Raw genomic sequence first — 107,744 nt, forward strand, 5'->3', positions numbered from 1 at the left:
TTACAGGCACGCACCATCTCGTATGGCAAATTTTTTTGTTGTTTGTTTTTGAGACAGAGTTTTGCTCTTGTTGTCCAGGCTGGAGTGCAATGGTGCGGTCTCGGCTCACTGCAACCTCTGTCTCCCCGGTTCAGGCGATGCTCCTGCGTCAGCCTCCAAAGTAGCTGGGATTACAGGCGTCTGCCACCACACCTGGCTAATTATTGTATTTTTAGTAGAGATGGGGTTTTGCCATGTTGCCCAGGATGGTCTTGAATTCTGAGCGCAAAGTAATCTGCCCGCCTTGGCCTCCTAAAGTGCTGGGATTATAGGCATGAGCCACCATGCCCAGCCAGCAATACTTTGGATATGGCTGGAGAAAGGCACTTGAGTATTGTTGAAAAGATGAGGGTGAAGGAGCAGGCAGGGACCTGAACATGAAGGGCCTTTTATGTCTTGCTACAGAGTTTGATTTTTTTTTTTTTTTTCTGAAAGTGAGACAAAGTTATCTGTAACAGACACCTGTGGTTGCGTACCCATCAACTCATCACTACTCACTCTTGATTCATTGACTAACAGAGCTCCCTTTTTAGATCAGGAAATCTGCTCCACCCCTGGCCCTGTGCTTCTTAGAGGCAACCATGGAAATCCAGTTCCCTTGACAGTGAGTTAGGAAGAGGCATCACTCAAGTCCAGCCCATAAGTCGTGAAGGCAATCTGCTGGGGCCCTGAGAAGGGTCCCCTCCCTGCTGTAGATGCACAGGGAGGAGTGTCTCTCCTCCTGCTGAGTGCTGTGGTATCTGTGGTATCTGGATGTAGTAGCCATCACGCCACTCTGAAGGGGTGCAGCCTGGAAACGACAGAGCTGAAAGAGGGGAAGGACTTGGGCTCCTGGGAGTCAATCACTCAACCTACCAGGAGGCACCTTCCCCAGGTTACTTGCTGGGTGAGGTGCTAAGGGTCTTTATGACTGTGCCAGCTGAGTCAGGAGTGTAGGAAGGTGAATGAGGGGAAGCTGGTGGAAAGAATACAGTTAGGAGGCAGTGGTCTCTTCTTCTGGAGCTACCTGCCCTCTGCAATCTTCCTTTTCCCTCCCACCCCTGAAGGGATTATTGACTATTTTGGAAATGATGAGTGGAAAAATGCATAAAAGTGTTGTGTAAGTCAAAACGACATTGACAGGCAAAATACTGACTGTATTTCTGCTCTACTGATGCTGTCAGAGAAGACAGCCCCAGCAGCCTCAACCTGGTTGGGAAGCGAAGACAAACAAGAAGCTTGTTTAACATACATAGAAAAGTATCTCATTGTTTTTTTTGTTGTTGTTATTGTTTTTTGAGACAGAGTCTCACTCTGCGGCCAGGCTGGAGTGCAGTGACATGATTTCGGCTCACTGCAACCTCTGACTTCTTGGTTCAAGCGATTCTCCTGCCTCAGCCTCCTAAGTAGCTGGGATTACAGGCACACACCACCACGCCCAGCTAATTTTTGTATTTTAGTAGAGACAGGGTTTCACCATGTTAGCCAGGATGGTCTTAATCTCCTGATCTCGTGATCCACCTTCCTCGGCCTCCCAAAGTGCTGGGATTACATGTATGAGCCAACACACCCAACCAAAAAGTATCTCATTGTTTACTTGTCTGTCACCCCTCACTAGAAGGTAACCTAGAATATAAACTAGAATCCGGAAGATCAGGGAGTCTGTCTTGTTTGCGGTATTCCTAGTAGACATTCAACTAATGTTTGTTGAGTGAACAAATGAACCCTCAGCCACTACCCTAGGTCTGGCCAACGTGGCCTGGCCAACTTTACCACATCCTCTCTACATCTTGCCTAAAGTGCCTCCTTCATTACCATTGCAAACTCTTCCTGCAAGCACCGTTTAGGACTCCTAAAGAACAAAACAGTATGGACACAAAGAGCTTCTGTCCACATTTTCCCTCAGAACCCCTAGTGCTGCTACCCTCTCTAAAGCACTGTTGGCACTGAACACACCGGTCAGGGGCCAGGAGCAGGTGCTCATCCATCCATGGCTGGTGGGTAGGTGGAGGATGACTCCTTCAGCTAAAGGGGCCCATTCTTTCTTCTCCCTCCAAGAGGGCTGGGCTGGGCTCCTCAAACATGCAGGCTACAGGCCTCCAGTGACAACTCTCAGTGCTGGGGAAAACACTGACCAGGGTCCAGCAACTCTCCTTGCATCCCTGACCTTACCCCCACCACCTCTCTCCCTTTGTTCTCCCACCTCCTCTTGGCAAAGACCCTCCTCCTTTCTTAGTGGCCCTCTCTTCCTCCTACTCTGTTTCCTGGCTTTATTCCCCCCAGGCTTCCTGTCACACTAACCTCTTTGTCTCCTCTCCCCATTCCTCAGATGACATATTTTTCATGCCCTCTGCAAGTCCAAAGCTGCCCACAGGGCCTTTCTTCTTCATTTCTTCTGTCTCATCAAAAATGCACTTAATTTGGATTTAACCAAGTTTCCCTCTGGGCACTTTGTTCTGTGTGCCCAGGTAGCCTGGGGGGACCATCCCTCTCCATTGGATAACCAAGCCATCCCAAGAAAGAATCTCTGAAAGAGGCAGCTTTGTTGGGCTTGGCTGCGAGCCACCTGCCTGGGTTTTGTTCCAAGCCATACCCATCTGTGGCTCTCTGGTAACCTATCAAAACTCATGAGTGCATACAGAGACCCCCTCAGTGGGTTTAGTCAGCTCTAGAATGGATTCTCTGGGTGATGTATAAGTATATGACATTACCTCCACATCCAAGGTCAAGTTCAGGAAGCAGTACACACAAAACCTGACACAGTAATACATGATACAATACTGGAGTGCTAATGCCTGTGTTCCCCACTCAGCCTCAGGGTAGTCTCATTTCCAGGGCTGCCAGCTCTGAGTGTCCACTTGGCTGGCAGCTTCCCCCAGCACAGCTGTCCACCTGAAGTGCACTCACCATGGGCAGCCTGGCCTTGAGATCCCATCCTACCCACCCTACTTTCCTTTTAGGAGCTGTATAGCAGCAGCCACCCTTGGCATATTATTCTCCCTCCTACCTACAGGGAGGTTTTTGCAGGCTTGAGCTCCTCCCTGATCAAGAAAAGCAACCTAAACAGTTAAAAGTTAAGGTCTCTTCAGAGAGGAAAGCAGAGGTCACTCCAGCAGGAGACAGTACAATTTCTTTTGTGGAAAGGAAACAGGTCATGGTCCCTGCCTTTCTATACTCTCTGCCTGCCCCTTGCCATGGGGATTCCAGATGCCCCTTTTGTCTACTTTGAGCTCGGCCTTCCATCCTCCTTTCCCAGGTCAAACCTTTGGAGTCAGCACCCACTGGTGAGGCACTTGACGACCAGCCCCCAGGCCATGCGAGCAGAGGAGAGGGCATCATTTAAAGGGCCTGCAGCAGCAGAGAGGCTTTCTCTGCTCTCTCTTTGACCCGTCTCTGTTCTGGGTAACTTCACTAACCTGGTCCCTCTAAATCTGTACCTACTTTAGGATCCACCAAGAGTCTGTTTCTGCCCTAATTTGCCCACATGCCAGCTCTCATCTGCTTCCCTGGCCACAGTTCCAGCCCAGTGGAACCATTTTTGGTTTGGAGCTGGATTCACCTTTCAAAGCAGAGAGTGAGAAGAAAATTCTCTAACTCTTGATGCACAGAAGGAGTTCAGTAAATGCGAGTTGAATTTGATGAAGAATGAGAGAAGGGAAGACAGGAAGCAAGGGAAAGAGGGGAGAGGGAAGAAGAATTCTGTTCTTTAGAGTGCCCTGCCATGGTAAGGACTCCAGAGTCAAGGATTCTGTAAGTTCTGATGCAAGGAGGAGGGCAGTGTCTGGGAGCTCACAGCTTCTCCTGCCAGCCTCTGATGTTCCACACCTGCCTCATGAACTTCTCTCCAGACCCTGAAAACACCAGACCCACCACCTCCTGTCTTTATTCATGCTGTCTCTTCTGCCTGAGCTGCACTTTCCTCTCCTCTTCACTTTACTCATTCCTTCTTCTTCAAGATCAGGTACCAATTTCTTCTGAGACCTTGCCACCCATCCCTTCCCTATCATAGCGGCTGGGGTCCCTTTCTATGGGTCTACCAGTCTTTGCTCCCATTCCTTCTGTGATCTTGACAGGACATATCCATCTCTGTCTATTCGTCTCTCCCTTTCACAGCTTCGTTCATCCACGTATTCATTCATACTTCATTCATTGAGGGCCTGCCGTGTGCCAGGAAGTGATCCACATGCTGCCAGGTAGTTTACAGTCCAGTGAGGGAGAAGACTTAAAAAGGAGTTACCAGACGGAGAATGTTTTGATAAGGAAAGTCAGGGTGCTAAGGGAATATATAACAGGAGTTGGGGGCAGAACACTCAGGGAAGATCTCCTAAGGAAAGTACACTGAAGTCGAAACTTGAAGAATGGAGAAACCCATGGCTGGGGAGAGAGGTAGGGGGATGTGCGTGTGCGTGCATGTGTGCGAGCATGTGTGTATGTGTGCATGCATATGTGTACCTGGGGAGGGGAGGGGTTCCTGTTCAGGCTAAGCATGTGCATGTGCAAAACCTCCCCAGGGAAAGGGACAATATGACAGGGAGGAGTCCTCAGTGGAGGGAAATAAACCTGGAGAGTTAGGTAGGAAGAGATTCTGGAATACCAGGAAGGCCATGGTCAGTGCCGGCTCCAGAAAGGAAGGGACTGTGACCTATTTGTTTTGGTATTATGGAGCCCCTCAGAGTGCCAGAGCCATACAGGTACCTGAGAGGTGTTTATTGAACAAATAAAGAAATGAAAACACCTTAACTAGAGAAACAGAATTGAAACAGAACATGGTGTCTAACAAGTGAAACAAAAGCACCTCTACAGGCCAGCTATGCCATCATGAAGGCCATTTCCACCTTTAGCTGGGAGACCAAAAAGTACTGCATCCATCTGGCTGTCACAGGGACAAGTTTGTAATGAGGCACATATGGCATGATTTGAGTTGGTCAGATTTAGCAAAACAGGAGTGTCATTTATCCAAAGCAGGTCTATCTGGAGCCAGTGCGGGAAATCTAAGTGACATTTGCCAGAATGGGACTTTACACAGCAGGGGAATCTAGCAGACTGTGACCCAGCTCCCTCCAAGAGGGCTGTCTCACCTACTTCCTGAAGTCTTATGGATCTTGGAGGACCAAAGCATTTTGGAGCTGGGCAGGACCCTAGGCATCCTCCCTTGTTCAGCCCCTAATTTTACAAGTGAGGACACTGAGTCCAGAGAGGCTGAGTTACTTACCCTAAGTTAAGGACAAGACCAGGCCAGGTTTCTAGGTCTCCTGATTCTATATCCAGCCTTCTTGTAAACACATCTAAAAGGAAGGAGAGAGGGAGGGAAAGAGAGAGGAAGAGAAGGGAGGAGGGAAAGGAGGAGAGAAAGGAGAAGGGAGGAAAGGAGAAAGTATGTGGGGGAGAGAGAGAAGTGATGGCCAGTGTTGGGTCTCAGAAAACAATACCTCAAAGTAAGACACTTTGGCATGCTGAGTACCTCAAACTAAAGGAGACTGGACGGCCTCAGAAGCAGCCCCAGAAGCAAGTTCTCTCTGACCTTCTCCTGCCCTCATGTCTCTTGCCCCTCATTCTTCCCAGTCATAGAAATCACAATTCCTGGCGGGGCATAGTGGTTCACACCTGTAATCCCAGTGCTTTGGGAGGCAGAGGGCAGGAGGATTGTTTGAGCTCAGGAGATTGAGGCTGCAGTGAGCTATGACTGCACCACTGCACACCAGCCTAGACTACAGAGCAAGACCCTGTCTTTACAAACATTAAAAAAAAATTAGCTGGGCATGGCAGCGTGAGCCTGTAGTACTAATGACTTGGGAAGCTGAGGCAGGAGGATCACTCACTTGAGCCCAGGAGTTTAAGGTTGCAGTGGGCTGCGACTGCCACCACTGCTCTCCAGCGTGGGCAACAGAGCAAGACTCTGTCTCTTTAAAAAATATCGTAATTCCTCTTCCTCAAGGCAAGTCATAGAAACTAGAATCCCTCTCTTCCAAATTAAGCCATAAAACCTAGAAATATTACTCTGACCTTCCCCTGCCTTTCTGTGCAGAAGCTAGCCATAAATAAATTCCCTGACCTACCTTGTCTGACTGCAGGTTATCCTTGTTCCAGAGGGGTTCTCCCCTCTGCCTGGGAGGAAGGAATGCTACACAGTAAGAACAAGAAGAATCTGAGCAGACAGGCCTTGCTCAGTTCCTCCCGCTCAAGTTTATTACCTTTAGACCATATCATTTTTGTGCAACCACATGTCTACACAGCTGTTCATCTTCATCAAATCCATGCATACAAGTAGACAGTTTCCCCTGGGTCTTTGTGTGTGCATTTTTGAAGTCTCCTGCATCACATAAAACTTTTCTTTTTGAGACAGGATCTTGTTCTGTCACCCAGGCTGGAGTGCAGTGGCACGATCTCGGCTCACTAAAACCTCTGCCTCCTGGGTTCAAGCAATCCTAGTGTCTCAGCCTCCCAAGTAGCTAGGACTACAGGCACACACCACCACACCTGGCTAATTTTTGTATTTTTAGTAGAGATGGGGTTTCACCATGTTGCCCAGGTTGGTTTTGAACTCCTGGGCTCAAGTGACCCACCCACCTTTGAAATGGCTCTATTGTCTGGGGTTTATGCCCTGGCATTTGGTCTCACTTGAGAAAGAACTCAGGACATGGACACACATGAGGAGTGGGTTTACGAGTGGAAAGTTTAATAGAAAAAGAAGAAAAGAGAGAGAAAAAGCTTTCTCATGCTGAGAAAGCAGGTCGCCCAAAAGAGGGTCTCTGGTCTGCAGTGGAATGCAGTTGGTTTTGTACAGGCTTGAGGAGGTGGTGACTGATTTACATAGGGCTCAGGGGATTGGGTTGACCAGGTATGCCATTCACATAGCCCGGGAAAAGACTGGCCCTCCTACCCTAGTCTTTTATTATGCAAATACAGCCACCACCTGGTGGTGGCCATGATACTTGTACACGTGGTTTTACCTGGAGGCTGCCGTGACACCCAAAAACCTGGTGACAAGGAAAAGAGGGTGGGAGACCTGGTGACAAGGAAAAGGGGGTGGGAGATGCCATACTGAATGTACCTGGCTTCCAGGTACAGCTGTCTGCATTTACATATAAAAGTTCCTAGTTTGCATATCTACGCCTTACTTCTCAGGCTGCTTTCTGTTAGAGAAGAAATGGTTTTGGGGCTGCTTTTTATTAAAGGAAAATTCCACCGAGAACTCTCACCCTTTCTAGCTGCCTAAAAATTATTTCTTAATAACTCCTGTATTACCTTGGCCTCCCAAAGTGCTGGGATTACAGGCATGAGCCACCACACCTGGCCTAAAACATTGATTAAATAAATTTGCTATGCTTTTCCCTTGTTAACTTGTCTTTTGTTATAAAACTGTTGGCTGTGAGCCTCATGATGGGTGAGAAAGGGTACCACACATTTCTGCCCCTACAATGGCTTAGTTCCAGACTTTGTTACTGAAATGGTTTTGATCTGTGTCACCCAAATCTCATGTTCAACTATAATCCTCAGCATTGGAGGTGGGGCCTAGTGGGATGTGACTGGATCATGGGGATGGAATTCTCATGAATGGTTTATCACCATCCCTCCTTGGTACTGTATAATGATAGAGTTCTCACAAGATCTGGTTGTTTAAAAATGTATAGCACCTCCCCACTCACTCTCTCTTCCTCCTACTCTGGCCATGTGAAGTGCTTGCTCCCTCTTTGCCTTTCACCATATTTGTAAGTTTTCTGAGGCCTCCCCAGAAGCCAAGCAGATGCTAGCATCATGCTTCCTGCACAGCCTGTGGAATCATGAGCCAATTAAACCTCTTTTCTTTATAAATTACCCAGTCTGGCCGGGTGTGGTGGCTCATGCCTGTAAACCCAGAACTTTGAGGGGCTGAGGTGAGTGGATCACAAGGTCAGGAGTTCAAGACCAGCCTGGCCAACACGGTGAAACCCCATCTCTACTAAAAATACAAAAATTAGCTGGGCGTGGTGGCACGCATCTGTCAGGCTTCTAAGCCCAAGCCTGCATGTATACATCCAGATAGCCTGAAGTAACTGAAGAATCACAACGTAAGTGACCTCTCCCCTCCTCCGCAGGCTGCTCCTCGCCAGGCCGAGTCAGGTCCCAATTCTTCCTCAGCCTTTGCTCCCCTACCTTATAATCCTTTTATCATCCCCTCCTCGCACCCTGTCTGGCTTACTGTTTCTTTCCACGACTAGCCCTCCCCAACCTGCCCAACAATTTCCTCTTAAAGAGGTACCTGGAGCTGAAGGCATAGCCAAGGGTAATGCTCCTTTTTCTTTATCCAAACTCTCCCAAATCAGTTAGCATTTAGGCTCTTTTTCATTGAATATAAAAACTCAACCCAGTTCACAGCCCATCTGGCAACAATCCTTAGATGCTTTACCACCATAGACCCAGAAGGACCAGAAGGCTGTCTTATTCTCAACATGTATCTTATTATCCAACCCACTCCTGACATTAGAAAAAGCTCCAAAAATTAGATTCTGGCCCTCAAATCCCACAACAGGACTTAATTAACCTCGCCTTCAAGGTGTACAATAATAGAGTAGAGGCGGCCAAGTAGCAAAGTATTTCTAAGTTGAAATTCCTTGCCTCCACTGTGAGGCAAACCCCAGCCACATCTCCAGCACACAAGAACTTCCAAACGCCTGAACCGCAGCAGCCAGGCATTCCTCCAGGATCTTGCTTCAAGTGCTGGAAATCTGGCCACTGGACTAAGGAATGCCTGCAGCCCAGGATTCCTCCTAAGCCATGTCCTATCTGTGCAGGACCCCACTGGAAATTGGACTGTCCAACCCGGCAGCTACTCCCAGAGCCCCTGGAACTCTGGCCCAAGGCTCTCTGACTCCTTCCCAGATCTTCTCGGCTTAGCGGCTGAAGACTGACACTGCCCAATCACCTCAGAAGCCTACAGGACCATCACAGATACTTTGGGTAACTCTTACAGTGGAGGGTAAGTCTGTCCCCTTCTTAATCAATATGGAGGCTACCCATTCCACATTACCTTCTTTTCAAGGGCTTGTTTCCCTTGCCTCCATAATTGTTGTGGGTACTGACGGCCAGGCTTCTAAACCTCTTAAAACTCCCCAACTCTGGTGCCAACTAGGACAACATTCTTTTATGCACTCCTTTTTAGTTATCTCCATCTGTCCAGCTCCCTTATTAGGTCGAGACATTTTAACTAAATTATTTGCTTTCCTGACTATTCCTGGGCTACAGCCATACCTTGTTGACACCTTTTCCCCCAGTTCAAAGCCTCCTTCACATCCTCTCCTTGTATCTCCCCACCTTAATCCACAAGTATAGGACACCTCTACTCCTTCCTTGGCAACAGATGATGCACCCCTTACCATCCCATTAAAACCTGATCACCCTATCGGGGGAACCAGCCCCCAATATTTCAACATAGGTTATTTTCTATTTTCCCTAAGTGTCGGCTGGTCTGAGAAACAAAGAGAAAGAGTACAAAAGAAATTTTACAGCTGGGTCTCTGGGGGTGACATCACATGTCGACAGCTTCTGTGATGCCCACCTGAGCCACAGAACCAGCAAGGTTTTATTAGCAATGTTCAAAGGGGAGGGAGTGTATGAATAGGGTGTGAGTCATAGAGATCACATGCTTCAAAGGCAATAAAATATCACAAGGCAAATGGGGGCACAGCAAGATCACAAGGCCAGGGTGAAATTAGAATTACTAATGAGGTTCCATGTCCTGCTGTGCACACATTGTCATTGATAAACATCTTAACAAGAAACAGGGTTCAAGAGCAGAGAACCAGTCTGACTAGAATTCACCAGGCTGGAATTTCCTAATCCTAGCAAGCCTGGGGGCGCTGCAGGAGACCAGGGCATATTTCATCCCTTATTTACAACTGCATAACACAGACACTCCCAGAGTGGCCATTTTAGAGGCCTCCCCCGGGAATGCATTCTTTTCCCAGGGATGTTCCTTGCTGAGAAAAAGAATTCAGTGATATTTCTCCTATTCACTTTTGCAGGAAGAGAAACATGACTCTGTTCTGCCCAGCTCTGCAGGCAGTCAGACTTTATGGTTATCTCCCTTGTTCCCTGAAAATCACTGTTATCCTGTTCTTTTCAAGGTGCCCAGATTCCATATTGTTCAAACACACATGCTTTACAAACAATTTGTGTAGATAACACAATCATCACAGGGTCCTGAGGCAACATGTATCCTCAGCTTATGAAGATGACGGGATTAAGAGATTAAAGTAAAGACAGGTATAGGAAATTATAAGAGTATTGATTGGGGAAGTGATAAATGTCCATGAAATCTTCACAATTTATGTTCAGAGATCGCAGTAAAGACAGGCATAAGAAATTATAAAAGTATTAATTTGGGGAACTAACAAATGCCCATAAAATCTTCACAATTTATGTTCTTCTGCCATGGCTTCAGCTCATCCCTCCGTTCAGGTTCTCTGACTTCCCGCAACATCACCCTTACCCCACTCAATGCCAATATCCCATCCCACAGCATGCTTTAAAAGGATTAAAGCCTGTTATCACTCGCCTGTTACAGCATGGCCTTTTAAAGCCTATAAACTCTCCTTACAATTCCCCCATTTTACCTGTCCAAAAACCGGACAAGTCTTACAAGTTAGTTCAGGATCTGTGCTTTATCAACCAAATTGTCTTGCCTATCCACCCCATGGTGCCAAACCCATATACTCTCCTATCCCTCAATACCTCCCTCCACAACCCATTATTCTATTCTAGATAAACCTAGCTGACCCCATGGATCCTAAGTCCTTTCCCTGCTCCTCTTTCCACTCCTTAAAAACAGCCCTAAAAGCTGCTCCCACACTAGCTCTCCCTAACTCATCCCAACCTTTTTCATTACACACAGCTAAAGTGCAGGGCTGTGTGGTTAGAATTCTTACCCAAGAGCCAGGACTGTGCCCTATAGCCTTCTGTCCAAACAACTTGACCTTACTCTTTCAGCCTAGCCGTCACGTCTGCGTGTGGCGGCTGCCGCTGCTTTAATACTTTTAGAGGCCCTCAAAATCACAAACTATGCTCAACTCACTCTCTATAGTTCTCATAACTTCCAAAATCTATTTTCTTCCTCACATCTGACACATATACTTTCTGCCCTCCAGCTCCTTCGGCTAAACTCACTCTGTTGTGTCTCCCACAATTACCATTGTTCCTGGCACAGACTTCAATCTGGCCTTCCACATTATTCCTGATACCACACCTGACCTCCATGACTACCTCTCTGATCCACCTTACATTCACCCCATTTCCCCATATTTCCTTCTTTCCTGTTCCTCACCCTGATCACACTTGGTTTATTGATGGCAGTTCCACCAGGCCTAATCGCCACTCACCAGCAAAGGCAAGCTATGCTATAGTATCTTCCACATCTATCATTGAGGCTACCACTCTGCCCCCCTCCCACTACCTCTCAGAAAGCTGAATTCACCTCCTTAACTCGGGCCCTCACTCTTGCAAAGGGACTACATGTCAATATTTATACTGACTCTAAATATGCCTTCCATATCCTATACCACCATGCTGTTATATGGGCTGAAAGAGGTTTCCTCACTATTCAAGGGTCCTCCATCATTAATGCCTCTTTAATAAAAACTCTTCTCAAGGCCACATCCAAAGGAAGCTGAAGTCATTCACTGCAAGGGCCATCAAAAGGCATCAGATCCCATCGCTCAGGGCAATGCTTATGCTGATAAGGTAGCTATAGAAGCAGCTTAGCATTCCAACTTCTGTCCCTCATGGCCAGTTTTTCTCCTCCTCTTTGGTCACTCCCACCTACTCTCCCACTGAAACTTCCACCTATCAATCTCTTCCCACACAAGGCAAATGATTCCTGGACCAAGGAAAATATCTCCTTCCAGCCTCACAGGCCCATTCTATTGTGTTGTTATTTCACAACCTCTTCCATGTAGGTTACAAGCTGCTAGCCCGACTCTTAGAACCTCTCATTTCCTTTCTATTGTGGAAACCTATCCTCAAGGAAATCAGTTCCCAGTGTTCCATCTCCTATTCTATTCCTCAGGGATTGTTCAGGCCCCCTCCCTTCCCTACACATCAAGCTCGGGGATTTGCCCCTGCCCAGGACTGGCAAATTGACTTTACTCACATGCCTCAAGTCAGGAAACCAAAATACCTCTTGGTCTCGGTAGACACTTTCACTGGATGGGTAGAGGCCTTTCCCGCAGGGTCTGAGAAGGCCACCACAGTCATTTCTTCCCTTCTGTCAGACATAATTCCTCGGTTTGGCCTTCTCACCTCTATACAGTCCAATAACGGACTGGCCCTTATCAGTCAAATCACCCAAGCAGTTTCTCAGGCTCTTGGTATTCAGTGGAACCTTCGTACCCCTTACCATCCTCAATCTTCAGGAAAGGTAAAATGGACTAATGGTCTTTTAAAGACATACCTCACCAAGCTCAGCCTCCCACTTAAGAAGGACTGGACAGTACTTTTACCTCTTGCCCTTCTCAGAATTAGAGCCTGTCCTCAAGATGCTGCAGGGTACAGCCCATTTAAGCTCCTGTATGGACTCTCCTTTTTATTAGGCCCCAGTCTCATTCCAGACACCAGCCCAACTTGAACTGCATCCCCAAAACTTGGATAGAGCCTAAAAACTTGCCAACCAAAAAAGTAATTATGCTGAACTCCCTTGGGCACTCTCTAATTAAATGTCCTGGGTCCTCTCAATTCTTAGTCCTTTAATACCTGTTTTTCTCCTTCTCTTATTCGGACCCTATGTTTTCCGTTTAGTTTTTCAATTCATACAAAACTGCATCCAGGTCATCACCAATCATTCTATATGACAAATGCTCCTTCTAACAACCTTAATCTCTTCCCACGCCACCCCTAATCCCTCTTGAAGCAGAAACATCACCCATTATCTCTCCATACCACCCCCCAAAATTTTCACTGACCCAACACTTGACCACTATTTCATTTTATCTTTCTTATTAACATAAGAAGACAGAAATGTCAGGCCTCTGAGCCCAAGCCTGCATGTATACATCCAGATGGCCTGAAGTAACTGAAGAATCACAACATAAGTGAAAATGGCCAGTTCCTGCCTTAACTGATGACATTCCACCATTGTCATTTGTTCCTGCTCCCCCTTAACTGAGTGATTAACCTCGTGAAATTCCTTCTCCTGGCTCAGAAGTTCCCCCACTGAGCACCTTGTGACCCCCGCCCCTGCCTGCAAGAGAAAAACCCCCTTTGACTGTAATTTTCCACTACCCACCCAAATCCTATAAAATAGCCCCATCCCATCTCCCTTTGCTGACTCTCTTTTTGGACTCAGTCCACCTACACCCAGGTGATTAAAAAGCTTTATTGCTCACACAAAGCCTGTCTGGTTGTCTCTTCACATGGACATGCATGACAGCATCACTAATCCCAGCTACTTGGGAGGTTGAGGCAGGAGAATCACTTGAACCCAGGAGGCAGAGGTTGCACTTAGCTGAGATTGCGCCATTGCACTCCAGCCCGGGTGACAAAGCAAGACTCCGTCTCGAAAAAATAAAAAATAAAAACAAATAAATAAATAAATTACCCAGTCTGAGGTATGTCTTTATAGCAATGTGAGAATGGACTAATACAGTTACCTAATATAGAATAAAGCTCCAGTTCATTTAAGCCTCAGTTGCTCTGTTTTGTGTTTTCTGCGTTTCATTCACTTAGCTGAATATAATTGATGCACCTTCTTTCTTCTTGCTCCCTCTTCATTTCCCCAAACTTCAATGAGCTTCTACCCACTCAGCTCCTGTTCCTGGTCTCTCCTTCCTTTTTACTTCTCTGTTGCTTCCAAATTTTGCCTCCAGATTTACTAGAGAGCCATATTAATCCATTCTCAGTTCGACTTACTTTAAATTCTTATTCCTGCTCCAAGATTCGTCTTGTTGCAGCTCAAAGACTGCTGGGTCCCACCCCTTCAAGATTCCTAGCCAATCAGGCTCCACTTCTCTCCTTCTAAAAGTAAGCCATATCGGGTTGGGTTTTAAACATTTCTTTGTTTTCTGGCTTGCAACATGGAGCCACATTCTCACATTCTAGGTCCCATCTGTAATGAGTGGTACAGTGTGGGTACCAGCCCAGCAGAGTGGTGGGTAGCCTGCTCAATGGGAATGGGCTCTGGCCCTTACTCCATGTTAGTACCTATGAGCTCAGTGTCAGCCCCAGTCATAAATGTACCCGAAGAATTAATTGATCCATCCATCCATTTAATACCCACATGAGTCATGTTCAAGGCTCCAGCATGGACTCTGTTAGGACAGTATCTACAGGGTCTTTCCATGTATCATTATTGTTTGCCACAGGCTTAGAAATGACAAACCCTTGGCTAGCAAGTAAGATCATCCAGAGAAACGGGGGAAGGGATGGCCCCTCTCTTTCTCTCTTTATGCTCCTGGCCTTAGTCTGTTTTGTATTGATATAAAAGAATACTGGAGACTGGGTAATTTATAAAGAAAAGAGGTTTGCTTAGCTCACAGTTCTGCAGGCTGAGCAGTTCAAGGGCATGGCCCTGCTTCCCGCAAGGGCTTTTGTGCTGCATCACAACATGGCAAAGGAGATCAAAAGGGAAGTGGACATGTGTGAAGAGGGAGAAAAACCTGAGGAGCATCCTATCTTTATTACAGCCCACTCCATGGGAACCAATCCATATCCATGAGAAGTAATCCAGTCTAGCAACAGTGAGAACTCATGTACTACTATGAGAATAGCACCAAGCCATTCATAAAGGATCCAGCCTCATTACCCAAATACCCCCGACTAGGTCTGACCTCCAACACTGCCACACTGGGGATCAAATATCAACATGTGTTTTGGTGGGGACAAACTAACTCTATCCAAACCATAGCACCTCTCCATTACTAGTGTTGAAAAACTTGACACTAAGTAGCCCTCCCCTTTCTGGTCATTTACAGTCTACTACTGAAGATCTGAGAAAAAAAGGGATGCTGACCTTACCATTCTACAAATGAATTTGCAATTATACAATTAGACCGTCAGGGATCCAGAAGTAAATAATTTGCATTCAAGGGCAGACATTCTAAGCAAGGAGGGCAATTTCAGCCAGTGTATTTGCTACCGGTTGTGACTATCTACCTGATGTCTTGAGATATAATAAAATGTACAGAATGGATCATTTCAAGGAAAAGTGGGCAAAGACTAAAAAGTGAAATAGTGAAACAAGGAGCATCCCAGTGGACCTCCATGTCCTTCAGATGAACTAGGACACATTCTGAGTCTAGTTCCAAATTTCAGTTATTTAGTTATAAATAAACAAAAGCAATGGAAAATAAAAACTAAAAAGTGCCAGGCGTGGTGGCTCACAACTGTAATCCCAGCACTTTGGGAGGCCAAGGCAGGTGGATCGCCTGAGCTCAGGAGTTTGAGACCAGCCAGGCCAACATGGTGAAACCCTGTCTCTACTAAAAACATAAAATTACCTGGGCATGGTGGCGTGTGCCTATAATCCCAGCTGCTCAGGAGGCTGAGGTGGGAGAATAGCTTGAATCGTGGAGGTTGCAGTGAGCTGAGACTGTGCCACTGCACTCCAGCCTGGGCAAAAAGAGTGAAACTCAGTCTCAAAAAAAAAAAAAAAAAAAAAAAAAAGAAAAGAAAAGAAAAAAAAAAGAAAAGAAAAAAAGAAAAAAATGAAATTAAACTAAACTAAAAAGTGGGCAATGTATCTAGTTAGATTCAGAAAGCTGAATGACAAATAACAAGATCTCAATTGGGACAAGGATTGCTGGTGTCATCTATGGGTCCATAACAGGAACATACCTTGGGGAAATAGCATAAGTTGTGAAAGCTTAGCTACCTCTGGTTGGAGGATTTTCTTTATCAATCAGCTTGGTACTCAAGTATGGTCATTGCCTAACTGAGGTCGTAGGCCTGAACCTTCTGACTCAGAAGAAGGAAGGCAGCCAGGAGTTACTCATCTGCCTCTTCTAGAATGGACTGAACCTATATTCTGTTAGACACCATTAGCGATATAACTTTTCTTCTTCACTTCCCTCACACAATGAGAAGGAAAAGGTTATAGTTTCCTCTGAAGTAATTTTTTTGGGCCAATATATCAGATTGATTCTGAGCTTTTTGATGGAGTTCTGAGATTTGCTTATTAAGGATTTAAATTTATGCTAATAACTGACGCCCAAGTGGAATAATGAGAGCTCGAATACCTAAGCCCTAAACCAGTGCATCTTAAACGTTAGTGCAAATTAGTCACATAGGGGATCTTAGTAAAATACAGATTCGATTCAGCAGGTCTAGGGTGGGGCCCGAGAACCTGCACTTCTAATCTGCTCCCAGATCATGCTGATGCTCCTGGTTCATGGTCAGCATTTTTGCAAGAAGGGCAGAGGGCATTATTTTCAAATTTGGCTACATATGAGAATCACCTAGGGAGTTTAAAAAAAAATGCTGATGCCGGGGTCCCATCCCCAGAAATTCTGATTTAACTGGCTTCAGGGTGCATCCTGAGCATCAAGATTCTAGAGCGTGGTAGAGTTTGAAGACCACTAGTCTAACAAGTCTGCTCCCAGTTGCTTGCTGATTCTCTCCTGATTTCTTTTCTAGGAGAAAGTGCTGCAGTCCGGGGTATATGTGAACTTGGGGACAGGCGCCTAGATTCAATCCTGCTGCTTTCCTTGTGGTTTGCCTTCCCATCTGGGAATGGGGCAATGATCCTGCTATCTTAGAGGGTTGTTATGAAAATTAAGTGAGGTCTGATATACATGAAGAACCCAGAAAAGTGCCTGGTGTGATGTGTTATTACTTCATTATTATTTTCAACAGCTAAACAATTAAGATTCACTAAGCTCTAATAGATGGTTATTTGTTGTGAGGCCCAGGAGTGGAGCTCAGAATGCCTTTCCTCCCAAATACGCTTACCAAAAGAAGTCATCCTGCTAATTTGTTGAGAACTTAAAAGGCAGAGATGTCATTCTGAGGGGAAGAAATTTAAGACCTACTCCCCAAACTGGGTCACTGAAAGCAGGAATTAGGACACCGAAGGTCAACTTCTACTTCCACAAAGGCATTCAGGCAACATTTATGGAGTGTCCACTGTGTACAGGGCATTCTGCTAAGCCTTGGGGAGAATTACAAAACAGCTAGAAAGCATGGATGTTTAGCTTTCAAGATCTTCTGGTCTAATGCAGAAGATAAGTTAAGCATATAGTCAAGTAGCTTCCTTATTGCCTACAGGACTCATTTATTTGTTCAGTCAATATCCAAAGCTGCTTGTTGTGAGCTAGCCACAATGCTAGGGACTGAGGTTACAAAGATAAAGAAAAAGAAGACGTGTTCCCCCCACCTTCCTCCCACTCCCCCAAGATGCTTATTGTCTGGGAGAAGAGATAGAAAATCACACAGAAAATTATAGAGCTTTGAAAGTATTTTGGGAACCCAGGAGGCCCTCCCCACCACCAGGAGACTAGGCTGTAGAAGAATGTCTGGGAAAATTCTCAGAGGAGGTGACATGGGGCTGCTCAACCCCAGGCTCCTTAGCCTTGCATCTAAAGTGCTTCCAGATCTCTGCCCCACTGACTTTCTCAGCTGTATCTCTTAAGTCAAGCCCATTTCCTATACTCATCTCATTTCCTATACTCATCCATGCTCTGCTGTCTGACTTTGCTCAAGATTACAAGGTCCATGGCAGCAATGACAGCATTTGTCTTCTTCACCAAAGTGTCCCAAGAGACTTGTGGAGAGCCTGGCTAGTCTTAATGCTTAAATGAAGGAATGTGGTCTTTTGTTTGTGCAGGGACAAGCTTGACCAGGCTTGAAGACCCAAGTAAGGCTCAGCCTTTGTTTGGCCATCTCAACAGCAGACAGGTAACTGCCACTTACAAGATACTCCTACATCCTTCCTGAGCCCTACTAGGCTTGGAAGCCTGGTCAGCAGCCCTAGGCAACCAGCCATGAGATCTGGAACTGGTGGCCTGCCTTAGACACCATATACCTGCATCTGCCTCAGTTTTCCTTCATGACTAGACCTCTTCTCTGAATACCACCCTACCAGTCTAAGTCTTTCAGTCAGCCTCCCAAGCCTTCCCCTGTCGGGGCCAGATCATGTTCCCTTTATCCTTAGCTATGATTCTTGTCCTCTTGTGAACAGGCTGATGGCACAGAACCATGCCTTTGTCACCAGTACTCCGAATCTCAATGACCTTCTTTACCGGCACCTGCTGCAACCAAGACCAAGTTTGTGGCACCTTTTTAAACACTGCACTGAACTGCTGAGCCTCCATTATTTTCCCAGCCTAGTCCTATCTTCTTCCTCATAACCACTGAGTCTGGTTTCTACCCCTGTGCCCTAGCCACAGCATTCCTTGTATGCAAGTCAGTCCTAGATTAGCTAGCCCATTTCAAATGCAGCCTCCCTGTTTAATTCCCTCTCAGAATGTAATCTCTCTCTTCCCTGAAGTCCCGTATCACACCTGCACCTCACTTAAAGACCTTTTTACTTTACATCACAGCTGTTTGTGTAACTGTCATCTTTTCTTTTTCTTTTCTTTTCTTTTTTTTTTTCCTTTTTCTGGAGATGGAGTCTCGCTCTGTTGCCCAGGCTGGAATGCAAATGCTGTGATCTTGGCTCACTGCAACCTCTGCCTCCCAGGTTCAAGCGGTTCTCCTGTCTCAGCCTCTCGAGTAGCTGTGATTACAGGCACGTGCCACCACACCTGGGTAATTTTTGTATTTTTAGTAAAGACGGGGTTTCACCATGTTGGCCAGGTTGGTCTTGAACTCCTGAGCTCAGGTAATCCACCTACCTCAGCCTCCCCAAGTGCTAGGATTACAGCCATGAGCTACCACGCCTGGCCTATCATCCTTTCTATAAGGCTTATAAGCCAAGCACATGTGTTTTTCATCTTTGTATGCCCCAAGGTCACTACAACTAGACCCTCAGACAGCTTGTTGAAGAGATGAAGAAATCATACAAATTAAATAGGATGCAGTAGTCTCCCTGACCCTCTGGCCCCATTCCATTCTGCCTGCACATTCCCTCCTATAGTAATCACTCTAAACACAGCCTTTCTCATGCCAAATGCCTTTCCCATTGCCACATTCCTTATCCTGAATCAAGTCTGCCCCTACCCCTTTTGCCGTATCTGGCCTGGATCCTACCTTCCCAACCTCGTCTTTTGACACATCTTCCATCACCCCAAACTGTACTTCCATAAGGACCCATTCAACCCTCATTTTTGTCTTGATGTTCTGTTTTTCTTCATCCTGGAAAATTTTCTTTTCCTTCCCCTATTCCTGCCTGGCCATCTGATGTGGTTTGGCTATTGGCCTGGCTCAATAATCACACTCAGCACTAAGATATTTTAGGATGAAAAAGGCCTTCATTTCAAAGTTGTGAGTAGATTTTAGGATGAAAAAGGCCTTCATTTCAATGTTGTGAGTAGATTTTATCTAACAAGAAATGAGTCTTCACAAGTCCTTAAGGGTGGATGGTACCCTTGTTTTGGAAAACCATGTGGTGGGTAAGGCAAATGAAAATAAAAATGTGCCTAAGGTTCTTGAACAGAGAACTGTGAGGAATTGAAGCTGAAGGAGATGTCTTCTGTCTGAGAAGCTAAGTGTTCTGTTTGGTAACAGAAATGAAACGTACAGCTGAGTAGGAGTTGGGTAGGGAGCTGTAGAATGTCCCTCCGGTTGCAACAAATTTAGCTGATGCTGTATCTGTACTGTCCTTTGTTTCTGCAGGATGTGGGATTTCTTTATTAAGAGCTGCTTACTAAAATAATAGCAAATATTTGTTACACACTTAACATGTGCCAGGACTGAGATAAATCCTTGAGAGGATTAACTACTGCAATTCTCATAACAATTTTATAATTTTTCAGGCAGAGAAGTTAAGGATCATGTCCTGCAAATAAACGCAGAACCAAGATTTGAATGACAGGGTCCTGACTCCACAGGCTGTACTCTTAACCCCTACTACCATAGTTTTTGTTGTTCTTTTTTTAAATCTCACCCTTTAAAAATTCATTTTTAGATATGTTTTATAATTAGTACAATAGAGCATCCTTGTTCCTTGGGGGTCCAAACTCAAAAAATTTTTACTGGTAGGAATGCCCAATCACATTATGCCACTTTTTCACATGCTACCTTGCTTCATTTGCTTATTGCTTCATATTCATAAATCGTATTTCTCCTAGGAAATTTGCAGTGTCCTTGAAGGTAGGAATTATGTCTTAAACTTTCACTTTATTCCCACAGTAGGCCTAACTGTATTGTCCCTACTCATTGAATTGACCAAAACTGGTACTCCAGCAACCTTATCCCTCTGGAGTAAAGCAAAGCTAGTGAAAATATATACAGTAGAAGTATAGTCGATTTCCAGAGCTTCTGGGAAGGCCGAAATCACTAACCACCGCAGTAACTTAAAAATAATCCTGCTGGCCAGGCACAGTGGCTCACACCTCACTTTGGGAGGCCGAGGCAGGCAGGTCACAAGGTCAGGAGTTCAAGACCCACTTGGACAACATGGGGAAACCCTGTCTATACTAAAAATACAAAAATTAGCCGGATGTGGTGGCACATGCCTGTAATCCCGGCTACTAACGAGGCTGAGGCAGGAGAATCACTTGAACTCGGGAAGTGGAGGTTGCAGTGAGCCGAGATCACACCATTGCACTCCAGCCTGGGTGACAGAGTGAGACTCTCTCAAAATAAAAATAAAAATGAAATAAAAATAAAAATAAAAAAATAAAAAATAAAAAATAAAAAAAATGAAGTCGTATTTAATTTAGGGCTTTGCTGTCCAGCGAACTCAAACTGCAGATGTGCAGAAATCAGCCCAATTGAAGGTGGCTATAAACCATGCTTTGACTCCCTCTGTTGGCAGGAAGAGGTTGCTTTCTCACTTGTGGGAATTCCTGGCTCAGATTGTATAATGGCTGTTTACTATACATACAGCCTGAGAAAATTCAGCCAGATTAGAAAAGGGGAAGACAAAACCCACTGAATCTTTCTCCCCAGATGGCAACTAAATACTCTTTTCATTTTTCTTACATGCTAGCATTGCTACCTATAAACTGCTTAAGTTAATTGTTCAGAGAACCACCACACACCTGACCTTGTTCGGCTGTGACTTTCTTTTCTTTTTTCTTTTTTTTGGAGATGGGGTCTCACTCTGTCACCCAGGCTGCAGTGCAGTGGCGCAAAGATAGCTCACTGTAACCTCAAGCTCCTGGCCTCAAGTGATCCTCCCGCCTCAGCCTCCCGAAGTGCTGGAATTACAGGCGTGAGCCACTGCACCTGGCCCCAGTCTTCTAATTGCAGGGCATAAAATGTACAACCTTGATAGCTCACAGGAGGCTGCACAGGGAAAGCCTGGCTTTCCCACACTCTCTGCTAACACTGTATCTCTAATATTTTCCATGATATAGGATTTTTTTGGGTCTCATCTAGTGGAATAAAATATCTAAAATTATTCGTTTGATTCATTAAGTGAAATTAAACACATACACATCTTTCCTTAGCACATTGTTTCTTTCCCAATTCTCCCTTTCCAGAATTTTTATGTGTGTGTCTCAATTGTCATTTAATCGCATCAATGGCTCCTCATCATTTGAGATTTGGCTCCAATACCCCAGGCAGAATTCCTCCGTATGGTTTTCCCACAGGCATACAGAGCATCTCTTCTCCCATTTGGGCTGTGAGCAACTCCTAGGACCAGTGGAGACCCTGAGATGCCACCAGTGCCTGGCATATTTCAGAATTCAAAAAAGATTTGTTTAAATAAATTAAAAACCATATTCCATTTTAAGGGCTAATTTTATCCATGTGAGAATTCTCCCTGCGTGCAATGTGAAGACATTTATTTCATTAAAGGGGCATAACAATTATATATATATATGTGTGTGTGTGTGTGTGTGTGTACACACATCTACCATGTTGTCAAGAAACTTTGTTTACATTACAGTAGAATTAAATAGGCCTGGCACCAATCAGGTCTCTGCCACTTACTGTTTGAAGAAGCGATTCACAATCGGCATCCTTGCACGTTCTCGCTAGATGTGCCAAGAATGCAAGACCCTGATCACGCTTTACTTGGGCCATTTCTTGGCGTTGTGTTTGCAGCGAGCAATCTTGAGGGATGAGGTAATGTCTCCCTATGGAACAAAGAGCAGGCTTGCTTACTGCTCACTATAACATGGTGGGTTCCCCAAGCTCAGCATTCCTCTTCTGTAATGCAACCCATCTTCTGCGTAAGCATGCATCTGGGCCCGTGTGCTTCGTTCCTGTGAGAACTGGGGTCCAGAGAGCCAACTCAAACATGACGACACTCTGGCTATTGCTTTTGCTGTAATAGTCTTTTATCTCTGACTCAGAAGTCTGGTGTGTTCTGTCAGCATTCACGAAACCGTGAAAGCTAACACGTTAGTTTGCAAACATAACAAAATATCAGATTCATCACAGTTCTCCACGCTCACTAGCTGGGTGTCCCTACACAAGTTTTTCAACCTCTCTTAGCTGCAGTTTCCCTTCTTTATATTGTAAAGGGGAGAGTGGTATGTACCCGCCTCATAGCTTTGTCTTGGGGTTAAGTTAAATAAGACCGTAAAATCCCTACCACACTAGACTTTTCCCGGATGTTCCCTTTCCCTCTTTGAACTCTGCCAGAGACTATTCCGCACTGAGGCCTGGCGATGCTGGGCAGGGGCGGGTACGGGTGGAGCACAGAGTGGGCCGCGGCTGGCGGGTTTGGTGCAGAAGCGGGCTGTGGCCAAGCCGGGAGAGCGCGCCCAGCGGACGCCCTGCGAATCTTCCTTAGGCGGGGCTGGGGCTGCGGCGAGCTAATAAGAGTGGGAGCCGGGCGTTCGGTCTCGCCGTGGCAGTAGCAGAGCAACCACGCGGCTTTGACAGTCCATTTCAAAGGACTTCGGGGTCTTGCGGATGGGGATCACTGCGGGCACTGGAGACCTGCAGGCCCCCACCCATCTGCCTCTCAGATTCGTGGCAACCGCACCCTTCCGGGCAGCGGCGCCAGGCCCTCTGCCGTCCCAGCCGCTCGCAGCCACCGAGAAAACCCGGCGGCCGCGCTCGAGCGCGCGCCCTCCGGCCACATGCACCCGCACACGCATGCTCCCAGCGCTCCCACGCGTGCTGGCACCCTCCCAGCTTCCGCCCACGCAGTCGCGGGCCCCGGGCGCGCGGGCTCCGGGCGGCTGCGCGGCGTCCTTGGAGGCAGGTGCTGGCTGGAAGACGAGCTGTCGGAGGATGCTGCGGCGCGGGGCGCGTCGCCCCCCTCAGTCCACCAGAGCCCGGATACCTCAGAAATTCGGCTCTGGGTCTGTGGGGAGCGAAATGCAACCCAAACCCCATTTTTCCGAACCCCGCGCAAATAAACATGCACAAGCACGCACACAGACGTCGCCGCGGCTGGCGCTCGCCGCCTCAGGTCCAGGCTGGCCGCCGGCCGGCCCGGGCCGCGAGGGAAGAACCCAGGCCCGAGAGGGGTCGCCGCCTACGTCTCGCAGCCCGAGGGGCGGCCGCTCGGCCTCGGCCGCTCACAGGCGCGACGTAAGTGCCCGGCGTCACCGGCCCTGCCTAACGGTGCAACGGCCGGCCTGGGCCTGCAACTCTGGGGTCCCGGTCGGGCTGGAGCGGCCGCCGGAGAGACCTGGTAGGCGGGGCGCTTGGGGCAGGAAGGGGGCCGGGGAGGGAAAAGCGCGACTGTGATTTGTACGGCTGGGCCCGGACCGTGAAGGAGACCGGGTTGCGGCTGCCCTCACACCGACCACCTGGGACCGGCGGACTGCGGCCGCCCTTCGCTCAACTGGGTCGCCGACCTTGTTGAGGGGCGACCACTGCGGGAAGGCCGGGAGCCTGCGGCCCGCGTTTGAGGTGAATGGCAGTGCCCTGAGTGCGGCGGCTGGGTCTCGGTGACACTGACGACTGGAGGGGCGGTCGGAAGAGCGCGGTGCCGTCGCCTCTGGCTTAACATGGCAGATGCGCTGAGACTCCAACAGGTGGCTCCGTGGCGCAATGGATAGCGCATTGGACTTCTAGAGGCTGAAGGCATTCAAAGGTTCCGGGTTCGAGTCCCGGCGGAGTCGTAACGCTTTTTATCCCTCCCCCTCACAGTCTACTTTCTGCCCCTGTCATGTCTCCTATTTCTTTTTTTTTTTTTTTTTTTTTTCCTAAACGGTTTAACTTGTCTCTCATTCCCTGCTCTCGCAGTTCACTGCATTCGGCTCTTGGGGTCCTTTGCTCTTAAGCGGCTCGAAGGGTCCCAAGCCCCTCAGCTCCCCGGGCCTCGGTGGCTCAGGGCCCGGCTCAGCCGATTCGGCAGTCGATCTAGGTCCTGAGAAGAGCGACGGCGGCGGCGGCGAAGGAAAAGCGACAGCGAAGCGAGGGCTGGCGGTTTCGGCCTAAAGGAAAGTGCAGGGGAGGCCCGGGTCTCGGGTGACACCCGCACGCCTCGAGCGGGATTGTGGCTGCGAGGGAGGGACGAGAAAACGCGCCTACGCCCTGCGTGCGCTGTGCTACCTCTGCAGCATGGAGGCTTCCAGATGAGCAGGCACCCGAATCCCAGCGGGAGCCCGTAAAAATGGGGATTTCTGCCGTCACTCTGGGACTCTTAATTCGGTCCGTCTGGGGCGGGGCCCAGGAATCTGCATTTCTGATAAGGTCACCTGCTCCCCTCCCCCATTATTCCAGTGCAAAGAGGTCCTAGGCCCACTACCCATCAGCTCCTCAAGACAGGAGTTACTGTATCTTTTTCTGACAACTGTTAGCTTTGCACAAGGTTAGCAAATAAATCCAGGAATGAATGGAATCTTAAACTCGTAAAAAACAATGAAAGGTAATTCACACAAAAGATACAAAATCCAAAATTGTCAAAAAAGGTACAGGGAAAAGTAAGCATCCTTGTTATTCCTATAGGCCAGCCTCGCAATTCTCTCCGCAAGCCATTAGTGGTAATGGTTTCTTGGAAATATTTTCAGATTTATTTTATGCCCATATCAGCATTTTTAACATATTTTGTCATAAATATGTCATAAATAACTGTGTTATTGATATATGTGATATGTATCCTTTTAAAAACACAAATTGTAGTATGCTATACTTGCTTGTTTTACTTATGAATACATGTAGAGCTGCCTTGTTCCATTGTACATATGTATGGTAATGATTTAACAGCCCCTAATAGCTGGACATTTATATTTCCAGTATTTTTCTGTTACAAACAATGCATCAGTGAACATCCTTGTTCTTATATTATTGTATACAAGTACAGGTACATCTATCTGTAGGATAGATTCCTAGAAAGTTGAATTGCTGGTTCAAAGTTTTGTGCGTTCTTAATCTGTACATTTTTTTTAATATATATTGGCAAATTGCCCCTTAGAGATTGTATCCATTTTTCTCTCCCTAGCAATGTGTGAGAGTGCCTGTTTCCCCACAGCCCACATGTTCTCAAAAGGTGGTTTCTAGCTGTGATTTTAATTCATGTCTCTTATATTGATTTTTAAAAATTTGTATTTATATTATTATTATTATTTGAGACAGGGTCTTATTCTGTTGCCCAGATTGGAGTGCAGTGGCACTATCACAGCTCATTGCACCCTCAACCTCCTGGGTTCAAGCAGTGCTTCCACCTCAGCCTTCCAGGTAGTTGGAACTACAGGTACATGCTGATACACCAGGCTAATTTTAAAAATTTTTTGTAGAGATGAGGGTCACTCTATGTTGTCTAGGCTGGTGTTGAACTCCTGGACTCAAGTGATCCTCCCATCTTGACCTCCCTAAGTGCTGGGATGACAGACGGGAGCTACTATGCCTGGCCTATGTCTTTTATTATGAATCAAGATGAATATCTTTCCATATGGAGAATAATTTGTAATTTTTTTCTTGTGATTTATCTGTTCTTGAGTTGTGTTCATTTTTCTGTGGTATCATGGAAAACAGCCCTTTGTGATATATGTTACAATTATTCTTTTTCAGTCTTTTTGTCGTTTGATTTGTTTATGGTATTTTGTTTTGTTTTTCTGTCTTACAGAAATTCATGTATTGGGATTTATCAGTCTTTTATGGCTTCTAGGTTTGGGGCCATACTACACTCAGATTATTTCTTTTTTTTTGAGACGGAGTCTGGCTCTGTCTCCTAGGCTGGAGTGCAGTGGCGGGATCTCAGCTCACTGCAAGCTCCGCCTCCCGGGTTTACGCCATTCTCCTGCCTCAGCCTCCCGAGTAGCTGGGGGACTACAGGAGCCCGCCACCTCGCCTGGCTATTTTTTTTTGTATTTTTTTAGTAGAGACGGGGTTTCACCGTGTTAGCTAGGATGGTCTCGATCTTCCAACCTCGTGATCCGCCCGTCTCGGCCTCCCAAAGTGCTGGGATTACAGGCGTGAGCCACCGCGCCCGGCCAGATTATTATTTCTTTAATGGCTTTATTTTTATGGTTTTATTTATCTTTGCTTCATCTGGAATGTGTTTTTGTGTAAGGAGTGAAGTGGGAGTTTTGTCCCAAAATCACTTTTAATGAACACTCCTTATCTACACGATGTCATTTGAAATGCCACATATATACACACACACACACACACATATATATACACATACATATATATATATATATATATATATTTTTTTTTTTTTTTAGCAGAGTCTTGCTCTGTTGCCCAGGCTGGAGTGCAGTGGTGCAATCTCAGCTCAGTGCAACCTCCATCTCCCAGATTCAAGCGATTCTCTTGCCTCAGCCTCCCGAGTAGCTGGGATTACAGGCGCAGGCCACCACACCTGGCTAATTTTTGTATTTTTAGTGGAGATGACGGGGTTTTGCCATGTTGGCCAGACTGGTCTTGAACTTCTGAGCTCAGGCGATCCACCTGCCTTGGCCTCCTAAAGTGCTGAGATTACAGGTGTGAGCCACGACGTCCGCCCCACATTTATAATTTTCTAAATTCCCACATGCATATGGGTTTCTGGATTCTCTTCTGCATATGGTTTTCTGGATTATCTGCTCTATTCCACTGACTTTTCTGTCTTAATTTTGATTCACCAGAACTGTGCTGTTTTACCATTTGGTAGGGTCAGTCCTCTCTCATTACTCTTTTGTTTTTTTTTTAAAGATTTTTCTACCTGTTCTTGAATTATTATTTTTCCTCAGCGAATAATAATAGTTAGCACTTATTTGGCACTTGTTATATGCCAGGTACTATTCTCAGTGCTCTATGTATCTTCATTTAATCCTCCTGACAGCCCTACCAGGCAGATACTATTATCCCCTTTCATAGGAGAGGCATCTTAGACAGCGAGATTAAGTAACTTGTGCAAGGATATGCAGTTAATAAGCAACAAGCCTGGATGAGAACCCAGAAAGGCTGGGTCTATGGGTAAAACCACAATTCCTTATCATCTTTTCACATGAGCTTTAGCTACAGCTAGTCTGGCTCTAATTTTAGGAGGTTTTTTTATTGGAGTCATGTTATATTTATAGATTGAAATAGAACTGGGCCAGGTGCTGTGGCTCATGTCTGTAATCCCAGCATTTTGGGAGGCCAAGGCAGGTGGATTACTTGAGGCCAGGAATTTGAGATGAGCCTGGCCAACATGGCGAAACCCCGTCTCTACAAAAAATATAAAAATTAGCTGAGCATGTTGGCACATGCCTGTAATCCCAGCTGCTTGGGAGGCTGAGGCATGAGAATCACTTGAACCTGGGAGGTGGAGGTTGCAGTGAGGTGAGATCGTGTGACGACACTCCGGCCTGGGTGACAGAGCCAGACTCTGTCGAGAGAGAGAGAGAGAGAGAGAGAGAGAGAGAGAGAAAGAGAAAGAAATGAGAATTGAACTAATTAGGATGTTGAATCATCCTGTGTAAGAGCAGCAGGAGGAAATAAAGAACAACTATGCCTTTTCATTTTCAGTCCTTCTGTGCTCTTCTGGAGTCTGTTAAATATAAATCTTGACTTTTTTTAAAGTTTATTCCCAGATAGTTTATCTTTTTTTGTTGGAATCCTTTCCTCCACTATGTTTTGTAACTCATTATTTATATATAAGAAGGCTTTTGATATTTTAAATAATTTTGTATCTCATTAAATTATCTTACTATTTAAAATAGTTTTTCAGTTCTAAATCACAATGAGATACCACTTCACACCCAGTAGGATGGCTGTAATAAAAAAGACAGACAATACAAGCATTGGCAAGGATTGGAACCCTCATACATTGCCAGTGGGGATGTAAAATGTGTGGCCTCTTTGGAAAACAGTTTGGCAATTCCTCAAAAAATTAAATACTAGAGTTAGGACCCAGCAATTCCACTTCTGGGTATATCCCCAAGAGAACTAAAAACATATGTCCACACAAAAATGTGTACAGGAATATCTATAGCAGCATTATTTTTGTTGTGGTGATTGAGACAGGGTCTCGCTGTGTTGTCCAGGCTGGAGTGCAGTGGAGTGCAGCGGCATGATCACGGCTCACTGCAGCCTCGACCTCTTGAGCTGAAGGGAGCCTCCCATCTCAGCCTCCCAAGTAGCTGGGACTACAGGCGTGCACCACCACGCTCTGCTAATTTTTGTATTTTTTGTAGAGATGGGGTTTCGCCATGTTGCCCCAGGCTGGTCTCGAACTCCTGGGCTCGAGTGATCCGCCTGCCTCAGCCTTCCAAAGTGCTGGGATTACAGGTGTGAACCACCGTGCCCGGCTAGCATTGTTTTTAATAACCGGAAAGTAAAAACAATCCAGATGTCCATCAAATGATGATTGGATACACAAGATCTGGTATACCTATTTGATGAAATATTATTCAGCAAAAAAAAGGAAGTAGTGATTCATGTTACAATATTAATGAGCCTTGAAAGCATGCTAAGTGAAAGAAGCCAGTCACAAAAGACCACATAATGGAATCGTATGATTCCATTTATATGAAATGTCTAAAATAGACAAATCCATAGAGACAGAAAGTAAATTAGTGGTTGCCAGGCATTGGGAGTGGGGAGAATGTGATGTGACTGACTGCTAATGGATATGGGGTTTCTTTTTGGGATGATGAAAATGTTCTGGAAGTAGTGGTGATAGTTGCACAATTATGAGTATACAAAAATCCATTGTATTATGCACTTTCAAATGGGTGAATTTTATAAGTGAGTTATATCTCAATTTAAGAAAGGAAAAATAGTTTTTCAGTTAGACTAAGTTGTGTTACCTGGAAATATACTCAAATTATAAGTTTACTTTTTCCTTTCTAATTTTTATGCTTAATATTATTTTTCTTGTAATAGCATCAGCTAGTACAGTATATCCAGAAAATGTTAAATAATTTTTCATGATAATGGTGATAGTGGACTTCTTTGACTTGTTCCTGGTCTTTATAGAAATAGAAATGCTTCTCCACTAAGCATGACGCTGGCTTTTGGGGTTGGTGTGGCATGAGCACACACACGTTTTATCACATTAAGAAAATACCTATCCCTATTTGTCTATAATCTATGGAGATTTTTCTTTGATCTAATATTCCATGATATATTAACAGATTTTCTAATATTTAACTCATTTTACATTCTTGAAATGATGCTACTTGGTTGTGGTGTATACTGATTTTAATATTTTATAATTTTTGCATAGTTAGAAAGATTGACATTTAATTATCTCTCCATCATAAAATGAATAGCAAGTACAGCATTGTTTGTAATGGCTCCCAAACTGGAAATAACCTAGATGTTCGTCAGTAATACTCTGTTTAAAGAAAGTGTGTACATGTATAGAATTAAATACAATGAAGACATTTAAAAAATGAGATCTATATATACTGCTATATCCAAGAATATCCAAGATTATGTGAAAAAATAAGATATGCAGATGAATATTTTAAATGAGATTCCATTTGTATTAAATAATGCCCATAGTAACAGTAGAAATTATGTATGTTTACTCCTATCATTGTGCATGCATAGATGATTTCTAGAAAGATATTCAAACAATTAGCAGTGGTTACTTTAGGGTAGTGCTGGGTTGGGGGAAGCAGTGGTAGGAAGGGAAGAGCCTTCCTTTTTACTGTATACCTGTATGTAATATTTCAGGTTTTTTCTTAATAAGCCCATCTTACCTTGATAATAAAAAGTTAATTTTAAAAAAGTTAAAGGTAGGCCAGGCACGGTGGCTCATGCCTGTAATCCCAGCACTTTGGGAGGCCGAGGTGGGTGGATCACCTGAGGTCGGGAGTTCGAGACCAGCCTGACCAATATGGAGAAACCCCGTCTCTACTAAAAATACAAAATTAGCCAGGTGTGGTAGTGCATACCTGTAATGCCAGCTACTCAGGAGGCTGAGGTTGGAGAATCGTTTGAACCCAGGAGGTGGAAGTTGCACTTCAGCCTGGGCAACAAGAGCAAAACTCTGTCTCAAAAAAATAAAATTAAATTTAAAAAAACAATGCTAAAGAGGAAGGAAAAAAGAATACCTACCTGTTCCTGGATCACTTTCAGACAGGTAGCTGTAATACTGCTTATCCATTAAATATTTCTCAAACTTGGTTTTTAAAAAACATTTATTGACCCCTTATGCTCTACTATATGTCCAATCTCAGTGATTAATAAGCCCATTAGGAGCCCATCTGTTAAGCATCTCTAGGAACTCCTTCTGATACTATTGGAGAAACATATAAATACGTCTTTTCAGAGTGATTCCAGCAGGGATCATATCTTGGACGTCTTGTACACTGTGTTGAAGAGTGTGGACTTTACCCTAAAGACAATGGGAAACCACTGAATAGTTTTTAGTTGAGAAGCAGTAGGATTAGATGTGTGTTTTGTACCATCTGTCTGACTGCAGTGTGGATCACGGGCTGGAATAACACACAACTGTAAGTTGGAAGACCAGTCTGAGGTAATCGGAGATAATCTAGTTAAGAAAATGATGAGGACTAGAACCAGGGAGGTGGTTTGGAGAGAAGGTTAAGTATACAAACTGGAGATGTTTCAGGGGAGGCCAAATTGATGGGCCTTGATGAATTAAGGGATGTCAAGGAGAGAGGGAGCAGTCAGAATGACTCCCATTTCTAATTAGGCAGATGGGTGGGTGCTGAAGTAGTCACTGGGACCACAAACAAAGTAGCAAGAAGTGGGTTTGGGAATAGGGGATGGAAATGAGTTCAGATTTGCAGATGTTGAGTTTGAGGTCTGTGGAGCATCCTGGCAGCTGGATATACAATGCCAAACACATAGCAGGCTCTCAATAAGTATTTATAGAATGAAAGAATATCAGAAAGAGGAGAATTATAGGAAGGGAAATGTATAGGGAGAGGAAAGGAAAAGAAGAGAAGGTCTGGAGCTCAGGAGACAGATCTATGCTTGGGATTTAAAATTCATTATCGTACAGATGGCACTTGAAGCTCTGGACATAGATGAGATCGTATAGGGAGAGTGTACAGTAAGAAAAGATGGGCCAGGCGTGGTGGCTCACGCCTGTAATCTCAGCACTTTGGGAGGCTGAGGTGGGTAGATCATGTGAGGTCAGAAGTTCAAGACCAGCCTGACCTACATGGAGAAACCCTGTCTCTACTAAAAATACAAAATTAGCTGGGCATGGTGGCACATGCCTGTAATCCCAGCTACTTGGGAGGCTGAGGCAAGAGAATTGTTTGAACCCGGAAGGTGGAGGTTGCAGTGAGCTGAGATTGTGCCATTGCAGTCCAGCCTAGGCAACAAGAGCAAAACTCTCTCTCCCTCTCAAAAAAAAAAAAAAAAAAAAAAAAAAAAGAAGACTGAGTATAGAGGACAGAAACCCAGCACAGACATTTGAGGTATAGGCAAATAATGAGTCCTTCAAAGAGACCAGGAAAGGGTGTCTGGAGAGATAGGAAGAGATGCAGGAAAAAGGTGTTTCCCCAAGAACCGAAGGAGCACGTTTCCTCTGGAGGAGAAGGGGGTTAAGAGGAAAAGAGAATCACTTAACATGTTTTGAACACCTGCTTTATGCCAGAAAATTTATTTAACCTTTACCATTTAATTATCCCCTAATTCTAAGAAGTGTGAATTATCCCCATTTTATAGATGAGAAAGTTAAGATGCAAAGATGTTCTGGGAGTCAGGTGAAAGGATCAGCCTAGGAATGGTAGAAAAATGCCTGTCCTTCTGAGGCAAGTGGGAAGGGGGCAGAGATAAAAGCATGAAGGTAGACAGGGGACAACTGAAGGTGTTCATGTTGGAAGACCTAGTTTCTCTGTGCTCTCTTTTACAGCCCTACCTCATACCTAGGACCCAGGGAAGGTATTGACAAAGCAGAAGCTGCCTTAAAGGATGAGACACTCCCACCTTTTTGTCGCCTATGACCAATACAGATTCTAAAAGACCAGAGGTCAGGAGTGGTTTCATACCAATTTCCTCCTTATCTGGGACCTTCTGCATCCATCCGTTTATATTTTATAACCCACTCACCCTCAGCATGTAACTTTTGAGTAGTAGTTTGTGCAAGGAACTATGCACGAAGGAAATACAAACATGAGTGAGATAGAGTGAATTTTCGTAAAAGTTGAGCCTAGTGAGGGACAGAGAGCATGGATTGGTGATTTCATTAATTAGGATCAGTTTCAGCTATGAGTGTGACAGGACACCCACAATAACGGTGGACTTTACAAGATAAAGGCTTTTTCTCTCTCATGTAAAAATGACAGCTACCAGGGAATAGCAGCTACTTAATCATGAGAGATCCAGGTTCTTTCTTATTCTTCCATCCTCAAAATGCAGCTTCCACTTCCTGCTCCAAGATGGCTGCTTCTGGTCAACATAACAGGAGCCATCAGGTCAACATACTAGCTTGTGGGAAGGAGATGAAAGGACAGAGAAGGGCCCTACTCCAACCTCATCCATCTTTGAAGGATACTTCCTAAAAGTTGCACATACCACTTCTTTCTACTCACATCCCATAGGAAGGTGGGAATTACAGCTTTTTTCCCCCAGGTGGCCACATTCTCAGCCAAAAATCAAGTGTCCCGTAACTACAGAAGAAAGTAAAAGTCCAGCAATTTCTGCCAGTGATGCTGAAATAGGTGTGCAGATAGCTGTAGTGCAAGACAAGAATAAAAGTGTGACAGAGATTTACACTTAATAGTTCTGTGACCATAGGTTAACCTCTGTGCCTCAGTTTCTCACTTATAAAATGGGATAATAGCACCTACGTCATAGGTTTACCAAATGCCTAAGTTATTATATACAAATATAATGTTACATATGTACATACGAACTTAGGTACATAAGGGTAACATAAAAATAAGTTATATGTGTAAGTCCTTAGAATAGTCCCTGACGATAAGTGCTATATAGACATTTGTTAAATAGAAATAAGTAGAGTAAAAATAAGCACAGGCAAATAGGAGTATATACATCAGTGGAGAGAATCTGAAAAAGGCGTTCTGAAGCATGTAGACTGTCAGCTCTGTGATGACTAGGATGACCTCCTTTCCTGTGCACCCCTAGCACCTAGTGTGGTGCCTTGCACAGAGGTGATGCTCAAAATATTGGTTGCTGAATAGGCTTCAGGTCAGTACTAGTTTGTTAGGTGAAATGGAGGCAGGAAAGATATTTTAGGTGGAATTAACCACATGAACAAAGACATAAAAGCTGAACCTGTCATGGTACTTGGTGTGCATGGAACTCAGTATATGTTGACTGAATGCTCAGTATCAAGTAGTTTGGTTTGGCTGAAATGTTATCAGTCAGGTTTGGACAGAAAAACACATTGCTGTAGATAATTTAATATAGGGAATTGTTCCACAGGTGACAGAAATGCTGAAAGTGTTGGCAACTCAGATACTGCAACAGTAGGAAACCTCTACTACCTCTAGTGCCAGAGGGACAGTGGGAGATGGTGTTACCAGAACTTGGAAGCCTGAGTCATCTGGCTGGTGGGGGCTGGGAGCATGGTGGGGCCGCAACCCAAACCAAGGCAGAGAGAAATACGCTGGTTTCTCTCCTCTTCCTGCCCCTCTGTCTTTTGTCAGTGTCTTACTGTGAAGCCAGTTGGCAAGGGAATCTGGGACATGTAGTTTCCTACAAACCAGAGAAAGGGCTGTGAAAAGAGCTGAGAGAGAAATAGGCAAGTAAGTAGCACAAGTGAAGTTTAGGGCATGAGTAGGGAAGCAGTGAATATAAACCTGTGGTGGTGTCATTTTGTGGAGGGGCTTGAATGTCAGGTCTTGAATGTAGGGTTTCTATTTGTGTCATTAGGCAGAGGTGAGCCATAGAGAGTAAAATGCAGTATGGCCTCATTAAAACTATTCAATGGGGAGGTTGCGGGAGAAAATGGAAACAGTAGCTTCCCTTTGAGTACTTGTTATTTGCAAGGCATAGTGTTAGTTTTTATTTAATCATCTCAGAAAGATGATGTGTCTGGTTCCGGATATGTTCAATTTGAGATAACTTTCTAGTACTTTATATGGTTAATTTATTTGTACAGTTAATTGGAAATGTGAGTCTGCAACAGAGGGTGGGGGATAGAGATGTAAGGATGGAGACTCTGGGGTCATCTGAAGAGGTGAGAGCATAAGTTGAAGGAGAGGGAGGACAAGATACTCAAGTCAAACAGTATAGAGAAAGAAGACGAAGGCAGGCATTAGGGAAACCAACAATTTAAGTGATGGACAGAGTAGAGTAAGAAAATAAAGACTAGGTAGGAGAAGCAGAAAAGCTGATCTTGCTACCAAAGTAGAGCAGCTCAAGCTTCAAGAAGGGGAAGATCAGTAGTGTCAAAAGACATTGTCTGGTTAGAAGGGATGAAGACTGAGAAAAAAATTGAATATAGCAGTAAGGAGGTATGTAGGAAGTTTCTCTAGACTGGTGGGGCCATGAGGAGGTAAGGCAGGCTTCATCAGATGGCCGTGGCTGGTTTAGTGGAGTAAGTAGTTTGCTGAGGCTAGGTGTGGAAGTTGGGTTCTGGGAGAATGGAAGTGTCTGGTATCTCCTGCATGCTCTTTGGGTGTAGAGGCTGCATTAGCTTCCCTGCTGTACCCAAGTGCTTATATAATGCACAGGACTCAATTATTTGTGTTAGCTGACTTGCAGGATGAATGAATTTGGTGGAAAATATTTGAAATAAATGGATTGTGGAGTAGCAGTGAAAACCCAGCTGACAGTCAATAGCTTCATTATACTTTCCTGAATCTCAATAATCTAGACTGGTAAGAATAGTGTTTCCCTGACTGGGATTGGTGAGGTGAGAGTAACAGAAACAGATGAATTGGGTCTAGATTGGTTAGGGAGAAAAATGTATCTTCATGGGGATAGAGGATTCAGAGAATGAGTGGCTGAAAGGCTTGAAATCATGATTTCACAATGTTTGGGGGGTGAGACCCAGGCATCAGCCATTTTGAAGTCACCATAGGTAATTCCAAATTGCAGCCAAGGCTAAGTTGGAGAGAACTGAAGTAAAGGCTAACAGGGTAACAGATTGGGGTAGTCTGAGTTAAGAATCTTGACCACTGAATTCTCAAACAATGAGCTAAGGCCATGATAGTGATTCACTAAAGTGATCTGGAAATGAGGGTAACTGGAATTGATAAAATTGAGCTTGAGGAACTACAGGGCCATCTTGATTTGAAGGTGTATCGTCCTAGAAATCCTCTATGCACAAACTTACCTAATTTTACATTTCATAGTTCATTTGAGATGTCTCTAGAACACTGATCTGCTTATGACATTTAATTATAGGTCATGGTATTGACCCTACTTCTTGGAAGCATTTCTTCACTTCGAAAACTATGTGACAATGAGAATAATTGCACTTTACCTGAGAGACTGAATACCTGGTACATGTTAACTTTTTTTTTCCCATTATGATATTTTCTTTAACTTGCTGTTTCTAAGAATGGGATCCTATTAATGTGTATACCAGTTACTAAGGTTTTGTTGAACTTTTTTATATAGCCTCCCCACTCCCCACTCCTTTTGTGACATCCTACTTATGGGACCCAAAATAGACATTTTCCCAGGTTTCAGTAAGAGGAATATTGGTGTTTCTCTAGAGCAGTTGGTTTATCATACAGCAGAACACTGAACACAGAACTCATTGTGTTAGATGCTAAGAACCTAGCCCAGAGCCCACCTTTATCAACTGTAGTCTTACAGCATCTACTTTGTCTTAAGAACATTTTGGGCTGGGCATGGTGGCTCCCACCTGTAATGCCAGCACTTTGGGAGGCTGAGGCAGGTGGATCACCTGATGTCAGAAGTTCAAGACCAGCCTGGCCAACATGGTGAAACCCCGTCTCTACTAAAAGTACAAAAATTAGCATGGTGTGGTGGTGGGTGCCTGTAATCCCAGTTACTCAGGAGGCTGAGGCAGGAGAATTGCTTGAACCCGGGAGGCGGAGGTTGCAGTGAGCCGAGATCATGCCACCGCACTCCAACCTGGGCGACAGAGCGAGACTCCATCTCAAAAAAAAAAAGGATTTTGAAACCAGATGATGTATAAATACACCATTCTTTTAGAAATCTTTCAATATCTTCTCAGGGGTATTTTGAAGGTCTCTTTCACCAGCACACCTGACTGTGGCAGCACTTTATATTCTTTACATTTTTCTGGTATAAAGCCTTCAAATAGTTCCAGTTGGCCGGGCACGGTGGCTCACACCTGTAATCCCAGCACTTTGGGAGGCCAAGGCGGATGGATCACTTGAGGTAAGGATGGCAAAACCCCATCTGTACTAAAAATATAAAAGTTAGCTGGGCATAATGGCATACCCAGTAGTCGCAGCTACTTGGGAGGCTGAGGCACGATAATCACTTGAACTTGGGAGGTGGAGGTTGCAGTGAGCTGAGATGGCACTGGGTGATGGAGTGAGACTGTCTCAAAAAAAAAAAAAAAAAAGTTCCAGTAGGTGAACTGAGTTTAGTGACACAGGCCAAAGTCAGTAAAACCTGTTTCTCAAAAGACTTGCTTATTAAAAAGCAAAACATAACTTCATCCATTATTTAAATATCCAGATATTTGTAGAAGGCCAGAAGCACTAAAGGAGACAATTCTCTCATACTAGGTCCTTATTTTATCCAGTAGAAGGCAAAACATAATACTCCAGAAACAAAAGTAGTTTTTTATAAAAGAGAACAGACATAGATGCTTCCCTAACTCCAACTATGACTATTACTGTCAGTTCTGCTATTACTAGGTTGTGACTCCAAGCAGTAAATATGAGATTTCGGACATAGGTGTGGGCAGACTTCATGACTAAAACACCAAAAGCAATGGCAACAAAAGCCAAAATTGACAAATGGGATCTAATTAAACTAAAGTGCTTCTGCACAGCAAAAGACACTATTATCAGAGTGAACAGGCAACCTACAGAATGGGAGAAAAAATTTGCAATCTATCCATCTGACAAAGGGCTAATTTCCAGAAATCTACAAAGAACTTAAACAAATTTACAAGAAAAAAACAACCCCATCAAAAAGTGGGTGAAGGATATGAAAAGACACTTCTCAAAAGAAGATATTTATGCAGCCAACAAACATGAAAAAACACTCATCATCACTGGTCATTAGAGAAATGCAAATCAAAACCACAATGAGATACCATCTCACACCAGTTAGAATGGTGATCATTAAAAAGTCAGGAAACAATAGATGTTGGAGAGGATGTGGAGAAACAGGAATGCTTTTACACTGTTGGCGGGAGTGTAAATTAGTTCAACCATTGTGGAAGACAGTGTGGCGATTCCGCAAGGATCTAGAACCAGAAATACCATTTGACCCAGCAATCCCATTACTGGGTATATACCCGAAGGATTATAAATCATTCTACTATAGAGACACATGCACACGTATGTTTACTGTGGCACTGTTCACAAGAGCAAAGACTTGGAACCAACCCAAATGCCCACGAATGATAAAGAACATGTGGCACATATACACCATGGAATACTATGCAGCCATAAAAAAGGATGAGTTCATGTCCTTTGCAGGGACACGGATGAAGCTGGAAAGTATCTCAGCAAACTAACACAAGAACAGAAAACCAAACACCACATGTTTTCACTCATAAGTGGGAGTTGAACAATGAGAACACAAGGACACAGGGAGGGGAATATCACACACTGGGGCGTGTTGTGGGTGGGGACCTAGGGGAGGGATAGTACTAGGAGAAATACCTAATGTAGATGATAGGCTGATGGGTGCAGCAAACCACAATGGCACATGTATACCTAGGTAACCTGCACGTTCTACACATGTGAAGGGGTGGCCTGCCCCTCCACACCTGTGGGTGTTTCTCGTTAGGTGGAACGAGAGACTTGAGAAAATAAATAAGACACAGAGACAAAGTATAGAGAAAGAAAAGCGGGGGCCCAGGGGACCGGCGCTCAGCTTACAGAGGACCCACGCCGGCACCGGCCTCTGAGTTCCCTTAGTATTTATAGATAATTATCTTTACCATCTTAAAGATAAGGGAGTGGCAGGACAATAGGATCGTTTTTAGGGAGGAAATTACCAGTAAGACATAAGAACAAGGATCTCTGTGACATGAATAAGTTTAAAGGAAAATCCTGTGCCTTGAGATAAACCTTTTAGCAACATTGTTTCATCCTATCACATGGGGATAAACCTTGGACAATACCTAGCTTTTCTAGGAACAAAGACACACCCTGCACGCCCAAAATCCATTAAACCTTGAGTTACTACAGCACATGTCTCTTGCAAGGACAAGGTTGGGGGTAGGGTCACAGATTAACAGCATCTCAAATACAGAACAAAATGGAGTCTCTTATGTCTACTTCTTTCTATATAGACACAGTAACAGGCTGATCTCTTTCTTTTCCCCACACACATGTACCCCAAAACTATTATAAAAAAGATTTCATATTTGCTGATATCTCAAGGAAGCAGTATGCTGGAAAAATAGAGGTGAAGTGAATAGTAACATAAAGGAAGCTACAACTCACCAAGTATCAACAGAAATGATCAACACTCCTTGGGTGCCAGAAACCAGCTTAGCCAGGGTGTATACTTGTACCACTGGAGAAGAGGTAAGCTGGGTTAACTTCAAAGACCCCCTGGCCAACTTAAAATCATATTGTTTAATCCTGTTTTACTTGGACCACAACACTGAATCTGGATAAAAACCAATTATTCCTGTTTCAGTTGCCAAGCAAGGAAAACAGGTCTTCTGCCCAAGCTTTCTAGGTCATATTCTTCATATCTTTGTATCCCAACTTTCTGGATCTGAATTTTATAGCTAACAATAGGGCACTGCCTCTCTACCATCTCCTGTCCCCTACACAGACACACTCACACATAAAACTCTTAATTACAATAATGTTTATATATCTTTGATCATTTTTTTAAAGTTCTTTGAACATGTTAGCAAAATTTATCCTATCTTTTAAATTTTCTTTAAGCATTGAAAACTTTACAAACCATCAGCTATCTTAAAATAGTTGAGATTCTTTTTCCTTTTTTCCCTTAAAGAGTCTACACCAGGGTGGGTCTTTTAGACACCCCTATTTTCTAAGGGCATGTAATCGATTCTCAAATCAACTTTTTCCAAATAGAAATTCCTGTACAAACAGGGCCAGTCTACGGTAAATTAATTTAGATGATGGTGTTAGTTTTCAAAACGCCTTTAATAAGTAAATAAAGGGGCGATGTAAAATGTGGCAGTTTGCTTGGTAAATCTTAATTGCGAAATTTCTTCTTCTTTCGGAACTTTTTTCCTGCTGCATTTGCTGCTTTTTCAGCCATGATCTCTAAGTACTTCCTTCGGTTGTATCTGAAAAGAAAAATCAGAACTTTATGTTTGATATATCAGACATTAGAAGTTAATATAATCTTGGGGTAAAAGTTGGGAATGGATTGGTGGACAAGACAAGTGTAGTCTCTGACTTCATAGCGCTTGCTTGCAATCTAGGGAGAAAAAATGGCAACTGTAGTTGGAAGACTTTCCTACTATATGCACTATATCAATCTATCTATCCATATATCCATATATCATCTATACCCATATATCATCTATATATGCACTATATCCATCTACCAGGCTGTATCAAATGCTTTAAACATTTTTGATGGATAAAAACACAAAAATCAGGACTAGAGCAAAAAAAAAAAAAAAAATCAGGACTAGAGCAAAACACACTTAACCTGAAAATCCACAGTATGATATATTTCTTAGAACTGACCAATGGTTTTCAAAGTGTGGTCTGTGGAATAGACCCTTTCAAGGAATTCATTAGGTAAAAACTATTTTCTCAAGAATACTAAGGCATTAATTGCTTTTTTCACCCTCATTCTCTCATGAGTGTCGTGTTTTCCAGGGGCTATGTGATGTGTGGTATCTGCAGAAGCAGGTATGAGCCTCTGTCTTTAGTTAAACCACACATTAGAGAGATTTGCACTAAATTATTTTTCATAAAAATACATATGTTAATACGTTATGGATTATTTTAAATGAGTTAAATTATCTGAAATTTTATAAGTTTATACATATTTTAAAGCAAAGTATACATATTATAAAATAAATACAAATTCCTTTACCTTCTGAACTCAGAATCAGCCAGCAGTTCTTCCACAATAGTTCTTTTCCTTTGCTTCTTGGGAATTCGTGAATGGTAGAAATCAGCTGGATTGTCAACAATGGTTCCAATCTGTGAACAATTGATTGGAATAAGTCATGTGCTACCTGAGTGCCAAGATGCTTTCACACTTCAGTGTAGCTCTAATTATATTTAGAGAAAGGAATGGAAAGAACAAGCTTACATTACACTAATAGTAATGTAAATTTTGCCACTTATTTAAAGCAAAAAAAAAAAACAACAACACACTGGTGCTACTAATTATGTTTCTTCAGTAGTTTATAGTAGATCCAAAATTTCTTTGCTAAACACTAAATTCATGATACATAGTGTAACTAAAGGAGAAAAGTGGAACAGATAATATACACTTTTTGTTCTAATTTCCCAAATCAATGAATTAGACACATTAATTCTACTACATACCTATTTTGTTTCCTAGGTCATCACAAAGGCTGCCAGCTTAGCCTACTTAGTGATCATTCTGTATCTGTTCATACACTCAACTAAATAAAATTTACAGTGATTACTATGCACCAGGCACTGTCTTACATGTTAGGGAAACGAAGACAACATCTGGTTCCTGCAGTGAGGAGCCCACAGTCTTAAGGAGGCTCCACAAAAAAGTAACTAAAATATTAAAGCATAACATGTGCTAAACAAAACACTACAGATGCTCTGAAGACAAAGTGACCAACTGTACCTAAGAGAGGTAAGGAAGATTTAACAAAGATTGACAATTTAGCTTGAATTTATATGGGTAAAATTTCACCAAGTAAACGAGAACCATGGATATGCAAAGTCAAATAATGCAGGGACTGGTATGTACACGTTCTGACAAGACTGAGTAGCTAAGTGTGTTGGAATTTGTTGGGCTATATGACAAAAGGCAGGTGAACTCGTTTGGGTATGGATTATTAATGGCTAAATGAAGGGATACAGACTCAATCCTATGTCATAATTCATCACTGAATGTTTCTGAGCAGAGGTGTAACATCTGAACAGATGAAAACATTTTAAAAACCACCTTCGATTAGTACACGATACCCTCTTTACCCCTCCATCCTGTATGGACTCTTGCTGTTAGGCTAGTACTATTCATATATTCACATAGGGAACTTTATAGGTTCAGCAAGTTTTAGCTGACCTGGTAACCATTTGTAACACGATCTCCCTAATGTGATCAAATTAAAAGTTAGTGGCTGAATTGAGTTATGGCCATTATTATATGGCCTATGCAGATATGGTCCATACATTAGGCATGCACAATGGAAATATCCTCTATTTCAGGAGTAAATTTTAAAGATCACTGTAGTGCTTTCCAAACTAAAAATCACAGATCATCACTATTCTCTTTGCTTCATACCTGGAAGTACTTGGGGAAGCCATCTCTATCATTTTTCTTGTAAAATCTTTTTGGGTCCATGCTGGCTCTCATCTTCAGTGCTTTGAGATCATTTTTCAGTTCATTTGTCATTTCTGGAGCTTTCATACCAAACCAGCCATCCCCTGCTGTTTTTTGTCGTTCTTCCTGAAATTATGATTTCAAAAATAAACATTCTAACAACTAAGAGTATACATTATAATTCATTTCCCCTGAAGTAACACATACAGAAAATTTTGTGAATTAAAAACAAATAGTTGCTTTACTGAAAGCACTTATGTCCAGAATCATAGAAATAAAAGGAATTAAATCACAAAAAATGACTTCTCTGCTAAATTAGGCACAGGATTATCAGTTTCATAAATGAGGGCTCCATAAAATCTATTTTCTGTCTCAAAGAGTAACTGCTGACTTGCTGGGAGAATAACACACAACTTCAATTTTTATTGTCTAAAACAGATTATATGCAGTAAGAGAATGTACAAAAACACCTTCATTTCTAGAGCTTATATGTAAACATTTTTATTCAGTCACCCAGGAGTCTCAGAAAGCCATTCATACAAGGATCCAGAAATTTGTGTTGTTTCTACAATAAAACAAAAAACTACTATTCTTTTGAAAACTCCTAGCAAGTTACTTAATTTTGTTTCATTCATACAACAAATATTTAGTTAGTGCCTACCATGTGCCAGAGTGCTCCATATTAGTAACATTATTAGAGTACCATCCTCAACTTTCCTCCAAGCTCTCTGGATAACTAGTTGAAATGGCAGATAGAAGCAATCTATCTATATATGTTAAAAAAAAAAACAAAACTCTACTTATATATGCACCATTGTGGCTGCAAAGATGTGAAAATCTATACATAATGTGTTTATGGTGCTACATTTTACAGCCCTTAGAAATCTGTAATTATTTTCTTTGGACTGATATATAGACCAACAGATACAGTTTAATTGTGCAGTTATGTTGTATAAGTTGAAAATATATAGTTAAACATATCCAAGCATTTTAATTAAGTCACTGTACTTACTCTGCGTTTTTTCTGAAGTTGATACTTTGATTCACTATATGGTGGAACACAGTGGTTTTTTTCAAAATCAGGTGTAATGACAGCTTTCTGCAGAAGCTATAAAAACATAAAATTGGTTTTAAAATAATGTCAGAATGTTATGTAAGTTTTTCAACAGTTTAAACTTATACATAAGTTTTAAAATTTTTAGTCAGCCTGGCAAAGTGGCCCACACCTATAATCCCAGTGCTCTGAGGAGGCTAAGGGAGGAGGATCACTTGAGGCCAGGAGTTTTAGACCATCTTAGTCAACACAGCAAGACCCTGACTGTAAAAAAATTAGTTGGGCATGGTGGCACACACCTGTAGTCCCAGCTACTCAGGACGCTAAGGCAGAAGGATCACTTGAGTCCAGGAGCCTGAGGCTGCAGCAAGTTATGACTGTGCCACTCACTCCAGCCTGGGTGACAGAGTGAGACCTTGTCTCCCTGCACCCAGGCCCCAAAAAAAAGAAAAAAGAAGAAAGAAAAAAAAGGCCAGGCATGGTGGCTCATGCCTATAATCCCAACTCTTTAGGAGGCCAAGGTAGGACAATCACTTGAAGCCAAGAGTTCAAGACTAGCCTGGGTAACATAGGAAAACCCCATTTCTCCAAAATAAATAAATAAATTTGTGCAGTCAAATCTGTTTATCTTTTCCTAAATGATTTCTGTACTTCTGTTACTTGACTAGTATGATTATATTCTCCTAAAGCTCTGTGTGATTAAAGGACCTCAGCTTAATTAGTATTTTTCTCAGTACAAGAACCAAATAAGACTGCTCTGTAGCCCTCAAAATAGTTTACAGGAATATACTACAAGCATTAATTTGGGACTGACATTTGAAATGATCAACTCAGAAATTAACTGTCAGCCACTCAATTCAGGTTCAGGCCTAGAAGTTTCTGTGTGGTATAGGTAGTCGTCTAGGCTTTCCTATCCCTCATAAAAGGGGGCATGATATTTACTTAACAAATGATTAAGAGTTTGCTGCGTTTCAAGTGCTGTACTAGGCTCAAGGACAGTGATTCTCAATTGGGAGCATTTGGCAATGTCTGGAGACATTTTTGGTGGTGATGACAAGGAAGACTACTACTGACATCTAGTGGGCAAAAGATACGGATGCCATTAAACATCTGACAATGCACAGAACATTTCACAACAAAATTATGCAGCCCAAAACATCAGTAGTGCTGAGACTGAAAAACCCTGTTTTAGGAATATAAAGAAAAGATGATAAGTTAACATATCACATGATCAATAATGAATCAGATCTATGCTAGAAGTTATGGAAACACAGAGGGGCTGTGAGGAAGGACTGGAGGTAAAATGTTCTCCAAGGGCAACGATCAATTATTTTTGCACTTGCTTGGGAAAAAGCAGGGTAAGTTCAGGCAACTACAGTAGTCTTCAGTGGCAAGAATAGAGCAGATGACAGTTGGGTGGGGTAGAAAGGTACCTTGAAGGATTTAAGATAATACTATGTCACATCTGTGTGTGGTGTGTTTTTTGGGGCAGGGAGGAGACATGTGGTCTCGCTATATTGCCCAGGTTGGTCTCAAACTCCTGGGCTTAAGCAATTCTCCTGCCTTAGCCTCCTAAAGTGCTGGGATTATAGATGTGAGTTACCTTGCCCAGCCGAATTTGTGTTTTTAGACAGAGAAATCTAGAAGTACAGAGGATGGCTTGAAGAAGATGATGAAAACAAGATCAAAAAGGAAGCCACTGGGGTAGTGTAGATGAGAAACAAAGGCCTGTACTAACTGGTGACAGTGGCTTAAAAAGGAGGAGGCGAAGAAAAAGTCTTCCCCTAGAGGCTTGGCGACTGACTACAAAAGGAAAAGAGATTTTGGTTTCATTAGCCAGAAGAGAGAATACAAAAAGAGGATTCCTGGTTCAGGCAGGGAAAGGGGAATTAGTGAGGTCAAGTGCCTGAGGACATCTAAATGAACAAACAGACACTTGGATTTAAAGGTCTGAAAGTGCAAGTGAGAGGCATCAAAGCTAGAAAACACAGATTTAGGAGAAAGCAGTGTAAGGTGTTGGCTAAAGCTAAGGGTTTGGGTAAGGTTACCCTAACAGCAATTCCTTCTGAAATTATATGTAAAATGTTTATATGCACATGTGTATTTTTTTCCTGGTGGAAGAGGTAGGCATTCACAGCTTTCAGATTCTCAACAGAGTCTACATTAGTTAAGAACTTAAGAACTAAAAGTATAGCAAGAAAAGGGAAGAAAACAAAACCCCTGGGATCATAATTGGTGGGTGTAAGATGAGTAACACTGACCCCGTATTGATTTATTTTAAAGCATTATCATTCACAGATAGGATTTTATTGTAAAAAGAAATGACTCTTTTAGAGAAGGAAAAAACTAACACATTACACCAATGTGGTTTCACTGTAGGAAAATTAAATCTTTTACCAAAGACTAATTTCTAAAAGTGATTGGTTAGTTCTGTGAAAACCTAACAGCACAATTAACTTACCTCATTTTTCTTTTTCTCCTTGATCTGTGTTAGGGTTCTCTTGTTAGACTGTAGTTTATCTGCATTGAAATTAATATACAAACCACCCAACTGCTTGATACTCAGACCAGGGTCTATGCTGCTGCTTGTCAACTTTAGACTGAAAAAGAAATCATGACTTAAAGATCAAGTAATTAAATCAAAATGGAAACAAGTAAGATCGCATTTTAAAAAATCACTTATTCTTCTCTTGCCTTGTATTGTCCACGATGAAGAAAAAAAAGCATATTATTTTTACAAGGAATTCCTGAAAAAACTCTAAATAAATAAATTTTTCATCATTTTATTTTATTTTTTGAGACAGGGTCTCACTGTTGCCCAGGATGGAGTGCAGTGGTGACCACTGCAGCCTTGAACTCTTGGGACTCAAGTGATCCTCCCGCGTCAACTTCCCTGGGTGGCTGGGACTACAGGTACGCACCCCACACCTGGCTCATTTTTTCTTTTCTTTTTTTTTTGTAGAGACAGAGTCTCAATATGTTGCCCAAACTGGTCTTAAACTCCTGTAAATAGATATTTTCAATCTAGTAAAGTCATTTAGAAGAAACTCTGGATGCACAATGAATTAAACCAAAAAGGTTTTGGGGGAACATACCCAAATTTATTCTCCAGATTTTCTTAGAGAAGATTAAGGCAGGCCAGGCGCAGTGGCTCATGCCTGTAATCCCAGCACTTTGAGAAGCCGAGGCGGTAGGATCACTTGAGGTCAAGATTTCAAGACCAGCCTGGCCAAAATGGTGAAACCCCATCTCTACTAAAAATACAAAAAATTAGCCAGGTGTGGTGGTGCACACCTATAATCCCAGCTACTAGGGAGGGTGAGGCAGGAGAATCTCTTGAACCCAGGAGACTGGGGTTGCAGTAAGCCGAGATTGCATCACTGCATTCCAGCCTGGGTGACAAAGCAAGACTGTCTCAACAACAAAAAAAGAAGATTAAGGTCATATAAAATACCAATAGATTTCATAAAGAGATTTTATAAATTACAGAAAAGAAGAGAATATACCTGATGATTCAACTTCATATATAGGTAGTGAGTTAATAAATGTACACATCTTCATTTCTAAAACTAATGAGAAAGGCAGGTTCTTGAACTTCCAAGTTATCAAAACTTAAATGTTTTTTCCTGGGTGACTAAGGGCATTTGCTAGTATCTCTAAAGTGAGTCTCGAACAGCAATGAGCATCCATCCCACAGGAGTGTTTTAAAAATACAAATGTCATACCCTAGACCTACTGAATTGGGATCTTCTAGAGTTGACCCGGGCTCCTGCTATATTTATGTAATAATTTCTACTTTATATTATGGAAGGGTCCTTTTTAAGCAAGTACACTTGGACTGACAGTAACTTTCCTCCCTAATTATCCATACACACTGAGTAGGTGAAAGCATAATCAACCTCTACTGGAAAGTGAAATCATTCTTGTGCAGTAATTCTCAACCCTGAATGTATGTATGTAGTCCCCTGGCTGGAACTACAGGCACATGACACCATATCCAGCTTAGTTTGCACTCAATCTTTTTTTTTTTTTTTTTGAGACCAAGTTTTGCTCTGTTGCCCGGGCTGGAGTGCAATGGCATGACCTTGGCTCACTGCAACCTCCACCTCCTGGGTTCAAGCAATTCTCCTGCCTCAGCCTCCTAAACAGCTGGGATTACAGGTGCCCACCACCACGCCCAGCAGCCAGGATAGTCTCGAACTCCTGACCTCAGGTGATACACCCACCTCAGCCTCCCAAAGTAAGTTTGCACTCAATCTTAAATGATCATTTGACATTATGGAACTCTAAGTTCTCAAATACTCACAATATTGAAAAATACAATACTGAGAGACATTCAGGATACAACCTGAATGTCTATCATTACTTGAATGGATAAATTCACTGTTGTATAGTCATACAATGGAATACCACTCAGCAATAAAAAAGAATGAACTACTGGTATATACAGTAACATGGATGAATTACAGAAACAATATTCTGAGTGAAAGAATGCAGGCAGAAGAGAGTACATATTCTTTTTTTTTTTTTGGAGACAGGGTCTCACTGTCACCCATGCTGGAGTGCTGTGGTGCGATCTCAGCTCACTGCAACCTCTGCCTCCTGAGCTCAAGTGAGTGATCCTCCCACATCAGCCTCCCCAGTAGCTGGGACCACAGGTGCTTTCCACCATGCCCAGCTTTTTTATTTTTATTTTTTTGGGTAGACATGGGTTTTTCCCATGTTGCCCAAGCCAGTCTTGAACTCCAGGGCTCAAGCGATCCACCTGCCTTGGCCTCCCAAGGTGCCGAGATTACAGGCATGAGTCACTTACTGCTCTTATCACATACAAAAATATTAACATATGATGTCCTTTTTTTTTTTTTTTGAGACAACATCTCCCTCTATTGCCCAGGCTGGAGTGCAGTGGGACAACCATGGCTCACTGCAGCCTCAATCTCCAGGACTCAAGCAATCCTCCCACCTCAGCTTCCCAAGTAACTGGGACACAGGCGCACAGGGCACCACACATGGCTAATTAAAAAAATTTTGTGTGTAGAGATGGGGTCTCCCTATATTGCCCACGCTGATCTCAAACACCTACTTGGGCTCAAGTGATCCTCCTGCCTCAGCCTTACAAAGTGCTAGGATTACAGGCATGAGTCACTGCATCCAACAGATTGATTTCTAATGTCACCAAAACGAGCACTTTTAGTTATGACTGCTGGGGAAAATATGACTAAAATAGGTATCCAAAAAGACAAGGGAAATGCTGGATAGAAGAGCTATTCCATGAAGAACCCAAGGCAGTGATTTTCTCATTCCCCAGGCTAACATTTCATATTTTTATGGTAACCACTTGAAATACATGTATCAAAAACTTATAAAGGAAAAACTTACAGTTTAGCCTTTGTGCTATTTAGTAAGTCTTCTTCATCACTACACTCATCTTCATTTTCGTCATGGTCTGATGAATCTTCACTTTTTTCACCCTCTTCCTCTTCTTTTTCTTCCTCAGTGGCAACCTCACTTGCTTTGTCTTCCTCTTCCAAGTAAAAATTTTTATCAGCACTCATTCCAGGAGTTGTGTCAATTACAAACAATGCATTGTCACATGACAGACTTTCTGTGTCTCCACTTAATGACTCCCTTTGGCCACTATTTTCAACAAAACATAAAGTATCCTCTTCATTCTCACTGTTTTCAGACTGTTGGCTTTCATCACTGCTGAGAACTAATAAGACAGAATTATCTTTACCCTGAGATGTGTTGGGCGCAGACGTGTATAGTCTGGTATCACATTCAAAATCGACATTCCCTTCACTGTTCATGTCTTCACTGACACTTATAACTGTGGACTCTTCTTCATCATCACTACCACCACAATCACCAAACTCTGTCAGGTCACTTGCTTTTATGGGACTTTTTTTCTTGTCATTCCATCTGCCTACTTCCACAGTTGCAAATGTTTGAGTTAATGATTTCATTACAGCCTCAGAGTTCAGATTAGAGTGCACTGATACAGCATTTTTATTTTGGGGGGTTGAATGTCGCTGAGAAAGTAACTGTTGAAGGCTAGTGTCCTGAAGTTCAGAAAGATTCTTCAGCTGAGAACTTTTCTCATTAATTTCTTTCCCCTCATCTGTTATTCCATTGGCATCTTCATTCAAATCCTTACAATTCTGTTTTGTTTCTTTAAGAGATTCAACATTGGCCTGTTCTTGCACTGTTAATATATTTTCTGAACTTCTGTGGGAGAAATCATCATCGAAGTCATTATTATAGAAATTTGGCTTATTTATCTCAGAAAGAGATCTTGCTTGTAAATGGGAAGTTGGTCTGGTATCTGAATCCTCTGAATTCACAGGTGTGCCCACGATCTGTTTCTCATTTCCTGGTACAATCTTACTATCTTTCTTTTCAGTTTGTGCCTTTAATTTCCTCTGCATACTCCTGGTTTTTCTAGTTGCAATTTCAGAGAATGAAATGTCTGAGCTTGATGTCTCAGCAACAGATATAGCTTCTGTATGAGATTCTTGGCTTGGATCTGTCAGAGATTTAGCCTTACTTCTTCTGGTTCCTCTCGTTTTTTCTGTGGGAAGCACAATTCTAGAAATACCTGAAACATGAGATTCTGCTTCAGAGACTATTTCTTCAGTGTAAGACTCCTTTGTTGGAGTTACTTTCGGCTTTTTCCTAACACTGGACACTGGGGAGCGTGCAATTAAGATCTGCCTTCTCCTAGTTACCCTTAAAATGGTATCATGGTGCTCAGACACAGAAGAATAATTTGACTCTGCCTCAGAGGTCTCTCCATCCGTAGATGGTTCAGTACCCTTTGGTAGTGAGCTTGTAGTTCTGCTCTTCCTCTTTCTAGCTTTAGGAGTTCTAGGGATTGAACTTTGTTTCCCAGTGGTCTGTGATTCAGCAGTAGTTCGGGCATCAGATCCAGTACTACTTTCTGGATGCGCTTGAATCCCATTAGCAGCAGAACTCTGCAAACCAGAGAAAACACACTGTAAATTAGGTACGGCTGGAACAAAGGCAAAGCAAATGAAGTACTGACCCCAAAAGCTAAAACCCGGTAAACAAGATTACCTTTAAAACAAAAAACAAAACCCGCCCAACTCATGATTTTTAAAAAATCAAAATTTGGCAGGGCGCGGTGGCTCACGCCTGTAATCCCAGCACTTTGGGAGGCCGAGGCGGGTGGATCACGAAGTCAGGAGTTCCAGACAGCTTGGCCAATATGGTGACACCCCGTCTCTACTAAAAGTAAAAAAATTAGTCGGGCGTGTTGGTGCGCACCTGTAATCCCAGCTACTCGGGAGCCTGGAGCAGAATTGTTGGAACCCGGGAGGCAGAAGTTGCAGCGAGACGAGGTCGCGGCTCTAGCCTGGGCACTGCACTCTAGCCTGGGCGACAGAGCAAGACTCCGAATCAAAAAAAAAAAAATCAAAATTTAAACACTGGATCCAACCCTGCATTTACTTCACTTGCCTCATCCTTCCTAGATGTAACTTCAGAAGCAGAACAATTAAAATTTTTCTGTTTAAAGTCAAATATAATGGGTAGACGAACATTCTGACCCACCTATAGGAGGGGGAGAAAAGGAATATTAACTCTGAACAACGATGTGTTTAGGAACACAATGATGGAATCAGCCGCCCTTACCTTTACGTAAGGAAAAAATCGCCGCCGCTCCGTTCCCTGCATCGCAGAGTCAGAATGAGACAGCCGACTGACGCCACTAAGAGTCACCAAGTGACGACACCACAGCCCTCCTCACGCCTTAAGGAGGTAACGCTGGACAGCTGCCAGCCTCCCCACGTGAAAACGAAGCTTTTTTTCCAGTTCCCCTAAATGGGGCTTGTGCATGGTGGCCGAAATTAACCCTCCTTGGTACCGTGTTAACAGTATGGTTTAAAAAGCTTGAACTATGCTTCTGCATTAAGGAGTTGAACGACCCAAAGAAAGTTATCTAACCTCTCTTCCATACTAAAAACTGCCTTAAAAGACAGTGGTGAGGGCTAGTTTTCGTGACAGTCTTAGCACGGGGCCTGGGAAACCCAAGCGCGCGGCAAGCTGGGGTCCTCTGTTGGCAGTCCGCACCCTTAAGCGGACCCTTGCGCCGCCCCGCCTGCCTGAGCGCCGCTCTGCGAAGCGGGGAGAAGTAGGAAAGACTGGATTTCCTACCTTCTGCCCGGAACTTTCAGCCGACGCGGCTTGGATGCTGGCCTTAGCCCGTGCGGATCTGGTAACCACCATCTTTCCGGCTCCCCCGCGACAACCACTACTTCCCTCTTCCCTGGCGCTCCGGAAATGCGTCAGAGAACTGTCTCGAGCGCGTTTTCCGCGAAGATCCGAGAGCTCGCGAGAATCTCATCCCTGCCTTCGCCCAGCCAGTTCAGGCTAGGGCGGTCTGAGACAACGGGCTTGGGTTTAAGTGTGCACTTTAGAGCTGTAGAAGACAAGCCAGATTTTTGCTGGCAAAGACCTTCATGGGGGCAGCGAAGCCCGCAGTGACAGAGGGCCTTAGCGTACGGGTTCACATGAATTGTAAAAACGCACCGACAGGCTATCCGTTCATTTGTTCAGTAGAATCATTTGAACCCGGGAGGCGTTCTTTCATTTCTGTGTTCTAAAGAGCTTAATGTAGCCCTTGGTGTATCCAAGGGAGACGTTTGAGGTATTTGTACTTTTTTTTAAAAAGGCAATATTTACTCGTGTATTATTTGTGACGCTAAATATAAATAAAATAAAATTTAAGGACTTGGTTGAGGTAAAAGGGATATAAAGTGCCCACAGGAACTCGGAGACAAAGTAGAAAGCTATATAATCTAAACGTGAGATGGTGTTTAGGGATTGGGAATAGCAGAAAAGAAAAAAAGTTAAAGAAATTGTAAAGGAGAGGAATAAGGTTTTGTTGTTATTGTTGTTGCAGTGAAAGGAAGAGAATGACCAGAATCAAGAGGTTTTTTTGGTTAATCTTTTGGGATAAAAGGTAGAGAACTATGTTTGAGGGGATGGGGGATTGAAAAAATAAGTAAACGCAAATTATTGTTGGAGGTGAGAAACGATGGATGATTGCCTCACCAAACCTAGTCTCTACTTCTTTATAACAGAAAATCAATTTTTTATTTAAAGTCACAGAACACAGACTTCGGTGGACACACTGCTTCCCAGCTTAAATTGCTTATTTTATAGTCTCCCTTGCAGCCAAATGTGGCTACGTGACTACGTTTTAGCCAATTAGGTATAAATTGTGTGCATGTCTTTAGGGACGGCATCTAAAAGAGAGGAGGCCGTCCCTGGCTTTTTTTTTTTTTTTTTTTTTTTTTTTTTTTTTTTTTTTTTTGGAGACGCAGTCTTGCTCTGTTGCCTAGGCTGGAGTGCAATGGCGCAATCTTGGGTCACTGCAACCTCCGCCTCCCGGGTTCAAGCGATTCTCCTGCTTCAGCCTCCGGAGTAGCTGAGATTACAGGCGCCCGCCACCATTCCCGGCTAATTTTTTTTGGTAGTTTTAGTAGAGATGGGGTTTCACTATGTTGGGCAGGCTGGTCTTGAACCCCTGACCTCAGGTGATTCGCCCGCCTCGGCCTCTCAAAGTGCTGGGATTACAGTGCTGGGATTACAGGCGTAAACCACCTCGCCAGGCCCTCGTGGCCTTTTAAAGTGCATTTTACTTCCTGGAAAGTTGGGTTCACTGGTTTTCAGGCAGCAAGTTTGTGCCATAAGGATGAAGGCATACTTTAGAGATGGCATAGCAGTGAGATGGAAAAATCAACTCGTGGAGCTGCCCTAGGAGCCCTCAAGAGTCTTCTAGATTTTTCACCTGAGGAAAACACCTTGCTAAAAGCCACTGTTACTTACAGATTTTTCTATTTGCAGCCCAGCCTAATGCTAACTGAAGGACTGGATAATAAACAGAGATGTGGCTGTAGCCAGAAAAGAATGCACCTTCCTTTGAGGCAGGAGGGAAGAGTTGATATTTGCAACAGAGAGGAGAATGTGAATGCAAGTATGTTCAAGTGGAGTGAAGAAGAGAAGATTTTGGATAGATAATAGCCTCTGTTATTATCTATCCAAAAGAAGTAGGTGATACATCTCAGAAGAATGGAAATGGTTTAGATCAACTTTTGTGGCAAACGTGGTGAAGAGCAAAAATAAGTTTTACTAGGGCCAAGTAGCAGTGAGATTATGTAAGAAGATGAACAGAAGAGAAAGGCTAGATTTGAAGAGGAGACAAATTGTGTAGAAGGAAAGTGAACCAATTGGATGTAGGCTGCGGAGATCAAAGCATCAAAGAACAGCAGCATCAATCATAATAGTATTGGCCACTTAATATCTGCTGGATACTAGTTACATGCTTTACATGTATTCACTCATTTAATCTCCACAACTTTAATGTGAGCAAATGCATGGAAATAGAAATTAAGATGACAGAAGTAGGTGTAGAAAATTGGAGAGAATATTAGAAAATCATTCAATGTCTAATATTCACTTGCAAGTATGGCCCTTTCAAGTAAAGAAAAAGAAAAAGGAAAAAACAAACTCATATATAATCTAAGGTCAAGAAACAAACATAAGATATGAAAATTGTCAGTACATATTCATAATATAAGAAGATTGAGCTGGTCTATCAACAAATCTACCATAGGCAAAAAAAAGTGTTTTTACATGGGCTTACCAGGTTTGCCCTATTCTTTGCCTATCTTCTTTATCTGAAGTGGATTTAGGGCAAATATAGTATATCTAATTTTAGGTAAATATAGTATATACAATACAGTTGACCCTTGAACAACACGGGTTTGAACTGGGAGGTTCCACTTATGCAGTGATTTTCTTCTGCCTCCACCACCACTGGACAGAAAGACTAACCCCTCCTCTTCCTCCTCAGCTTACTTAACATGAAGACAAGGATGAAGACCTTTATGATGATCCACTTCCACTGAATAGTAAATATATTTTCCTTATGATTCTCTTAAAATTTTCTTTTCTCTAGTTTATTGTAAGAATGCAATATATAATATATACAACATATAAAACATGTATTAATCAACTAGTTATCTGCAAGGCTTCTGGTCAATAGTAGGCTATTAGTAAAGTTTTGGGGGAGTCAAAAGTTATCTGTGGATTTTCAACTGTGCAGGGGGGTCAATGCCCCAACTCCCACATTTTTTAATGGTAACCAATACTATTACTCAGGCCCAAAAGGAAATTTACCTTAAATAATCTATATTTTATTAATTAAATCCTTAAACTGAAAGGTCAAAGCTCCCTGGAATTTTAGGCATTAACCAAAAGATGACAGTTTTAGTGCATGAGCCTTCTAAAAATACATACTATTCATGGTCATTCTGCATTGTTACATGTAAAACATTACTATTAGGCCGGGCGCGGTGGCTCAAGCCTGTAATCCCAGCACTTTGGGAGGCCGAGACAGGCGGATCACAAGGTCAGGAGATCGAGACCATCCTGGCTAACATAGTGAAACCCCGTCTCTACTAAAAAATACAAAAAAACTAGCCGGGTGAGGTGGCGGGTGCCTGTAGTCCCAGCTACTCGGGAGGCTGAGGCAGGAGAATGGCGTAAACCCGGGAGGCGGAGCTTGCAGTGAGCTGACATCTGGCCACTGCACTCCAGCCTGGGCGACAGAGCGAGACTCCGTCTCAAACAAACAAACAAACAAAAAAACATTACTATTAAAATTAAGTTTGACCTGTAAGATGGTCCAGTGATCCCATTTTCTGGTCTTCAAACCTTTGAATGTGGGCTGGACTTAGTGACTTCTAATGAAACCAATATGACAAAAATGATGGATGTCACTTTCAGGATTAGGTTAACAAAAGGCTGGCTTCTATCTTGCTGTCTCTCAATCATTCACTCTGTAGGAAGCTAGCTCTATGTTGTAAACTGTCCTTTGGAGAGAACACTGTGGCAAGGAACTGAGTAAAGGAGGCCTCTGGCCTACACCCAGTGAAGAATTAAGGAACTCAGTCTGACAATGTGTGAGGCACTCAGTCCTGCCAACAACTACACAAGTGAGCTTAGAAACCGACCCCCAATCCAGCCTTCAGGTGAGACTGCAGTCCTGACTTATCTATTGCTGCATCTGGATGCCTCAAAGTCATCCAGATGCAACAATAGATAACAAAGTCATCCAGATGCAACAATAGATAACTAGTAGTTATAGATTAACTTCGTCTCTCCTAAAATTTCAAGTAAAATAAATAATACAGGCCAGGTACAGAGGCTTATACCTGTAATCCCAGCACTTTGGGAGGTTGAGGAGGCAGGATCATTTGTGCCCAGGAGTTTGAGACCAGCCTGGGCAACATAACAAAACCCCATCTCTACAAAATATATATAAATTAGCCAGGTATGGTGGCATTGCACCAGTAGTCCCAGGTACTTGGGAGGCTGAGGTGGGAGGATCACTGGAGCCCAAGAGGTTGAGGCTGCAGTGAGCCATGATCATGCCACTGCACTCCAGCCTGGGTGAGAGTGAGACCTCATCTTGAAAAAAGAAATAATACAGTATATACTCGTGTCTAGCTTCTTTCACTCAGCATAGTGTTTTTGTAATTCATCCATGTTACTGTGTATACCAGTAGTTCATTCTTTTTTATTGCTGAGTGGTATTTCATTGTATGACTATACAACAATGGATTTATCCACTCAGCTGTTGATAGACATTTGGGTTGTATCTGGTTTTCAATATTGTGTTTGGGGACTTTTAGAATTCTGTAATGTCAAATGATCATTTAAGAGTGAGTGCAAACTAAGCTGGGTGTGGTGGCATGTGCCTGTAGTCCCAGCAACTTGGGAGGCTGGAGCAGGAGGATTGTTTAGTTCTGGAGTTCTGTGCTGTAGTATGCGATGATCACACCTGTGAATAACCACTGTACTCCAACCTGGGTAACATAATGAAAACTGATCTCTCTAAAACAAAAACAAAAAAACAAAGATTGAATGCAAATACAGATATTTCAGACAAACAGGATCTAGAAAGTTTACTGTCCCTAAAGACCTTTGGTAAAGAATTACTAAGGAGGCTAGGTGCTGTGTCTCATGCCTGTAATCCCAGCACTTTGGGAGGCTGAGGTGAGAGGATCACTTGAGTCCAAGAGTTCAAGACCAGCCTGGGCAACATAGCGAGATCCTGTCTCTACAAAAATAAAAATTAGCCAGGTGTGGTGGTGCATGTCTGTAGTCCCAGCTACTTGGGAGGCTGAGATGGGAGGATGGCTTAAGCCTGGGAGGTTGAGGCTGCAGTGAGCCATGATCATGCCACAGTACACCAGCCTAAGAAATAGAGTGAGATCCCTGTCTCAAAAAAAAAAAAAAAAAAAAGTGAACTTAAAAGGAATAGAATGCAAGAATCAACAGTGAGCAAAGAGGGAAAAGAATGAAAGTAAGTAATATTCATTGTAAAACATGAACCTTAAAATAATGGACCAGCAGACACATCAAAATCTTACATGACATTTTACACATTTAGTCATTGCTGAGGAAACATGTTAAAGCTTTTGTTGACTTCTCTGGTAGCGGAACTGCATATGACCATATCCTGATATAGTCAGAGGAGATAGCAAGTTTTCATCTTTTTGTAACATGTGACTTTTCCAAACTTAACCTACTTTTGTCTCAACAGAAGCCATTCCTTTCTATAAGAATAAGCTTTTGAAGGTATTTTCCTTGAACTTGTAAAGTTTACATATTAACTGCTCCATCATTCAATAAGGGCATATTTACAAACCAGGCAAACAAGGGTTTCTGCCCAGAATGCCCACTACACCTTGTCATCTGACCCTACTCTAATTTCTTCAGGAAAGTCTTTCTTATCCTTAACCTGCTACTCAGTCCCACTTCCTTCCACATGCCCCAATCCTTTTCATTACTTCTATCAACAGATACAGCTTTTTTTTTTTTTTTTTTTTTTTTTTTTTTTTTTTTTTTGAGACGGAGTCTTGCTCTGTCGCTAGGCTGTAATGCAGTGGTGTGATCTTGGCTCACTGCAACCTCTCACTCCCTGGTTCAAGTGATTCTCCTGCCTCAGCCTCCTGAGTAGCTGGGACTACAGGCACATGCCACTACGCCCAGCTAATTTTTGTATTTTTAGTAGAGAGGGGGGTTTCACCATGTTGGTCAGGATGGTCTCGATCCCCCGACCTCTTGATCCACCTGCCTCGGCCTCCCAAAGTGCTGGGATTACAGGTGTGAGCCACCGTGCCTGGCCTTTTTTTTTTTTTTTTTTTTGGGACAGAGTCTGGCTCTGTCACCCAGGCTGGAATGCAGTGGTGCGATCTTGGCTCACTGCAACCTCCACCTCCTAGGTTCAAGTGATTCTTGTCCCTCAGTCTCCCAAGTAGCTGGGATTACAAGCATGTACCACCATGCCCGAATAATTTTTGTATTTTTAGTAGCGACAGGGTTCACCATGTTGGCCAGGCCAGTCTCGAACTTCTGGCCTCAAGTGATCTGCCCGCCTCAGCTTCCTAAAGTGCTGGAATTATAGGTGTGAGTCACTGCGCCCAGCCAACAGAGGCAGCCTTTTATTGCTCTTATTCATATACAGATTCCTCCCTTTCCCCCCACATATACCATATGTTCCTTGAAGATAGGAGTTATTTTTCATCTGTGTCCATCTGTAGCACAGTGCCTAACACATAGCAGGCATTCAATAAATCTTTGTGGAATGAATGAATGCATAAATAGCTTTATGATTTGGATGTTTTTAAATTATTAATTTATTTTCAAATCATACTTAGTTTGAGTTCAGATAGTTCAAAAATCGATATAATGCTTCAGGATGCTTCCAGTTATTGAAAAAACCCAATTAAAAATATACAACTCACACTTTATTTTGGTTAAATTCATAATGTAGGTAATATTAAAAATTATTATAAATATGTAATAATGCTTTATAATTTGCTATTATAGTACACCACTACTGACACATAAAAAGTTGACTTATCTAATTAAAACATTTTCCCTTCCTATGTTTCTAATTCTGAAAACTATAAAAATATTAAAGTCATGTTACATATTTTTCAAAAATAAAACTGCCATATCCCATTGCCAACTTTACAGGAAAAAGGTATACGTTCTGGTAACATAGGAAGTTAATGATGAAAAAAATAGGTTCAGAATTTTAAGTTGGTGTATTTGAATATGAAAACATAAATGACACAAATGGTTTAAATCCTCATTAAAACAAGCTTCACATTTCTCCGAATGCATATTTTGCAGAAGGATGAACTTCTAGCCAACATACAATAAATATATCAATTGTTTACATTCCCAAATATTGAAAATACTGGCTGAAAAATCTAGAAAGACAATGTTAAAGGAGCATAATTAAATAAGCCTTAGACCTTTTATCATTGAAAATTAAGATCCTAATTTTAGTTACTACTTGGCTCTGGTATGGGAAAGTCTGAACTATTCATGCAAAACAGAATAATTTTTTATTTTCCATTTTATACATAGCTGCTATCCAAATGATCTTTTTTGAAAAATGAATAATTATTAGCTATTATTTGTGATTCAAGTTCTAGCAATGGCCATCCCTAAATGGATATTCTATTAACATACTAGCACAATATGGTCTTTTATATCATGTGAAAATACTTGCTGCTTTTGGTGACTACAGTTTCATGGATGGGAATTCAAGATAGACTCATAACAGAACAAATTCCAAATTACAGTACATTGTGTTACAGTAAGGCTCCAGTGTATTCTGGAAATGTAATAAACAAGCTACAGCTTTTTTTTTTCATATTTACTGGAAAAAAAACAATTATATAAACTTTTTTTACCTTGGTCACACTGGATTCACATCTCCTCAGAAAACATCTGTTATATAAACTATTGATAACTTAGCTTTCAGTTTTAAGTAATTATTTGGTAGTATTACCACTCTATTTTATGGCTTTTTAAACATTAAGTCCTTAAACATTTGGAAAGTGTTCACTATATTCTGATAGTTCATGAAAAAAAGATGTGAACATCAGCTTAGAAAGCTTATATATAAAGCTTTAAAAATCAGTGTTTTAAAAGATTATTCAATAATAGAAAATCATGAGTACAGAGGTAAAATTAAAAACTTATTAAAAAATTCCATACACGATCCCCTTCAGAAAATGAATCTATAATCTTGCTTCTTTGTGAAGAGTTGAAGGTGCGTGTAGGAGATCACCAAAAAGCTGAAGTTTAGATACATTAGCAACTAAGTTTTTTTCCCCCACTTTCAAAATAACCCTTCAAACAATCAATTTTTGTAAGTCCAGGGTTATAAAAATAATAAATGGGATATTAAAGTTCCCTCTTAAAATATCTTGGCCAGTTCACTGTATAGATTTAAAATAAAATGAACACTTGTTTCAGGACTTATATGAAAAAAATGGGCATTTCCAAATGTAAAGATGAACTATATATATATTTAATAACATTACGATTAATATAAAGGCTAGAAGGCTTAAGTAGCTCAATATCTAAACAAGTTTTACCAGGCAAATCACATGATTTCACATAATTTTTTCTTTTTTTTTGAGACATAGTCTCGCTCTGTTGCCTAGGCTGGAGTGCAATGGCATGATCTCAGCTCACCGCAACCTCTACCTCCCGGGTTCAAGTGATTTTCGTGCCTTGCCTCCAAAGTAGCTGGGATTACAGGCGCCTGCCACCACACCTGGCTAATTTTTGCATTTTTAGTAGAGACAGGGTTTCACCATGTTAGCCAGGCTGGTCTCGAACTCCTGACCTCAGGTGATCCACCCACCTCGGCCTCCTAGAGTGCTGGGATTACAGGCAGGAGCTGTGCCCGGATAGATTTCACATAATTTTAATGATCAAATTAGCCAATCAGTAAACCACAAAATCTTACTTAGGAAAAGGGTCTATTATATTTATTTTGAATATGGAACCATAGTTCTTTTTCCCTAGGTTGAGAAAACTTGAGCAAAATTAGTTTTATTTAGGCCCATGGTTTAAAAATATTGAGATACAAGAGATTTTTTTTTTTTTTTTTTGAGATGGAGTCTTGCTCTGTCGCCCAGGCTGGAGCACAGTGGCGTGATCTCGGCTCACTGTAACCTCCGCCTCTGGGGTTCAAGAGATTCTCCTGCCTCAGCCTCCCGAGTAGCTGGGACTACAGGCAAGTGCCATCACACCCAACCAATTTTTGTATTTTAGTAGAGATAGGGTTTCACCATGTTGGTCAGGCTGGTCTCAAACTCCTGACCTCGTGATCCGCCCACCTCGGCCTCCCAAAATGCTGGGATTTCAGGTGTGAGCCACTGTGCCCGGCTGAGATACAAGAGATTTTAAAAGAAGTTTCCAAACTATTCAGGTTACAGACACAAATTTATAGAATTAAGGAGATTTATAGTGTACATCAACATTCATAGCTTATTTATTTAAAATTTTGTGGTTCTGAAACTAAGGAAGAATTATACGAAATGACCTATATAGTCTCTTTTAGCAATAAACTTTCAATTATATTATTCTGCTTTAAAATAGTTAAGACTATATCTCAAAGTTGTTTAAGTAGATAATGTTGGCCCTGAATTAAGGATTTTTTTTTTCATCCCCTTTCTGGCTTTTAGTCCTTCCTAGTCAGTTATTGAATAAATATCACACATTTTACTCAAGTGATCCTTAATTCCTGGCTCTATGTCCCCTCCTCTCTCCAGAGCCCACAGTATCCTAACATATGGTAAGTACTCAATACTGAGGATTCTTGAATGAGTAGCAATATATACTAAGGATGGATCAATAATTTAAAAGAATCTGGAGGTGACAGTAGTTGCTTTTATAAACCCCCCAAACAATAATTTCAAAGCTTCTAGTCTCCTTTTCAGATTTACTTTGGTTTGTCTTTATAAGTAATAAAAAGAGATAATACGGTACAAGAATACATGGTTACATCATTACAGCTAAACTATAAGCAAGGACACATAAAAAAATTTAAGTTTCCATTCATGTATTGAAGAGTGAATTTTATTTACACTACTAGTAAATCCCAGCTACTCCAGTTATTCTGTTATATCTCATCAATAACAGGAAAAATATCTTCTTCCAGTATTTCAGTTTTAACAATTGTAATTAAATTGGTTAGTTATAATAAGAGTTAAGAAGCAATTAATGAATTTTTTTTGGAAATAAAAAATATGTATATACATTACCCTGATACCTAGGCCAAAATATATCTAACAACAAATTTTCTTGATTTATATTAGTCATAAAAATAAAGGAAAAATATATTGCAAGTATTTTCTTTATAGACAATTTCAATTAGAAAACAATAGTTTAAGGAAAGCAATAAAGTGGTTCATAAGAATGGATTGATATGGAGGCAAGATAAGTATTTAAAACTTGACAGACAACATACTGTCAAATATGACGAAAGAATATCTGCCTCAATGACACCATTTATAGGCAGTAACTAGATTTTTACACAACTCCATTTTCTCTCATATTGAAGGAAATTACAGGTAAGTTATGCTACTAAGTCAGTTAAGAACCCCTTCTTTTAGCTTGTAAAATGTAGCCTTTTGATTTGATAATTCCTCTACTTTTCACAATGACCGAGTATCGCAGTAGCCACAGTGGCACCCACTCGTGCGCTTGAATGTCAGGAATGCTTTCCTGAAGAGCTTCTTGGAAACTTGCTTCAGAAAGCAGTTCTAAAAGAAACAACAAACAAAACTCCAGCGTGTTAAATTGGAAAACAAAAAAGCACTTTACTATGTAGGTAAGCATTTAACATAACAAAAGAAACCCTCAAAATTTAATATATAATATGCTTATCCTTCATGTGTGTGCTATGAATCTGAACCAGAGTATTAGAAACTCCCAGGCAGTTATTTAAAAAAGTAACTACAACTCTACCCCAGCCTATTTAATTCATAACTTTTGGTGAGTGCAGCCTAGACATCACAGTTTTTTAAAGATCTCCAGGTGATTCTAATGTATAGTCAGGGAAAATACAGGAAAGTCTAAAGAAAAAAAAAGTAACTGATAATCCTATCAATTGGAGATGATACACCATTGTCATGCACTTTCTTACAACTTTTTTGGTGTATATGTATATATATCTTCATATATATATCTCCATCCATATCTTGAATCTCTATATATCTCTATATCTTATATCTGTATCTATGTGGGTATACCTGTATCTTATAAAACTAGAAATCATACTGTAGTTACAGCCTTTTAAATTATCTTTTTCCACTTATATTGTGAATATTTTCCCATGTAATAGTCTGTGAAAAGATCATTTTTAATAATTTCCCCACTACTATATTATATAGCTATCATAATCATATATTTCCCTATTATTGGTCAAAACATTTGTTTTGCTAATAAAAATAATGCCAGGATAAACATTCTTTAAAAAAATATAAATAGGCCGGGCGCGGTGGCTCACGCCTGTAATCCCAGCACTTTGGGAGGCCGAGGCGGGCGGATCACAAGGTCAGGAGATCGAGACCACGGTGAAACCCCGTCTCTACTAAAAATACAAAAAATTAGCCGGGCGCGGTGGCGGGCGCCTGTGGTCCCAGCTACTCAGGAGGCTGAGGCAGGAGAATGGCGTAAACCCAGGAGGCGGAGCTTGCAGTGAGCCGAGATCGCGCCACTGCACTCCAGCCTGGGCGACAGAGCGAGACTCCGTCTCAAAAAAAAAAAAAAAAAAAAAAAATATATATATATATATATAAATAATATATTATACATATATATAAATTATATATAAATATATATATATATATTTTTTTTTTTAAGATGGCATCTCACTCTGTTGCCCAGGCTGGAGTGCAATGGTGTGATCAGTAAACCACAAAATCTTACTTAGGAAAAGGGTCTATTATATTTATTTTGAATATGGAACCATAGTTCTTTTTCTCTAGGTTGAGAAAACTTGAGCAAAATTAGTTTTATTTAGGCCCATGGTTTAAAAATATTGAGATACAAGAGTTTTTTTTTTTTTTTTTTTTTTGAGATGGAGTCTCGCTGTGTCACCCAGGCTGGAGTGCAGTGGCACGATCTCGGCTCACTGTAACCTCCGCCTCCCGGTTCAAGAGATTCTCCTGCCTCAGCCTCCCGAGTAGCTGGGATTACAGGTAGGTGCCATCACACCCAACCAATTTTTGTATTTTAGTAGAGATGGGGTTTCACCATGTTGGTCAGGCTGGTCTCGAACTCCTGACCTCAGGTGATCTACCCAAGTTGGCCTCCCAAAGTGCAGGTGTGAGCCACTGTGCCCGGCCACAAAAAATATTTTCAAACAAAAATCGGTTTATTACACACACACAGTTGTGTGGATGGGAGGACAGAAGGACTATATGTATTATAACCACATTAATTACAGTACATTAAAATGGTGGTTTCCATTACAAATAACTCTGTAAGTTTAAATATATTAGTGTTATCCAATGTATAGACTTTATATAATACATTTATCAGGAATGCCAAAAAAAGCCATATACACATAAATAATGCCCATTTTACAGGTGACGTTTTAAACAATGAAAACATCAATGGCTCTGATGACACCTGGGGCATTGATCCATAAAAACCCTTTCTAAAAATAGAAATATTTGTACCAGCAATGCTTTCTTTAAGCATTTGAATACAAATCATTGCAAGACCATTTAAATAAATTTTTGTTATCAACTATATCTTACAAAAAAAGTCTACACATAAATTTATCTCCAAATATGGAAGAAACAAACCACCACAATAATGCAGATGACGAACATTTTAAAATGCATGCCTGGCTGTGAAATGAAGGGCCAAAGTACAAGTACATTCTTAAAGCTAGATACACGCCATATTGCCAGCTGCTTTACAGAAAGGCTATGCTTTACACTTCTACCAGCAGTTGATAACTTGAGAATGCCGCAGTGCCAATTCTTTCTTTCTTTTTTTTTTTTTTGAGGCAATGTCTTACTCTGTTGCCCAGGCTGGAGTGCAGTGGCATGATCACAGCTCACTGCAGCCTCAAACTCCTGGGCTCAATGCATCCTTCCACCTCATTCTCCTGAGTAGCTAGGACTAGAGGTGTGCATCACCAAGGCCAGCTAATTTAATTATTATTATTTTTGTAGATATGAGGTCTTACTATGTTGCCTAGGCTGGTCTCAAACTCCTGGACTCAAGAGATCCCCTGCCTTGGCCTTCCAAAGTGCTGGGACTACAGGTGTGAGCCACTATGCCCAGCAAATTCCAAGTTTATATCCAAGCTCTCTATGACTGCTCTGATGCCATATATATCCCACCACTCCTCTCCTCACTGCCTCTTCTCTGGCCACACTGGCCTCGCCTCCTTGCTGTATCCTGAAAACCTCAAGCACATTCACACCTTGGGGCCTCTGAATTAGCTTCTCCCTTTTCCTTGAACATACTTTTTCCAGATATTCACATGGCTCACTCCCTTCCTGCAGGTCTCTGATTAATATTACCTTAGTAGAGAGGCCTCTCTGACTGTACCATATAAAACAGCAATTAACTTGGATACTCTTTCTGCTTCAGCCAAATTATCTCCATAGCATATACTACCACTTATCATATGTAACATTTATTTTACTGTCTGTCTCCTCCCATTAGAATATAAATTCCATGAGGGTTTATTTTTGTCTGACTTGGTCCTTTATCTCTAGTATCCAGAACAATGGCTGGCAAATGGTGCTCAGATGTCTATTATATGCATCAATCAATATGGAAAGATTCCACTGGGGTCAGAAGCAACCTACAGATAGGGATTAAGTGAGCATCTTCACAGTTTGATTTCGGAGTGCTAAAGGACCCACCTACTCCCAAATGAACTGCTGTGATACCTGAATAGCATTAATAGTAAACGCTCAATCAATGTTAGCTATTTTCATGTGCCAGGTACTTTTCTGAGTACTTTACATGTATTAACTTAGTTAATCCACATGCTAACCCTATGAGATAGATACTATTACTCCTTTATGGGGGGAAACTGAGGCAGAGAGGTTCGGTAACTTGGCCAAGGTCACATCACTAGTAAATGATAGTTGTCATAAATAGAATGCAAATGTCTCCTTGGAAAATTAACATTAATATGGATTTGTTTATCAGATTTTCTAACAAAGAGGACCCTGAGGGAAAGAGATATAATACAGATTGGATTTAATCGAAATGGGGGGCGGGGAACAAACAAAAAGGGAAAGTTCTAAATTCAAGATCATCTACTTTACAATTTTACTCTCTAGTTAAATTGTTATTACACTTCTAGTACAAAGGGTAATGGAAAATAAACCCATTATGGTGAGTAAGGGTAATTTTTAGAACAGGGGTAGACCTTCAGGGAATTTATAAACAAAATTCTATTTTAGATGACAAGCAGAGTTAAATGTTTTACAGTTTGGTTCCTTAAAAAAATTAAAAATATGACACAAAATCAGAGACTATGCTATTCATTAACTACATACTTTTAAAATTTAACTATGGTTGAACTCTTTAGTCAGTAAACATGACAAATTAAATCAAGAGTCGCTTCATTATAGATTAAAGTGTCTGACGGTTCATTAATGATAAATGCAGGATAAGCCTATACATTTTCACCAAAAGTCTTAGAATTAAAAAAGACAACCAAGTATCAAATTATGTCAGTAATACAAAAAATATAAAAAGGATTAAATCTCTCTCCTCATATACATATGCAACATATTTTGCCGTATTAGCACACATTCTAAATGTCAACATTTAGAGATGTGAAAATAAAACACTAGACACCTTAATCTCTTCGTATTTCCTTTCCTACTAGAAAAAGGATTGAGTTTTTTTCAAGTGAAGCTAGAAGAGGGTACAGGCTGGATCATCAGCTGTTGGTAACAATTACTGTTAGAAGAGCCTCCAAAAAGTAAACAGACACATGACATCTGCCAACATATGGAAAGTTAAAATTTAAATGACTTACAGTTCAGAATAAATCAGCATAACATTTGTTAGATTTTTCACTAAAATGGCTTAAAAAATCAGTTTACTTGATTGTGAAAGCTCTACTGGGAAGGCAAAAGTCACTGTATTTTATTCTGGTATGATTTAAATGAAAATGGATAAAGTTTTCAGACTGTAATATTATAATACTAACGTTTCAAATCAGAGAGATTGTATAGTGGAAAAGGCTCCAAAATAATCCAAGACTTAGGCCAAGTTCAAACTTTGCCCAAAGCCAGCTGGGTGACCTTGGCTAGTTCCTTTCACTCTGAGGCTCTATTTCCTGACTAAAAAAATGTATAGTTTCAGTTGTTGTGAGGATTATAGATAACCTCTCTGAGGCATTTGGCATGATGCTTGGCATTCAAGGAACAATAACTATTAAAACTCTTTCTCCTCCATCTCCCCCTCCTCTGATGAAACAGTGAAGAAATGAGAATGAAGCAGACTGCTAATAAATAGTATAAAGTTTTAATAGATTATCCATAGCATTCTTAAAATGAGCAAACTGAATCAACCCACCGATATTGTGTCATCTTTTTAGGTATGGAAGTAAAAGCTGAATATTTTTTTGGTGGGAACTATCTATGAAATATAATTTCCTCTAATATTTATTAAATCAGAACTTCTATAAAAATGTCATCGAGAATTAAAACTTTCACAAGACATTTCTCACTTATAAACAAACATTTCTCATTTATGCCAAAAATACTTAGTAATATACAGGCTCTCTGAAACATTTATCTTTGCAAGTTATGTTCAATATTATCTTCCAAGTCTTTCTAGTTATCTTATAAAATGTTGCAAAAAATTATTCTATAAAAGACAGACAAGCCATTGTCATTAATCAAATATAAACATGTCTTAATAAAATACCTACTTACGTATCCTAAGTTGCTTATTAAGTTTTGAATTATATTACATGTGCCACTTTTTCCAGATATTTATCTCCTTGAATAAAATAGCCTTTTGGCCAGGCACAGTGGCTTATGCCTAAAATCCCAGCACCTTGGGAGGCTGAGGTGGAGGAATTGCTTGAGTCCAGAAATTCAAGCCCAGCCTGGGTGACATGGTGAAACCCTGTCTCTACAAAAAATACAAAAATTAGCTAAGTGTGGTGGTATGTGCCTGTAGTCCCAGCTACTCGGAAGGCTGAGGCAGGAGGATAGCTTGAGTCCGGGAGGTAGAGACTGCAGTCAGTTGAGATCATGCCACTACACTCCAGCCTGGGCAACAGAACAAGACTCCATCTCAAAACCAAAGAAAAAATCAAGTGGCCTTTTGGTCCAGTCTTTGCTATGCTAGATAGTATTATATATATTACTATTTAGAATGTCTCAAAAGATCTTTTCTGTGTAGTTTAGTATTTGTGAACCTCAAAAGACCAGATGTTCAGGAAATGATCCCTTCACTTTTTTTTCCCCATTGGTACAGAGATAAAGTTTTCTGAAAATAAAGACATGTATGTTTTGAACTAACCATTAAGAATAGTTCAGATAACACTGTATTTTTATCACTGTCCACACTTAAAATTATGTATCAACAAGTGCCTTTTTGTAAGACAAAGCTTATGATCAATCTCTATAGTGAAAATATCAGTTTTACCTTTTGGATCATTGTGAGTCAACAGCTGTATGTCAAATTGTTTAGCAAATGCAGTCAAATCTGGTGGCATCACACAGCAGGAGGCAAGATTAACTTGGTTACTATTTGGTTTTACCTAGAAGTGAAAATAAAATCATGATATCACTACTAAATTAAATACCAAAAATAGAAAGCAATAAGCAATAACATAATTTTAGAACATATGAAAAATCACAATCCACAGTGCTTAAAGCTTACAAAATACTTTTACATTAATATCATTATTAATATATGCTTTTCTAACCTAGGTTAGTAGTAATAGGGAACAGGAATTCCCTATTACCTTTTCCCTATGTAGTATGTTGCAAAATGTATTTTGCAGTGTACCACTAGGGGGAGGAAAAATCCAACATAGTACTACACTTTTTTTTTTTTTTTGAGATGGAGTCTTGCTCTGTTGCCCAGGCTGGAGTGCAGTGGCATGATTTTGGCTCACTGCAACCTCCACCTCCTGGGTTCAAGCAATTCTCCTGCCTCAGCCTCCTGAGTAGCTGGGATTACAGCCGCCCGCCACCACGCCCAGCTAATTTTTTGTGTTTTTAGTAGAGACCGGGTTTCACCATGTTGGTCAGGCTGGTCTTGAACTCCTGACCTCAGGTGATCTACCCACCTCGGCCTCCCAAAGTGCTGGGCTTACAGGTGTGAGCCACGATGCCTGGCCCGGTACTACACTATTAAAAAGTCTCCTGCTAGAACCATTTAACAATCTAATACATCTGCCTAGAAAACAAACATGCTTTTTGTTAGTTTGTTAAGTGTGATGGTTTCAGCTACAGAGGGAATAGGTCTTAAAGGTAGAGGATCAAATACAAGTAAATATATTTAAAGTGTAAAATATGGCTATGAATCACACACATTTTGAAAGAAAAGAACTGACAGCTTCCAGCAGCTGCACTGGTTAATTTACATTCTGAATCATCTAAGTCTCTCTGGTAGTTTCTTGACCTCATTCTGGCTACCATCAAGGAGAAGGGGAAATACTTTCTCTAGGTCTTCCTGTCCATAAGAAACTCTGAAAGCTCTGAAAAGGAGAAGGCTGAAGAAGAAGGAAAAGGAATAAAGAAAAATACTGAGAGTAAAGGTAAAATGCCAGCAAGTGACTTTCCTAATAATGTAGGTTATTAGACCAGAGAGGGGGAATAATTAATTTATGACACTCACTCCATATCAAGTTGTATGAACTGACAGTCTTACACATCTTTGAATAACAGCAAAATATTTGTTATATATAATGTTCCCTTACTTAGGAAATTAGAGTCATGGTCTAATAGTACCTAAAGAAAAAGAAGGTTTTTTTTTTTTTTTTTTGAGACAGAGTCTTGCTCTGTCACCCAGGCTGGAGTACAGTGGTTCGATCTCAGCTCACTGCAACCTCCGCCTCTGGGGTTCAAGTGATTCTCCTGCCTCAGCCTCCTGAGTAGCTGGGATTACAGGTATGTGCCACCACGCCCAGCTAATTTTTTTATTTTTAGTAGAGATAGGGTTTCACCATATTGGTCAGGTTGGTCTCGAACTCCTGACCTCATGATCTGCTTGCTTCGGCCTCCCAAAGTGCTGGGATTACAGACGTGAGCCACTGCACCCGGCTGTAAGGTTTTTCTTTAGGTATTATTGTTTTCAGCACATAAGTAGAACTGAAGGAAATGGCCTTAATTCATTTGGCTATAAATGTTTTAACACACATTTTCTAGTATTTTTGTCACTCATTTTAACTGGGATTAACATTCAGTTCAATCAGAGATACATTTAAATAAAAAGAAACAAAAACTCCAAATGATAAAACCTGCCTCAAAACTCCTGCAGAAACAAAACAAAACTCCCACATGTGGAAAAGTCACCCTGCAGGGATGGCCACTATGTGCATCACGCTCAACAGTGTGCAGCAAAGACTGAAAAGGGGAAGTTCTTCCCGGAGTACTCATGATCCTGCCATCCCTTACCTGTGCCCACTGATACAGCTGTTCCAACTGTGTTTTGTCTAGATCAGAGGTACCTATGGCAACAATCTTTTTGCTCTGAACTAAGTTTTCTAATTCCTCCCAGTAAGGCTGTAAATGCTCCAAGGAAAGATTAACTCCATCTTCAATAGGAGGCGAAGCAATGATCACAGAATCCAGCTGTGCAACTCCAAGGACTGAACAGGCTGATAGGAAGGAAAACACAAGGAGAATAAACGCTTGTTACATCATAAAAACAAATATTTCTAATGTTTTCAAAGTATCTCACTGAATTCTGTCCATATTCTTCACTAGTTTTCAAAATAACAGATTATTTCATAGTTTACTTTTCATTTAAAACATTTCCATCTTTCAAAAATGTGTAAGTGCCCATTTACCTACTTGCTCTGTGTGGCAGACAAGTGGGTTTCTCTGACCTGCCTTCTTCCTAGGCAGCTTGCAGCTACTACATGCTCCTCTTTCTGGGGAAAAAAATTTCTTCTTGTTTCCTAGGTCCCAGAAGTTTTTAGTAGCTCCCTTACCTTCATAAAATTTTCTTCTCCAGTTCTACTTGCTCACTACTATCGCATATGGATGATCACAAGAATTATGACCTAATATTCTGTAACTGGTAGTCACAGCAAAGAATAAGCTTGAGACACTGAAAAACTGAATGTTTGGTCTTAATCCACATTTATAGAGGTAGATAACTTCTTAATTTCTATAAAAATAATTGAAGAGCTTATTTTAAATGATTATTCATTCTAAAGTTACATTAAAGAGCCAATTATTTGAGTTTTCAATATATGTAAATACTGGAAGAATTTTTTATTATCACAATAACCTAAGTGCTAAAAATAGATATAAAATACTTGAATTTTTTTTTTTTTTTGGCCATTGTTGGTTTTGATACTTCACCTCTAATACTAAAAGGGCTAAGAATATGATTAAGAACTTCTATCTCCAAACAGACAGTGAACATTTAACTACATTACACCTTTTACGTTCCTCTTACATATCAAAGTATGACCTACGTAAGTCAGTATGACTTTACAGAAGCCATAAGAAACTAGGCTAGAACTTTAAAAGGTAAAATTGGAATCAACTCATTTTCTTTTTACCCGGACCTAAACACAAGTTATAACTAATACACATACACTAATTTAAAGTCCACTATTAAGATAAAAAATTTAGTTTTTGCTTACCCATGTCAACTGCACTTCTAGTTGATGATGAAGAGTTTGATCCTACAATGAACAGTTTTGCTGGGTAACAAAGAAAACAAAACTGATTACTACATTTGGATACACATTTCACTATATGCTAGCATTAACACTACTATAATACTAAGATGACAGATAATCCTGAATGAATTATTTTTCCTTTCCCAGTCACATAACTTTCTAGTTTTAAGACATAAATGTATAGTTCCACTGTACTTTTAAAATCATGTGCTAGTTGCCAACAAATATCTGTTTATCAAAACAAAAAGTAAATATTTATTTCCCATTTATTAGAAGCAGGTTAGATAACTATTGGGGCTTAAATTAATTGAAATTTATATTTTTATGACTTAAAACATTAATAGAGCACATTATATACTTTCTCCAATAAACCAAAATCTATATACAAAGACTAAATAAAAAATGTAATGAGAAGAAAACTGAAAAAAAAAAAAAAAAAGTCCACAATTCTACCTTCCCAATACAATCATTTTCATTTTCAGACATTATCTTCCAGTTTTTGGTCATATGAAGTAGGGCATAACATTATTTCCTCTTCTATTTGGTTTAACTTTATGTAACAAATATTTTAAATATATTTCTATGTAGTATTTAGTTATCTTAAAATTTCTTTAATTTAAAAAATTTTTTTGTAGAGACAGGGTCTCATTATATTGCCCAGGCTGGCCTTGAACTCTTGACCTCAAGGGATCCTCCCACTTCAGTCACCCAAAGTGCTGTGATTACAGGTGTGAATCACCACAATTTTTTCTTGAGACAGGGTCTCACTCTCATCCAGGTTGGAGTGCAGTAGTGCGATCACAGTTCACTGCAGCATCAACATTCTGAGCTCAAGTGTTCCTCTCACCTTAGCCTCCCAAGTAGCTAGGACTACAGGCATGTACCCCTACACCTGGCTAATTTTTTTCATTTTTTTGTAGAGACAGGGTCTCGATATGTTGCCCAGGGACTCTTGAACTCCTGGCCTCAAGCAATCTTCCCAATGTGCTGGGATTACAGCACCACATCAGGAAAAAATTTTTTTATCCTAATAGTCATGTGCTTACTGTAGAAATGAGGAAGACCTATAAAAGTAGAAAGACCAAAAAGAATGGCCAGTCTCATCACCCAAATTATTGTTTAGACTTCTGTGTATTCTGTGGCTTTTTTTCCACTTAGGGGTGGCCTTGAATATTATTCTGTGTTTTTAGTGTATAATTTTACATACTTTTTTTTTTTGAGACAGAGTCTTTCTCTGTCGCACTGTGGTGCCATCTTGGTTCACTGCAACCTCCTCCTGGTTCAAGCAATTCTCATGCCTCAGCCACCCAAGTAGCTGGGCTTATAGGCCTGCGCCACCATGCCTGGCTAATTTTTGTATTTTTAGTAGAGACGGGGTTTTGCCATGTTGCCCAGGCTGGTCTCGAACTCCTGGCCTCAAATGATCCACCTGACTCGCCTCCCAAAGTGCTGGGATTACAGGCGTGAGCCACTGAGCCCAGCCAATTTTACATGCTCATTTTTTAATGGTTGAATATTATTTTGTAGTTTTGAAGAGTGGCATTTATTAAATGAGTTCTACTTATTGAACATTTAGGTTAGTAAATGTTCCAGTAGTAGTTCCAGTTTTCTATTTTCACATATATAATGCCAAAACAAACATCTTAGTAACTTGTTGTTCAGCATTATACTATATCATTTCCCAGGGATGAATTGTTAGAAATGTGATTATGAGTCAAAGCACATGACGTTTTGTGTCAGTCTTGTTATACTTTAAAAGATGTGTGCCAGTTTACCACACCACCACCAATTAAGAATTGCTCTTCTATCAACATAGGATGCTAGTATTAAATTTTAAAAAAAAACTTAGTAGGTACAATACATACCTACCCAGGACCACATTGTCATTTCTTTGGTTACTAGGAAAGTTGAGTCATTTTCTATATTTGTAAGATTGAGGTTTTGGTTTCATTTAAATTCAACTTTATATGTATGTATTTATGTAAACTCACTGTTCAAAAAAATAAATTTACTCAATAGACAAACAGGTAGAGTAGCAAAAGAGCAAGAAAAGAAAAAAATCAAAAGAGGAAACAGAGAAAAATAGGGCTAATGAAATACCCTTATATAAAGTGCCTGACATCCGATACATGCAACACATTTTCTTGTATGTTTCTTATATGAGTCCCTTCCTTCCTACTGCTAGGTGATGTCTCTAAAAACACTGCTTCCCTGAGATTACTCCTTATTGAACAGCCATCCCAGCTTCTCTACTAGATGAGAGTCAGTATTTACTATTTTGGTCTAACTTTAGCCCCTATAACTCTATGAAAACCTTCCCCACTACTATTCCTCTGTCCATGAATTTGTGCTGTCTGAAATGGTCTCCTTTCTCTGAAGGATGAGGCTTTTTTGGATAGGTAGAAAGAGGAAAGCTCTTTAGATGGGGAGAATTTTGATACCTATTAAGAAATCTCAAGCCCTGTAGGAACTGAAGACAACTTCTAAGAGACCCAAGATGGAACTAAATCATGAATTACAGTCAACCTCAGAAAGAATGTTGGTTTACGTCCTTTCCAACACAAACAGCAATGTAAAATTAACAGGAAAAAATGGGTTTTGGAGTTAGGCATACCCGAGTGGATTCCTGGTTCAACCACTTACTGGTTGTATGACAACCTTCAAGTTATTTAATATCACTAATGCAATGCGGTAACAGACTTACCTTGCAGGATTGTTTTGAGAATTAAATGAGAAAATATAACCATAAAGTACCAAGTACAGTGTCTGGCACAAAGCAAGACTCAATAAATTGTAGTTACTATAGTTAGATTAAAAAGACAATACCCTATCTCATCTTACATGCAATTTATTATTATTAACCATCTCAATAATAATAAAATAGCAACAACCACAATAACAACAACATGGTAGCAAACAATAGCTACCTAGAACTTACTTTGAGGCAAGCACTGTGCTAAGTGCTTCTTTTGTTATTTCATCCAGTTTACAAAGAAGCCAGAGAAACAGATACATCCCCATTTTATAGATGAGAAAACTGAGGCTCAGGGAGGTTAAAGTCTTTGTTGGCCCAACATTATACTAGCCTGTAATCTGCATACCCAGAAACTTCAAAGCTCAAGCTTTTAATGATTATGCTATGCTAACTGTAAGGTAAGGGCAGAGACGGCATATCTTTTCATTTTTGTATTCCTTGAGTATAGTACAGTTTCTGGAATTTGTCACTCACTACATTTCCTGAGTGGGTGTTACAGTATTTTCTTTCTCTCCATGTAACTTGCCCAGGTTTCTTTTTATATTTGCAGGTGACCTCAGACATTGCTTACCAGTATCTTACCAGAAGGGGGTGCTTATGCTTGCTTTGGGTGGACACTGCTTCTAAGCCTTCCCTTTATCCTTTCCATCTCCTTCATCTTAATCTTTCTACTGCTCTGAAGTTTGACACATAAATTACATGACATGATGACACCATCATGAAGAACAGCAAGTTGAAGTTCTATTCTGACTCTTATATAATAGCCAGCATTGACCTCTTAGAACTCCATCTTGGAGTTTAAGTAAAATTATGTTAAAAAATAATTTTTGAATTTCTCACATTTAGTGTCTGAGCAAAGAAAGGCTTATTTTAATGCCTAACAAAATCTATCGCTTCCACTATGTAACAAAATAAATTGAAAAGACTGTACTTTACCAGAAACTTTCATTTCTTCTCTTTCATCAGGATTTATCTTTTCTACTGCATGAGATACAGTGCATTCCAAGACATCTGGAAATTCCTATAATAAACACAATATTTAAAATAAATACAAAATTTAATGCTTCTGATTAATTATAAAATTTTCTATTATCCATAATGCCTAAAAGAAGCAGAGAACCTATAAGACAACAGAGCTATTTACCTGAGGTCTGGGTGGCTAGGTGGGCTTTACAAGGGTTGTAAAGCTCTGACATAAAGGTAAAATGGTGTGTGTGTGTGTGTATCTGTTTTCTGAGAAAATCTGTCTCATTTTGACGAGGTATTTACAAAGAAGCATGATCAAAAAAATTAAAAACAAGCAGTGGGGGCATATGTGAGGAGTCAGAAACACTAGCACAGCAGGTAATTTTACTCTAAAAAGAAGTGATTCTCCTGCCTCAGCCTCCCAAGCTGGGATTACAGGCATGTACCACCACGCCTGGCTTTTTTTTTTGTTTTTGTTTTGTTTTTTTAGTAGAGATGGGATTTTGCCATGTTGGCCAGACTGGTCTCAAACTCCTGACTTCAGGTGATCTACCTGCTTCAGCCTCCCAACGTGCTGGGATTATAGGCGTGAGCCACTGTGCCCGGCCTGTAATCACAAACATTGTAAACCAAAACTTTTTTCCTGAGTAAAACAGAAAAAAGAAAAGGCCATTTGAACGTATTTTAATGAATAATGCACAAGGATAATGAGAAAATATTAGTACATATACATCAGAAACGTATTAACTTACATTTACAATATCATACAAAGTAAACAGCTAAGGCTTTCCCATGATTCTTGAGCACTTTCACAGCACATATCAGGGGTTCAGTAAGTGTTTACAAGTCAAGCATAAATAGAATAAATAGTCATTTCAGAGAAACACAGATTGATTTAAAAAACCATTACTCAATGTCTATATAGTAGCTATAGAGTTACATGGTTGCGGTATGCCCAGAGGAACCAGTATTTCCACACATGTCCTTTTCCATACTTTTAAAGTAGCCTAAGTAATGTGCTGTGAGCCTTTAACTGAGTTAGATTTCAAAGAGTGGTTTAGGGTTTTGAACACTAACATTTATGACAGTAGCCATATACTGACATTTAAAGGAACACAGTTCCTTACTGTTTCATCGGAAACTGACATTTGAAAAATTACTTCTAGTGACATTGAGTCTACCAAAGCAATCAATCAATCACAACTGATAATCATTCCTCTACTAGACCAAATATAAACTGAAATAAAACACTAATAGTGAGGAAACCACAGTGAGGAAACCGTGGTGAGAATTAAGCATGAGAATCCTAGTATCTTATCTGGTTAAACAGTTGCCTACAGTCTAGATTTTCTGTTTTATGCATAAGCCTACTGGATCAGAGTGCCGTCTCAGCAAATCGACCACAGAGAGTTTTATGGCTAATTGCCTATTTGACTTCCCTCACAAAACTGAAGAAATTAACTTCCTGTTTACTTTACTTCCTTTTTGACCTGCATGATTTTTGCATTCACATTTCACTTACCCTCACCAAATCTGGGTTGATTTGGGAACTCCACTCATTCAAGGTTTTTTGGATACAATCACGAAGCTGCAAAACGAATGCAGTTTGAAACTGTTAATCAAACTCTGTACTTTTCTGTACTTCTACAATAAGAATATATTAATTTGATAAGCAGGAAAAAAAGACAGCAACAGGAAATACCATATGAACCCCAATTTTAATTCTACAGAGTTTTTATTTCCTTTAACATAGATAAATTCAGGCCTGTTTTCACCCTACTCTTGTTTCTCAAAGGTTCTTGAACTAAAGCAGTTGTCTAATTACTTTAAAGTGTTTTTTGTACCAGTGAAAATTTAAGCAAACTGTTGAGACATAAAAGCATTCACAGGCCAGGTACAGCGGCTCATGCCTGTAATCCCAGCGCTCTGGGAGGCTTAGGCAGGCAAATCACTTGAGGTGAGGAGTTCAAGACCAGCCTGGCCAACATGGTGAAACCCTGTCTCTACTAAAATTACAAAAATCATGTGGGCATAGTAGTGCATGCCTGCAATAGCTACTCAGGTGGCTGAGGAAGGACAATTTTTCTTGAACCCAGGAGGTGGAGGTTACAGTGAGCTGAGATGATGCCATTTCATTCCAGCCTGGGCAACAGAGCAATTCTGTTTCCTCCAAAAAAAAAAAAAAGGCATTCATAAAGAAACAAAAATAAGGTTTATAAACAGAGGAACTTGGAGTCAAGCCCAGGCTGTCTGACTGGAATTCATATCACAACTATGCCACATTTCTCAAAGACAAACAAATTAAATTATTAGAGAATAAGTGTAGCTGGAAAATCCTACCTCAGATTCACCTGTGCTGTTTATTAAAAGTTCAGACTCCTGAGCCTAATCCTAGACCCACTGAATCACTCTCCAGGAGCAGTTTGGACTTTCATTTTAGCAAGCATCCCAAGAAGAGTACTTTATCTATGTACTCTAAAGTCTGAGAACCACCAGGATAGACATATCTTGCAGAACTCAACTTGTATGACAGTCCAGAAGTCATTTCCTAACATTTAGGTGCACCTCTAACCTGTCTTCCATGTTTTCTTAAACAAAAAAAATTTTATACAAATATTCTAGTATGTTGTAAATTAATTCAAACATACTTTATTAAAGTGTATTTCAGACTTATTTGATAGTAGTCCAAAGTAAGACATACATTCACATAGTGAGCAAAGACCTATATACATATAATGGAACAAAACATTCACAAAACGATATTTATTTTCACAACATGCCAGGCACTCTAATGGTTCTAACATATTAGTTAGAAAAAATATATTGGTCCATGACTCACTGAACTGATTTATGACCACTAATGGGCCAAACCTGGCAGTCTGAAATCACTGCCTTATTAGATAACCAAGGACATAATGTTTTGCATTCTTCTGTGGGCGATCAATGAAAACACAAATGAGTAACTAGAGGCAAGCCCCTGAATTGCAAAAGCACTTTCCTAACAGAAACAGCAGACACTAAACTTCTGAACTATCTGAACTATGATTGCTTATGATAAAAATTGATACAACCACTGTACTACGTATATCTTAGTACACACGATTACAAGACATAATTGGTTTATCAATTTAAGGGCACAGAACTACCTATGTTAAGATTCACAATCCATAATAATAATTTATGTGCTATTCACAACAATTCACTTGAATTCAAATCACAAGGTCTAGATCTTTATGTAAAGCATATTTATAATCAAATTTAAGTCAGTGGATGAAAATGAGTTGATAATCATTCCAGATAGAATTACAAGTCATAACAGTCTCTTAAAAATTAGTAAACATTGAAAGAGCAGAACCAACTAGAGGTTAAAAATTCTATCGGAAGTGCTTTGGCTCAAAACATGGGAGAATTCTAAGAAATTTCCCTCCGGAAGGACGGCTCATTTGCACACTTGAGGCTTTCCCAATGAATTCCTCAATTCAGGAAAGTACGTATATTTTCATAGTATTCACCCTCTTCTTGAAACAATGTCTTTAATCTTGGATTCTGCAAAATGTCAGGACACATCATAAAACAGTCTAACATTATAATTGCGTAGGAAATTCATTGACTTTATCACAAGCCTAATGATTTTTAATCTTGTAAATTACATGTTCGCTATATTGACTAAACATTAACCTTGTACTTGGGTTAATGTTTGTCATTAACATTAATGTTTATGTTTGTTCTCTGCTCTCTTCATTCTTATAATACACACGCAATATCACTGAGGATAAGCCTCACCACAACTTAGCCTACCATTAGATCTGGAGTTGTATAAGAATTTTTTCAATACCATGATTCAACCAGTCAAACAGCCTTACAACAAAGAAGTGGGCAAAACAGTCCTATAATGGTCCACTTAAAAGCTATTTGATTTCATAAAATTCCAGTGAAACAAAAAATCTGAACAGAGGTCATAACAGTTTTTTAAAAATTAGAACTAGAAAAGACCTTGTAAGAAATTTAAATGAACTCTCGACCCAACATGTACATTTTCTCAAAAATAAGTGATTTGTTTAGTTTCTTTAATCTCTTCAGTGAGGCTGAACTGTTCCAAGTAGTATATCCCAATTTGGAGCTTTGGATGTTACAAAGTTCTTTTTACATAGAAACAAAATGTGCCTCCCCTTTTGCTCTTACCAAGCAGTCATAGTTTCCCTACAGTATGATGCCATTCCTTCAAGTTTTCCTCAAATGTTTTCTAGTTTCTTTAGTTTTATCCTACTCTTATGAAGTGCCCTAAATAAAACACTAGAAACCAGAATTAGTCCTTTGAACAATGTTTTACAAACTGTGGTGTGTGACTCCGAGCATCAAGAAATCAACATTTTAAAAATTAAAATAAGACAGAAAAAATCAGAATACAGAGTATAAAATAAGGGCTAATATCTTTTTGTGAAACCTGTTTCAGATATACTGATTATACAACTATTACCTGGATTGCAAGGTAAAATGTACCTCTTACTGTGTTTGCAGTCAGAAACTCTTTTGAGTCACTACTTTAGAGTATGCTATTGTGAGATAGGTAAAATTTCACCCAATAATATCAATATATGTGCAAAATTCTGTATTTATGTACCACCAACAGTACTGGAAGAAATTAAGACTCTATGTACCGAATACAGAAATATTTATCTTTGGGAGAAACAACCAAAGTAGGTGGTTGAAATAAAACAAAACATACACACTGAGCTGCAACATAAACACAGAATATGGTACAGACTCAGATTCCTACTTAAGTTACAAGCAAGAGTTCTCATCTCCTGATGGGCACTGACCCCAACAGCAGGCCTGGGCACAGGTCCAGCACTTAACTCAGAGGGATGCCGTGTGCTGCTGCATGGTTTGTTACCAACATCTCATAGAAGAGAGCAGAAACCGCCTAGGAACACAGCTGATATCATAATACGACATAGTTTAGGAAGGTTTTTCTTTTAATTAAGATTTATCTTTCTGATAAAACCAGATGATAGGGAGACAGATGCCTGTACGGTGTGCGTTTTTATATTTTACCTCTTAATTCCCACAACAACCTGATGAGGAAGGTTTTATTACCCAACTTTAACTTTCCCAAAGTCATATAGCTCCTAAATCTAAAGGTTTTGTTATTTTTTAAATACTAGAATTGTCCCATACCGCCAATATGCACAATGTGCAGTGGATTCCTATCCGCTCAGAAATGGCCAACAAATAGGTAACAAGTTTGTAATTCCAGATTAATTTCTGTCACCTCTAACTAGTAACTAGTCTTTTTATTTTCCAGTTTTTACAAAACTTTTATTTTTTTAATTGATAGATATTTGTACATATTTATGGGGCATATGTGATATTTTATTACATGCATAGAATGTGTAATGATAAAGCATACATAGATGCACAGATATATGCATAAAATGTGTAATGACTAAAGTCAGGGTATTTAGGGTATTCCAAAGCCAAAACTGAGTGCTTACTCATTTGCTTCACGGCAATAGAGAGTCTAATGTCAACATTCTAAAAGTTAGGTGTACTATGAATACTACTACATCCGAATGCACCAAAGGACAATCTCCGAAAATATTCCTTTACCTGGACAGGGTGGGGGAAGGAAGCGAGAGATGTGAAGAGGGACGGAGCGACGTCCTGGCCCTCTGTGACCTCCGTGCCAGGAAGAGGGACCCAGGATGTTTGAGAGTTTTGCCACCAGCCTTACAGCACCGAGAGAGGCGTCACTCAGTGCGCAGCTGCACCCGCTAAGTTTTTTAGACGCGTTGCCCCTCAGTAGCGGGTTTGGACCCGAGGTCGCGCCGACACTGGCCCTAGCATCTTCCCGCGGGCGGAGCCCAGGTGAGAGCAAGGCCCTGCCACCCTCCCTCGCCCGCGGGTGCTTCTTCCTTCCCGGAACCGCCCGGCCAGGCCCAAGGCCTGCCCCGGGAGCCCCGCGGCGACGGTCGCCGCGCTCACCTCCTCGCTGTGCGTGGACGGGCACTTCTTCCGCAGGCGGCCCCAGTTCAGCAGGTTCCCCGTCTGCAGGTGCAGGGTGCGGGCCCGCGCCAGGAGCGCCTTGGCCGCGCGGCTGTCGGTACCCATGGCAGCGGCCGCCCAGGGGCCGAGCGGCGAAGGGGCTGCGGGCGGGCAGGCAGGCGGCCGCCCCACAGGACGCGGTGCCCGAGGCCCGAGAGAGGCCCGAGAGGGAGCGCGAGGCTGCCGGCGCCGCGCGGCTGGAGCCTGGCCTCCGCTCGGGCCCCAGGGAGGCCGGACGGCGGCTGGGCGGCGGCGGGAGAGGAAGGCACCGGTGACTGCGGCTACGGTCCCGGCTACTGCGGCCGCAGCGGGAGAGCTGACTCCAAATTGAGGGAGCTGTTTCCTGGTAGACAATGACTAAGCAGAAATCGCGGCCGAGAAAGTGCTTCGTAACCGTTACTCGTCCCGCGGCGGGGCAGGGGCGGGGCGCGAATCGGCTGCGGGACGCCGGCCTGCGAGTGACTGGCCCTCAGCCTGCGGCGGGCGTGGCGACGGGCGGTGCGCGGCGGGCGCGCGGGCCGAGAGAGCGTGGCGGCGCGGCCCGGAGCGCAGTGCGCCGCAGGGCTCCCCCTGGTGGTCAGAGGACAGAGTGCGGCAGACACTGCCTCCACCTGGTGCGGTCTCCGGGCGTTCGGGTCGTGGCTCCGCTCACTGCCGCCCCGCAGCCGGCTTCCTACACGTCTCTTTAAAGGGCAGCCTGAGCAGCCACCGAGGCTCGGAAATACTACGTAGTTTTCGTTCTCAGAAGCAGCTGTTTGTGCGCAAGCGCCCCCTTCTTCTTTTCGCTTCGCTGCCTTCAAGGACCTTCTCCCAAACTGCTAATATATTTCTTCATCCATTAATTAAAGGTCTATTGATTCACGCTATTTGCTGGTAATGTGTGAAGTCAACGAACAAGACCGAGTCTTTGCCCTTGAGACGCGTACACTCTACCCAGAGACAAGTTCTAAGCACAGAAAACAAGTAATTTTATAAGAACATCATAGGGCAGTTGTTCTCCAGATGAGTTCAGATTAAAGAGGACCCTTGAGCCGGTGAGATCGCAGAAAGCTTTTATCACCCACCCCTTCAGAGGTGGTCGAGATTATTTACCCCTATTAGGTTTCACGTGTGGTGGTGGACTCGGTATGAACATCAAATTGAACATTTATTGAGCTTTCCTCAACAATCTTTCACTTTCGTTGAAGTGAATCAGATTATTAAAGGCAAAATGAGATTCTCATTGTAAGCGGGGACAATATAACTGTTAAAAAGAGAGCTGAGCCAGTTGGTAAAATGGTAAGAATTAGGAAAGGGATGGAAAAAAAGATCCTTCTACAAAGTTAGAAATTGAGCCTCATGTTGAGTAAATATTTGTTGGCTGAATGAATGATGGTAAGAGTTCATTGAACGAGCTTGCGCTGCTTTTTTTTTTTTTGGGGGTATCAATTTTTTTTTATAGTGAAAGAGCTACCCACAATCACCACCACTACTCAAACACATTTCGATGCACTGTAACATACAATTAACATTTATTATTATAAATAATTCAAACATAAACAAAAGCAGAATATTATAATGACACCCGATATAACTAGCGTCTGAACTCAAGATTGAATAAGATTTGTCTATACTTTTTTTTTATTACATTTTAAGTTTTAGGGTGCATGTGCACAAAGTGCAGGTTTGTTACATATGTATACATGTGCCATGTTGGTGTGCTGCACCCATTAATTCATCATTTACGTTAGGTATTTCTCCTAATGCTATCCCTCCCCACTCCCCCCACTCACAACAGGCCCCAGTGTGTGATGTTCCCCACCCTGTGTCCAAGTGTTCTCATGGTTCAGTTCCCACCTATGAGTGACAACATGTGGTGTTTGGTTTTTTGTTCTTGCGATAGTTTGCTCAGAATGATGGTTTCCAGCTTCATCCATGTCCCTACAAAGGACATGAATTCATCCTTTTTTATGGCTGCATAGTATTCTATGGTGTATATGTGCCACATTTTCTTAATCCAGTCTATCATTGATGGACGTTTGGGTTGGTTCCAAGTCTTTGCTATTGTGAATAGTGCCACAATAAACATACGTGTGCATGTATCTTTATAGTAGCATGATTTATAATCCTTTGGGTATATACCCAGTAGTGGGATGGCTGGTTCTAATGGTATTTCTAGTTCTAGATCCTTGAGGAATCGCCACTGTCTTCCACAGTGGTTGAACTAGATTACACTACCACCAACAGTGTAAAAGTGTTCCTATTTCTCCACATCCTTTCCAGCATCTGTTGTTCCCTGACTTTTTAATGATCGCCATTCTAATTGGTGTGAAATGGTATCTCATTGTGGTTTTGATTTGCATTTCTCTGATGACCAGTGATGATGAGCATTTTTTCATGTGTCTGTTGGCTGCATAAATGTCTTCTTTTGAAAAGTGTCTGTTCATATCCTTTGCCCACTTTTTGATGGGGTTGTTTGATTTTTTCTTGTAAATTTAAGTTCTTTGTAGATTCTGGATATTAGCCCTAGGTCAGATGGGTAGATTGCAAAAAATTTCTCCCATTCTGTAGGTTGCCTGCTCACTCTGATGGCAGTTTCTTTTGCTGTGCAGAAGCTCTTTAGTTTAATTAGATTCTATTTGTCTATTGTGGCTTTTGTTGCCATTGCTTTTAGTATTTTAGTCATGAAGTCCTTGCCCATGCCTATGTCTTGAATGATATTGCCTAGGTTTTCTTCTGGGGTTTTTATGGTTTTGGGTCTAACATTTAAGTCTTTAATCCATCTCAAATTAATTTTTGTATAAGGTATAAGGAAGGGATCCAGTTTCAGCTTTCTACATATGGCTAGCCAGTTTTCCCAGCAGCATTTATTAAATAGGGAATCTTTCCTCATTTCTTGTTTTTGTCAGGTTTGTCAAAGATCAGATGGTTGTAGATGTGTGGTGTTATTTCTGAGGCCTCTGTTCTGTTCTGTTGGTCTATATCTCTGTTTTGGTACCAGTACCATGCTGTTTTGGCTACTATAGCCTTGTAGTATAGTTTGAAGTCAGGTAGCGTGATGCCTCCAGCTTTGTTCTTTTTGCTTAGGATTGTCTTGGCAATGTAGGCTCTTTTTTGGTTCCATATGAACTTTAAAGTAGTTTTTTCCAATTCTGTGAAGAAAGTCATTGGTAGCTTGATGGGGATGGCATTAAATCTGTAAATTACCTTGAGGAGTATGGCCATTTTCACACTATTGATTCTTCCCGTCCATGAGCATGGAATGTTCTTCCATTTGTTTGTGTCCTCTTTTATTTCGTTGAGCAGTGGTTTGTAGTTCTCCTTGAAGAGGTCCTTCACATCCCTTGTAAGTTGGATTCCCAAGTATTTTATTCTCTTTGTAGCAATTGTGAATGGGAGTTCTCTCATGATTTGGCTGTTTGATTGTCTGTTATTGGTGTATAGGAATGCTTGTGATTTTTGCACATTGAATTTGTATCCTGAGACTTTGCTGAAGTTGCTTATCAGCTTAAGGAGATTTTGGGCTGAGACAGTGGGGTTTTCTAAATATACAATTATGTCATCTGCAAACAGGGACAATTTGGCTTCCTCTTTTTCTAACCGAATACCCTTTATTTCTTTCTCTTGCCTGATTGCCATGGCCAGAACTTCCAACACTGTGTGGAATAGGAGTGGTGAGAGAGGGCATCCCTGTCTTAAGCCAGTTTTCAAAGGGAATGCTTCCAGTTTTTGCCCATTCAATATGACAAATAGCTCTTATTATTTTGAGATACGTTCCAGGAATACCGAGTTTATTGAGAGTTTTTAGCATGAAGGGCTGTTGAATTTTGTTGAAGGCCTTTTCTGCATCTATTGAGATAATCATGTGGTTTTTGTCTTTGGTTCTGTTTATGTGATGGATTACATTTATTGATTTGCATATGTTGAACCAGCCTTGCATCCCAGGGATGAAGCCCACTTGATTGTGGTGGATAAGCTTTTTGATGTGCTGCTGGATTCGGTTTGCCAGTATTTTACTGAGGATTTTTGCATCTATGTTCATCAGGGATATTGGTCTAAAATTCTCTTTTTTTGTTGTGTCTCTACCAGGTTTTGGTATCAGGATGATGCTGGCCTCGTAAAATAAGTTAGGGAGTATTTCCTCTTTTTCTGTTGATTGGAATGGTTTCAGAAGGAATGGTATCAGCTCCTCTTTGTACCTCTGGTAGAATTCAGCTGTGAATCTGTCTGGTCTTGGACTTTTTTTGGTCAGTAGGCTATTAATTATTGCCTCAATTTCAGAGCCTATTATTGGTCTATTCAGGGATTCAGTTTCTTCCTGGTTTAGTCTTGGGAGGGCGTATGTGTCCAGGAATTTATCCATTTCTTCTAGATTTTCTAGTGTATTTGCGTAGAGGTGTTTATAGTATTCTCTGATGATAGTTTGTATTTCTGTGGGATCGGTGGTGATATCCCCTTTATCATTTTTTATTGCGTCTATTTGATTCTTCTCTCTTTTCTTCTTTGTTAGTCTTGCTAGTGGTGTACCTATTTTGTTGATCTTTTCAAAAAAACAGCTCCTGGATTCATTGATTTTTTTTGAAGGGTTTTTTGTGTCTCTATCTCCTTCAATTCTGCTCTGACCTTAGTTATTTCTTGCCTTCTGCTAGCTTTTGAATTTGCTCTTGCTTCTCTAGTTCTTTAATTGTGATGTTAGGGTGTCGATTTTAGATCTTTCCTGCTTTCTCTAGTAGGCATTTAGTGCTATAAATTTCCCTCTACACACTGCTTTAAATGTGTCCCAGAGATTCTCGTACGTTGTGTCTTTGTCCTCATTGGTTTCAAAGAACATCTTTATTTCTGCCTTCATTTCATTATTTACCCAGTAGTCATTCAGGAGCAGATTGTTCAGTTTCCATGTAGTTGTGGGATTTTGAGTGAGTTTCTGAATCCTGAGTTATAGTTTCATTACACTGTGGTCTGAGAGAGAGTTTGTTGTGATTTCTGTTCTTTTACATTTACTGAGGAGTGCTCTACTTCCAACTATGTGGTCAGTTTTGGAATAAGTGCGATGTGGTGCTGAGAAAAATGTATATTCTGTTGATTTGGGGTGGAGAGTTCTGTAGATGTCTATTAGGTCCGCTTGGTGCAGAGCTGAGTTCAATTCCTGGATACCCTTGTTAACTTTCTGTCTCATTGATCTGTCTAATGTTGACAGTGGGGTGTTAAAGTCTCCCATTGTTTTTTTTTTCCACCAGTTGTCAAATGATCCTTTATTGAAATATTTTCCTTTGTGCTTAACTGGCTGGGCATTCCACAGCACAACTGTTGATGTCATTCTATGATGTCATGAGGGTGGCGGCCATCAACATTACAGCCCACAGACTGGGCAGTCCCCAGGATCTCTTTAATGGTTCCAGAGAGTTCTCTGGCTAAGGATTGGTGCTGCATCTGTCGAGCAATGTTGACAATCTCATCAAAAGTGATATTCCCACTGTGTTTAATGTTTTTCTGTTTCTTTCTGTCTCTTGGGGATTCCTTGAGGGCTTTGATGATCAGGGCAGAGGCAGAAAGCACCACCTCAATCTTGGCCTATCTGTTCTGAATGGTCAGTTTCACTATAATCCTCAGGCCCTTCCAGTCACTCGTTGCCTTGGCAATGTCATCACCAACATTTTTCGGAGACAGACCCAGGGGGCCGATTGTGGGACCAGCACAGAAGTGGCACCGACTTCACCTCTGGTGCCCCTCAGGTTTATGACTTTGATCTCACTGGGGTCGAACTTCAGCGGCATGGTGGAGGTGGCTGGTGTCGGATGAACCCAGATTCAGAACGACCGAAGAAAGTTGCACCTTGGCCTCCTCTGAGCCAAAAGCCGAGAGAAAGTCTCCTATTATTGTGTGGGAGTCTAAGTATCTTTGTAGGTCTCTGAGTATTTGCTTTATGAATCTGGGTGCTCCTGTATTGGGTGCATATATATTTAGGATAGTTAGCTCTTCTTGTTGAATTGATCCCTTTGCCATTATGTAATGGCCTTGTCTCTTTTGATATTTGTTGGTTTAAAGTCTGTTTTATCAGAGACCAGGATTGTAACCCCTGCTTTTTTTTTTTTTTTTTTTTTTGCTTTCCATTTGCTTGGTAGATCTTCCTCCACCCCTTTATTTTGAGCCTATATGTGTCTTTGCACGTGAGATGGGTCTCCTGAATACAGCACACTGATGGGTCTTGGCTCTTTATCCAATTTGCCAGTATATGTCTTTTAATTGGGATATTTAGCCCATTTACATTTAAGGTTAGTATTGTTATGTGTGAATTTGATCCTATCATTATGATGTTAGCTGGGTATTTTGCCTGTTACTTGATGCAGTTTCTTCCTAGCATTGATGGTCTTTACAATTTGGCATGTTTTTGCAGTGGCTTGTACTGGTTGTTCCTTTCCCTGTTTAGTGCTTCCTTCAGGAGCTCTTGTAAGGCAGGCCTGGTGGTGACAGAATCTCTCAGCATTTGCTTGTCTGTAAAGGATTTTATTTCTCCTTCACTTATGAAGCTTAGTTTGACTGGATATGACATTCTGGGTTGAAAATTCTTTTTTTGAGAATGTTGAATATTGGCCCTCACTCTCTTCTGGCTTGTAGATTTTCTGCCAAGAGGCCCATCGTTAGTCTGATGGGCTTCCCATTGTGGGTAACGCAAACTTTCTCTCTGGCTGCCCTAAACATTTCTTCCTTCATTTCAACCTTGATGAATCTGACAATTAGGTGTCTTGGGGTTGATCTTCTCGAGGAGTATCTTTGCAGTGTTCTGTGTATTTCCTGAATTTGAATGTTGGCCTGCCTTGCTCGGTTGGGGAAGTTCTCCTGGATAATATCCTGAAGAGTGTTTTCCAGCTTGGTTCCATTCTCCCCATCACTTTCAGGTACACCAATCAAATGTAGATTTGGTCTTTTCACATAGTCCGATATTTCATAGAGGCTTTGTTCATTTCTTTTTACTCTTTTTTCTCTTAACTTCTCTTCTCCCTTCATTTCATTCATTTGATCTTCAATCACTGATACCCTTTCTTCCAGTTGATTGAATCGACTATTGAAGCTTGTGCATGTGTCACGTCATTCTCGTGCCATGGTTTTCAGCTCCATCAGGTCATTTAGGAAAGTCTTCTCTACACTGTTTATTCTAGTTAGCCATTCATCTAATCTTTTTTCAAGGTTTTTAGCTTCCTTGCGATGGGATTCAGACATCCTCCTTTAGCTCAGAGAAGTTTATTACTGACCTTCTGAAGCCTACTTCTGTCAACTCATCAAAGTCATTCTCCATCCAGCTTTGTTCCGTTACTGGAGAGGAGCTGCGATCCTTTGGAGGCAAAGTGGTGCTCTGGTTTTTAGAATTTTCAGCTTTTCTGCTCTGGTTTCTCCCCATCTTTGTAGTTTTATCTAACTTTGGTCTTTGGTGCTGGTGACCTACAGATGTGGTTTTGGTATGGATGTCCTTTATGTTGATGTTGATGCTATTCCTTTCTGTTTGTTTGTTTTCCTTCTAAGACTCAGGTCCCTCAGCTGCAGGTCTGTTGGAGTTTGCTGGAGGTCCACTCCAGACGCTGTTTGCCTGGGTATCACCAGCGGAGGCTGCAGAACAGCAAATATTGCTGCTTGATCCTTCCTCTGGAAGCTTCGTCTCAGAGGGGCACCCGGCTGTGAGGTGTCAGTCAGTCCCTCCTGGGAGGTATCTCCCAGTTAGGCTACATGGGGGTCAGGGACCCACTTGAGGAGACAGTCTATCCATTTTCAGAGCTCAAACACTGTGCCGGGAGAACCACTGTTCTCTTCAGAGCTATCAGACAGGAACATTTAAGTCTGCAGAAGTTTCTGTTGCCTTTTGTTCAGCTATGCCCTGCCCCCAGAGGTGGAGTCTACAGAGGCAGGCAGGGCAGGCCTCATTGAGCTGTGGTGGGCTCCACCCAGTTGGAACTTCCAGGCCGCTTTGTTTACCTACTCATGCCTCAGCAATGGCAGACAACCCCCCACTGGCAGCCAGGCTGCCTCCTCTCAGTTAGATCTTGGACTGCTGAGCTAGCAGTGAGCAAGCCTCTGTGGGTGGGCGTGGGACCTGCTGAGCCAGGCACAGGATATAATCTCCTGGTATGCTGTTTGCTAAGACCATGGGAAAAGCACAATATTAAGGTGGGAGTGTCCCAATTTTCCTGGTACAGTCTATCATAGCTTCCCTTGGCTAGGAAAGGGAAATCCACTGACCCCTTGCACTTCCGGGGTGAGGTGATGCCCCGCCCTGCTTCGGCTTGCCCTCCTTGGGAACCAGTCCCAATGAGATGAACCAGGTACCTCAGTTGGAAATGCAGAAATCACCCATCTTCTGTGTTGATCACGCTGTGAGCTGCAGACTGGAGCTGTTCCTATTCAGCCATCTTTGCTTGCGCTGCTTTCATTAATGTGTACATTTGATTCATATGCTGAATTTGCTGTGGTATCATTTCTTGATTGTTTGTATATTATCTGATAGCATGCAATCAATACTTGATTAAAACTTAGCGTTTACATCTGCTAAACTATTAGACTTGCCTCTATGCTGGGAATTTATATAACATATTGGCCAAGAGTGTTGGTGCTGACATCAACTGGTGTTGGCTTACCAACCTCAGTTTTACCAGGCACCAGCTCTTTTATCTTACCCAAGTCTCTCTGTCTTTCAGTTTCTCTAAACCAGCAAGAGGATAGTTTGAACCATATGAAACTGCTCATAATTGACCTTTTTGTTTGTTTGTTTTGCTTTTTTGAGATGGAGTCTTGCTCTGTCGCCTAGGCTGGAGTACAGTGGTGCAATCTTGGCTCACTGCAAGCTCCACCTCCTGGGTTCACGCCATTCTCCTGCCTCAGCCTCCAGAGTAGCTGGGACTACAGGCGCCTGCCACCACACCTGGCTAATTTTTTTTTTGTATTTTTAGTACAGATGGGTTTTCACCGTGTTAGCCAGGATGGTCTTCATCTCCTGACCTCGTGATCCACCCACCTTGGCCTCCCAAAGTGCTGGGATTACAGGCATGAGTCACCGTGCCCAGTGATAACTGACCATTTTTAACTGACAGAAATGGAAAGTCCCCATGGTTCCACCAAATAGAATACTTACCACATTGGGCAGGTGTGAGGAGTTAATGAAGAGGCATGAAAAGCCCTTAGTAAATGTCCAGTAAGTGACAGCTCCTATTATTAATGCCTCTACTGTTTCCCCATTACAATCCAGTTCTCACAACATTGGTAAATTTACAACATGAATTCACAGCAGACATCGTGTTATGTTTCTAAGATTTGCATATGTAAACTCATTTGCTCTTTGCAACAACTCAGTTAAGTAATTTATTGAAAATCTCAGTAATTAGTATTGTGGCCATGATCAAAACCTAGATCCTTCAACTTCAAATTCTTTACTCTTCCATACTATAGATAATTTAAATTCTTGAATGTGCTTATACATGATTTATATGTTTTTAATGCCTGTACAGCTTTAATTTACTACATATTGTACTTAATGATACCCTTGCCATAACACCACAGTTCTCAGGGAGGGAAATTTAATCTTCTAAACTTATTTTGGGGGAAAAACCAGGGAATGTAAATCAGAAATTGATTATATAGTCACTTTTAGGAAGTTATTTTTCTCCTGTCTAGAAAAGAGAAATAATATTGATAACATTTCTATCTTTGGGAATACATTTTTGTTTTCAGGTGCTTTAAAGTGCTTCTACAAGTGCTGTATAAATGCAGTGTCACTAACATTGACTGCTTTTTTTTTTTTTTTCATTCTTGACATTTACAGATCTGATATTCAACTGTTTGTTTTCCTTTAAAAAATCACTCTTCCAGGCCAGGCGCCATGGCTCACACCTGTAACCTCAGCATTTTGGGGAGGCTGAGGTGTGAGGATCGCTTGAGTCCAGGAGTTCAAGACCAGCTTGGGCAATAAGGGAGACCCCATCTCTACAAAAAATTTAAACATTAGCCAAACGTTGTGGCACGTGTCTGTCATCCCAGTTATTCGGGAGGCTGAGGTGGGAGGATCACTTGAGCCTGTGAGACAGAGGTTGCAGTGAGCTGTGATTGTACCACTGCACTCCATCCTGGGGGACAGAGCGAGACCCTGTCTCAAAAAAATAAAAACAAAACAAACCAGTGTCCTTGTGTGTCCCGTAATACCCTACATCAGTTTCCCTGATGTATTTGATCACAGAACCCTTTTGAAATTATAATGTACTGCTGGAACCCCAACAAGAGCTCACAAGCTTTAAGTGTTTATAACAAAGCATACAGCAAAAAAAAAAAAAAAAAAAAAAAAAGTCTCACAGATGAATTAATTGCTGTAGGAAGTGATCACATTTTTATTCATAGTTTTTTTGCTTTATCAAGACAAACAAAATGAATTAAAATTAATTTCACTTTATTAAGAGACCACTTGGTGCATTTTATTCTTAATAAGGTAAAATGGATTTAAAATCTCAAGTTTTAATTCCTGGAATTAGTGTAACTGCTATATTTATGTTGCCATATTCAGAAGCCACTAAATGGATCCTGGCCCCTCTAGAGGTGAAGGTTTTTTTTTTTTTTTTTTTTTTTTTTGGAGACAGAGTCTCACTGTGTTGCTCAGGCTGGAATGCAGCGGTACAATCTCGGCTCACTGCAACCTACCTGTCCCAGGTTCAAGCAATTCTCCAGCCTCCCAAGTAGCTGGGACTATAGGCGTGCACCACCACTCCTGGCTAATTTTTTTTATATTTTTAGTAGAGACGGGGTTTCACCATTTTGGCCAAGCTGGTTTTGAACTCCTGACCTCAAGTGATCTGCCCACCTCAGCCTCCCAAAGTGCTAGGATTATAGGCATGAGCCACCGCGCCCAGCTGAAGGTTCTTTTTTTTTTTTTTTGAGGCGGAGTCTCGCTAGGTCTCCCAGGCTGGAGTGCAGTGGCGCGACCTAGGCTTACTGCAAGCTCTGCCTCCCGGGTTCACGCCATTCTCCTACCTCAGCCTCCCGAGTAGCTGGGGCTACAGGCGCCTGCCACCGTGCCCGGCTAGTTTTTTGTATTTTTAGTAGAGATGGGGTTTCACCGTGTTACCCAGGATGGTCTCAGTCTCCTGACCTCGTGATCCGCCCACCTCGGCCTCCCAAAGTGCTGGGATTACAAGCGTGAGCCACCTCGCCCGGCCTGAAGGTTCTTTTTTTAAAAGGACTTCCTAGGATTTTTCTGAAACCTAAATCCCTTGAAAATAATACAGCTGTCATGACCTGTTACCATCTTAAGGATTTGGAGGAACAGAACCATGATTTGGAATAGAACATGAACAAGTGCAAAGGAGTGGAAATTGCCACAGTTTGTTCTGAAGACTGGATAGAGCGGCACCTTTCTGGAGCAGTGGCACCCCTTAAAGGTGAAGGGAACGTGTGTGTGGCAACAGAGGACCATTATCAAGAAGACTTTTTTGGGTTTGGTCTGAGAGGCGCTGGGAAACCTCTTAAGCTTGAGTAAGGTAGAGTCTTGACTCAAAGTAATCCATTGGCAAAAAAACTCCACACCCCTATGTTTTAAATTGCTATTCATTTACTCAATAGATATTTCTCCAGTGTCTAATACTTAAGGTACTGAGCTAGGCACCTGCAAATTCATAGTGAGCAAACACATTGTTCCTGTTCTTATGTAATTTACAGTCTAGTGGTAGAGGAAGATTTTAATCATATAATTACAATAAATGTAAAATTACACTGTGGTGGTTATTATGAAGAAGGAGTACAAATATAATAAATCAGCAAGTAGTATGTAAAATTGCAGTGAAGAATGACTCAATGCTAAGAGACCAGTGAGAAGACTCTGGTTAGTGAGAACATGACCCACACTGAATGCAGGCTGTGAATATGAATCAGGGCAGAGCCCAGGTGCCTTTGTTTTGCCCTAGTTAGTGGGAAGGAGGGAATCAGGTTACCATGATGGAATCACAAAGTGGGAAGATTTACTGAGACAAAGCAAAATAGTTTGTTTTCTCAATAGGGAGCCATGGGAGAATGTCCCAGTGGGAATATCAGGGTTGGGGTTGAGCAATAAAATTTGTTAAAATTCTCATATGTTCAAGTACAATAGAAATCATTCCATTGATAATATGAATCCCAAATATCCAATACTGTTATGTAAGATTGCCTGGATGGCTGCTGTATCTGCATCTGTTTGCCTGTGTCATCATCATCATCTGCTAAGTAAAAATGATGTAATTCCTACTCCTTCTCATCTGCTGATGGAAGAGGTTTTTGGCAGTAACTAAAATTTGTATAGTGATGAAAAATACAAGTAGATATTTAAAGAATCAATTAATATTTGGGTCTAAATGTATGTATCACATTGAAAATTCTTTTTTTTTTGAGATGGAATCTCACTCTGTTGCTTGGGCTGGAGTGCAGTGGCTCGATCTTGGCTCACTGCAACCTCCACCTCCCGAGTTTGAGAGATTCTCTTGCCTCAGCCTCCCAAGTAGCTGGGACTATAGGCATGCACCACCATGCCTGGCTGATTTTTGTATTTTTAGTAGAGATGAGGTTTCACCATGTTGACCAGGCTGGTTTTGAACTCCTGACCTCAGGTGATCCGCCCGCCTTGGCCTCTCAAAATGCTGGGATTACAGTTCGTGAGCCACCGTGCCTGGCCCACACTGAAAATTCTATGATTGGCCGGGTGCGGTGGCTCACGCCTGTAATCCCAGCACTTTGGGAGGCCAAGACGGGCAGATCACAAGGTCAGGAGATCGAGACCATCCTGGCTAACACGGTGAAACCCCGTCTACTAAAAAATACGAAAAACTAGCCAGGCAAGGTGGCGGGTGCCTGTAGTCCCAGCTAATCAGGAGGCTGAGGCAGGAGAATGGCATGAACCCGGGAGGCGGAGCTTGCAATGAGCCGGGATCACACCACTGTACTCCAGTCTGGGCGACAGAGTGAGACTCCATCTCAAACAAACAAACAAACAAACAAACAAAAAAAACTATGATTGACCATGTGATGAACGGTGCTACTAGTACAGATATCATTCAGAAGTAATGTAACTTGGGGATGAGTGTCTTTTTTTTTTTTTTTAAGAAAATCACAACCAGGTGCAGTGACTCATACCTGTAAGTGAGCACTTTGGAAGGCTGAGGCAAGAGGATCACTTGAGCCCAGGAGTTGGAGACTAGCCTGGGCAACATAGTGAGACCTCCTCTCTACAAAAATTTTTTTAAAAGACAATCACGTTATTTCAACTAACTCACAAACAATAACACCACAATGGCAGGTTTAAGGAGGCCACACAAACATTTGCCCAGCCCGAGATTCTATACCATCTCAGTGAACTTGTATACAGTAAGAACACTCTTTTCCATTGCAATTCTGAAGCAAGGAAGCTATTAATGAAAGAGAAGTTTAACGGATGGTTTTACACTTTATACTTTATTGTCAACTATATTTTTCATGCTAAATTAACTTGGTCAGGTGAGCCGATTTTTCATTTCTTCAATCTGAATTTTTTGACTAGGCTAATTCATCTGCAAGTCTGCACTGTTTCAACACCTTACTGAAACCCTCCTCACAGAGCTTTATGTCACTCTGATTCTGGGCACACTCCAAAAACTGTTTATCTCATAGAAGCAAGGGCCAAACTGCTGCTGCTGTTGCTGCTGCTGTGCCAGCTGGGTTTCTGAGGGCCCTACTTAGAGACATTAGGCTTTGACGGCTCAACATTACTTACTCTTCTGAAGCTCCCAGTGATGACCTGACCCAGTGTGTGCCTGACAGCCATGCCAGCTGCAGCAGTTGTCATTTGGATCATCAGACCTGGCAGTGGGGTACAGCAGCAGGTGAGCCAACTACAGATGGTGGGGCTGCTGCTAGTGCTGGCCTGGGTGCACTTCTTATCGGGGGTACCTGCTAGAGATGCCCAGCTGGCCCAGGCAACCATGAGGAAGGTGCTTTGGCTTCTGCAAGCATTGTAGGTGTGTGGTAACTTCGCCTCTAGAAGTGTGGACCTCTGTCTGACTGTCAGTTTTAAGATTTGACTAGTCATCCAATGTCAGTTTGAAATAGTTATTTCTTGGCCTGAATAGATAAATATTAGGATTGGAATTAGGCTCGTAGCAAAAGCATATGAAATAGTTTTCTTGAAGTGAGGATAAGAGGTATCTTAGGAAATGTTAGTAATTAAGATGGTAAGTGAAATTATGATAGAAGAAGAGAATAAATTTATTGCTTTTATTTGTGAAGGGGTGGCCTGCCCCTCCACACCTGTGGGTGTTTCTCATTAGGTGGAACGAGAGACTTGAGAAAAGAAATAAGACACAGAGACAAAGTATAGAGAAAGAAAAGCGGGGGCCCAGGGGACCGGCGCTCAGCTTACAGAGGACCCACGCCGGCACCGGCCTCTGAGTTCCCTTAGTATTTATAATTATCTTTACCATCTTAAAGATAAGGGAGTGGCAGGACAATAGGATCGTTTTTAGGGAGGAAATTAGCAGTAAGACATAAGAACAAGGATCTGTGACATGAATAAGTTTAAAGGAAAATCCTGTGCCTTGAGATAAACCTTTTAGCAACATTGTTTCATCCTATCACATGGGGATAAACCTTGGACAATACCTAGCTTTTCTAGGAACAAAGTCACACCCTGCACGCCCAAAATCCATTAAACCTTGAGTTACCACAGCACATGTCTCTTGCAAGGACAAGGTTGGGGGTAGGGTCACAGATTAACAGCATCTCAAATACAGAACAAAATGGAGTCTCTTATGTCTACTTCTTTCTATATAGACACAGTAACAGGCTGATCTCTTTCTTTTCCCCACAATTTGGAGTTACACTCATTTTTTTTAGCTCCTAACACCAATGCACTACTTCTATGCTTTAAAAATTGAAAAACAATATTATTCTACATGGAGGCATGAGTTAGTAATTTTTGCATACTTTCTGAGTAAATAAGGAGTTTTAGGCTTCTGTTATTTTAGTCACAATATAATGTTTTGTTTAACGATATTTACAATATATGGGTACTAGAATAATTTGGGGGTTGTGATAGGAGTGATAGGAGAAGAAATACATAAGTATTAGAATATTTTTCTCATGTGAATGATGGTTTAATGTTTTTTGTTTTGTTTTGTTTGTTTTTTTGAGGAGTCTCTCTGTGACGCCCAGGCTGGAGTGCAATGGTGCAATCTCGACTCACTGCAACCTCCGCCTCCTGGGCTCAAGCGATTCTCCTGCCTCAGCCTCCTGAATAGCTGGGGTTACAGGCGTTTGCCACCACACCTGGCTGATTTTTGTATTTTTAGTAGACACAGTGTTTCATCGTGTTGGGCAGGCTGGTCTGGAACTTCTGACCTCAGGTGATCCACTTGCCTTGGCCTCCCAAAGTGCTGGGATTACAGGCATGAGCCACCGTGCCCGGCTGGCTTAATGTTATTAATGTGGTGTGTATATTTTCCTCATCGTATTATGTTTAATATGTAGAGTGAATATAGGGCTGTAATTAGTATATTAAGTCCTATTAGGATAGTGGTAAAACTAGATCACAAAAATAATGCTATAACCACAAGTAATTTTCCAATTAGGTTCATAGTGGTGGTAGGGCTAGATAAGTTAGCTAGCCAGTACTCATGTTGTATTAAAGGAAGTATTACATGTAGTTTGAGAGCTAATAGTATAGTTCAACTGTGGATTCCTTCATAGATTGAGTTTTTGAGGCATAGCAACATTGATGACATGAGGCCATGGACAATTATTAGGGCTGTGGCTCCTGTAACACTTCATGGCATTAGAATAAAAATGACTAGTTTTACTAGTGCTACAAGACTTATGGATGAATAGGCAATGAGTGATTTTAAGTCTTGTTTGGTGTAAACAAATAGAGCTGTTACAATAGTTCCTCCTAGGGATAATATAAGAAATGAATAGGTTATGTATTCTGTTAGTGGATTTAAAATTGTAAAATTTCGTTTTATACTACAGCCTCCTAGTTTTAGTAATTGGCTGCAATTGGGGCTTCTACATGCGCTTTTGGTAGTCAGAGGTGGAGGAGGTAAAGGGGTATTTTTGCTAGGAATGCTATTATGTATGCTAATCATGGGAGACATTAGATCAGGGTTTGGTCATGTTTGAATTCAATAGTGGTTCTTTAAGAATTTAGTGAGTCTGAGGAATTTTGGATATAGATTAATGCTATGAATAGGGTTGAACAGCCAATCAGTGTGTAGGACAGGAAATAAAGTCTTGCACTGAATTGTTCTCTTCAGCTTCCTCATCAAGTGACAGTGATTACAGTTGGGATTAGAGCTGCTGCAAAGATAATATCGAATAGAATTAGTTCTGTAGCAGTAAATGTCATGATTAAGAATATTTGTAGAAAAATTAATATGGCCAGGCGTGGCGGCTCAAGCCTGTAAACCCAGCACCTTGGGATGCCTGAAGCTGGAGAATCGCTTGAGGAGTTAGAGAGCAACCTTGGCAACATGGCAAAACCCTGTATCTACAAAAAATGCAAAAAAGTAGCCAGCCATGGTGGTGCACACCTGTGGTCTCAGCTGTTCAGGTGGTTGAGGTGGAAGGATTGCTCGGGTGGCGAAGGCTGCTGTGAGCTGTGATCACATCACTGCACTCTAGCCTGGGTGACAGAGTGAGACCCTGTCTCAAAAAAAAAAAAAAATTAATACTGAGAAATATGGCTTTTTCATGTATCTGATTTTTTTTAGGGAGATGGTGTTTATTTGTTATACTTATTAGGGAAAGTAGTTAAGTTGGACTTGGATGGAGTGGGATAAGGTAAATATTTAAAATTATGGCCAGATGCAGTGGCATGTATCTGTAAATTCCAGCCACACAGGGGGCTGAGCTGAGAGGATAGGTTTGACTCCAGCCTGGGCAACATAGTGAGGCTCTGTCTGAAACAAAACAAAACAAAACAAAACAAAAAACAAACAAAATTTATAATGAAACAAAAAATAAAAAATTATAATTTTACAATAAATAATCATAACATTATGCCTTCTAAACATAATAATGAAAATACGTGTGATTGGTATACTGAGAGCTGTATTAAGTATGCAATATAAGCTAGAATAATGTTAATATAAATGAAGGTATGTTGGTAATTATGAAATATAATTTAATGGGTTGAAATTGTTTGTTTTAATTTAAACTAAAAACCATATTTAATTAATTCTAGTCCTTTTTGGATCCATTCATAAACTAGGCCTAAGGATAGGATAAGGATTAAAATTAGTGCCATAACGAGTATGAGTTTCGAGTTGTTTATTTGAGATACTCATGGTAATGGTAATTGGAAGGTGATTTCTAGATTGAATAATCAGAACACTATAGCTACTAAGAAAAATTTTATGGCAAATCATAGCTGGGAAGATGCTGTTGGATCAAATCTGCATTTGTATACCCTTGATTTTTCTGTATGGATATTTAATTGTGGTAATCAGAATGCAATGATGATAAGCAGTAATGCTAGTAATGTATTAGTTAATAAGGTTAATGTAAGATTGATTATTCTTTTTCAGGTTGATACCAAAGCTAATTGATTGGAAGTCACTTGTGCTGATTAATACTAAAATAGGATCCTCATCAATAAATAGAGATGTATACAAATAGTCAGACTACATTTACAAAATGTCACTCTCAGGCAGCAGCATCACATCTGAAAGGGTGATTAGATGTGAAATGAAATTGCAATTAGCTGAGCAATATAGGGAGACCTCGTCCCTACAAAAAATACAAAAATTAGCTGGCCACAGTGGTCCACGGGGGGCTCATGTGGGAGGATCACTTGAGCCCCGGAGGTCAAGGCTGCAGTAAGCTGAGATCATGCCACTGCACTCCAACCTGGAAGACAGAGTGAGACTCTGTCTTAAAAAAAAGAAAAGGAATTGCGATTGACATAAGAAACAAAGGATAAAAATGGTGACACCAATAATTACATTGATACAATAAAGAGAATCATTTTGTATTATAGGCCTTTTTGAACAATTAATGTGTGGTGGCCTTGAAATGTGTTTTCTTTGACTGCATTTTGTTATCATTGATATATGTTTAATGTATCAGTTAGTACAACTAAGGATAGTAAAATAATTGAATTAAAGTGAAATCATATTACCAAATGCTATGAGCAGAACTGGGAAGTGATCAAGAGCTAGGGGCAATTGTACGGTAGATGTGGGTCTGGTGGGTGACTAAGCATTATCATCTAGGTAAAGCCTAACTAGAAGTGTGAAGATGTTAGCCTGAATTAGGCAACCATAAATTCAGGAGTGATAAGTAATGAGAAATGTAATTAATGTAATTAAGGCTGTTGCTGGGCAAATGGATATTAGGATTAAGGTGGCTCCACCGATTAAGCATATGGTAGATGACCACTGTAATGTTGACTGTTAATTGTACTGCTAGGGCCGTGGGTTGAATAAAAAGGCTAATATTATAGTTTCAATAATTACTAGCATGGGGATAAGTGGAACAGGTGTTCCTTGTGGTAGGAAGTGAGCCATTAATAATGCTCTGTTTTGTGGTGAAAGCAGGTAATTACTGCTCCTACTGATAGTGGGATAGTTATACCTAGATTTTCTGATAATTGGGTGGCTGGTGGGAGTGAGTGGGGTAATAATCCTAGTAAATTTGTTTAACTGATAAATAAGTGAAATTAATATTAGAGATCAAATGTGCTCTTTAATATTATGTATGGTTATTTGTTTTAGTATGAGTTGCACGAATCATTGTTGAACAGAGACTAATAGATTATTGATTAGGTGATTGGGGGCAGGAAACATGATGTTTAGAAATGAAATGATTAGGATAACAATAGATAGTCCTATTATTGTAGGGGTAATGAAAGAAGTGAATAAATTTTTGTTCACTTTTTTTCTCAAGGTATCTGGTGTTTTGATGCTTTGATGTTCTTTGGTGATGGATTTAAAGAATTAATATAGTTCAAAATTTGTAATCGAGATAGAATATATAGTACTAGAAATATTGAAACAATAGTGATAAATCGGCAGGGCACAGTAGCTCATGCCTGTAAACCTAGCACTTTGGGAGACTGAGGCAGGAGGACCACTTCAGCTTAGGAGTTTGAGATCAGCCTGGGCAACATAGTGAGATGCCCATCTCTACAAAATATTTAAAAACTAGCTAGGCATGGTGGCACACGCCTATAGTCCCAGCCACTCAGCTGACTGAAATGGGAGGATCTCTTGAGCCCAGGACATTGAGGCTGCAGTGAGTCCTGATTGTGCCACTGCTCTCCAGCCTGGGCAACAGAGAAAGACCCCATCTAAAAAAGAAAAGAAAATAACTGATAAACCATGTTGATGTGTCTAGTCATAGCATTTCATTTTGAAGACATTAATACTTTCAGTCTTGAACTTAAAAGATTAAGGTTATTTAGCCTCACACAGTGGCATTATAACAGATGATCAGTTTTCAAAGTGTTTTAGTGGAACTAATTCAAGTACAATAGGTATAAAGCTGTGATTTGATCCACAAATTTCTGAGCATTGTCCATAATACAGGTCTGGTTTTGTGGGTGTTAGGGTTGCTTGATTTAAACATCCTGAAATTGTATCTGTTTTTAGTCCTAATGATGGAACAGCTCATGAGTGTAGGATATTTTTAGAGAAGATTGGTATATGAGTTGATATTTCTATAGGCAGGACTACTCAATTATCAACATTGAGTAGTGGTACTTGTCCTGGTTTAGATTTGTTAGAGGGATTATGTAGGAATCAAAATTAGGTCTTTGTAATGTGTGTATTAATAACTTCAGTATCATTGATGGCCTATAGTTTTTATAGTTAGGAAGGAGTTACTAATTACATCCATTATGTATAGTAATACAATTTGTAAAGATGATAAAGCAATTAGGATTAAAATAATAGTGGGTAAAATAGGCCATGTCAGCTGAGCACAGTGGCTCATGCTTGTAATCCCAGCACTTTGGGAGGCTGAGGTGGGTAGATCACCTGAGGTCAGGAGTTCAAGACCAGCCTGGTCAACATGGCAAAACCCCATCTCTACTAAAAATACAAAAATTAGCAGGTGCCTGAAATCCCAGCTACTTGGTAGGCTGAGACAGGAGAATCACTTGAACCTGGAGGTGGAGGTTGCAGTGAGCTGAGATTGCACTCCAGCCTGGGCAACCAAGAGTGAAACTCTGTCTCAAAAAAAAAAAAAAAAAAGAAAAGAAAAAAAAAAGAAAGAATAGTTCATATCGTGTCTACTTCTTAAACATCCATAGTACTTGTGTGGGATAGTTTAATTGTTAATAAAATAATGTAAAGAACTGAAGGGATAACTAAAAATATAATTATTAAAGCATGATCATGGAAATGCAAAACTTCTTCTGTAATAGGTAATGCTGCATCTTGAAGCCTAACTGGAATGGGTATGCCATAAGGATATAAAGCATTTTAACCTATAAGTTAGCTTCAACTAAGTTATTTAATATTTTTACTAATATCTCACTTGTTGAGAAAGGCCTAGTGGTTATGGGACTGGCTTGAAATTGGAAGCTAACTTCAACTAAGTTATTTAATATTTTTACTAACATCTCACTTGTTGAGAAAGTCCTATTGGTTATGGGACTGGCTTGAAATTGTTTATGTGATTTTGATTCCTTCCTTTCTTAAGCTTTTACATAAGCAGGCTCTTCAAATGCATGATATGGGGGTGGGCAGCCATAAGGTCATTCAAAGTCTGTAATGAAAGCACCACTACTGAGGCTTCTCATTTTGAAGTAAAGTCTTCTCAAATTATGAGAATTATTAATATTTTGTTAGTGAAATAGAGGAGCCTATTGATAAGATGATTTTTCATGTTGTATGTGCATCAGGATAATTAGAGTATTGTTATGGTATGCCTGATAAACCAAGGAAATGTTACAGAAAGTCAGGTTTATGCCCACAAATATAATTGTAAAATGAATTTTGTCTCAGATTAAGTTGAGTGTGTAACCTAAAAATTGTGAGAATCAGACAACAAACCCTCCTGTCATCATGAAAACTTCTCCTGTTGATAGAACATAGTAGAAATGTGCTACAACATAATATGTGCTGCAAAGAACGATGTCTGGTGATGAGTTAACTAGTACAATTCTTATTAGGCCCTCAACTGTAAATAGAGAAATACAGCCTAAGGCTCAAAATACAGCTGGGAATTATTTAATATTACCTCCATGTAGTGTTGCTAGTCAACTAGATACTTTAACTCCTGTGGAAATAGTGATATGGTTTGGATTTGTGTCCCTACCCAAATCTCATGTTGAATTGTAATCTCCAGTGTTAGAATGGGCCTAGTGGGAGGTGATTGGATTATGGGAGTGGATCCTTCGTGAATGGTTTAGCACCATCCCTTTGATGCTATTCTTGTGATAGAGTTCTTATGAGACCTGGTTGTTTAAAAGTGTGCAGCACCTCCTACTTACCCTCTCTTCCTCCTGCTCTGGCTGTGTGAGGACGTGCCTGCTTTCCCTTTGCCTTTCATCATGATTGTAAGTTTCCTGAGGCCTCCCCAGAAGCTGAGCATAAGCTGCTATGCTTCTCGTACAGCCTGAGGAACTACAAGAAAAAAGAATAAGAAAATATGAACAAAGTCTCCAAGAAGTCTGGGATTATGTTAAATGACCAAACCTAAGGATAATCAGCATTCCCGAGGAAGAAGAGAAATCTAAAAGTTTGGAAAACATATTTGGGGGAATAATCAAGGAAAACTTGCCTGTCCTTGCTAGAGACCTAGACATCCAAATAGAAGAAGCACAAAGAACACCTGGGAAATTCATCACAAAAAGATCATCACCTAGGCACATTGTCATCAGGATAGCTAAAGTTAAGATGAAGGAAAGAATCTTAAGAACTGTGAGACGAAAGCACCGAGTAACCTATAAAGGAAAACCTATCAGATTAACAGCAGATTTCTCAGCAGAAACCCTACAATCTAGAAGAGATTGGGGCCCTATCTTCAGCCTTTTCAAACAAAACAATTATCAGCTAAGAATTTTGTATCCAGTGAAACTAAGCATCATCTATAAGGAAAGACATGGTCTTTTTCAGACAAACAAATACTGAGAGAATTCACCACTGCCAAGCCACCACTATGAGAACTGCTAAAAGGAACTCCAAATCTTGAAAGAAATCCTGGAAACACATCAAAATGAACTTCTTTAAATCATAAATGTCACAGGACCTAAAAGAAAAATACAATTTGAAAAGCAACAACAAAAACAGAAAACCAAGGTATGCAGGCAACAGATAGCACAATGGATGGAATGGTACCTCACATCTCAGTACTAACATTCAATGTAAACAGCCTAAATGCTGCACTTAAAAGACACAGAACTGCAGAATGGATAAGAATTCAACGTACTATCTGCTGCCTTCAAGAGACTCACCTAACACGTAAGGACTCACATAAACTTAAAGGTAAGGGGTGGAAAAAGGCATTTCATGCAAATGGACACCAAAAGCAAGCAGGAGTAGCTATTCTTACATCAGACAAAGCAAACTTTAAAGCAACAGCAGTTAAAAAAGATAAAGAGGGACATTATATAATGGTAAAAGGCCTTGACCAACAGGAAAATATCACAGTCCTAAACGTATATGCACCTAACACTGGAGTTCCCAAATTTGTGAAACAATTACTAATAGATCTAAGAAATGAGATAGACAGCAACACAATAATAGTGGGGGACTTCAATGCTCCACTGACAGCACTAGACAGGTCATCAATTCAGAAAGTCAACAAAGAAACAATGGATTTAAACTATACCTTGGAACAAATGGACTTAAAGGATATATGTAGAACATTCCATCCAACAACTGCAGAATACACAATCTATTCAACAGTGCATGGAACATTCTCCAGGATAGACTATATGATAGGTCACAAAACGAGCCTCAATAAATTTAAGAAAATTGAAATGATATCAAGCACTCTGTCAGACCGCAGTGGAATAAAACTGGAAATCAACTCCAAAAGGAACCATCAAAACCATGCAAATGCATGGAAATTAATAACCTGCTCCTGAATGATCACTGGGTCAAAAGCAAAATCAAGATAGAAATTAAAATGTTCTTTGAACTGAATGATGATGGTGACACAACCAATCATAACCTCTGGGATACAGCAAAGGCAGTTCTAAGAGCAAAGTTCATAGCCCTAAATGCGTACATCAAAAAGACTGAAAAAGCACAAACTGACATTCTAAGGTCACACTTCAAGGAACTAGAGAAACAAGAACAAACCAAACCCAAACCCAGCAGAAGAAAGGAAATAACCAAGATCAGGGCAGAACTAAATGAAATTGAAACCACAACAAAAAAATGCAAAAGATAAATGAAACAAAAAGCTGGTTCTTTGAAAAGAAAAATAAAATCGATAGACCATTAGCAAGATTAACCAAGAAAAAAGGAGAGAAAATACAAATAACCACAGTAAGAAATGAAACAGGATATCACCTAATACCACAGAAATACAAAAGATCATTCAATGCTGCTACTACGAGCACCTTTAAGTGCATAAACTAGAAAACCTAGAAGAGATTGATAAATTCCTGGAAAAATACAGCCCTCCTAGCTTAAGTCAGGAAGATTTAGATACCCTGAACAGACCAATAACAAGCAGCGAGATTGAAATGGTAATTAAAAAAAAAAAAAAAAGTCCAAAGCTAGATGGATTCACAGCAGAATTCTACCAGACATTCAAAGAAGAATTGGTACCAATCCTATTGACAGTACTCCACAAGATAGAAAAAGAGGGAACCTTCCTTAATTCATTCTATGAAGCCAGCATTACCCTAACACCAAAACCAGGAAAGTACATACCAAAAAAGAAAGCTACAGACCAATATGAACATAGATGCTAAAATGAACATAGATGCTAAAATGAACATAGATGCTAAAATCTTTAACAAAATACTAGCTAACTGAATCCAACAACATATCAAAAAGATAATCCACCATGATCAAGTGGGTTTCATACCAGGGATGCAGGGATGGTTTAACATACACAAGTCAATAAATGTGAAACACCACATAAACAGAATTAAAAACAAATAATCACATGATCATCTCAATAGATACAGAAAAAGCATCTGACAAAATCCAGCATCCCTTTATGATTAAAACTCTCAGCAAAATTGGCATACCAGGGACATACCTCATGAGAAACCAACAGCTAACATAATACTGAATGGGGAAAAATGAAAAAGCATTCCCTCTGAGGACTGGAACAAGATAAGGATGCCCACTCTCACCACTCCTCTTCAACATAGTAATGGAAGTCCTAGCCAGAGCAATCAGACAAGAGCAAGAAATAAAGGGCATCCAGATTGGTAAAGAGAAAGTCAAAATATCACTGTTTCCTGACGATATGATCATTTACCTCAAAAACCATAAAGACTCCTCCAGAAAGCTCCTAGAACTGATAAAAGAATTCAGCAAAGTTTCTGGATACAAGATTAATGTACACAAATCAGTAGCTCTTCTATACACTGACAGTGACCAAGCAGAGAATCAAATCAAGAACTCAAACCTTTTTACAATAACTGCAAAAAATAAAATAAAATACTGACGAATATACCTAACCAAGGAGATAAAAGACTTCTACAAGGAAAACTACAAAACATTGCTGAAAAAAATTGTAGATGACACAAACAAATGGAAACACATCCCATGCTTGTAAATGAGTAGACTCAATATTGTAAAAATGATCATACTCCCAAAAGCAATCTACAAATTCAATGCAATCCCCATCAAAATACTACCATCATTCTTGACATAATTAGAAAAAACAATTCTAAAATTCATATGGAGCCAAAAAAGAGCCTGCATAACCAAAGCAAGACTAAGCAAGAACAACAAATCTGGAGGGATCATACTACCTGATTTCAAACTATACTATAAGGCCATAGTCACCAAAACAGAATGGTACTGGTATAAAAAATAGGCACATAGACCAATGGAACAGAATAGAGAATCTGGAAATACACCCAAATAATTACAGCCAACTAATCTTTGACAAAGCAAACAAAAACATAAGGTGGGGAAAGGACTCTCTTTTCAACAAACGGTACTGGGATAATTGGCTAGTCACATGTAGGAGAATGAAACAGGATCCTTATCCCTCACCTTATACAAAAATCAACTCAAGATGGATTAAGGACTTAAATCTAAGACATGAAACGGTAAAAAAAAATAGAAGATAACCTTGGAAAAACCCTTGTAGACCTTGGCTTAGGCAACGATTTCATGACCAAGAACCCAAAAGCAAATGCAATAAAAACAAAGATAAATAGCTGGGACTTAATTAAACTGAAGAGCTTTTGCATGGCAAAAGAAACAGTAGAATAAACAGACAACCCACAGAGTGGGAGAAAAATCTTTGCAATCTATGCATCTGACAAAGGACTAATATCCAAAATCTACAACTAACTCAAACAAATTGTCAAGAAAAAAAAACCCATCAAAAAGTGGGCTAATGACCCGAATAGAAAATTCTCAAAAGAAGATATGCAAATGGCCAACAAACATATGAAAAGATGCTCAACATCACCAGTGATCTGGGAAATGCAAATCAAAACTACAATGCAGTACTACCTTACTCCTGCAAGAATAGCCATAATCAAAAAATAAAAAAACAGCAGATGTTGGCATGGATGCAGTAATCAGGGGACACTTATACACTGTTGGTGGGAATGTAAACTTGTACAGCCACTATGGAAAACAGTGTGGAGATTCCCTAAAGAACTAAAAGTAGAACTAGCATTTGATCCAGCAATCCCACTACTGGGTATATACCCAAAGGAAAAGAAGTCATTATACAAAAAAGATGCACACACGTTTATAGCAGCACAGTTTACAATTGCAAAATCGTGGAACCAACTCAAATGCCCATCAATCAATAATGAGTGGATAAAGAAACTGTGATATATATAAACTGTGCGCTCTCTCTCTCTCTCTCTCTCTCTCTCTATATATATATATATATATATATGATGGAATACTACTCAGCCATAAAAAGGAATGAATTAATGGCATTCCCAGTGACCTGGATAAGATTGGAGATTATCATTCTAAATGAAGTAACTCAGGAATGGAAAACCAAACATCATATGTTCTCACTGATATGTAGGAGCTAAGCTATGAGATGCAAAGGCATAAGAATGATACAATCGACTTTGGGGACTTGGGAGTAAGAGTGGGAGGGGGGCAAGGGAAAAAAGACTACAAATAGGGTGCAGTATATACTACTCAGATGATGGGTGCACCAAAATCTCACAAATCACCACTAAAGAACTTACTCATGTAACCTGCTGGATGTGGTGGCTCACACCTGTAATCTCAGCACTTTGGGAGGCCAAGGTGGATGAATCACCTGAGGTCAGGAGTTTGAGACCAACCTAGCCAACGTGATGAAACCCCAACTCTACTAAAAATACAAAAATTATCCAGGCGTGATAGCACATCCCTGTAATCCCAGCTACTTGGGAGGCTGAGGCAGGAGAATCACTTGAACCTGGGAGGCAGAAGTTGCAGTGAGCTGAGATCACGCCATTGCACTCCAGCCTGAGTGACGAGAGCAAAACTCCGTGTCAAAAATAAAATAAAATAAAATAAAATAAAATAAAGCTTACTGATGTAACCAAACACCACCTGTACCCTAATAACCTATGGAAAAATAATAAAAATAAATAAATAAAAAACATTATTACCAGCGCATAGGCAATGATGATGACATTACAAAATTTGTGAAGTGAAGGAACTGGTTTGGATGGTACTATTTCCCAATGGCTGTCTCACTTGTCAAAAAGAAGAACTTCCCTGAATAACTGGCAACTGAGAAAGCAAAGTTGTAAAAGGTTTATTATGATAACAGTTTTAATTCAGATATGACAGTGTTATAATAGAAATACAGGCCAGATAGAGTGGCTCACACCTGTAATCCCAGCACTTTGGGACGTCAAGGTGGGCAGATCCCTTGAGCCCAGGAGTTTGAAACCAACCTGGGCAACATAGCAAGACCCTGTCTCTACAAAGAATTAAAAAATTAGCCAGGCATGGTGGTGCATGCCTATAGTCCCAGCTATATGCACGTTATAGGCTGAGGTGGGAGGATCGCTTCAGCCCAGAAGGTCGAGGCTGCAGTGAGCTGTGATTGCATCACTGCAC

The 107,744-nt window shown here is 41.0% G+C and overlaps 3 protein-coding genes, 1 non-coding gene and 1 pseudogene across 4 annotated transcripts; 2 read left to right on the forward strand and 3 right to left on the reverse strand.

Annotated features, from left to right (window-relative positions):
- The first annotated feature begins 23,215 nt into the window (after positions 1 to 23,215).
- Positions 23,216 to 26,133, forward strand: LOC126964286 (uncharacterized). The gene has a single exon (XM_050807319.1). It carries the CDS (start codon positions 23,278 to 23,280, stop codon positions 23,737 to 23,739), a length of 462 nt encoding a protein of 153 aa, XP_050663276.1. The 5' UTR covers positions 23,216 to 23,277; the 3' UTR covers positions 23,740 to 26,133.
- TRNAR-UCU (transfer RNA arginine (anticodon UCU)) lies at positions 24,032 to 24,116 on the forward strand. The gene is given in 2 exon segments: positions 24,032 to 24,068; positions 24,081 to 24,116. It is a non-coding gene; the product is annotated as a tRNA-Arg (tRNA).
- A 13,465-nt stretch (positions 26,134 to 39,598) lies between the features above and the next one.
- On the reverse strand, positions 39,599 to 51,363 carry DNTTIP2 (deoxynucleotidyltransferase terminal interacting protein 2). Its single transcript, XM_050807268.1, has 7 exons — positions 51,197 to 51,363; positions 48,401 to 49,995; positions 45,483 to 45,621; positions 42,980 to 43,075; positions 41,929 to 42,093; positions 40,528 to 40,637; positions 39,599 to 39,763 (listed from the first exon to the last, which is right to left on the reverse strand). The coding sequence occupies exons 1-7, from the start codon at positions 51,266 to 51,268 to the stop codon at positions 39,670 to 39,672; spliced, it is 2,271 nt and encodes a 756-aa protein (XP_050663225.1). The 5' UTR covers positions 51,269 to 51,363; the 3' UTR covers positions 39,599 to 39,669.
- Positions 51,364 to 60,984: 9,621 nt separating this feature from the next.
- On the reverse strand, positions 60,985 to 81,061 carry GCLM (glutamate-cysteine ligase modifier subunit). Its single transcript, XM_050807283.1, has 7 exons — positions 80,506 to 81,061; positions 76,043 to 76,108; positions 74,491 to 74,575; positions 70,761 to 70,820; positions 69,559 to 69,761; positions 67,580 to 67,694; positions 60,985 to 61,692 (listed from the first exon to the last, which is right to left on the reverse strand). The coding sequence occupies exons 1-7, from the start codon at positions 80,629 to 80,631 to the stop codon at positions 61,523 to 61,525; spliced, it is 825 nt and encodes a 274-aa protein (XP_050663240.1). The 5' UTR covers positions 80,632 to 81,061; the 3' UTR covers positions 60,985 to 61,522.
- A 4,759-nt stretch (positions 81,062 to 85,820) lies between these two features.
- Positions 85,821 to 86,382, reverse strand: LOC126964274 (60S ribosomal protein L12-like; annotated as a pseudogene).
- Between the last annotated feature and the right edge of the window lie 21,362 nt (positions 86,383 to 107,744).

This window comes from Macaca thibetana, chromosome 1, assembly GCF_024542745.1.
Source record: "Macaca thibetana thibetana isolate TM-01 chromosome 1, ASM2454274v1, whole genome shotgun sequence".
NCBI lineage: Eukaryota > Metazoa > Chordata > Mammalia > Primates > Cercopithecidae > Macaca > Macaca thibetana.

Coding starts and splice junctions, on each gene's coding strand:
- DNTTIP2 (XM_050807268.1), bottom strand. CDS start 51,268: ATGGTGGTTACCAGATCCGCACGGGCTAAGGCCAGCATCCAAGCCGCG. Junction 42,094..42,979: donor AACTTCAGAAAAAACGCAGA/GTAAGTACAGTG, acceptor TCATAATTTCAG/GAAGAACGACAAAAAACAGC. Junction 39,764..40,527: donor GCTGATTCTGAGTTCAGAAG/GTAAAGGAATTT, acceptor TTTTCTTTTCAG/ATACAACCGAAGGAAGTACT.
- GCLM (XM_050807283.1), bottom strand. CDS start 80,631: ATGGGTACCGACAGCCGCGCGGCCAAGGCGCTCCTGGCGCGGGCCCGC. Junction 74,576..76,042: donor TCAACCCAGATTTGGTGAGG/GTAAGTGAAATG, acceptor TGTTTATTATAG/GAATTTCCAGATGTCTTGGA. Junction 70,821..74,490: donor AGAAGAAATGAAAGTTTCTG/GTAAAGTACAGT, acceptor TTTGTTACCCAG/CAAAACTGTTCATTGTAGGA.
- LOC126964286 (XM_050807319.1), top strand. CDS start 23,278: ATGCTGCGGCGCGGGGCGCGTCGCCCCCCTCAGTCCACCAGAGCCCGG.